This window comes from Salvelinus fontinalis, chromosome 8 (assembly GCF_029448725.1).
Source record: "Salvelinus fontinalis isolate EN_2023a chromosome 8, ASM2944872v1, whole genome shotgun sequence".
Classification (NCBI taxonomy): Eukaryota; Metazoa; Chordata; class Actinopteri; order Salmoniformes; family Salmonidae; genus Salvelinus; species Salvelinus fontinalis.
The window spans coordinates 14505791-14627686 of NC_074672.1; the positions used below are offsets into that span (position 1 = coordinate 14505791).

The following is a 121896-nucleotide window of genomic DNA, read 5'->3' on the forward strand; positions in this document are numbered from 1 at the left end:
GGCCCAGGGTCGTCCGGGTTAGGGGAGGGTTTGGCCGGCCGGGATGTCCATGTCCCATCTCGCTCTAGCAACTCCTTTGGATTAGATACAACAAAATTGGGGAGAAAAAGTGGGGAAAAATAAATAATAAAGATTTCAGACAAGGATATTTTCTGGTCAACCGTCACTGCCAGGCCGGCTGGGTATACGATACTATAGCTGTGGCACATAGCATAATCATCATCAGAGTGCTCATAGTCTGTGTCATAAAAGTGGGAGGCTCTTGTGGACAGTACATCACAATCATCCGATTCAACATCTATGCTCTGTTCAGAGGTAGGGGTTGGATTTGGTACTGGCGGGGGAAGCCTGGCCAGGATGTTCTTGAGGGCAGACTCAATGGTTGGTGCCCAGGTGAAGATGAGTGATGACATGAGTGGAATGACATCCTGTGTACAGCACTGAATCAGTGTGCAAAGAATGGATTTCCACATAAGAGAAGTGTGTTCCAAGAAAAAGTTAACAAAAAATAGCTTTTTGTTTCAATGTGTCTCGGTCAGTGGTGTAAAGTACTTCAGTAAAAATGCTTTAAAGTACTACTTAAGTAGTTTTTTTGAGTATCTGTACTTTATTATTTATATTTTTGACTACTTTTACTTTTACTTCACTATATTCCTAAAGAAAATAATGTACTTTGCACTCCATACATTTTCCGTGACACCTAAAAGTACTCGTTACATTTTGAATGCTTAGCAGCACAGGAAAGTGGTCCAGTTTACACACTTATCAAGAAAAGATACCTTGTCATCCCTACTGCCTCTGATCTGGCGGACTCAATAAACACAAGTGCTTTGTTTGTAAATGATGTCTGAGTGTTGGAGTGGGCCCCTGGCTATCCATAAATTTAAAAAACTAGAAAATTGTGCTGTCTGGTTGGCTTAAAAAAAGGAATAAGAAATGATTTATACTTTTACTTTTGATACTTAAGAACATTTAAAACCAAATACATTTAGACTTTTGCTCAAGTAGTAATTTACTGGGTAACTCACTTTTACTTGAGTCCTTTTCTATTAAGGTATCTTTAATTTTACTCAAGTATGACAATTGAGTACTTTTTCCACCACTGGTCTCAGTGTATGCCTCGATGGCCTTTGTATCGACATCGGAAGCTTAGAGAGAAAGTTATGCTTACCGTTGGCCTGGACCCATCGTGCTTCGGGGTCAAGACTCCCGCCTAAATATATATCAAGGTCTGGGCTCGAACTCACTCTTATATGAAGCTATCTGACTGGCACAGTCAAGCGTGGACTGTCAGTCTTGACGTTGGTGGACTCAATCAAGCGAGGAACGGTAGCCTTCAGCCTGAGCTCCGTGATCACAGCAAAACTCCAAGCTGGGGAGTTACACTGGATCAATGGGCTGGTGTGGCAGTCAAGCGGGGACTGGCATGAAACTGCGGTTCAACAAGCGCCAACAACAGGTACAACAAGCTAACACGCTACAGTAGCTATGTGTGGCTAACTTAGCTAGCTACCTGCGAGCTATCTTCTGAGGTAACGGGATAGACCCGAAGCTAACTAGCTACCTTACACACAAGGAAAGAAATGCCTGACAAAAAGCAATAAAAATTAGCTAGTATGGGCAAGCACAATAACAGGAGAGAGGAGGCGTAGATTAGATAAAAAATCAACTACTCACGGTACCTCCTCAAGTTGTTGAAGAATTGTAATTCCGTAAGAAAGTAATCCGAAGAGGATTATTAGCAATCTCATAATTTTAAATACATAAATGTGAGAGAGAAGAAAAGACAGTACGTCAGGCCACACCACCTTTTATAGTGACAGGTTACATGGGTACAGTAAGGGTGTGATGGGTACAGTAAGGGGACTGATAGCCCCATTTTGTTCAATTTTCGCCTAAAATGACATACCCAAATCTAACTGCCTGTAGCTCAGGCCCTGAAGCAAGGATATGCATATTCTTGGTACCATTTGAAAGAAAACACTTTGACGTTTGTGGAAATGTGAATTGAATGTAGGAGAATAACACAATAGATCTGGTCGAAGAAAATACAAAGAAAAAAACAACCATTTAAAAAAAAAATGTCGACCACCATAATTGAAATGCAACAGAAAGGTCCCAAATCTAGCCATCACTCTGGTTGGTGTCTACACGAGGGCAGCAGTGTATGTGCAAAGTTTCAGACTGATAACTTGAAGTATGAGCAAGCTACATGACATTTAGTGTGAAGTCACCCAGGTACATTTGGGCAAATCGTGAAGGACACATTTACATTTACATTACATTGTTCTGCAAGAATATCGTCAAATCTGTATATTTGGACTTTGATTTAGCTTTTCCAGTATTAGTAGCCATATTGTAAGTTCAACATTTGCAAAACACCCAGTTTTCATAACTCTCCATGTTCTTGCAATTTTTTTGTCCAAATGGTAAAGGCTCGCTGTCGCACAAGGTTAGCTGCAAAATTGTGTGACAGATACTGGGTTTCTGTAAAGCCCAGCTCATTGGCTATCTAGCTAGCTTTGTTTGACCCCAATTGGTGCGTATTTGACAAAGTTACAGTCAATCAAGTGAAGACCGCCCGTGTCATCGACATGAGGGCGTCCCTCTCTGACCAAATTTGGTGTCCTATAGGATATACTACACTCCTAATGGATATAGTGAAGTCTGGTTACGTTCTAGGATCTCTGAGGAATAAATACGAACGTAATTTGAGTGGTTGAAACAACGTTTAGGGTTAGATTTTCACAGATTCCTTTCTTTGCAAATTGAAGTAGTGGAAAGACAAAATTGATCGTGCATGCTATATGGACCTTTTTAGGATATGAGCAAGGATTTTATCTCTGGGACCCTTGGGATGATACATTCCGAAATTTTGCTCTGATTTAAGTACACATTTCACCTTCGGAGGGGAATTTATCAAACCTATTGCGGTGAAAAAAGTGTTTTGTTGTTAGGAGCTCTCCTCAAACAATAGCATGGCATTTTATCGCAGTAATAGCTACTCTAAATTGGACAATGCAGTTATATTAACAAGAATTTAAGCTTTCAGACGATATAAGACGATATATATGTACCGACATTTGTTGTTTCTCTAAAATCTGCAATCGTGACACACGGCGCTGAATGATTTATAACTACCCCGTTGACGGGACGCCTATCCCTAATAGGAAGTTTTTAAGCATCTCAATCGCATGAAGGGGAAAGAGTTCCGTTAGGCTGTTTGGAGACCCTTTACAAAATGAATGACAACTCAGAAATCTCTGCAATGTACACAAACTAATGACAACACCATCTATATTGCTCAAAGAAACTAATATCTCCCAATGTCACAAACCGAGGAGAAAATAAAATGTAATCAACTCAAGCAAACCGCCAATAGGTCAACCTGTGCATGAGAGGGAGCCAAGCCTGCAGAGTAGCCTATGCTAGTGTTTCAGTATAATAAAGGCTATTTATCATAATAATGTGCAACCGATTATTTCGTAATAATGTGATCTTATCTCGTAATAATTAAATCAACAACAAAAAAATCGTAGTGGCAGCAATATGCCTAAAACTTATGAAAATTAGCATTTATTTTTACATGTAAAATGTTTCTCTTTTGAGACACTAGATGGAGATATTCTTCACTTTTAGTTTTTTGGCACCCTTGTCTCTCTTGACTGCTCAAGATTGAATCAAGAGCTGTAGGAGAGGCATTGGAAGGTAAAATGATTTATTTCCAGCAGAAATTATATAAGGCTGTGTTCAGTGAACAAAAACAATTCCCAAGCAGATATTTTGCTTTCCTCTTTAAAATGTCTCATATTGTAGTGCAATATTTTGTAGCCAGTGTCTAAAACTCACAAGCCCCAAGATCACACGTTTACATTTCTCTTTCAAACTTATGGCTCCTAAGTGCACTGCAAATGATATTAATTGTATCTGTAAAAAAAGATATATTCTTAGCTTGCATTCATCACATTCTACATAGAGTAGATGATAATAATTTATTCTGGCAGCAGGATATTACCAGAGGTAAAGAGCCCATCATTAAGAACTTTGACTGATGTCCTCCTGACATCACTAGCCACACTGCAGTATGTCTGCTTGATGGAAATGTACCAGAATACCTAACAAAAATTAAAGGGCATGTCATGAAAATAGATTATTCCCTATTCAGTTAACATTTTGTAAAATGTAAAAAAAATAATTAAAAAAAATATTTTTTTGCTTTATGTGTAGTGTTGTCATTGACATATAATTATGCATTTGTGAAGATGCACATTAGACTGTGGTCGTGAATCAGCCGAATGGATGCGACGTCAAAAGAGTGATTATACACACACACATCTGTAAACCACACATAACTCCAGCTGGTAGTGGGATGGTACAGCAGGACTGATTAATGTAAGGCTTGCTAGACATCAGTCCTGATGATGTTGTTTCCATGACGTTGACTCCAGACATTTAGGAATTCAGCACAGTCGAATTGTTAATTATTATTAATATGACAGTTCAAGTGTGGGATTGAATATCAATACACACCTCTGGAGGGAGAGGTGGTAGAGAGGTGGAGAGAGAGAGGGGGGGGGGGGGGGAGAAAAAGATGGACAGAGAGAGGGAGGGACTAGGAAAAACCCAGTATGGGGTAGGAACAAATACTCATAACCTGCTGAGCTAGTACACTTTAATTTCAGACAATAGTAATCATCTCCCTGTGCTCTGATGTGCTTTGCTTAATTAAATGCCATGCTAATTGTTTCATAGTATTGCTCTTCCATGGGGTGGAAGCTTTGGAGAGTTTGTAATAACAGACCTTGGCTTTCCTCTATCAGGCAGACAAAAAGAGTGAATTCCTGTGAATCTCCAAGGAAATGCTTATTATGTATGAGCTCATGTGGGGTGCATTTTATGGCTGCCAACTGAAATGTAGGTGGTTTCTTTCTATGAGCACCCCATCCAAGTGGAGCACCAAGGGAGCATTTTCACTATTCATCAATGCCGAACAATACCTTGTTGATTTGGTAATTTTAAACCTGCCATTGTAGATGCACTTGATGTCTTAGTTCAATAAAGAGGAATAAGCAGTATGTGGATTTACATCACACTGCTTCAGCACCCTCTGCAAACCAGACCTGAGTTCAAATACGTGTATATGAATATTTGTTATAAAAAAAAATACATTCGGTGTATTTTAAAATACACAGCCCAAAACAAGTACTTTTATTTGAGTATTTGAAAGGTTATTTGGTAAAAAAAAACGAAACAAATTGTATTTGAAAGTATTTAAAAAAAAAACATATTTCAAATACTATTATCATAAATACCTGGGATAAATGCATGGGAGTGTATTTAAGTCAGTGTATTTAAGTATTTCCAAATACTTTCCAAGTGTATTTCCAAATACATTCCAATATTATACTAATTGTTTTTTTCTGAATACTTGTTTTGAAAAGTAATTGAAATACCTGAAATAGTATTTCAATCCAGGTCTGCTATAAACACATTGACATAATCTGGGTAGACATGCTGGAGAGAATGTACATAGGGTGGAAGACTAAACATACAGTATTTTAGTGTTGTTTTTGACATGAAAACACTGCTATCACTTAACATCAAATGCTAGGCGTAACAGTGGTTCCTTCTTTTATGCATACAGTGTCATCTAAGCAAACCTGTTATTAAGATAACATTCATATTTGAATTAATACGTCATTCTCTTCAAGGCAGATTATATCTCACCAGCGCAGGTCAGGAACAAAAAAGAAAGAGACAATGAATCTAAGACCCTTTGTAACATCTGAGTTGTTTGGATTCAAAATCGGAGTTGTTGACCAATAGTATTACTGTAAAGTTAACCTCCAATCAGATATCAGACCTACAGTCCTGTAAAGACACAGAACCTCTGCTTCTCAGAGGTGTGACAATAGGGGTTGGCAAGAGCAACACAGAGAATGCTGAATTCCTAACACAATACAGTTGATAAGAGTCCCTTCGGGGGCTGGGCCGTCCTACATCATTTTAGGGTCAGGTGGGTGACCTGTGTGGTTGTTTGTTGTTCCATGCAGCCTGAGCCCATACAGTTAGTTCTTTGTCAACCACGTCATAAAAGGATGTTTTTCATTTAGAGGGCAAAACAACTGCTTTTGTTTCCTGATGCCTCATTGGATGGCAATCAGAAGCCAACGATCTGTACCCTCGTGGACGATTGCTGTTTGTCAGCCCTTGTTTTAAAGACTTGGTACTCGTTATCACCCTTTAACGCCCCTTATTCCCAAATGCAATACATGTTTAAATCCAAATTACACACACACACGGGATGGTATTCTTCCTCTCAATACAGCCATTCAATGCTTGCCTGAACAGTCTATTCTCATGTAGTTTGTCATGAAAAAAAACACAAGTCTGCTTTATTATCATGATAAATCATGTCTGATGTCAGATTTGCTGATGGTGTACGCATCATAATCAGTAACTGAATGAGAGCATGGTGATGTGCATAAAACATGGATGGAATTAGGGGAAATGTCCATCTGTCTTTGAAAGGACATTTTGAAGTTTATACGGCCTATTCCTAACACCATCAAAGAGCTCCAACAGAACATTAGAAGTCTTTACATTATGTCCAGTCCCTTTATTTCGTAACGTCAGCAAAATGTTCTACTTTTGTTATAGACACATTCATCATATTTCTGTCTTGTCTACTTCAGACATGGGGAATAAAGAGCAACTGCTGCTTCCATCCGGCCTGCCACCCACTGCAGAGACTCACCAGACATTCATCCCTTACATGATCCCTATCTCCTCTCCATTAACACTGCACAATTAATCATCCATGTCACATAATGTATGCAACTGTAGAGGATGGCCCAGGGTAACCTAGCTCAGAATGACATATTTAAACAACATAGAGGAGGTTTAACTGCTATATTGACTATACCCTTCAAGAGGAAATCTGCAGTTGATACATCCATTTTTGGACTTATAAATTAATGAAATGCAGGGGCACAACTTTCCCGTGGGACAGGGGGACATGTCCCCGCCACATTCTGACATTGCATTTTTGGCCCCCCCAGTTTTATCATTGTGACGCAAAATAAGGCAACAGTGTGCTTTAGGACCATGCAGATGCCTCCGAGCGGTCGGGTAGGCTGTTTGGAGTATTTATCCAACTTGATTAAAAAAAGAAATTGTGTCCCCCCACTTCTAAAACCAAAGTTGCGCCCTTGATGAAATGTACCCATTGATTGTTGAAGAATTTAACTTATAAATGCCTCATGAGCTTAGTTAAACTGTTGCAGCCCATCAGAACCCAACATTTTTGTTTTTGTACTCCAATGTTTGTAAACAAATTAAAAGTAAACAAACACTGTATAGCCTCAAAACATGATTAAAATGTTCATTTTAACACCTTGCATCTATAGCACTGTCTGAATTTGAGAGTGGTTACATTTCTCCAGACCCATTCCTCAGCTTTATACCGAAACAGTGGTGAGGATTACGTTTTGCTATTGTTTTAACTCCGGATTACTCCTTCAAGTGGAATTTTTGTGTATTGACTGTGACTTTTAGAATTAAAATCTAATACACTCTTGTGTAGTTGTATGCAGTTTATGAAGTCAGTCATCATCATTTTCATAATTATTTCCAATGTACTAAAAGATTTATACGTTTTGCCTTAATGAGAGATAATGAGGGAGGAGATTTATAAATGGAGATACTATCTTTGACCCACCTCGGAATGTGGAACTTGCAGAATTCAGAACACGGAACACTCTGAACACTTTCAACAGTCAAAGTGAAAGAAAGTCAATATATTTTTTATTAACTCCACGAAGAAGTCAAGTGACTGTATGATGAGAAGGAAGTTTGCTGAAAAGAGAGACATGAAAGGAATCACTGAGAGATGTCTGAACGTCTTGTACTCACCATGTTAAACCGACTCAGTAGGGTGCAGTGGTGCATGTGCTTAGCTCCAGGCCCTGTCATGGCTGCTGCTGTGACTCACCGGGTGCAGAATAATGTATGTCCACAACAAGGTACACTGACTCACTGACTGACTGACCCAGCCAAACACAGGGCTTCAGCTAAAGATCAAGAGGTCAAATAATCAGTGTTGGTGGAGCAGACATAGCAAAATGTCACAGTGACATTATATGTCAAGCACCGGTTTAAATTCCTACGGGAGCATTAGAAACTACCATTGCATATTATATTAAACTTGAAAATCATTGGGTGAAAGCTACTATGTTGGCGGAATGTTCTCACTGGTTTACTTATTATGCAAAACCACAACACTGCTGGACGGCATGTTATGCTACGTCAACCATATGAACAGCTCATAATCACGAGGGAAATGTGTTCCCTGCGTTCCTCCCAACAGACTAATTCCCTGCATGTGGAATGAAATGACACCGACATGACAGTGGCCCTGCTGCTAAAGTGTTCATTCTGGTTCAGTTTGTGGAAAATAACAAGACATTAAACTCCAGGAGGCGTCGAGAGCTGGATGTTTCTGCTTCACAGACTGTCTATGGAGTGCAGCTTCGCCTCTCATCACTAGAGATACACGCACACACACACACACACACACACACACACACACACACACACACACACACACACACACACACACACACACACACACACACACACACACACACACACACACACACACACACACACACACACACACACACACAGTCTCTCACACACACACACACACACACACACACACACACACACACACACACACCCCCCCCCCCCCCGAAGACACTTGACACTTACCATAGTGGCTCCTGCCATATTGTAGAGGCAGCTGTGTTATTAGGACGGTGGATGGCGCTTGTTGAGTCTTGGTGGGCTGGAGAATGACTCAACTGGTCATTAGCTAGGAATAAAAGAACCCTGCAGCACTAACTACTGGTGTGTTTGGTGTGATGATGATCTGCTGCATGGGTGCATTTAGCTTTCAATGGCTCTCATGCGAGCTTACCGCCTTGTGGTGTATTGTAAAATGTTTCTCATGGCAAAACATTGTATATTATGTTTGTACGAGTGGAGCTGATTCATAACACAGCAATATTAAAGAATTAACTGGCTAGGCACAAAAAAACATGACCTCATATTGTAATGAAAAAGTTACATCAAAACAAGATGACTTGGTGAGATGTTTTCATCCTGTAGAAGATGTGATTATTTCCTGCCAAACACACTTTAAAATGGAAATATAAGTGTTTGCGACAGTCTCAGAACAGTGAGGGTTGTGTTTAACCACACAGAAAGAAATCTCATACTTCTGCCTCAGAGCCGACTATCAGATCATTCTGCCCCAGTAATTTCACACACCGAAAATCTGAAATTAGACACAATGCATCAGCTAGAGGTAGGGAGAGCAGGGTCTGCACTTTTCCAAAAAAGGGTTCTTCCTAGAACCATAAAGGTTTCTTCAGCTTACAAATACCCTAGTGCCTAATTCTCTGCAGTGTGCTCTTTATTGCTGCTTAGTTTTGTCCAATGTCATCACTACACTCCCAATGGGATGCTTCACTGAATCCCATATCCATTTGACTCCCGAGTGGCAGAGCGGTCTAAGGCACTGCATCGCATTGCTAGAACAGTCATTACAGACCCTGGTTCGATCCCACAACCGGCCGTGATTGGGAGTTCCATAGTGTGGCGCACAATTGGCCCCACGTCGTCCGTGTTAGGGGAGGGTTTGGCCAGGGCAGGCCGTCATTGTACATTAGAATTTGTTCTTAACTGACTTGCTTAGTTAAATAAAGTTAAAACAAATAAATAAATGTACGTAAACTCTGAGGAGTGTCTGAATTGGCTCAGACTTATAATTGTTATAAGAATTTGACTGAAAAGGTTTTGATGTTTTTTCCTCACAAGATATTATATTTGAATTTCTCAAAGGATAGTAAGTAGACTTATCTCATGAGTAATTTAAACAAAACAGCACATTTAGAATAACCTGCGTTTCCTCTTTCATGAAGAGGGTATAATGAATATTGTTTTTCCCTGTGACTCTAGAAAGGTATGAACTCTCCGCTGTCAATCATTTATTTGGAATCATCTTTGTTATCTATTCTTTGCTGTTATCTTAGAGGATTTTTTGTTGTTGAATTCTTGGAATATAGAACCCCTCACCCCTCCCTCCTCTCCCTTTGGGATCTGTTGCCATGGTGATGACTATAAGCATTTTATCCTGAGGAATGTGAAAAAAGCAAATTTAGCCTCTCATTTCCTGTTGTAGCTGCTGGTACCAGTCATTGGTATGAGGCTCCATACATCTTAAATCACTTACAAGACAAAGCATGAACAAAGAGATGCCTACTAGGCCAGAGGTCTAGAATCTTAGGAAATTAGAAAACCATACAACCGTTCTCCAATGGACAGGATACAGAATTAGGGATTTCATTCCATTTATAACATCTGAAGGTCTAACTTTTTCAAACCTAAACTAACCACCATTGACGTATAAACAATACCAAGTTTTCAGTAACCTGATCACCCAGGCTTGATATCCACAGGGTGTCACAGCATCTAAAGGCTTTGGATGAGATCCATTTAAATAAGACAGAATTCCTGAGAGGACAATAAAACCTTTTGCATAGAGTAATTTAGAGTTCACCCTGCACATATACAATTTTCCATTGATATCATACATCCATATAGATGGCATAAAAGTTCTCCTCAGAGGATAGGTTTTAGATAGATACCTGACATGACTGCTATAGTATTATTCTATTGCACGTTCCAGTAATCAACCCTCTGGATACTGTAGAGAGAGAGAGATACATTTTGGCCCCTCAGAGAGGGGAAGGTCATAATAACCCTTAGGCATTGTCTTGGGCCATTTGCCATGCGGACGGTGGTGACAGAGAGCACATAAATTAGGGCCAAGCCTAAAAGGGTGCTGGCTGACTGGGGTCGCTGACTGGAGTACTTTAATTGTTAATCATTATAACAATTATTTAGCTTGAGCTTTTTTTCAACTGTGTACATTTTCACTGACTGGTTTAAAGCAATCTTTTTTAAGTGGTTTTGGTAGTCACAGAATGTTTCTGTGCATACAGATGCAATAAAGTGGTCAATGGAATTCGACCAAAACAATGGAAATGCCACAGAAATGCCACTCATGCAGAACAAATAGGAATAGCTGATTGGCAGCGGAGAGAGGCCAGGTGCGTCAGTGCACATGAAAGAACAGTGAAGACATGAGACACGCAGCTCAAAAGTCTCCCCTATTGATCTTGTTTAGGAACAAAATTCTACTCTAGGCTGCAGTGAAACTGTAATTTGAATAACGGCACAAAATGTTACATTCCATTCACTTCATTTGGATCAGCTTTACGTGTCCCCAACCGATTGTGTTTTTTTTGTTCGTTTGTTTGCAACTTATTTTTTTACTTATTTTGTACATAATGTTTACTGACCAAAAATAACTTCTGCGATTACTCACCACGGACTGGCAGAATCCTTTTTTCCCTTTAACGAGTCTGACGAGCCTGACGCAAATTATATGCTGCTTTCTCGGAGACAGGCCTAGATCCCGTGATTTGCGTGAAGAGGAAAAAGGGGCCAGAGGGCAGGCTGCCTAATGAGAATTCGATCGAATAAACCCCCACTTCCTTCCATTCTGCTAGCAAACGTGTAATCTTTGGAGAATAAAATCGATGACATATGCGGAAGATTAAACTACCAACGAGACATTCAAAACTGTAATATCTTATGCTTCACGGAGATGTGGCTGAAGGACGACACTATCAACATACAGCTGTCTGGTTATACGCTGTACCGGCAGGATAGAACAGCAGTGTCTGGTAAGACAAGGGGCGCCGGACTACGTATTTTTGTAAATAACAGCTGGTGCATGATATCTAAGGAAGTCTCGAGCTATTGCTCGCCTGAGGTAGAGTATCTCATGATAAGCTGTAGACCACACTATCTACCTAGAGGGTTTTCATCTGTATTGTTCGTTGCTGTTTACATACCACCACAGACTGAGGCTGGCACTAAGACAGCATTGAATGAGCTGTATTCCGACCATAAGCGACTAGTAGCCGGGGACTTTAATGCAGGGAAACTTAAATCAGTTTGAACAAATTTCTATCAGCATGTTAAATGTGCAACCAGAAGGAAAAAAAACTCTGGACCACCTATTTACTCCACACACAGAGACGCATACAAAGCTCTCCCTCCCCCTCCATTTGGCAAATCTGCCATAATTCTATCCTCCTTTCCTGCTTACAAGCAAAAATTAATGCAGGAAGCACCAGTGACTAGATCAATAAAAAAGTGGTCAGATGAAGCAGATGCGAAGCTACAGGACTGTTTTGCTATCACAGACTGGAATATGTTCCTGGATTCTTCTGATGGCATTGAGGAGTACACCATATCAGTCACTGGCTTCATCAATAAGTGCATCGATGACGACGTCCCCACAGTGACCGTACGTACATACCCCAACCAGAAGCTATGGATTGCATTAGAATTATAATTCCAGCATCCAAACTCTGCAGCAGCCATTTAATGAATGGAAAGAGACATCTGTTACATCACACCAAAAAGTTTGCCATTTGGAGATTGTCAAGACAAGCTTGGATACTGGGTAGTTGTGCACGGTAGGGATGTATTTTTTGTTTGTCGATATTGACATAGTCTATTTGATCATGGTGTTGAAAACGCAAACCGTGATATTGAAGCGCCCAAAGTCTGTATGCTTTGCTTATTGGTTATGTGGTGCATTGGTGGAAAATGAATTGCATAGGCTGATCATTGTCTGCAGCTGGCTCTGATCGTAGTGGAAATGAAACAGGCAGGGAGAGTGAACTCATCCGTGGTGGTCGACAAACCCTTCTGGCCCATAGTCCTGCATTGTATCAACTGTGCCACAAAAGCATGCTGAAGTGGCAAAGTCCACATTTATAAACACAGGATCACTACAGTTATTGTTATTTGTGGTGGTGAACATTAATTTTGAGGGGGAGGCTGTGCAATTTTTTTTTTAGAGTACAAGCTGAGGGTCATGTAAAACATATTTTATACTTTGGAGACGAGTTGGACCAGCATACAACATAGCTCAGTATTTTAATTATGTATTTTATACAGTGATTTCTGCTAATCTTTGCTCATAATTATCGAAATGGGATTTTAGTAACCAGAGAAAGTGTACAATGACAGGATGTTCAGGCTCAAGAGAGCCCTGGACCTCTCCATGAAGGTTAGAACACATACTGTAAATCATGACGTATTTTTACGAAAATCCACTTTGTTCGAACAGATTGTTTTAACAGCTGCCAATGACATCGTCCTTGCGTTCTTTACATAATGGCTGCTGACAATACATAGGCACATACAATGTTTTGTAGGACTTTTGTGTCTTTACTTATGTCTGCTCTTTACAGTCAATGTTCAAGGACGACAGTTTGAATTATTGATTCATGTATTTATTTATTGATTCACCATTTATTTTTTGGGTCGGCAGGTAGCCTATAGGTTAGAGCGTTGGGCCAGTAACCGAAAGGTTGCTAGATCGAATCCTCGAGCTGACAAGGTAAGAATCTGTCGTTCTGCCCCTGAACAAGGCAGTTAACCCACTGTTCCTAGACCGCCATTGTAAATACGAATTTGTTCTTAACTGACTTGTATGTACAGTAGATAAGGGTTTTGTGAATATAGGATATTCCGTTTTGTATACAGACGTGTGTTTTGGTGGCAATTGTTATTATAAAAATGTATTTAACCTTTATTTATTACCTTCAGGTTTCTTCAGCATCCTGTGTTCAATACACCAGAGATGACGGTTAGAATGACAAATAGATTGTTAAATGCTGTAATGAGGACTTGGTATTGTGATATGGCTAATAATGTTCCTATTGAGTTGACATTTAGAAGGAATAGGGAATAGCTCCTTACCAGACAGATCATGAATCTTGGTCCTCGACCAATACGGGTAGAAGGTTTATGATCATTCTAATCAATGCAAATCTCCTGATATACGCTATAATCAAATATATTTTGTCTTAGTACAAACAACACAACACAAGCTTTCAATAAAAGTATACTTACTGCCTGCAGCGAGCTGAACAGTCATATCGTTAAAGTTGAGAACTCAAATTATTCCTTTTAAAACATAGACAATACTGCCATTATCATTCTTCTTACACCATGATGTGTAGATAATGTAATTATGTTCAGGGTTACCAATCCTGGAAAATGTTTCATGTAACATCCTTCTATTCCTGGATTGAGACATTATTGTGTGTCAATTGTCAACAATCAACCACACCATAATAATCTTCCCTCCGATGACATGTAGGACATGTTGGTAGTGGTGCTATGAAGTAATACTGTGAACGTCTCGCGGACTGAGACGCCTCATGTTGCTGTGACTAATGTTATGTCTCTCTATACACCAGGATGTAATGCATCCCCCATACATCACTGTATACAGTCTTAGACCCACATGTACAGTAGCCTACATGTAATTAATGATTCTTTGTGGGGATCTAAAGTTTTCCCTAAACCCTAACCCTAAACCTAATGTTAACCTTTATCATAACCCTAACCCTAATCTTAACCCATAACCCTAACCCAAACCCTAAATCTAAACCTAACTCCTATCCTAAGGGGTCAGCATGCTTCAGATCGGCTGGCGCCGAGCCGAATTAGAACTCGGATAGGCGAACCGAACGAGTGTGCTCGCATACTCTCTTAAAAGACATTTGCTTGAAAAACAAGAAAAAATCAGCAATAGTACTGTTTGTCCATTTTGAGAAGTCGTTGTCAGTATTTTTCCTCAAAATAGTCAGAATTAATTTATTAATTTAAGATAACTCAAGAAATCTGTCATTAAAGGTTTTACATCTAACTAAGATGTTTGATGCAGTATTTCTTAATGAAAAAATGTGCATGAAAATGAGTCTTCTCTCATTGAATGACAACAAAGACTTTATTCAAGAATCCCTACTGTTGACCAATCACCAATGAAGGGGCATAGACTTCAACGACAGACTTTGGCTTGCCTCAAGAAAAAAAGTTGTGCACCTGAACAGCCTAAAAAACTCTTACCCAAGTCCAAAACTAACAAAAACGTCATCATAATATGTGCACAAACTCTTCCGAACTGTATCAGCTGGGAAGCATGTGGACGCCTTAACCCTAACCCTAAACACTAACCCTTTACCATTACCCTAATTCTAACCCTAATTGTAACCCTAGACCTACAGTAACCCCTAAGCTTAAAATAGCCTTTGTCCTCATGGGGATGTGGGATATGTCCCCACGAGGGAAAATGTTCCTTGTTTTACTGTCCTTGTGGGGACTTATGGGGATTTTAGGTCCCCACAAGTATAGAAGAACCAATCCACACACACACACACACACACACACACACACACACACACACACACACACACACACACACACACACACACACACACACACACACACACACACACACACACACACACACACACACACACACACACACACACACACAATATACAGAAATCGTCACATGGCTATCCCTCAGGTCAAGTTCATAGGAGTGCTGATTAGCATAGCTTTGACTGAGCGGCCCCTTTGTCATGCATTTGCCACTCTGAATCAAGTTCAACACCTAAAGCCACAGACCTGTCAGAGCACAGAGATTTACCACGCATGATGTTGACACAAAACCCCATTTACATATCAAAGTGAGGACCTCGTGCAGCAAACTCCCTCATTTACTGAGAAGAATAACGCCCAAGCACACCTGCTACACGGTGATCAGTATTAGTAACACCCCGACCAGTCCTCATTATTTATAGATAGCCTAGCCTGACATCTTGGCCAGAAACGTAAGAGATGTTGTGTGTCCCAAATGGCATCTAGTTCACTATATAGTGCACTACTTTTGACCAGGGCGCATAGTAATACACTAGGGAATAGGGTTCCATTTGGGATGCAGATTTTGCATACAAGGATGGGAAGGTTTAATGCTGAGGCTGACTGGATTAGCTTTGAGTGCTCTTAGCAGTGGCATGGAACCTTGATTAACACTTGAATTTGTTATTACCATACAGCAAAGTTTCATTTAATGATAAGTAGTTTTAAATAATTCAGAGAGTAGAATATAGTATTTACAACTCGGTCAGTTGCTATAGAATGCAATATTGTGATCTTAAAGATGAATGAATAATGAAGAAGCTGGGTTAAACATTTAATCTGTTATGTTTAATCAATATTGTATTCTGTTTAACAGATGGGGGATGGATGGCCATTACAGGGCTGGTGGTTCCCAGGAGATGGAGAGGAAATGGGGAGAACATGGTTAGAAATGAATATACATGTAGGTAAATTATACTTAAATTGTTAGTGGTTTGTTTCGGTCCCAAGCTAACTTTGTGTATCACTTTAAGAACAATTTGCACCCACACTATTTCTGGACCGAAATGCCCCTGTGAACAGCCCATATGTTATAAATGCCATGCTGCGCTGTATTGTAGGTAGTACGCCTAATTAAAGTTTTGGGATGAATAGGGTGGCATAGCTGTTTGTGTTGTATCCCTTTCACCTCGGTGAAGCATATTACTTCACAGTCAGCTGTCACAGAATTATTAAATATGGGTATGCATAGATAAAAAAAAAAAAATTTTTTTGCAATGGCACTATTTGTTTATATTAAGTCTGGATACTGCCAGTCAGCAAGGCTGTAGGGCAAACAGGACTGTCACGTCCACAAGTCTATTTCTCTCTCAAGCGCATTAGCAAAATACAGAGCCGTCACACCCGTCTATCACCATGCTTAATGAATGTTTTTCAGCAGTGGCAGACATGATGCTGCCCTGTCCCGATAGTAATAGTGTTATATTATTTATATATAAGCATTTTAATATTTTAATTAAGTAGGGACAGACACAATTGTCTCCCCATTGATACAGTGTATAAACAACAGTCTGATGCATTACACCATCACGCTTTAGTTTATGTCACTTTCCAGTGTTTCCTACTGCTCCCATATACAGTAATACCTACATTATGGCTTGGGCAACAGGTGGCTGGTGAGTGACCCTCCAGTATTAGCAAGATACACCACAGGTAAATAAAGATGACCGGATCAGCTAGAGCAGATGGAGAAAGTAATTGACTCCTTTGAAGAGGTGCAGCCGGAAATGATTTGTTGTCTGAGCAGATCCAATCCTCATTACCTGGGAGTAACCGATGTATCCAACCAGGCCCGGAGGAGACGAGGGGGCGAACAATGACAGAGATAAGTGTGCTATTATCCTAGCAACCATCTGAAGAAACACCTGCAAAAAATGGACACGACTCTTTCAACACAGCGGCTCTGTCTCCAGCCAGATCACGCCATTTGTCTCGGCTCAGTCAAGTAAAGGGAATCTAGGCCGATCCGGCCTCAATATGATTTTGTATGTAGGCGAGAGGAATTGTTTGCTCCATCCCATTCTTCATTAGGTTGATTAAATCCCAATTGAATAATGTTAAAGTCAGTATCAATGTAATTAAGGCTCAGCATCAGGGAAGTTCATGAAGAGTTTTACTATGATTGTGTGGAGACTAAGTCAAGTCAATTAAAACACAGTTCTACTGACTGTAGATTCATGCAAATGAATGATTCATATAAAATATATCTCGAGGGTCCAACCCTTATCATAATAATGATCTGAAAATAAACCCAGTATTGTGTTCAGTCAACAGTTGAATCAAATATTACCAAGAGAATGTAGCTGTTAGTTTCAATGGAATCCTAACACAGCAAATATCACACATTTATTATAGTATCAAGTGCAGTGTTCTAATATAACATATTGATAAAGCATCTAAACGTACACCTGCGCACACAGACACAGACACACTCACAAGATCGTCTCGTTTACCAATACACACATGTGCAGCCAAAAACACTTAAAAGGCTATTAAGATGCAGCCACTTGCAAAAATCACTCCGAAGTCGATACAGACAGGGATTAGGTCGGGTGATATGTCTCCCATACACAGTCAGTCCCTCTTCCTCCTCTCTCCTCCTCCACCCTCCTTCTAACTATTGTAAACACTCAGCACGCTAAGCAGCAACCTGAATTCAGGGCTAGACGTAACATTATAAAGTAAATCCGGGACACTCAAATTAGTATCATATGTTAAGTTTCGTATGGTATGTATTCATTTGTGAATGTCCATCATACGTTTCGTATGATATGTTTTGAATTACAATTCAAATGATATGTTACGAATTGCAATTTGTTCAATATGTTATGAATTTGCTAAACATATATGTTCCGAATTCCAATTTGTTGTGGCTAATGCTAGCTAGGTGGCTAACGTTAGCTAGGTGGCTAACGTTAGCTAGGTGGCTAACGTTAGCTAGGTGGCTAACGTTAGCTAGGTGGCTAAGCTAGGCTAGGGGTTAGGAGTTAAGGGGTTAGGGGTTAAGGTGGGGGTTAGGGGTTAAGGTTAAGGTTAGGTTTAAGATTTGGGTTAGGAGTTGTGTTAAAGGAATTTATTTGAGAGGAAAGGTTAGCTAACATGCTAAGTAGTTGAAAAATTGCTAATTAGCTAAAATTGTCTGTGATGAGTTTCGAACACACAACCTTTGGGTCGCTAGATGTTCACATTATTTGACCCATCCACCCTGATCAACTACCCTACTTTTGTTTTTGCCTTAAGTAACCTTCTCTAATATGTAACCATACCAAACATAACATATCACACTAATTTGAGTGTCCCGGATGTACTTTTACTATGTTACGTCTAGTCTGTGATACCAGGCTATAAGCACAAGCAATCACGTTGTGGAGGAGGAAGAGGGAGAGGAGAGGAGCAGTGAGCGGTGCCAGACACAGGGGATTTATCTTAGCCCAGGGAGAGAGCAATACCGGAGGGGAGTGAAACCAGAGGGGAGACCCGGAGCGGAGGGATGAGCCGACCTGAGAAAAACAAGCAGCCCACTGGTCCTAATGAGAGGCTTTTCATTACTACACACACAGACAGAGACAGAGGTAGTGGCATGGTGTGGGGGGAACAAGAGGAAGAGGTCTTTAGTATCCATATGAAGGTGTTGCCGGGTAAACTCATCTGTTGCGGTTCTTTTGAAGGGGGTTAGACTGAGGGAGGGATGGGAGAACGGGGGAACGAGGATGCACAGTTCATATTAAATTGTTGCCGAGTGAACTCATCTGTTGCGTTCCATTTGCCAGAGCTTCAGAATAAATGTGATGCAATTATTCTGTCCCTAGAATACCTGGGGGCATAAATGATAAATTAAGCCTTAGCTTACACACTCGTACACACACACTGTCCCCAACCGTAAGCCACATGTGGGCATACACTCATACATATACACACACATAATACACATACACACAAACTTGGCCAAGATCAGACATACACTCACATTTAGACATGCACATACACACTAACCTCCACACACACACACACACACACACACACACACACACACACACACACACACACACACACACACACACACACACACACACACACACACACACACACACACACACACACACACACACGACAGAACAACAAGAATCATACAAGACAGAACAACAAGAATCAGCCGTACGGACAGAGACAAGTCTCGTTTATCTTCTGTCTATGCCGGGCGGCTGTGTGTCCGTTTGCCTGGGTGCAGTACTGCATGCGTTACGTGGCGTGAGTCTCCTTAGATGATCACGTTGCTGAGATACAGTGCTGAGAGACAGAGGATGCAGCTGGGAGCATGAGTCCTGACGGAGAGGAGCATGACATGTTCTGTCAGAAAGCTGTGACCCTGATTGTTGACCTCTGCCTCCAGAACCACCAGTTATTGGACCAGGACACCTGCCAGGACTTCTTGTTTCTGTTGTCCAACCAGAACTCGGACTACAAGGAACCAGGTAAGAACATTTAGAACATATTAATAGAACATTACGCATGTTCTATTATAGTGTCTATATTCCAGAATATTCCAGGCACTATGTTTCTGCACTGTGTGAGTTGGTGACTGTAATTGGTTTTCCCTGCTGTCACTACTTTTTGTTTCTGAAACAGTGAGCTCATATTTGTGACATTAGCGCTGAATGTGCCTTTCTTGAGGTAACAACTTGTATATACAGTACAGTATGATTGGGACTTCGATTTAATTACATTTTATATGTAGATGCAAGTTTCCAGAACTGATGTATTTTTTTGAAGAAAGAAATCACACATGCACGTGCACACGTTCGTGCTCTCATTCGGTTTTACTTATTTAACTTTTTTACCCAGTCGATGGTTGCTTGGGTAGGGGTCAGGCTGTGCCTTGGACCCATCTAAGGAGTTTGTGTGACCGCAGGGCAGGGCAACCATAAGTATACAAAAATAAACTCAGACTGACTTTTTAGTTTGTCTGGGTGAACAGAGCTCCTATAACACTAACAAATCAGCCTTTAGCTGACTAATGACTAAGCCTTTAGCTGATGCTGTCCTGATCACTCAACCTTAATATTAGCATTATAACAGTTGTGCACCCACAACTCCCTGCCGCTGAAATTAATAATATTCAGTGGTGTAAAGTACTTAAGTAAAAATACTTTAAAGTACTACTTAAGTAGGTATTTTTTTATATCTGTGCATTACTTTACTATTCATATTTTCGACAACTTTTATATTCCTAAAGAAAATAATATATTTTTTACTCCATACAATTTCCCTTACACCTAAAAGTACTCGTTACATTTTGAATGCTTAACGGCACAGGAAAATGGTCCAATTTAAACGCTTATCAAGAAAACATCCCTTGTCATCTCTACTGCCTCTGATCTGGCGGACTCACTAAACACAAATGCTTTATTTGTAAATTATGTCTGAGTGTTGGAGTGTACCCCAGGCTATCCATGAATTTAAAAAACAAGAGAATGGTGCCTTCTGGTTGGCTTAATATAAGTAATAAGAAATTATTTAAGGCCTCCTGAGTGGCGCAGTGGTCGAAGGCACTGCATCGCAGTTGCTAGCTGTGCCACTAGAGATCCTAGTTTGAGTCCAGGCTCTGTCGCAGCTGACCATCACAGAGAGACCCATGGGTTGGCACACAATTGGCCCAGCGTCATCTGGGTTAGGGGAGGGTTTGGCCGGCAGGGATGTCTTTGTCCCATTGCGCTCTAGCGACTCCTGTGGTGGGCCGGGCGCATGCACGCTCACACGATCGCCAGGTGTATAGTGTTTCCTCAGACACATTGGTGTGGCTGGCTTCCGGGTTAAGCGGGCATTGTGCCATGAAGCAGTGCGGCTTGATTGGGTTGGGTTGTGTTTCGGAGGACACATGGTTATCGACCTTTGCTTCTCCCGAATCCGTATGGGAGTTGCAGCGATGAGACAAGACTGTAACTACCAATTGGATACCATGAAATTGGGGAGAAAAACGGGTAAAAGTAATAAAATAAGAAAATCTATTTTGACTTATACTTTTGATGCTTAAGTATATTTTAGTGATTACATATACTTTTGATACCTAAGTATATTTAAAACCAAATACTTGTAGAATTTTACTCAAGTAGAATTTTACTGGTGACTCACTTTTACTTGAGTAATTTTCTATTAAGATATATTTAATTTTACTCAAGTATGACAATTGAGTACTTTTTCCACCACTGACAATATTGGATGCTTGGATGGAAAGATGTAATAAAAGGACTCATGAGAATCTAGACACACTTTACTTTAGTGAAGAATCTCGCTCAATGCTATTAGTACATTTACTGCAACAAAGTTAACGCAATGTATGAGAGGTAATTTCAAAAGTTATCAAATGTCCCACTGTGATCCGTTATAGGAGTCATCCCAATCATTAATTATATCATGTGCACACTGTCTATTTTTTCCGTTGACATTTATCATTTATCTGAGGGCCTATCATAATGAAAAAGATTACTCATCCTACATTACAGTCATCTGCATATTATTGGGTATTGAAATGGCTAGGACGAGTTCTGCTCATACAATTAACATAAGTGTGCAAATATTAGCTTTTGATGACATAACCTGTAGGCCCATATATTGCAATCTATTCCAGAGATTTATAGAACAACATGGCCATTTATATGACAGTTCATATAGCAAGTGTACTGATTTAGTATTCATATATTTGACCATTATTTTGTATTCATGATTATAAAAGATCTTGATATATGCAGTACGGATATGTCTATATGAATGGAATACAATGTTAACATTTAAATGGTTTTGTAAATGCTTATGCATAGATCAATACATCAGTGAAACATAGAGCTACAGTATAAGACATGATTGAAGAGCCAGCCAAATAATTTGGACTGTAGGCAGGTACACAACAAATGTAATTCAGCTATGTTTCTGCTAAGATGAGTCCCCCGGGGGTATGCGTCACACCATTCCTGACAAAATCCTGTGTCACTCCGCATTATCCTCAGCGAGGGAATCGAACATACTTCACCGTGCCATGGGCGTCCGCCACTAAGCTATGGGGGCAGTAAATGCCATTGCATGTTATTCACTCATCACTGCCAATCTCTTCTGCCACATGAAGGCTAAACTGAAGGCGTTTGTCTTTCTTATTGTGTGGGAGAGATGTAGAGGGGAGATATAGACAGAACTCAGATCAGGCGAAAGCCTGGCACTTGCTACCTGGGACTGTGTTGGGCAACTGTAGGATACTGTTTACTGTGTATTCACATACCAAAGGAGAGGCGACTTAGAACGGTTTATTATAAGACATCCACTTTGTATGAGAGGCTATATATCAAATCAAATGTATTTGTCACATGCGCCGAATACAGCAACTGTAGACTTTACTGTGAAATGCTTAAGGTCGCAAGGAAAAGTAGGTGAACCCTTTGGAATTACCTGGATTTCTGCATAAATTGGTAATCAATTTGATCTGATCTTCATCTAAGTCACAGTGTGCTTAAACTAATAACACACCAATTATTGCATTTTTCTTGTCTATATTGAAAACGTCATTTAAACAAATCTCGGTATGCGATTTGGAGTGGGTCCAGTTTTTCTGGGATGATGGTGTTGATGTGAGCCATGACCAGCCTTTCCAAGCATTTCATGGCAACAGATGTGAGTTCTTGAGCATGTGGACTATGGTTGTCTGCTTGAAAAATGTGGGTATTTTAGACTGGGTCAGGGAGAAGTTGAAAATGCAATTGAAGATACTTGCTAGCTGGTCAGTTCATGCTCTGAGTACGCGTCCTGGTAATCTCTGGCCCTGCGGCCTTGTGAATGTTAACCTGTTTAATGGTGTTACTCACATCGGCTATGGAGAGCGTGATCACACAATCGTCCGGAACAGCTGATGCTCTCATGCATGGTTCAGTGTTGCTTGCCTCAAAGCAAGCATAGAAGGCATTTAGCTTACCTGGTAGGCTCGTGTCACTGGCCAGCCCGTGGCTGGGTTTCCCTTTGTAATCCGTGATAGTTTGCAAGCCCTGCCACGTCCGACGAGCGTCAGAGCTGGTGTAGTAGGATTCGATCTTAGTCATGTATTGGCGCTTTGCCTGTTTTATGGTTTGTCAGAGGGCGTGTCTGGATTTGTGTCCCACCCCTTGAAAGTGGCAGCTCTAGCCTTTAGCTCAGTGCAAATGTTACCTGTAATCCATGGCTTCTGGTTAGGATATGAATTTACGGTCACTGTGGGCACTGCGACGTCGATGCACTTATTAATGAAGCCGGTGACTGATGTGGTAAACTCCTCAATGACATCGGATGAATGCCGGAACATATTGCAAGCTGTGCTAATGCAACAGTCCTGTAGCTTAGCGAACGCATCATCGGACTTCTTCCATATTGAGCGCATCATTGGTACCTCTTGTTTGTGTTTTTGCTTGTACGCATGAATTAAGAGAATGGAGTTATGGTCAGATTTTCCAAATGGAGGGCGAGGGAGAGTAGAGGTGACAGAGTTGTTTCGCCTCTAATTGCACAGGAGACAAGCTGGTAGAAATGAGGTAAAACAGATTTAAGTTTCCCTGCTAGAAGCGCCACAACTGGGTGAGCATATTCTTGTTTGCATCAGTTTGTGGTGATAAATATACAGCTACGAAAAATATAGATAAACTCTTGATAAATAATGTCGTCTACAGCTTATCATGAGGTATTCTAACTCAGGCAAGCAGAACTTCGAGACTTCCTTAATATTAGAGATTGCGCAACAACTGTTGTTGACAAATAGACAAATAGAGATTTTGTGTCACTGGCCGACACGATACACTATAATGTCAAAGTGGAATTATGGTTTAGAAATTTTTACAAATGAATTACAAATAAAAAGCTGAAATGTGTTGAGTCAGTACTTATTCAACCCCTTTTTTATGACAAGCCTAAATAAGTTCAAGAGTAAAAATGTGCTTAACAAGCCACATAATAAGTTGCATGAACTCAGTCTGTGTGCAATAATAGTCTTTAACATGATTTATGAAAGACTACCTCATCTCTGTACCTCACACTTACAGATAATTGTAAGGTCCCTCAGGCGAGCAGTGAATTTCAAACACAGATTCAACCAATTCAAGACCAGGGAGGTTTTCTAATGCCTCGCAAAAGAAAGGCACCTATTGATAGATGGGTACAAATTTAAAAAAGCAGACACTGAATAACCCTTTGAACATGGTGAAGTTATTATTAATTACATTTTGGATGGTGTGTCAATACACCCAGTCCCTACAAAGATACAGGCATCCTTCAGTTGCCAGAGAGGAAGGAAACCGCTCAGGGCTTTCACCATGAGGCCAATGGTGACTTTCAACAGTTACAGAGTTTAATGGCTGTAATATGAGAAAACTGAGGATGGATTGACAATATTGTAGTTCATCTATAATATTAACCTAAATGACAGAGTGAAAAGAAGGAAGCCTGTACAGAATAACATATTCCTAAACATGCATCCTGTTTGCAAAAGGGACTAAAATAAAACTGCAAGAAAAACTCTTGAATAAAAATCATTATGTTTGGGGCAAATACAACACATCACTGAGTACCACTTCATATTTTCAAACATGGTGGTGGCTTCATCATGTTATGGGTATGCTTGTCATCAGCAAGGACTTGGAGTTTTCTTTAGGATAAAAATAAATGGAATAGGGATCAGCACAGGCAAAGCCCTAAAGGAACACCCGGTTCAGTCTGCTTTCCAACAGACACTGGGAGACAAATTCTCTTTTCAGCAGGACATTAACCTAAAACAGCTTGACATTAGAGTATTTTCTGTGGATTGTTGATAAAAAAAATGACAAATACATTTTAATCCCACTTTGTAACACAACATTTGAAAAAGTCAAGGGGCGTGAATACTCTATGTCACGGCCGTCGTTAAAGGAAGACCAAGGTGCAGCGTGGTAAGCGTACATTTTCCTTTTTATTTCAAAATGTCGCCAACAAAACAAACGAAAAACAATTGTGAAGCTTACAGGGCATTAGTGCCACAAACAAAGTTAACTACCCACAACCAAAGGAGGGAAAAGGGCTACCTAAGTATGGTTCCCAATCAGAGACAACGATAGACAGCTGTCCCTGATTGAGAACCATACCCGGCCAAAACATAGAACCACAAAATCATAGAAAACAAAACATAGAATGCCCACCCCAAATCACACCCTGACCAAACCAAATAGCGTCATAAAAAAGGTCAGGGCGTGACATTCTGAAGGCACTGTACATACATTGAATGGTATACCTTGAGAGAGATGGCTTGAATGGGTTTATATAAGACATCCACTTAGTGTTAGAGGCTATCCTCCTCACCTTCTAGAACATGCTTTGAGGATAATTTGTAGTGGCAGAAGATTTAATCAGAAATGTAGTGACATGTACCCTCTAGAGCAGGGGTGTCAAACTCATTCCACGGAGGGCCTAGTGTCTGCAGGTTTTTGGTTTTTCCTTTCAATAAAGCCCTAGACAACCAGGTGTGGGGAGTTCCTAACTAATTAGTGATGTTAATTCATCAATCAAGTACAAGGGAGGAGCGAAAACCCGCAGACACTCGGCCCCCCGTGGAATGAGTTTGACACCTGTGCTCTAGAGCCATCATTGTCGTGCAGAAACTCTTTATAGTTCCAATGTCTTAAAAATGTTTGACAGTGACATGAGGATTGAAGCTGTTCAGTGAAAGGAAAATGCCAATGGGAGGTCTTGATTCAAGTCATTATTGTTATTTGTCACTCCCAGGGAATGTATTTTAAAATATCCTTATTGTGTTGTGTTTACCTTTTTGCTGCTGCCTTTGGAGAGATAGGAGGGTATGAAAAAGCTAATGCATTTTTCTGCTGCTTTTCATGGTGGTGATTGAAGTCATTTTCTTCTTTTGACAAAGCTAAAGAACTATGGCTTTGAAAACAAACATTCATATATCTTCAACTGTCAGACGGCAGACGCACAGCAGCAGTGGTAATGTACAGGCAGGGGAATTTCCCAGAGACCACTGTGGTTCTCGTGTAGGTTTTAATGTTTGTCTTTCCTCATTTATTCAAATGCTGTTAGATTTCTAATCCTTTCAAAATTTCTCCTATGTGCATTCCTTACAGAACAGGGTCTTGATATTGCTTTAGAATATTGATCTTCGTGTATGGTATTGATGAGGATAATTTGTTGAAATTGAGTTTGGTTGTATTCCTATGAAAATGGTCATATAGAGGAACACACCTGCTGCTTCTTATGAAAAAGAAGACAACGCTGTTTAATAAGATGAATGAGAGAACTGAAAACCATCTCAGACAGATACTACTGAGATAACATTAGATTTCCCAGTTGACAACTTCCTGAACTGACATTTATTCAGTTGATGATACAGGCTAGAAATGATGCAGAATGATACAGACTAGAAAGTGTGTCACTCAAGCTGTGGCGCATTGGTCAATGAGACTAGTAGCGAGATTTTCCCATTCACTTGTGGAGCCTCGCATACACACACACACGAAATGTTTGACTGATTTCACGTTGCATTCACGTTATTTGACAAGTCAACCAAATGTAAATCAAAACACGACGTTGAACTGACGTCTGTGCACAGTGGGTCAGGCTTATTACATATGCAGGTCTCATTACTAGGCACGGCTTCAGGTGGGTGGGCTTGACAAGGCTGATGTGATCACATCATACAGTATCTCACACACCTCTGTTATTGATAGATTGTATTACCTTTATCACTTGTGCCATTTTTACAAGTATGTGGTACATTTTCACAACTCTAAGCTCAAAAATCTAAACAGATCATCAAAATGGCTCGTGTCAAAACTCTAAGCACATTTTCAATTGACTGTACAACAAACAAATTCACAGTCACTTGTTCACTGCACCAAATCACTCTTTCAATTTGGATACAAGTATCTGCTTTTCAAAATGCAATATTCACAGTACTTTATGATTTGTTAACAATACATTTAACTATCAATTCATTAAAATGTGTATGTGTGTCATTCAGATGGTGAAAGGGCAAGAATTTAAGTGCCTTTGAACGGGGTATGGTAGTAGGTGACAGGCCAGGCGTAGGGGTTTGTGTCAAAGATTGCAACGTTGCTGAGTTTTTCCACTCTCAACAGTTTCAAGAATGGTCCACCACGCAAAGGACATCCAGCAAAGTTGACACAACTGTGGAAAGTACTGTATGAAAATTTGTTTACCATAGACTATTCTTTGTATTCAGCACTTCAAAAAGAACAGTTTTGAAATGTGTATATTGTATTTTTTGCTTTTGGATTAAATGTTTGTTTAGTCATTTAACTGTGAACCTATCATTAGCTGTTGTATTGGTGACTAAATTAAATGTTCATGGTATTTCACAGAAAACTGATGAATGCACAATCAAAGGTTCTGAACCTAAGATGGGGGCATAACAAATGTTATCAGTTTAGACTTTTGTACTTAGAGTTTTGAAAATATATCACTTACATCTGAAATGTGTGCCAAAGTGATTGAAAAAAAACTGTACCCAGGACTTGGCTGGTGCATGGCAGAGGAGATTGGCATCACTCGGCATGCATCCCAAATGACACCCTATTCCCTATGTAGTGCACTACTTTTGACCAGGACCCATAGAGTTCTGGTCAAAAGTAGTGCAATATATAGGGAATAGGGTGCAATTTGGGACGTAACCCAGATCATTTATTTATGATGGTCTGGTCGCTCCTCAGTCATCTATTGGCAAGACAGGAACGGATGACGCATTGCAGGTGAAATCCAAAACAACAAGACAAGAACATCAAACTGTGGAGATTACTGTAGAACACCCCAGAGGAACTACCCTTCAATCATTTATATTCACACACTCACACTGACTCTGTGTTTTACAGAGACAACATTTCACAGTGAGTACACAAACACAAAAAAAACCTTTGGAAAGCAGTCCATTTCACTGTGTGAGACAACATAGTAATTGATGCCCATGTCTCATTATTATGACATTAGCACTGCTGTGGTAGATCTTCCGACAAATACAGAGTCTGATCGGTGACAACATCACGGGTGGATTGCAATGACGACGATGAACTTCGCATGGAGCACTGTGTTAGCGCTAGTTTTCTTAAAAAACTTCTTAAGGCTAGGCGTCCCGCTAGAGGGACAACTTCTGGTGAAACTGGAGGGCACACAATTCTAATAAATAATCATAAAAATGGATATTAAACATTTAGGTACATACAAGTGTCTTCTATCGGTTGAAAGCTTAAATTCTTGTTAATCTAACTGCACTGTCCGATTTACAGTAGGCTTTACAGTGAAACCATGCCATGCGATTGTTTGAGGACGGCGCCCCACATCAAAATATTTTTCCACCGGCACAGGTTTCATAAATTCACAAATAGCGATTAAATATTCACTTACGTTTTTGAAAATCTTCCTCTGATTTGTCATCCAAAGGGTCCCAGCTACAACATGTAGTGTCGTTTTGTTTTTTTAGTTTAGTTTAGTTTATTAGACCATTTAAAAAAACAAGCACACAAAGCCATGCATGCACATGAATAAAATCATTGAGGATAACACACAATAAAGTTTGGGACTCATTTCCATTGTGGTCCTCTTGAGACAGGATTGCTAGACAAGATCAAACACAGTAAAACATTGAAGAAGAACATCTATCTCATCATTCCAGTTACATCATAGGGGTTATTTATATGGGCACAAAAGACAAACATATTTTTACTTTATTTTTAAAGCTGTCCAGAGAGGACAATGTTTTCATAGGCAGAGGCAACTCATTCCATTCTGAGGCTCCAGTATACAAGAAAGTACCTTTCCCAGCATTACTCCTGAACCTGTATATACACACATCAGCAACACCTGATCTGGTGTTGTGATTGTGTGCATCCCTAAGACGAGGAAAGTAATCACTTAGATATCTGGGCGCAGGACCATAAATACTCCTGTACATAAGTTTAGATAAGCCCCCAAACCAGGAAGTACTCGCATAGTCAAAATGGCATTGAATGAGGGCAGTAGCTAGCACTTCCATGGAGTCCTTATCAAGCAGCTTGGACTTTCTAGACAAAAACGTAGTCCTGGCATTAACCCTCCCTAGCACCATTGGCCATGCTCACACCTCCAAAGCTTCCATCAAGGATACATCCCAAGTAGCTAACAGAGGTTTTAGTAGTCAGCACCTCACCTCCTAACTCCACTCTGATTTCAGACGACCTACACAATTTAGTTCTGGATCCCAAAACAATTGCTTCAGTTGTCCCTAAATGCAGAGATAGCTTATTATCTCCAAGCCATTTTCTAATGTTAGTAAGCTCTGTGCTAAGTATGCTCTCCAACATAGTTTTACTTTTGTGAGACACCAGAAGTGTAGAGTCATCCGCATAAAGAAAAAGACGGCAATAACAAGCATCTTTCATATCGTTTATATAACAGCAGAGGCCCAAGCACGCTCCCCTGTGGAACGCCACAACTCATTGGTTTTGCATGATACAGTGAACCATTGACCTCTACTACTTGCTCCCTTCCTGATAAATAGGACTTTACACAGCCTAGAGGGATACTGCTTAAACCCCAGCACAAACTGGAATATGTTCCGGGATTCTTCCGAGGTCATTGAGTAGACCACATCAGTCACTGACTTCATAAGAGCGTTGACGACGTCGTCCCCAAAGTGACTGTACTTACATACCCCAACCAGAAGCCATGGATTACAGGCAACATCCACACTGAGCTAAAGGGTAGAGCTGCCACTTTCAAGGAGCGGGATTCTAACTCGGAAGTTTATAAGAAATCCCGCTATGCCCTCTGACGAACCATCAAACAGGCAAAGTATCAATACATGACTAAGATCAAATCGTACTAGACCGGCTCCGACGGATGTGGCAGGGCTTGCAAACTATTACAGACTACAAAAGGAAGCACGGACGAGAGCTGTCCAGTGACAGGAGCCTACCAGACAAGCTAAATTACTTCTATGCTCGCTTCGAGGCAAGTAACACTGAAACATGCATGAAAGCATCAGCTGTTCTGGATGACTGCGTGATCACGCTCTCTGCAGCCGATGTGAGTAAGACCTTTAAACAGGTCAACATTCACAAGGCTGCAGGGCCAGACGGATTACCAGAACGTGTACTCGGGAGCATGCGCTGACCAACTGGCAAGCATCTTCACTGACATTATATTTTCAACCTCTGTCTTGTTAAAAGCAGACCACCATAGTCCCTGTGCCCAAGAACACTAAGGTAACTTGCCTAAATGACTACCGACCCGTAACACTCATGTCTGTAGCCATGGAGTGCTTTGAAAGGCTGGTCATGGCTCACATCAACACCATTATCCCAGAAATCCTAGACCCACTATAATTTGCATACCGCCCCAACAGATCCACAGACGATGCTATCTCTATTGCACTCCACACTGCTCTTTCACACCTGGACAAAAGGAACACCTATGTGAGAATGCTATTCATTGACTACAGCTCAGTGTTCAACACCACAGTGCCCTCAAAGCTCATCACTAAGCTAAGGACCATGGGACTAAAAATCTCCCTTTGCAACTGGATCCTGGAATTCTTGATGGGCCGCCCCAAGGTGGTAAGGGTAGGCAACAACACATCCGCCACGCTGATCCTCAACACGGGGCTGGTTGAGAGAATGTCAAGAGTGTGCAAAGCTGTCAAGTCAAAGGGTGGCTACTTAGAATCTTAAATATAAATTATATATTTGGATTTGTTGAACACTTCTGGTTACAACATGATTCCATATGTGTTATTTCAAAGTTTTGATGTCTTCACTATTAATCCAGAATGTAGAACATTGTAAAAATAAATAAAAACCTGGAATGAGTAGGCGTGTCCAAACTTTTGACTGGTACTGTAAATAGCAATTTTCAGTAGTGCTCAAAGCATGCCATTCCATGAGCGCAGCATTTTTCCCCCAACTTGAATCAATGAGCCCAATCAGTCCTCCATGACAACAAAATCAGAAACAGAGTATGGCTGACTAATAAATCCTTCGTTTTGAAGTTATGCTAAGGTAAACAAATTGGCTAATCTATACTTCCATATTTCCAAGTCCTATTCTTGAAGATCAAGGTATAACATTTATTGGAATGACAGATTCTGATAGACATTGGTTTTTAATGTAAAGATATAATTTAATCATATCATTATATGTAGTAGAAAGCAATGGGTTAGAAGAAGCCTACATAACCAACCCATAAAGTAAAATATAACATCCATATATGGCCAGCTATGTAAACTTTAACATTAATTTATCCTACAATAGCTGTCGTTTAATTGGTAATTGGTCTTCTAATGCCTGATAAGGGGAAAGTAATTTAAAATTAACTGAATGTAATCAGATTACATTACTGAGTTTGGGTGATCCAAAAATTACGTTACTGCAACTTTGGACTGTCGCGGATTACATCTAGAAAGCAACCTACCCAACCCTGCTTACCAGAATTTCAACTTTCCTTTAAATCACGGGAGCCCTTCCTGTTGCATATCTTAAATGCTTCATCAGAAACAACAGTTCATTGGGCTGTATTATCTCTTGATGCAGAAAAAGTTTTATAAAGATTGGACATACAACATCTCTGGCCTGTTTTAGAACATATGGGAATTGGCTCCAATTTCAATAATTTGATTAAAATGATATATGCCAATCCTTCAGCCATAGTTCTAACAGGCAATGACTGCTCCGTTCTGTTCAGAATCACTAGAAGCAACAGACAATGCAATCCAATTTTTCCTTTGCTATTTTTATTATCCATGGCACCCAAGGCAGTAACACTAATTTCCTTAATTTATTGATCACTTCACCTCATTATATGCAGACTATATTTTAGTAAATCTAGACAATGTATCTCAATCGCTTCCGAAGTTTATGAATCAATTCAAATTCGTCTCAAGTTATAAAATGGATCTAACCAAATCAGCTTTACTGCCTCAAGACCCTGATGAAGGATTCCATCTCTACTTATGGAATCCCAATCGTTTCCCCATTTTAAATACTTGGGATTAGATATATTTCCTTCTTTAGATAAAACCATTGGCAAAACCTTTAACAGAAAGCTCAAATCAATTCAATCCGGTCTCGTTAGATGGAATAATATCCCAGTTGCTTTAACAGGCAGAATATCTATAGTCAAAATTAATATATTGCCACAGCTGAATTTCTGTTGTTCAATACTTCCCATGGCTATTGGGATAAAATTCATAGTGCGGTTTCAAAATGAATATGGCAAGGTACATTTTTTTTTAAACAATGTAACTTGGAATCAAAATGGCATGCCCATACTCCAATATTTCTCAATAATGCTTTGCTATCCAGAGGGCGGCCTTTTAATTCCCCCGATGGTCCAAATGTGGAATCTGTACCCTTGCCGATATCATATAATGATTTGAGAACTTTCCAAGATTTGAAAGATACATACAAAACAGATACAAAGCCCTCCATCAAATCAGACTATGCCTCCATCTTACTTCTAACATTCAAGCAGGAAGTACACCTGGTAAGATCTGTTCAACACTGGTCTGACCAATGAGAACTTATGCTACAAAACACCTTTGATCACATGGACTGGGAAATAATTGACAATAATGTCAATGTGTATACAGACTCAGTCACAGGTTTCATCAGGAAATGCACAGGGGATGTCCCAACAATGACTATTCACACATATCCCAACCAGAAACCTTGGGTAACTAGCAACATCAGCACAAAACTGAGAGCGTGGACCAACGCATTTTCAGTGCCTTTGTAACCGGTATGAAATGGCTAGCTAGTTAGAGGGGTGTGCGCTAATATCGTCTCAAACGGTGACATCACTCACTCTGAGACCTTGAAGTAGTTGTTTCGCCGCGGCTTTTGTGGAGCGATGGATAACGGTGCTTCGAGGGTTACTGTTGTCGATGTGTGCAGAGGGTCCCTGGTTTGAGACCAGGTAGGAGCGAGGAGCGGGACGGAAGGAACACTTACATTGATGCTGTTGACCCGGATCACTGGTTGCTGCGGAAAAGGAGGAGGTCAAAAGGGTGAGTGAAATGGTTAGCGGGGTGCGTGCTAATAGTGTTTCAATCGGTGATGTCACTCACTCAGACCTTGAAGTAGTTGTTTCCCTTGCTCTGCAAGGGACACAGCTTTTGTGGAGCGATGGGTAACGATGCTCCTTGGGAGGCAGTTGTTGATGTGTGCAGAGGGTCCCTGGTTCGAGGCGAGGAGAGAGACGGAAGCAATGCTGTTACACTTTCAGAAAGTATTATATCCCTTGACTTATTCCACATTTTGTTGTGTTACAGCCTGAATTCTCAAATCTACACACTGGAATTGTGATAGTGAATTATAAGTGAAATAATCTGTCTATAAACAGTTGTCGGATAAATTACTTGTGTCATGCACGAAGTAGATGTCCTAACCGACTTGCCAAAACAATAGTTTGTTAACAATACATTTGTGGAGTGGTTGAAGAAATAGTGACTCCAACCTAAGTGTATGTAAACTCCTGACTTCAACTGTAAGTCAAAACTGTAACCAGGCTGCTCAGGAACAGTCAATGTTGTCTTGTTAAGCAACTCCACTATATATTTGGCCTTGTTTTATGTTATTGTCCAGGTGATTTTGTCTGTGCTTAGCTCTATTCCATTTATTTTTATCCCTAGTCCTTGTTGATGACATGCATACCCATAACACGATGCAGCCACCACCATGCTTGAAAATATGAAGAGTGGTACTCAGCGACGTGTTGTGTTGGATTTGCCCCAAACATAATGCTTTTCATTCAGGACATAAAGTTCATTTCTTTTCCACATTTTTAGCAGTTTTACTTTAGTGCCTTACTGCGAACAAGAATATTTGGAATATTTGTATTCTAAACAGCTTTCCTTGTTAGGTTAGTATTGTGGTGTAACTACAATGTTGTTGATCCAGCCTCAGTTTTCTCCGATCACAGCTATTAAACTCTGCCATTAAACTCTGTAACTGTTTTAAAGTCAGCGTTGGCCTCATGGTGAAATCCATGAGCGGTGTTCTTCCTTTCCGGCAACTGAGTTAGGAAGGACGCCTTCATTAAGTTTGCCTATGACATGACGGACCTGATCGGCGACGAGACAGCCTACAGGAGGTTAGAGCCCTGACGGAGTTGTTCCAAGAGAATAGCCACTGTCAACGTCAGCAAAACTAAGGAGATGATAGTGGACTACAGGGGGAGCACGTCCTTATTGTTATCGACAGGGCTGCAGAGGAGAGGGTCAAAAGCTTCAAGTTCCTTGACAGATGACCTGACATGGTCCAATCACACCACCATGGAGAAGAAGGTGCCACAGTGCCTCTACAACCTCAGGCAGCTGGAGAAATTCGTCATGGGCCCTCGGGTCATCAAGAAATTCTACAGCTGCACTATCGAGAGCATCTTGAGCGGCTGCATCACTGTCTGGTACAGCAGCTGCACCGCCCTCATACATGTGTGCGCATGGCCCAATACATCACTAGGAGGGAGCTCCCTGCCCTCCAGGACATCTACTCCAAATCGTTAAGCACTCCAGTCACCTGAGCCACAGACTGCTCACTCTGTTACCATCTGGCAAGCGGTATCAGAGCATCAGGTCTCGGACCAACAGGCTCCGAGACAGCTAGTACCACCAAGCCATCAGACTGCTGAACAGCTAATCCCAGCTGTCACCCTGCACCTTAGAGATTATTTGCAATGACTACCCACACATCCAACCCTTACACACAAACCTATACACAAACAGATGTGCACTCAAACACACACACACGCAAACATACACACATACGCTCACAGCCAACACTGCTGCCCTATTAGACAGTATATTATTTATTCCAATGCGTGACCAAGTCACTACCTACTTTATATTTGTGAATACAATGTAAATACAGTCCATTATTTCTATCCATACTGTCTCTTATTACTTCTATTACTTGTTATTTTTTTGACCTGACTCCGTTTATTGTTATTGACTGAATTACTGCACTGTTGAGGGAGCTAGCACAAAAGCATTTCACTGCACCTTTTATACCTGCTGTAAACTGTATGTGACAAATAGATTCATTTGATTTTAAGAATTATGACCTGTATAGAAATACATGCATGTCTGTATCTCAACTAGAAGAATTGCATTATCTCCTCAATTTTCTCATTTACAACTCACATCAGTGCTTTGAGCCCAACTCATTTACCCAGAGATGTAGATTAGTCACCGCCTATGCTGCCGACAACCCCACAGAGAGAGGTTGGGATTGTTGATTTGGCTCCAAGCAGACAGAGTTTGCATCTCAAATGCCACCCTATTTACTTTATAAAACACTGACCAGTTCCCAAATAGTGCACTATATAGGGAATGGGGTCCCATTTGGGACACCAACAGTTATTCTATTCTGTTTCCCCATCATCAGGACTGCTCTATGCAGCCTGTCATGCTGAAAGCTATAGCTCCAGCTAACCCTCTGGGGGTAAGACTCCTTCAATGCTCACTGAGTTGATGTAGAAACACTTACAACCAGACGTGGGCCCCCACTTCATCAACCACATCGATGTGCGACATTAGACACTTGATTGTCTTAATGTTGATGTATCCAATCAACTTGGATTTGATCTTGGACTAGGCAACATTTGTGAGACTTAGTAGAGTAGATGCCTTCGCCAAATCTAGCCTCTTCTTAGTATTTTGGTGAATCTTGAGGATGCTATAGCCAAATGTAGCCCATTCTTCTTACTTTGGTTTTGCTTGCAGTGAGGTGGTATGGTGTTATGGCTGTGGGCAGAGGGAAGTAAGAGAGCTGTTATTTACATGCACTACATTAGAGCCCTGAGGGTAATACAGTTGTATGGCAGTATAATGAAGAGGAGGTTAACATTGTCAACACCTTATTCGCTAATTGGATGAATACGTTGTATGCGTGAAAAACGTCATTAGTTACAAAATATCACAGCTTTTTCAGGGGCAAGCCAAGGGTATTGTAACGGCAAATTTCCTCCTCTTAGTCTGAAGAGGAGGTGTAGCAGGGATCGGACCAAAACGCAGCGTGGTAAGTGTCCATGTTTTAATAGAAACAACTGAACATGACACAATACAAAATAACAAAGAGAATCTAACCGAAACCAGTCCCGTGTGGCACAAACACTGACACAGGAAACAAACACCCACAAACCAGCAGTGAAAACAGGCTACCTAAATATGGTTCCCAATCAGAGAAAATGAATGACAGCTGCCTCTGATTGAGAACCATATCAGGCCAAACTAGAAAACCCCACATAGAAACAGACAACATAGATAATACCCACCCAACTCACGCCCTGACCAACAAAATAAAGACAAAACAAAGTAAATAAGGTCAGAAACGTGACAGGTATAATGTATTACATGTTGCTGGATGGTCAGTGTTGTCTATTGTTTAAGCTTTGCAGTAGAGCGCATCATGTGTTATCATCTAACATTACGGAGTGGAACTGAAAAGTAGATTAAGCATACTTTAATTTTTTTAGCATGTTTGATAAATACTTACAAATTCTATGCAATATATATACACGTATATTACTCTTACTCAAGATATGTAATGTTCGTGCTCATTACTTTGTTGTAGGGCAAGTTCATAGAAACTGGGTTACTCAGCACACCTTCTGCATCTGTTGCCATTGGCCCTTTAATTTCCTGGTTCCAATTCTGTGTTTTCCCTTATAGTCCCATTAACTGTCCCCTGAGGAAATGTTACTCCAAAAAAGTGTGTGTGTGTGTGTGTTTGTGCGTGCAAAGAAGCACGTTTCTGTTTATGAGTGAGCCAGAGCATTTGAAGGGGTGGTGTTACGTTAAAGCTAATGACAATATGTTTGTCTCACTTGCACAAAGACAAAACAGAGGGGCAAATTAAGGTTTGTTGTGACATTTCATTTCTTGATTGTATTAGAGCTCTGTGCCAACCGGCTACAGCATGAAGTGATGTTACCCAAGCTGACAGGAATTGATGGAATGACCTTCTAGCTTGTTAAACTCCTGATAACCTCTCCATGGGACACTGACAAACACGTGGAAAGAGACAGTTATGCCTCTATGATGAATTTGTCACTTATGTTCTACCTACAAAACACTGTGGTTGCATGGCCACAGGAGATTTGCGAGGCATACTGAAGGAAAGGTAACTAGGGTAACAATGCATAAAGTAATGGTATTGGCTACATACGTCCGGATCTTGGATTGTCATTTAGCTGTGTTGATCTTGGCTCATTTTACGTAAATGCTGGAATTATGAAAATGTGTTACCCCGTTCATTGGCTATGCCATTTATAGTAATTTTGTTTGCATATTTAACAGTCCAAAACATAAATGTAAAAATCACAGAATTGCACTTCACATTTTATCAGCCTCCAGAAAATATGAAAAACCAGTTAAACCAATTACGAGCTGTCAATAATGACCTGAGCTCAGTGTAGGAAATTCCTTCATGTTAATATATCACAAATGGCAATTCATTTTCAGGCAGATGATTGTCTTCTCCACAAGGTAATCTGCAATGAGGTGTGTAATTAAGAACATGATGAGGACGGTGCTAAGCGCCATCATTTGAGTGTTTTTAGTTGACTAAACAAATGGAAAACTGATGATGCTCTCAAACCCTTCAGATTATGACAAATACATCGGAAGAGGATAGTAATTAACTGCTGCACTGAATAGTTTACGAGTTCAACTTTAGATTCTCAGAATGTTTCTAGTACTCGGATGTTCCTGTAACAGATTCAAGTTGAGAATATTCTAGCAACGCTCAAAAGCCCAGGAGCATATTGAATTAGTCAGGAAATGAAGTGAAACATAATGCGTGACAAAAAAAATATTCAAATCAAGCTTAAAATTGTCTCCTTTAATGTTAATATCCGTTTAGTGTGAGCCCCTTTTAACTTCACCCAACACAGGATTTAATGTTCTCCAGCACACATGGGACCCACCCTTGGCCCTGCTCTAGTCTGCTAACCCCTCTAACAGACTCTACTACTATGGGACAAAATAGGGAAGGGGAAAAGACAGACAACATATAGAAAGGGGGTGACAGTAACCAGGCCTCTCTCCCACAGAGGGGAGAGGGAACTGCTGGATGGTTGACCGTTCACAACCGGTCGTAAATTAAAAGAGGGAGACTCTCTCGCTCTTTAGTATCAACCAAAGGAATGCCTTTCTCTAGAGAGACTTCTGCCCGCCCAAAACGCTAACGTCCATAAAGTGAATGGAACAATATCTCTAATGGAACGATGTGGGAAAATGTAGAAAACTAATGTAATAAAAGGTTTTTATTTTGTGATGTTATTAAAAACTGTAGGGACTAAATAGTGTAACTTGGAAAGGATACCCCGTTTATCTGTCAAGTTTTCATCCAATGTGCTTTGCATAGAATGTGAAAAAAATGTAGAGTGTTTTTGTTGAGATAGGAATGTGATTTTAGGAGTCAGGAGAGAACTTCTAATCATATCCTTTGCACATTAAGTAGCCATGCCCAAAGTGAGGTCAGAAGAGACACGTGTCAGAGGGACAGAGCCATCTCCTTTGGCCAGTGCATAAAAGCCTTAGTAACAAAATTAACATTAGACCAGGAAACGTGAAGCAAGAACTACATGTTTTAAATGGTTGAAACTCTGAACCTCAACACGAGGTGAAGAAATAAACTCACCTTCCTTTAGACCAGAGAGAGGAAGAGCTGCAGCTCATGTCTATCATGGTCCGAATCCTGAATAACACCACAAGGAGGAAGAGGCGAGAAGCTCGCCTCAGACAATCACTGGGACAGCTGATGAGATGTCAGATACCAAGAAAATATTATCCAAACGACTATCCTACTATGCTCATCACCAATGGGAATCATTGACACAGCTGATTATCATTGACACAGCAGAACGAGTGGAAGGGAACAGTTCCACTCATTCTGCCCCAGACTACATGACAAGTCATTGAAGCCACAGACAACTAAGGACATTGACCTCATGGACAATCAGAGCCTTACATCCACAACTCTCCGAGAAGGCTTGGTTCCGACCGAGATAAACGACGAATGAAGGCATTTCACATGTAAATACATTCATGATTATTTTATTCCAAACAGGCAGCGGTTCATGTGCAAGGTTCATGTGCAACTTAAGATTTTAAGTTGCAGTTTCTTTTCATTTCTCATTTGTGCCTTGTCAAATTTGTGTACGGAACTTCACTATTTGAGCAGGAATTGGAATTGTTAATGTGAGAACTGCAATAAAACGGTGATAGAACACATGTAAAGACTTCAACATAGGAATGACCAATATCAATATTCAGACTATGGTGTCACTGTAGAGGAACTAAAAGGTTCTAAGTAACAGAATTGCAATTCCTGCTCAAATAGTGAAGTTCCGTACACAAATGTGACAAGGCACAAATGAGAAATTGCAATTAATGTGAGAACAGTCCTGGAATGTATCCACGATAAGTGTCCTTTCTCTCTCTTCCCCAACCCTTTTCATTAGTTTGGGAATAGCCACAATATTTTGTCAGTCTACTAGGGACCTTTCTTCTCATGTATTATGTGTGTATGTTATCCTGTTCTCATTTTAGTTGGCTCATAAATAAATAATTACACCAATTGGTGTGGTACTAAATAATGTGCAAGGCTGAGGTTTTTGCAGATCCAAGGTTACGAGCTTTCAGAATGAGTATTTGATAAGAGGTAATGATTAATAAGATGACTGTTTATCGATGTTATAGGTAAAGACCTTAGTTTTATTCTGGAGATGGTAACTCTAAACGACTTCTTCCGTGGTGCCCTAAATCCTAATGATTTAATTGTTACATGATCATTTAATCAGGTAACAATTAAACAGTTAGTGGATTAAATAAATAACAGTCATCAGAAAGTGGGGATAGGCTCCCAATTTCTAGGGCCCAATGAGGCCCCACAAAATAAAAGTCTGTATGGTCATATCCAGATCCGCACGGCTCCCTGTCCTGGAACTCAAACGGTCTGAGACTCTGCTTGGCTACGTCACCGATGGCCTCGCCTCAATCAATAGTGGCTTCAATAGTGGCTTTAGTGCCATCAATAGTGGCTTTCAGTACTGTGGAAAAAGATAGCCCAGAGAGAGAAGAGTAGTGTAAGGGGAACACAGGACAAATCACATCCCTTACTTGGTGGAGCTAAAGCTCCTAGATCTGCACTGTACCAATGCCTCTCTCGGTCCTCTGCTCTTGGATCACCTCTCAACTCCACAGCCCAGTTCGTCAACAGCGCAGCCACCCACTTTCTCACTTGAATTCACCAGGAAGACTTCTCGTCCCGCAGACACTGGCCCAGTGCAATCACAGCAAACACCCAAGACATGGACACTTGCATATGGGACTGATCCACAAAAAGAGACATTATCCACTCAACTCCCAGCCTGGAAAAACACAAAACACAGGGCTTTTAAAGGAAATTACAGCCAATCCCCAGCTACCTGTCTGATTAGCTAACTCGCTGCTGGTGCGTCTGATCACACCAGCCCTGCCACCCACTTATCCACATAACTACCAATCCATCTCGTGACATTATCATACAACCAAGTTGGACCAAACTGAAAAATAAACTTCTGCTTTCTGTTAACTGTTATTATGTTTTGTGCCTGGTTTGTTAATGCAGTTAAGCCTCCAAATGTGTTAATGTTAACACAGTACAGTAATAAATAACACATATGAGAACAATATTTTTTGTGAACAAATTTTGGCGTTATAATAACGTTGGTAGCAACATGGAAAGTCATTGTGGAAATCAGTTGCATCTAAAGTCAAAATCCACAATGCAATGCTCTCTCTGTAGGCTGGCTGGCTAGCTAGCTAGGATTGTCTGACATTCTGCTGGGTGGGGCGTTATATGTTCCTTCATTCATTGGATTCCTATCTCCTTTCTATGATATCTCTGGTAATGGCACCATGTAATGCACCCTGGACTAAAGAGGCAGACAAATAGGAAAAATGTGCTAGACCCTCAGTTAAATTACAAATTTTTCGAGGTAGGAATATCACAAAGTGTGATCAATGGCTCATTCGAGAGAAGACATCCTCCCGAGTTATGACATCGCTCAGTATTGAAATCGGATAGATTTACAGTATGATAGACGTTTTTGTGATCTAAAAGTCACATTCCTATTAACTTCCAGTGTAGTGAGAGCGATTTTATCACAGTGCTAGGTCATACCGGTCGGATTTCTGCCTGCTTGAACTCCAATAACTCAGATACATGTGAAAATATGAAATGACTCAGGGAATCAATAGAACATCACTCAGAGATGCACAAAAACAATATAACATTCAAAATGGGTGAACCGTTCGTGTAATACCAAAACGACACCATTTTTCCCCAGACGAAGAGCAGTTTAGAAGCAGAGATGTTCAGTGTTTCCTCGTAATTTGCCCTTATAATGGTATTGCTGATTGAATTCAGTTTCAAGTGGCCCTCCTCTTCCCAATTTAGGTCAACAGCCGGAAATACAAATCACGCTCATCACAACAACAGGGGACTAAAACGAACAGACAATGCATGATTATGAATCTGTCGCAGTGTATACGACACAGAAAGGGTGTCCATGCAATCTGGTGTGTGGTCTATAGGGTTAGAGTGAGGTTGCTCAGTGGCTTCAGTGCTAGAGACGTCCTTAGCATTCAGAGCAGATAGAGGGAAAGATGGGTCATCATGGGAGCACAGCAGTGAAAGCACCCTGCCAGATAAAGAACTTCTGGATATGAAAACTGCAATAAATGTGGTGAAGAAGTCAATGGAACACAGTGAGGAATAGAAGAAAGACGCCGGATAGTTGCACATTCAAATTCTAATCTAACCAAGTGGAAATATGTCAAATCAGTCACAATTGGAGGGCCTCCCGGGTGGCGCAGTGGTCTAGAGCACTGCATCGCAGTGCTAGCTGCGCCACCAGAGTCTCTGGGTTCGCGCCCAGGCTCTGTCGCAGCCGGCCGCGACCGGGAGGTCCGTGGGGCGACGCACAATTGGCTTAGCGTCGTCCGGGTTAGGGAGGATTTGGCCGGTAGGGATATCCTTGTCTCATCGCGCTCCAGCGACTCCTGTGGCGGGCCGGGCGCAGTGCGCGCTAACCGAGGGTTGCGGGTGCAAGGTGTTTCCTCCGACACATTGGTGCGGCTGGCTTCTGGGTTGGAGGCGCGCTGTGTTAAGAAGCAGTGCGGCTTGGTTGGGTTGTGCTTCGGAGGACGCATGGCTTTCAACCTTCGTCTCTCCCGAGCCCGTACGGGAGTTGTAGCGATGAGACAATATAGTAATTACTAGCGATTGGATACCACGAAAATTGGGGAGAAAAGGGGATAAAATTTAAATTAAAAAAATGAAAAAAAAACAAAAAAAATCAGTCACGATTGATTTATAATAAGAGGCCCACAATGTGGTTACTAAAGTCAGTTGTTGATATATTTGGCTATTTTCACTGGATAACATTTAGAAGTTGTCCTTTATCCGGTTTAGAAGAATTGACTGCTAAATGCTAACTCCCATTTGTATAAACTGGTAGCATAGCTAGCATAGAGAAATCTGTGGCGGTAGTCAAGGTCTTTTTAAACTGTAATGCAGTTGATTGGTGACGATGTCATGAACATGTGTTGGACATCCATACAGCATTATACTCTGATTTTAACCTCAACATAGTGTGAAATACACATATAAACAACAGCCTAAATGTAAGCTAATTTTGCCTGTGGGGCAATGAGGAGATTTGTGATCTTTCACCACGGCATCATTCCCCCACGTGTTTCCATGGCATTTCCATTGTTTTGGTTGAGTTCCATTGACCTATTTTCCACATATATTTAGCTTATCCAGTTTTTTGCTGTTGTCTGGTTTCATGGTCAATAAAGACATGGGATGACAATGTATTTATGTTGTTCCATTGTATCCCATTTTTTTGTTGGTTTCATGGTCAATTAAGACACGGCAAATTGAACAATTGAAATGTATTGATCTACTGCTTAAATCTTTTAACGACAACTGCTCTGCACTAATATATCCCCAAAATATTGTAGTCCTATTTATTTAGACAGGATGTTTTTATCAAACAGGGCTCACATGCATTGAAATAAACAAACACTGCAACAAGGTAGAATATCCTTGTATTGGTCTTTTTTCTCTCTCGCTTTCTATGAATAAAGCCCCTTGGTAGAGAAGATGAGTCATGTTAATGTCAGGGACCGCAGCACTGCTGTAGTCACAATGTCACATATAATCTACACTGTCCGCTTCAGTGGTTTCCCTGGTAATTCATATCACAGATTACTTTCAACTGTGAGCAACACTGAATTAATTGCAGATTTGTTTGCTCGTACTACAATATTGGCTGGTGTGATATATATCACAGGGCCATTACAGCTTTCACTGATTACATTTGGAATGAATAGACCCCCCCCCCCCCCCGTCTATTGTCAATTGGTAGTGTTTCTGAAAGTCACAGTTTGTTCCAAACACTGTTTAGAGATAAGCATTGGTTAGATACTGTAGCTCTAAATCCCCTGAAAGGAAAGGACTGTAGACATTAAAGCCACCCCCATCCTCCATTGTGTCTGAACTCCCTCTTATCATGTCCTTCTTTCGCTAATCTCTGCACCGCCTCAGCCCTCAGTCCGTTTTTTACTTGGGTCTGCCCTGTACCTTCTTCTGTCCTCTCCCAAGTTAACACACTGGTCTGGCTTTGTCAACAGATCGGAAGGATTTTGAAGGAGGCTATATTAAATCTCTCGAAAGGCGTCTTTGAATAACTGAGTGGAATTCGATTTTGATTTCGATTCGTATTCTCAGAGAGCAGTTCCAAGAAGGACACATCTCAACCCTGGGCTGAGCTTTCCCTTTGAACCTCTGTTCTTTAGATTCCTGTGGTGGGGTTTCAGGTACAGAGTGATCCACAAGCCGTTCATGCCTAAGATGACAGAGGCTGTTGATGTATGGTTCAGTAGAAAGATGAATGGTGTGGAGCTATATGCTTAGTGAGGCCTGACCCGGAGATGTGCCCGTAGTTCTACTATGTATTCAGGGCAGAGCGCCTTCCCTCTACTTGGATTGGCAGGCCCCATGCTTCCTCCATGATCAACTGACAGGTACTATGTTGAATCTCTTGCTACAGACACAATGAAAGAGGCAATTAAATCCATGCACAGGGGCAGATCATGAATCAGGAAGCACACCACTAGCACATGGCACACCCCCTCTACAAGGCAGGGATACGTAACTGTCCCTATGAGTCATTTCAAGTTGATAGGAAGTACGCTTGGAGAATGAATTATAATACCTGCCACTAAGTGAGACATTGTTAATAGGATGGTAATGTCGTCAAGTTTAGTCATGGATTGTATTCAGCCAGTGAATTTGCTTCATACGGTATATGACACTGTAAAGGGTTCAATATTAAACCCTTTTGTAGTCTATATAGAACCCTTTGGCTGTATACCTATGGTCAAAATGTAAGAACCATTTTCGGTAAAGGATTCTATATAGCCTACGAGGGTTCTACAGGTAACTGCCAAAATAAAGGCAACGCCAACATAAAGTGTCTTAATAGGGCGTTGGGCCACCACAAGCCAGAACAGCTTCAATGTGCCTGGAACTCTATTGGAGGGAAGCGACACCATTCTTCCAAGAGAAATTCCATAATTTGATGATTTGTTGAGGGTGGTGGAAAACGTTTTCTCAGGCATCGCTCCAGAATCTCCCATAAGTGTTCAATTCGGTTGAGATCTGGTGACTGAGACACACACAAACACATACCCTTTAACCCATAAGAGTCAAAGCCCTGTCTAAGCCGGGGGGTTCTATTAAGCAATATGGAATTGTTTTAAGAAGGTCATACCAAGGGTCATTTTACTATTTGATTTTGAATTTTAAGACCCCTTGAAGTATCAATTTATTTTTTGATGAAACATTTTATTTGGCCTTACTGCTATTAGCCCATACAAACGACAGACGCATTGAATAACATATTCACGACATGGAACAACAGATAGTCCCAAATACATTTCAAAAGGAAGTTTGTCCTAAAATGTCTCTCCTATATCTGAGCGATATAAGAAAGGTCATGTTTATATTTATTTAACCCCATATTTTTGCCATTAAACAGTCTCCATATATACTTCCATTCACTTTTTTAACTTGTACCTTCGGACGAGTCTTGTGAGGCGTCCTAGAGCAAAACAACCAACATGTACGTGTTTGTGAAAGTCTCACCTTTGCTCAGAGGGGTCATATTAGTTTGGACGCTACAGATAGAAGTTGGAAGTTCAGAAGACAGAAGTTCAGACGAGTCTCCTGACACTTGTGGAGGTCTTAAAGCAAAATGGAGAACACCATTGTGTTCGTGAGAGTCTCATCTTTCCATAATATTTTCTAGGCCAAAATGTTTGGACGCTACAGACGATTTTGTGAGAAGACCGATTTTCAGGGTCCGACAAACACTGCTCTAGCTCTGCCACCTCTCACCACAGATGGGGAAATGTGACATAGGCGAATGTGGTGGATTGAAATGCATTCAATGCAAAACTGGACATCTCTAGTTTAAACTGATGGATTTTTATGGTGATTTTTTTATTATTCTAAATTATTTTAAACCTATGCTCATTTCAGACTCCTCTTTCAAAGTGGACATTTTTATACACTAAGCATGGTGGGATGTTAAGTGCTTTTAATTAACCTGCTTCCAAAAGACTTTGTATCCCTTATTTACTCAAGTGTTTCCTTTATTCTGTCATTTACCTGTATATAGAACCTTATAAAGTGCCATATATGAAGCAAGCGATAGAACCCTTTTTGGTTCTATATAGAACCTTTTTTTCTAAGAGTGTACTAAACCTACAATATTCTAGAATATTCTATTTTTGGACTGAGGGTTGAGGCTTTGACTCAGCTTTGTCATTGACCTATCACTTCAAATGCACAGTTGTGCCTTTACTGCCCTGTCAAGTGTCAGTCCAGCTGTTGTCAGCTCACTGTCATAAGGTCCCTGCCCTTTTGGACTTCTCTGTCATGAATAGTTTATGTAATACAATAAATAGCACATTTGATTCCATATAAATGTAATACAGTATAACATATTTCTCAGATGCTCTGTGAATTGACCTGTCTATTTTCCATTAGAGGTGCATTTTCATTACATTTTAAACATGTTTGGTGCTGCAGAAAGGCAAGGAAAGGCAAGTAGAAAGGCAAGGACAATGTCCGTTTTTACATCTAGTAGAACAACATTTATTTGTTGTGAAGCATCCTTCAAAATGCCAAGGCCGGTGTCTCCAGTAGCCACTGCTTTTAAGAGTTGGCAATGTTGATAATGTAATCTTGTGTATTAATCAGTGTACTAGGCATTGGTGTTGGTGGACATACTGTACAGCAGACCCAAGATGGTAAATTAAACTTGCAGTGGTTCTAATCTCGGCTCTGACACCACTGAGTAATGTTCACCATAATGGTTATTACCCTGTAGTAATGTATAGTGGGTGTGTGTGTGTGTGTGTGTGTGTGTGTGTGTGTGTGTGTGTGTGTGTGTGTGTGTGTGTGTGTGTGTGTGTGTGTGTGTGTGTGTGTGTGTGTGTGTGTGTGTGTGTGTGTGTGTGTGTACGGCAGAGACTCCTCCAAGCAGGCCATGCAATAGTAGTTGTATTTGGCGTATCGTATATGACACTAGGTTCTTTTTAATCTAAACTTTAACTCATAAGTCTCCACAGGGAGACTCCACTGCAATGCTAGCAGTTAATGTAAGCAGCTAAGGGATGTTCCTCATATCTGCTCCTGCAGTACAAAACCCTCTTCTAATGGTCCCAGTTTGAGCACCTGCCACCGTACCATGAAATAATGCATCTTTAGATCTGATAAATCTGTGTATTTTCCAGTGTGTAGTTGGGTATTCAATTGATTCCAGGCTGCTTTCAGTGTAGCTGCTGGCTGCTGGTAAGGGTGTTTCTCTCTGTGCAGAGTCGACTGCATCAAGGCTGCTCAAGGCTAAACTGATGCCAGTGGTGTAGTGAAGGGTATACATCTACAGTGGGCATTGCGTATACTCCCTTCTTAATCCCCAGGATGCGTATCCTAAGTAGTGTAGTGGAGGTATACACCGTATCAATTAATAAGGCTGATGGAACAGATCAGAATGTTTATGTTAAGACTTTCATGAACTGTAGTTGTTCACATTTTAAGTGCAGCAATGTGCACGTGGTGGTAGGTCCAAGCATAAATGTGCACCAAACATGCAAGCGGTTTCATGGACAGAGATGGAAATATCCATTAGGAATTTAGAAAGAGGGTAGATCTAAAGATTCAACAACTATCATGGGTATCTGTCACGACTTCCGCCGAGGTCGGTCCCTCTCCTTGTTCGGGTGGCGTTCGGCGGTCGACGTCACCGGTCTTCTAGCCATCGCCGATCCACCTTTAATTTTCCATTTGTTTTGTCTTGTTTTCCCGCACACCTGGTTTGCATTCTCTCATTATTCGTCTTGCATATAACCCTCTGTTTCCCCCCATGTCTGTGTGCGGAATTGTTATATGTAAATGTATGCGTACTCCAGGCTGGTTTGCGCCGGGTTATTGTAACCCGTGTGTGTTTAGTTTTCTTAGTACCGTGTTCTGTTCGCCTCAATAAAGGGCTCCGTTTGCTACCCATTTCTGCTCTCCTGCGCCTGACTTCCCTGCAGCCAGTTACGCACACCTTTACAGTTTCTAATGTGACTAGGATCATGCCGTTGGCTGCTAGACAGTGAAAAGAAGTTTAATGCATCTGAGGAAGTCTTAATAAAATAATTGCGTCTACATTTCTATGGTGGGATTTTGTCTATAGGCTACTTTGAAGCAATGTAAGACATGCCTCATAATATCAAGTAAAATGTTCAGGTTTCAAACAATTAAGAAACAGGAAAACTATAGCGATGCTCATTACAGGCCTTACCATCTCCTTGTAGATGGAAAGCCTTTCCCAAAGACCTTCTCATTTAAATGTTAACTAGCTGTGCCTGGCAGAATGATATCATGATAATTTTTTTTACTGTAAAAAAAAAGTGTGACTTTCAGAGCGAAAGCCTCTGATACCTGGGAATTTTTGACTCAGTTAACAGCCTCATTTATCTGTTTCAATAGTAGGCCTACTATTCGCTTACTGCAAAGTACAGCTTGGGTTGGCCTGACTGTGAAAGACCAATATGGGATTTATCCTTTTAGATCATTCAGCGTGTATGTCACTGTTTCTCATTTAATTCTTCACAAGGGGCACATTTCCTTTGCCGGGCGGGCCGTTGGGGAAATGTTTGGCAAAATTAGAGTATACCCACTTCTTCAGGCACCACTACACCAAAGACTGGTGCTAAGCTCGTCAGAGGGGGAGGTTAGGAGGTATTGCTATCTCTCTCTCGCTCTCTCGCTCTCTGTGCTGCAATATCTTCTAATCTCAGACAGAGCTATAGCTGCAGACTGTGGCAAAATGTTTCTCAAACGTATTCAATCGATAAAATAAAACAAACCTTTGGAGAATCTGTTATCTGGGCATCTATTCAAAAATATGTTTTATATTCATAAGAGAACGTCTCCTTTATTGATATTCATTCCGTCTAAACTTCTGTGTGTCTTCCTCCTCCTTTTGTTACGCATATATTCTGTGCACAACATACAGAGTACTATTTACAAAGTATGTTATGTTATGTTTTGTCACCCACAATTTACAAATCCACATATATTCTCCACACACATACAGTTGCACACTTCATTTCATCACTCTGTTGTCGCAGATAATTTACCTGCATAGCAGGACATGCTAATTGTACTGTATTCAAGGTTAACAAGGCTTCTAAAGTTTGTAATTTCCAATTTAAAATGTTCGATTTGATTTAGCCTAACAAAAAATGTATCAAACCCTACAAAAAAGCCCTGTAAAACCCTTGGCATACAATTTCCACACCTCTGCGTAAATCTAATTAACACAATAAAAAAATCACTATCAAAATCAATTTCTTTAAAATTAGAGACATCAGGGTTTTTTTCACCGCTATGGCGATGTTTGTCAACCCATGTGACATCCCGAAAATCGGTCTTCTCAGAAAAAGTCTGTAGTTTCCGAACGGTTTGGCCTGCAAACTATTATGAACACGCCCACAAGCCTATAGGATGCCCACAAGCTTCACGAGACTCGTCTGAAGGTCGCTGCTACCAGTTTATTCGACAGTACATTCGGAAAATTATTCTGAACCCTTGACATTTTCCACATTTTGTTACGTTACAGTCTTATTATTTTTTTCTTGTATTCTATCCCCCTTTTTCTCCTAAATTACGATCTTGTCTCATCGCTGCAACTCCCCAACAGGCTCAGGAGAGGCGAAGGTCAAGTCATGCGTCCTTCGAAACATGACACGCCAAGCCGCACTCCTTAACACCCGCCCGCTTTACCCGGAAGCCAGCTGCACCGATGTGTCGGAGAAAACACAGTTCAACTCAGTCAGTCTGCAGGCGCACAGGCCCCCACAAAGGAGTTGCTAGAGCGCGGTGACCCATGGAAAGCCCCCCGGCCAAACCCTCCCCTAACCTGGACGACGCTGGGCCAATTGTGTGCTGCCCTATGGGACTCCGGGTCACGGGCGGTTGTGGCACAGCCTGGGATCGAACCAGGGTCTGCAGTGCCTTAGACTGCTGGGCCACTCGGGAGGCCCGTTACAGCCTTATTCTAAAATGGATTCAATGAAAGAACATCCTCATCAATCTACACACAATAAACCATAATATTTGCAAATGTATTACAAATAAAAGCAGAAATACCTTATTTACATAATTATTCAGACCCTTTGCTATGAGACTTGAAATTGAGCTCAGGTGCATCCTGTTTCTATTGATCATCCTTGAGATGTTTCTATAACTTGATTGGAGTCCACCTGTGGAAAATTCAATTCATTGGACATGAGTTGCAGCACTGAAGGTTCCCAAGAACACAGTGGCCTCCATCATTCTTGTATGGAAGAAGTTTGGAACCACCAATACTCTTCCTAGAGCTGGATGCCCGGTCAAACTGAGCAATCTGGGGAGAAGGGCCTTGGTCAGGGAGGTGACCAAGAACCCGAAGGCACATGACAATGCTCTTAGAGTTTGCCAATAGGCACCTATATTAATCTGAACCTAGAGGAAAGTCTTTGTCCACAGGCCTGGAGCGAAGCTGAAGTAATTCCGCTGCCCAAGAGTGGTAAAGCGGCCTTTACTGGTTCTAACAGCAGACCTATAAGCTTGCTGCCAGCACTTAGCAAACTTGGAAAAAATTGTGTTTGACCAAATACAATGCTATTTCTCTGTAAACAAATTAACAACAGACTTTCCGCATGCTTATAGAGAAGGGCACTCAACATGTACTGCACTGACACACGTGACTGATGATTGGTTGACAGAAATTGATAATAAGAAGATTGTGGGAGCTGTACTGTTAGATTTCAGTGCAGCCTTTGATATTATTGACCATAACCTGTTGTTGAAAAAACTTAAGTGCTATGGCTTTTCAACCTCTGCCATATCGTGGATTCAGAGCTATCTATCTTAGAACTCAAATGGTTTTCTTTAATACAAGCATCTCTAATGTCAAACATGTGAAGTGTGGTGTACCACAGGGCAGCTCTCTAGGCCCTCTACTCTTTTCTATTTTTACCAATGACCTGCCACTGGCATTAAACAAAGCATGCGTGTCCATGTATGCTGATGATTCAACCATATACGCATCAGCAACCACAGCTAATGAATTCACTGAAACCCGTAACAAAGAGTTGCAATCTGTTTTGGAATGTGTGGCCAGTAATAAACTGGTCTTGAACATCTCTAAAACTAAGAGCATTGTATTTGGTACAAATCATTCCTTAAGTGCTAAACCTCAGCTGAATCTGGTAATGAATGGTGTGGCTGTTGAACAAGTTGAGGAGATTAAATTACAAGGCATTACCTTAGAGTATGAACTGTCATGGTCAAAACATATAGATTCAATGGTTGCAAAGATGGGGAGAGGTCTAGCCATAATAAAGATGCTCTGCTTTTTTGACACTACACTACAAAAAGCAAGTTCCGCAGGCTCTGGTTTTGTCTAATTTTGATTATTGTCCAGTCGTGTGGTCCAGTGCTGCAAGGAAAGACCTAGTTAAGCTGCAGCTGACCCAGAACAGAGCGGCACCTTTTGCTCTTAATTCTAATCAGAGGTCTGATATAATACTCTGCATGCCAGTCTCTCTTGGCTAAGAGAGACTGGAAATCCCTGGTTTAGACAGGGCTTGGACTTCAGAGGGTTAATTATAAACCACTAAATAAATCCAGTTGCTGTATGGTTATTTTCCTGCTGTGGGTAACTGGTCAAATTAAGATTGTACACCTGTACACACCACTATGTGAAAGCAAACTGAAGTGGCTTGGGGGGGGGGGGGGGGGGGGGGGGGTTGATCACAACAGGAATTAGGCTATTTGTGAAGCGAGTGACTATAACTGCTCTGGACTGAGTGAGGGGGGATCTGCCCCTAGACATTTTCTACGGTACAATATCCTGCTGACTGGCTTGCTCTCGCCTCGCAGTGCCATAGAAACGGGGTTCCTGAGTGCAGTGGAAGCTCATTCTGTCTAGGAGCTAGCGAGGGAGGGGATCGAGAGGAGAGAGAGAGAGAGAGTGAGAGAGAGAGAGGGACTGAGTGAGTAAAGAAGAGAGAGTGAAAGAGAGAGGGAACAGGGAAACATAGTGAGAGAGCCAGTCACCGGTGAGTACCATGCAAGCTGTCACTTTATATTGGATGAGTTGGTGAAAATCCTTTGCTTTGAGCTCTTTCTTTCTTTTGATCTTTGATTTCTCCAGGTGGTTTTCTCTGATGGTATGGCTGTGTGAGAAACAGGTTGTCAGTTTTTGGGGGATGAGTGGAGAGAGAGAGAGCCTAGCCCTGTCTTGTCTGTGTGATGCTTTGGTCTTCGATGTAAGCGGATGGACGGTAAACCTCTGGCTTTTGTTTGCTGATTGGCTCAAGTTCATTATTGCTGCATAATTAAATTGTGTATGCATGTGGCACAGTGTGTGTGTGTGTGTGTGTGTGTGTGTGTGTGTGTGTGTGTGTGTGTGTGTGTGTGTGTGTGTGTGTGTGTGCGTGTGTGTGCATGTATGTGTGTTTGCCTCTTCAAAGAGGGGGCTATCCTCTGATCCTTTCAAGCGGGGACAGACTGCTCTCTTCTTATTTGTTGATTATGTTTTGCCACTATTTCAATCTAACCAGTGACAAATCAGTGTCTTCTCGGCTGTGAAGCAAGTCTGACTTTCTCTTTCTAATAGTGTCTATTTCTCTTCTGTTTCATTTATGAAGCACTGTGTAAATATTTGATAAGAATGATTTTCTACTGCCACAGGTTTTGGCCGCATCTTTTTTCACACCTTAGCTTCAACCTAGGGTAAATTTGCCAAAATCTGACTTATTTTCTGTCTCTTGTATCTATGTAACTTTTGTATATCTCTTGTATTTACTGTATTTTGATCTATATACAGTAACTGCAGAGTCAATATCTCTTGTGTTTTCTAATGTATCTCTTGTGCATCCATAACTACGTAGTCAATGGTCCTGTACAATAGTACTGTAGCAGGGGCACATGTTTAGCTGCATAGCAGGAAATGTACAGCAGAGAGTCAGGTTAGACACAGGTGTCTGCTTTTGTTTCCTCCCATCTGGTAGTTAACCCATGTTCTCTGTGGACACATGAGCCGTGCATGGGTTTCATTATCAAGCCTCAGCAGACGGATCAGGGCTCTGTCACATTGATTAACGCTCCCGGTCTGCTGCCAAGCTAATGTGAGAGACGGACCAGGGTGTCCTTTGCTTGCTTTCATCTGTAGCTAGCACATGTACAACATGGATCGGACAGAACATCATTATGTAGTTCACTGTGTATTAGGATATAGATGTTAGTGGGGTACAGTACTTATAACTATACTGAACAAAAATAGGTTAGGTTGAAGTCATTAAAACTCGTTTTTCAACCACTCCACAAATTTCTTCTTAACAAACTATAGTTTTGGCAAGTCGGTTAGAATATCTACTTTGTGCATGACACAAGTAATTTTTCCAACAATTGTTTACAGACAGGCTATTTCACTTATAATTCACTGTATCACAATTCCGGTGGGTCAGAAGTTTACATACAGTAAGTTGACTGTGCCTTTAAACAGCTTGGAAAATTCCAGAAAATTATGTCTTGGCTTTAGAAGCTTCTGATAGGCCAATTGACATAATTTGAGTCAATTGGAGGTGTACCTGTGGATGTATTTCAAAGCCTACCTTCAAAATCAGTGCCTCTTTACTTAACATCATGGGAAAATCAAAAGAAATCAGCCAAGACCTCAGAAAGAAAATTGTAGACCTCCACAAGTCTGGTTCATTCTTGGAAGAAATTTCCAAACGCCTGAAGGTACCACGTTAATCTGTACAAACAATAGTATGCAAGTATAAACACCATTGGACCACGCAGCCGTCATACCGCTCAGGAAGGAGACGCCTTCTGTCTCCTAGAGATGAACATAGTTTAGTGCGAAAGGTGCAAATCAAACCCAGAACAACAGCAAAGGATGCTGGAGGAAACAGGTACAAAGTATCTATATCCACAGTAAAACGCGCCCAATATCGACATAACCTGAAAGGCCGCTCAGCAAGGAAGAAGCCACTGCTCCAAAACCGCCATAAAAAAAAAGCCAGACTACGGTTTGCAACTGCACATGGGGACAAAGATCGTACTTTTTGGAGAAATGTCCTCTGGTCTGATGAAACAAAAAATAAAACTGTTTGGCCATAAAGACCATCGTTATGTTTGGAGGAAAAAGGGGGAGGCTTGCAAGCCAAAGAACACCATCCCAAACGTGAAGCATGGGGGTGGCAGCATCATGCTGTGGGGGTGCTTTACTGCAGGAGGGACTGGTGCTCATCACAAAATAGATGGCATCATGAGGGAGGAAAATTATGTGGATATATTGAAGCAACATCTCAAGACATCAGTCAGGAAGTTAAAGCTTGGTCACAAATGGGTCTTCCAAATGGACAATGACCCCAAGCATACTCACAAAGTGGTGGCAAAATGGGACAACAAAGTCAACAAGGACAACAAAGTCAAGGTATTGGAGTGGCCATCACAAAGCCCTGACCTCAATCTTATAGAAAATTTGTGGGCAGAACTTAAAAAGCATGTGCGAGCAAGGAGGCCTACAAATCTGACTCAGTTACACCAGCTCTGTCCGGAGGAATGGGCCAAAATTCACCCAACTTATTGTGGGAAGCTTGTGGAGTGCTACCCAAACCGTTTGACCCAAGTTAAACAATTTAAAGGCAATGCTACCAAAAACGTATTGAGTGTATGCTAACTTCTGACCCACTGGGACTGTAATGAAATAAATAAAAGCTGAAATAAATCCTTCCTTCTACCATTATTCTGACATTTCACATTCTTAAAATAAAGTGGTGATCCTAACTAACCTAAAACAGGGAATTTTTACTAGGATTAAATGTCAGGAATTGTGAAAAACTGAGTTTAAATTTATTTGGCTAAGGTGTATGTAAACTTCCAACTTCAACTGTAAAAGATCCCAGAAATGTTCGATATGCACAAAAAGCTTATTTTTTTTTCAAATTTTGTGCACACATTTGTTTACATCCCTATTAGTGAGCATTTCTCCATTGCCAATATATTCCATCCACCTTAGAGGTGTGGCATATCAAGAAGCTGATTAAACAGCATGATCATTGCACAGGTACACCTTGTGCTGGGGACAATAAAATGCCACTCTAAAATATGCAGTTTTGTCCAACAACACAATGCCGCAGATGTCTCACGTTTTGAGGGTGCGTGCTATTGGTATGCTGACTGCAGGAATGTCCACCAGAGCTGTTGCCAGATAATTTCATTTACATTTCTCTACCATAAGCTGCCTCCAACGTAATTTTATAGAATATGGCAATACATCCAACCGTCCTCACAACCGCAGACCACGTGCAACCATGCCAGCTCAGGACCTCCACATCCGGCTTCTTCACCAGCGGGATCGTCTGAGACCAGCCACCTAGACAGCTGATGAAACTGAAAATGATTTCTGTCTTTAATAAAGCCCTTTTGTGGGGAAAAGCTAGTTCTGATTGGCTGGGCCTGGCTCCCCAGTGGGTGGGCCTTGCTCCCAAGTGGGTGGGCCTATGCCCTCCCCTGCGCCCCTGGCCAGTCATGTGAAATCCAGACCAGGGCCTAATTTATCTATTTCAATATATTGATTCCTTACATGAACTGTAACTCAGTAAAATCATTGAAATAATTATTTTAAATAAAAATGTTGGTTCAAAATAAAAACTGATATGAATTGCATTGGTATTTATAGGGATAGGATCTCTTGTTGGCAGTGGATTGTGTCTATAAAGACTTTTTCTGCCAACCTCAAATTGCTTTAGATTGTTTGTGGATGGCTGGGCATTCAGTGAAGAATGATGATTGCATCTCTGTGGTAGGCATTGGTCCCCCATAGAGATAAGACTGTTTTATCTCTGGGTGCCCCACGTACCTTCACCTGTTCCTACGTTGCTGTTCCAGGCTGCCCGTCACTCTGTTCTCAGCGGAGTACAGCAGTAGGAGGGAGCCTAAACTAAATAAATCCTTTCCTGCCTTATCAGTTTTCCTTTGAGTCCTGCCAAAGACAGGACCCTGGTGGCGTACGAGGCGGTCAAGAGGCTGGCGTCGTGTGTGCAGGCAGGCAGCAGCCGTGACATGATTGTGGTTGATTAGAATGACCGCAGGGGTCTTTCTCTCCTTTTTCTGAGGAAGAAAACAGAGGGGTGGATGGTCTTTTTTCTTCATGCTGCACATTTTACAACTTCTTGTTAAAATGTCACTTGCCAAGGGTTGCCTGTAAAAGGCCCCAGTGAGGCAGCTCAATGTGTGACTAGTGATGCACAATGGAGCAATAAACGTCACTGAGTAATGTGTGAGATGCTTGTGGTACGGTTTTCCACAGTTTCCAATGGCCTTTTGGAGATACAATCTGTGGATGCAGCGCTGACGCTGTCAAACATGCCCTTCTGGATGATACATGATGAAAGGCTAGATGGTGATGGTAGCCATTCCTCTAGTTCATTTTCACCTTTAATGCATCATGATGACGTTGCCCTCTGACTCCGGCCGCTGTGGCCTCTCATTGGTTCAGAGACTCATAATGATGATGCATCAACATCATCTCCGTATGCTGGCTGGAAGTTGTGTTTCATGGCAGAAGACCAAGGTCAGATTACATCAAGGCCATTGTAACAGATGTCATCGTTTACTCTCTTGCGTTGTGTAATAAAGAAAGGAATGCCTGCCAGTGGCCCCAGTTGGTCCCAGCACATTAGATGTGCAATGCTTGATGTTGTTGATGGCTGTAGATAACATTAACCGCTTGCATAGAATTTTCAGACTGGGATTTGCAATAATCAATGACAAAATTTACAACATGTGTAAGTACCTCATAATAGATAGTGACAGCACATTAGATGTGCAAAGCTCGATTTTGTTGATGGCTCGATTGCATGAATCTGTAACTCTGTATTAGCAGGGAGCTAAATACATTTAGAGACCATTACATTTAGAGCATGCTAGCTAACTTGTTCATACAGCAATAACATATAATAATAATAACACAAAAGCACATCACAGGAAGCCCCCAATATCTAACGAGTACCATACACATATACATCAGGAAATGTACATAGTGTACACGTTGTAAACAGAATATAGTATTTCAGACTGGGAAGAATTGGCATTCGCAATCTCCCTCTATCTGCAAGCGTAGCCAATGACAGTACAGTTATTGAACCAACCATTTGGAATACATAAACAGTGAAAACATATTTCTGCAGTGGGAAGTGGAAACATAACCAACCCTTTTACACCGTCATAGAAAACAATATTTAACAGCAGTTTGGAGTAGTGGCTACTGACTAGGGAATGGCTTATTCAAAGACGTTGTGTGTTTTTCAACACAGGGTTTCAATGGACTGAAAAATGGATGTAAGCTGTGAAGGAGGAACATGAAGGTTGTCAAGCGTCAGAATCCCAAACTGACCATGACTGGTCCTGTTAAATACATTTAGAATGAACATGAAACACTCTTGATCAAAATGAATAAGTAGACTACTCGTCTCATTTTAAACTCTGCAGTGGACCTATATGTGGTGTGGGAGGTTGAAACCTAAAGAGATAGTGAGAGGAAGCAGAAAGCCCATGACCTGAACTTTGAGTAGCCTCGCCCACAGCCGTTGATTGAAGTGGTGTCAATCATCGCAACACTATACTGAGAGCATTTGAACAAGTCTAGTGCACCACATGCTCTCCTCTTAATGCATCCTCATGCTGTCATTTGCAACATCCCCCTGTGAGGATGTCCCTTTATCAGTGTTGTGCCTGTGCGACTTCGGGGTCCTTGTCACGCTGGCATAAAGGGTCGGGAGACAGGTGCAGGAATGCGCAATGTTTTTTTTATTATACCAAAATTACCGCGTGCCGTGTAAAAGCATTGGGACAAAGACCAAACAGACACTAAACAAAACACAGGGTTGAAAGGGCACACTTATACTAGTACTAATCACTGGGAATAGGGGACAGGTGTGCGTAATGAAAGTTCCGGAGGGATTCGTGGCTGTACCCCAACACGCTGCACCAGCAGTGCAATGACACCGGCCTCGGGGATGATCACAGGAACGCAGTCGATCAGGACCCGATGCAGCTGCCGAAGTTGCGTAGTTGTCGGAAGGGCCAGTAGCAGTGGAGTAGGATGGACTGGTTGTGGCGGCATCTGACGGGCCAGTTGTAGCTGCTAAAGTTACGTCTTCGTAAGGACTCCTTGTGGCGATGTCGGATGACCCAGTTGCAGCTGCGCTGGACGGACCAGTCGCAGCGTCTTCGGATGGCTATTCCCGCTGTCTCCCTTAATGGTCCATTATTCTGTCACGTATGAAGAGATTCGGGAGACAGGTGCAAGAATGCGTAATAGTTTTTTTTATTAGTCCCAAATTACGGCGTGCCGTGTAAAGGCACGGGAACGAAGACCAAACAAACATGTAACAAAATACAAGGTAGAATACCAAAACAAAAGAGCGAGGAGTACTTCAAATAAATAACACACGCGCACAGTGATTAACTCACGGGATGAGACCCGTAATCATCTGCTGAATCCACAATGGCACGAAAGCCAAAACACGCAGCACACGCAACACGCAACACGCACCAACGGACATTGTAACAATAATCAACAGAACACCGGTAAACCAAGGGCACACTTATACAATTACTAATCACTGGGAATAGGGACCAGGTGTGCGTAATGAATGTTCCGGAGGGATCCGTAACAGTCGTCTTAAATGTTAATTTAGCTTAGCGCTTTAATAAACAATCAAGATGTGTTAATTATTTTCTTGACGCACGGATCCCTTTAGCGGGATCATTTTCGTAAACAACCGCTGAATTGCAGAGCGCCAAATTCAAAAGAAATTGCTAAAAATATTTATATTCATGAAATCACAAGTGCAATATAGCAAAACACAGCTTAGCTTGTTGTTAATCCACCTGTCGTGTCAGATTTTGAAAATATGCTTTACAGCGAAAGCAATCCAAGCGTTTGTGTGAGTTTATCGATCACTAGACAAAACATTAAGAACACCTAGCAGCAATGTACTGTATATTGGTCATGATGATCTTCGGATGTTTGCACTCACGAGACTCCCAGTTACACAATAAATGTTCCTTTTGTTCGATAAAGATTATTTTTAGAAAAAAAAAACTCAATTTGTTTGGCGCGTTATGTTCAGTATTCCACAGCCTTAGGCAGGTCATCAAGGCTTGATAAAAATTCCAAAAAGTATCCGTAAAGTTTGTAGAAACATTTCAAAAGTTTTTAATAATCAATCCTCAGGTTGTTTTTAACATCAATAATCGATAATATTTCAACACTGGAGAGAAAGAAAATGTCGAGCAACCAGTGTCGAGCGCATGAACTAATGTCAGGACATCCGTCTATCCACTGAAGCCTTTTGATAAATCTTGCACATTTTTCAGAATAAAAGCTTGAAACTATGTCTAAATACTGTTCACACACGCCATTGGAAAAGGAATCTGGTTGATATCCATTTAAATGGACGAAAGGCAGGCAATGGAACAGTGATTTTTCAAAATAAGAGTCACTTCCGGGTTGGATTTCCTCAGGTTTTCGCCTGCAAAATCAGTTCTGTTATACTCACAGACAATGTTTTGACAGTTTTGGAAACTTTAGAGTGTTTTCTATCCTACTCTGTCAATTATATGCATATTCTAGTATCTGGACCTGAGAAATAAGCAGCTTACATTGGGAACGTTATTTTTCCAAACATAAAAATTCTGCCCCTAGCTTCAAGAGGTTTTAATAACCTACTAATAGGAAGCAAGACTTATCTCCATTTTTATTATATTCATCCACATATCTTTTCATACCCAATCAAAGGCAATAAGAACCCATCTGCCTTTCCACTCTATGTACCAGCACAATCTTTATATGTGACAACTGGTAGTTAGTGATTATTCATTGCTGAGAAATGGCTTGTTTTTTGGGCAATAAAGCATTTTGTGGGAATTAAGACTTTTTTTCTGATATCTATTTAGATGGAAAATGGGCTTAATCAATTTTTATAGCAGCTCGAATGAGACCTGACAGTTTTATTGTGATACCTTTGGAAATTAAAACCTATGAAGTGGCATGGCACAGCGTTGGGCTGGGCTGCTGCAACCTGGTCTCAGAACAAAGGCTTTTATGTTTTGCTAAAATGTGTGCCACTCCATTTAGTATGATATGCTACTTTACTTTAGATTACATTACATTGTCCAACCAATGTTATAGTGGTCACATTTGACACGTTTAGGATGATATATTACGTTCAACTGCTTTAGTTTGATATGCTACATTAGGTTAGGGTTTAAGGTTAGGATTAAGGTTAATGTTAGGAGTTAGGTTAAAAGGTTAAAGGGTTTTAAGGTTAAGGTTAGCGGAAGGGTTAGTTAACATACTAAGTAGTTGCAAAGTAGCTAAAAAGTAGTAAGTAGTTACGGTTTAGCTAAAGTTTTCTGTGATGAGATTTGAACATGAAACCTTTGGGTTGCTAGACGTTTGCATTGTATGCCCACCCATCCATCCAACCTGACCAATCACCCTCCTTTTGTTTTTGCCTTAAGTAACCTACTGTCCATACCAAACGTAACATACAGTATCATACTAATTTGAGTGTCCCGGATTTACATTTACTAAGTCTAGTCAATGTAATGTAGCCTAACATAAAGTAACATATCATGCTAAATGGAGTGCCATGAGTGAGTGAGTGAGTGAGTGGTTAAAACTTCTTATGGCTGCAATCCCGGTAACGGGATGATATGACAACAGCCAGTGAAAGTGCAGGGCGCCAAATTCAAAAAACAGAAATCTCATAATTAAAATTCCTTAGACATACATGTGTCTTATACCATTTTAAAGGTAATCTTGTTGTTAATCCCACCAAAGTGTCCGATTTCAAATATGCTTTTCAGCAAAAGCACTACAAACGATTATGTTAGGTTACACCAAACCACAATAAGCACAGCCATTTTTCCAGCGAAAGATAGCAGTCACAAAAAGCAGAAATAGAGATAAAATGTATCACTAACCTTTGATGATCTTCATCAGATGACACTCATAGGACTTCATGTTACACAATACATGTATGTTTTGTTTGATGAAGTTCATATTAATATAAAAAGATCGGAGTTTACATTGGCGCGTTACATTCACTAGTTCCAAAAACATCAAGTGATTTTGCATAGCCACATCGTTTCAACAGAAATACTCATCAAAAATGTGGATGATAATACAAGTTATACACATGGAATTATAGATATATCTCTCCTTAATGCAACCGCTGTGTCAGATTTCAAAAAAACTTTACGGAAAAAGCAAAGCATGCAATAATCTGAGACGGAGCTCAGAACAATAGCCAAATTAGCCGCCATTTTGGAGTCAACAGAAACCAGAAATTACATGATAAATATTCCCTTACCTTTGATGATCTTTATCAGAATGCACTCCCAGGAATCCTAGTTCCACAATAAATCGTTGTTTTGTTCGATAATGTCCATTACTTATGTCCAAGTAGCTACTTTTGCTTGCATGTGTAGTACACGTGTCCAAACGCTCGCGCAGATGCAGGCCAACGTCGGACGAAAACTTAAAAAAGTGATATTACAAGTCGAATAAACTGGTCAAACTAAGTAGATAATCAATCTTCAGGATGTTGTTATCATATATATCCAATAACGTTCCAACCGGAGCATTCCTTCTGTCTGTAGAAGTTATGGAACGCAAGGCGATATCATGAGGAATGCGCGTGACCAGGAACTGGCAATCTGCCAGACCAATGACTCATTCCCCTCTCATCCGGCCCCACAACACAGTATAAACTTCATTCAACGTTCTACCGACTAATGACATCTAGTTGAAGGCGTAGGAAGTGCAAACAGATCCATATATTACAAGGAATTGAATAGGCGATGAGATTAAGATCGACCAGCCTCAGAATTTCCACTTCCTGTTTGGATTTTTTTCTCAGGTTTTTGCCTGCCATATGAGTCCTGTTATACTCACAGACATAATTCAAATAGTTTTAGAAACTTCAGAGTGTTTTCTATCCAATACTAATAATAATATGCATATATTATTAACTGGGACTGAGGAGCAGGCTGTTTACTCTGGGCACCTTTCATCCAAGCTACTCAATACTGCCCTTGCAGCCATAAGAAGTTAACATGAGGGGCTGGGTTTCAACGAGGCTAAGTCATGATACTCCAATACTGTATAATCAGTTATGATCTTCTCATATGTTGAAGTTATGCAGAGTGTGTAAGGAGTTGACATTTCCTCACATAGGATTTAAGCAATTGATAAAATGCATAGAAATAGAATGACTAGAACATGGCATCATTGACTTGAATGGAGACGCCCATTTTATTCATTCTATTTCTATGCTTTTAATCCTATCTGATTGCCGAAATCCGATCAGATAACTTTTATGAAACTGGGCCTTGGAGATAAAAGTAAGGAATAAAAGCAGGGTTGGCATGCCGATTGGCACAGGCCCCCTCATTTTCTTTCCATTTGTACACTGAAAATGCACAAGATAGCCTATTATTTATAATACACATAATTATTTCAAAAACAACATATTTGCGCATCTGAATAAAAGGCATTATGAATTTAATATGAAGTAGACATGACCAGAGGGTTATCATTGTCAGTTTATTGTCTTCCTGAAAGCAGGGCGTGGAATTTACATGTACACATTTTATGTAATTTAGCAGACACTCTTATCGAGACTTATTTACAGGAGCAATTAGAGTTATGTGCCTTGCTCAAGGACACATCGACACATTTTTCCCCTTGTCGGCTCGGGGAATCGAACCAGCTGTCCCAACGTTCTAACTGCTATAATATACCTGCCGCCCTATACATTTTATTTTTATTTTACCGTTATTTTACCAGGTAAGTTGACTGAGAACACGTTCTCATTTGCAGCAACGACCTGGGGAATAGTTACAGGGGAGAGGAGGGGGATGAATGAGCCAATTGTAAACTGGGGATTATTAGGTGACCATGATGGTTTGAGGGCCAGATTGGGAATTTAGCCAGGACACCGGGGTTAACACCCCTACTCTTACGATAAGTGCCATGGGATCTTTAATGACCTCAGAGAGTCAGGACACCCGTTTAACGTCCCATCCGAAAGACGGCACCCTACACAGGGCAGTGTCCCCAATCACTGCCCTGGGGCATTGGGATATTTTTTTTTAGACCAGAGGAAAGAGTGCCTCCTACTGGCCCTCCAACACCACTTCCAGCAGCATCTGGTCTCCCATCCAGGGACTGACCAGGACCAACCCTGCTTAGCTTCAGAAGCAAGCCAGCAGTGGTATGCAGGGTGGTATGCTGCTGACATGTATTATAATACATATAATACACCATTAATTTCTATTGGGCGCAACATCATCTGAAACACAGCTAAAACAAACTGCAAATGCATCCAGCAAGTTTGCGTGCTAGGAATATGGGACCAAATACTACACTTTTGACTACTTTAATACGAGACTGGCCTCAGAGCCATACGAAACATATTCCACATATTTCTGAGCACCTCCAAGACGAATAATATCTTCTAATAGAAATTAAAGAAGGGAGGATTGTCGGGGAGGATGGGTGGGCATAATCCGCGACCGTCTAGCAATCCAAAGGATGCATGTTCAAGTCGAATGGGGAACAACTGTAGCATTTTAGCTAACCCCTCCCTTAACCCTTATTTTAAATTTAACCCAATTAATCTAAGCTTCTACGTACTGTAAATTCACAGAACCTTTGTCATTTAAGTTCTCCTAACCTTTAACGTAAATTATCCTAACCTTTGTTTGTTAGTTCACTTTACCATCAACGTAAATTCTCACCGTAATTGTCCTTTGTTGTTACCACGCAACAAGCAACCTGGTCTCAGAGAAAGACATACTGAGTGTACAAAATATTAGGGTCACCTTCCTAATATTGACCTGCACCCCCTTTTGTCCTCAGAACAGCCTCAATTCGTTGGGGCATGAACTCTACAAGGTGTCGAAAGCGTTCCGCAAGGATGCTGGCCCATGTTGAATCCAATGCTTCCCACCGTTGGGTCAAGTTGACTGGAAGTCCTTTGGGAGGTGGACCATTCTTGATACACATGGGAAACTGTTGAGCATGAAAAACCCAACCACGTTGAATTTCTTGATACACTCAAACCGGTTTTCCTGGCACCTACTACCATTCCTTGTTCAAAGGCCTTTATCCTTTCTCCTCCCCTTCATCTACACTGATTGAAGTGGATTTAACAGTTGACATCAATAAGGGATCATAGCTTTCACCTGGATTCACCTTGTCAGTCTATATCATGGAACGTGTTCTTAATGTTTTGTACACTCAGTGTATGTTCTCAATTTAAAATGATACTAGTAGACATTCATATGATATTGTACAACCGCTATTCCATTCATTAAGTAACCTAATGTAACGTAACATATCATACTAAATGGAGAGTCACAGATTTAACTACAGAATAATATGAATTGCCCTGAGACAACGTTGTTAATCCACATAAGAGAATTTGTCCAAATACTTAGGACTAGATATATGAAGAGCTGTCATTTCTAAACATTAAAACAGATATGCATGAAAATACCCTAAAATAAAAAGTGACATTCTGTACTGTCGCCTTATTTGAAACGTTTGATCTCAAATCCAAAATGCTGGTGTATAGAGCCTAATTAAAAGTTTCAGCTTCACTGTCCAAATAAATACATAGGGAAGTGTATTTAGGGCAGTCCACTCGGTGACAGGGTTGAGCACAGGGCAGGGCTGAAGGCTGTAGGCAAGACAGGAAGCAGAGAGCCAGGAGGCAGGCAGGGGAGACGGCAGGGGGAAAGTCAACAGACTGCAAGTGCTGGTCAGGCGTTAAGGCTTGTAAGGGCTTGGCCTAGTGCTTCCAGAGAGGCTGAGTGGATGGTCCAAGGTCTGAGCTGGGCAGGTATGGAGTGTTCTCTGCTAGCTGGAGATGGGAAGAGTAGGGTGGTTGCTTTCAGCAGTGGAGAGAAAAGAAATAGGAATATGGAATAAAAAAGTAGCCTAGTGCTGGCAGGAAGGATTGTCCAAGGTCAGGCTTATCTGGTAGCTGGAGACTGAGCTGAGTAAGGTGTAAGGGAAACATTGCACTGTAAACAAGCTTGTATCTTTTAAATACAAAACATTCATCCATGGAATGACTTCAGTGCCTTCCTCTCTGTGTGAACCTGTGAGAGAGAGCTGGGGCCTCATTCATCAAAGGTGCACCAGTTTTCACGCAAAGGTTGGTAGTTATACTTTTTTAACTTGACGGGAAAGTGTGCGTATTTCTACGCACTTTTAAAACCACACGTACACACAACTTTTAGTGGTTGATCAATTGTATTGCAAATATTATTATTTTGGGGGGAAATGGAAGTGTTTGATCCACAGGAATTCTAATAATGCTAGGATAATACAAACATTAAAACATAGGCCTAATGATAAAACAGATGCATTTGCCATTGGTAAGAAGATCGCATAACAGCATGTAGCCTAATAAAAGTAACTGCCACAATAATGGAAACACTTGAGTAAATTAATGTATATTGAAAGTAGGTACTTCCACACACTGAGTTTATTAAGCAATTAATTAATTTAATCTCAGAGCCTATACCAAGGCAGGACATTTTCCCACCAGAGAAATGTTCAAATTGACTTGTTGCGGATAAAGGCTGCATGTGACGACGTAGTGCACAAACAAAACACTTGATAAATACAAGTTAAATGGGTATCCGTCACGTTTTGAACTTCACTGATGGTTTTCTCACATGAAATATTTCGAGTTATATAGCGAGTGTGCCCGCTCTGGTATAGGCACATGCGCTCTAGCCAACAGCTCGCAAATACAGTGTGGGAATCGATGATCACGTCACCAGAATAAGACCCTTGATATTTATTGGAAAGGAGCATCAAGCGTATCACCTTGCACTTTCACCACCATGTGAAATTCATCACTAATTTCATCTGTAGCCTAATAAACTGCATGGTTTCCCGAGTCGTGGTGTGAGGAACACACAACATGTCATTTAATTCGATATGATGGTTATTACATCAATATCTGGCCTGTCATTTAAATGTTTTATCCAACATGTACTTCACTCGCTTAGAAAGGTTGGATGGAGACCTGGTTATAGAAACCAAATAATGTATTGATGAACAAAATAGTCTGTGTGGAGGAAACGGAATGGGATAACGAAAAGGAAATGTGATGATGGCTTGGAGATGGGGGGATGGGGGGGGGGGTGTGAGCATGTGGGTCTGGGCAGGTGTGATGTAGTTGATTGTTTAAAAAAATCGTACAAAAAAAGGAAAGGATTATGAGACATCCTGCCTCACAGTAACTCACTGGGTTGTGGTGAGGTGTACTGTGATGTATTTTTCAGGGGTGCATACTAGCGGCAGAGAAGTCAGACGCAGGAGAGCAAAACTGTGTTTCCAACGGCTCAGTTTAATCATCAAAACCCACCCGATACAGAACAATGAAATAAATGGGTACATAATCCGATGCACACCAGAACATACCGTGCACAAGCACTGACAACAAACAATTTCGGACAAGGACATGGGGGGGGATCAGAGGGTTAAATACACAACATGTAATTGATGGAATTGGAACCAGGTGTGATGGAAGACAAGACAAAACCAATGGAAAATGAAAAGTGGATCTGCGATGGCTAGAAGGTCGGTGATGTCGACCGCGGAACACCGCCCGAACAAGGAGAGGGACCGACTTTGGCAGAAGTTGTGACAGTATTGATGTACTGGAGTTCTTTAAATCAGTGTCCCTGATCGTGTGTGTTTGGCAGTCATTTTAGCCACCCTTATTAAATTAATGGAGATCATGACATTTTTGTAAACTTTTTTCAAAGATGGGTGAAGCTATTATATTTCTGTGTGATTGGAGCGTAACGTATTTAGTCTCAGAGCACATACCAAGGCAGGAGAAACACAATCATCTACTGATAAACAAAATATTTAACAACAATTCATGTTTTACATAGACGTGTGGGCTGTAGCATTTACTTTTAAGTGGTTTGAATAGTCAATCAATATTGCAGAATACGCTGCCAGTGTTTGGCACTCGCTATAGGAGGCATGCATTTTTTTGTCACGGCCCAATTCCAAATTCTCCAAATCATACAGCAAATGAGGGCGTTTTTGCTACCATAGAAGGTGGGCATTTTCCAAGTGAGGTTGTAACGCTCGTTCATGACCACATAAAAATAGTAAGGCTCTGATTTATCAATGAAAACATGTGTATATGTTGCACGCGACAGTTTAATAAATTGCAATAATTTGTTGCTCACGCAAATCCTATAATCTCCACATATGCCAGAATTTAGTGAGAAATGTACACATAGTTGATTAATGAGGCCCCTGGAGAGGAGCTGGAGAATCCTGGCAGCCGGTTAAGAGGGCCTGGCTGGCACACCAAAAGCTGTTTGTCAGAGATAGAGGCTCCTGGTCAGCAGGCAGACTAATTGCCTGATAGGACCAGGGGCCTCATTTATCAATCGTGCGTAAATCTCACAAAATTGTTGGGGTCCTTTGTAACGTAGTTGGTAGAGCAAGGTGCTTGTAATGCCACGGTAGAGGGTTTGATTCCCAGGATCCCCCATACATAAAATGTATGCACGTATTACTATACGTCGCTTTGGATAAAAGTGTCTGCTAAATGGCATATATTGTGTACGTGGAGAATCTAGGATTTGCGTGGGCAACTATACTATACTATACTATATACTATATATATTTGTGTGCTCATGAACGAGCGTTACAACTGCCTGCAAAACACCCTCCATTCACCTTTTATGGTAACAACCAAAACGCCCTCATTTGCTGAATGATTTGGAGATGTTGGTAGTGGGCCTTGAACATTTCTAAAATAAAATTTGATCAAATCAAATGTATTGATAAAGCCCTTTCTACATCAGCAGATGTCACAAAGTGCTATACAGAAACACATCCTAAAATCCAAAACAGCAAGCAATGCAGATGTAGAAGCACGGTGGCTAGGAAAAACTCCCTAGAAAAGCAGGAACATAGGAAGAAATCTAGAGAGGAACCAGGCTCTGAGGGGTGGCCAGTCTGCTTCTGGCTGTGCTGGGTGGAGATTATAAGAGTACATGGCCATTAATGCCAGATTATTCTTCAATATGTTAAAACTTTCATAGATGACCAGCAGGGGCAAGTAATAATCACAGTGGTTGTAGAGGGTGCAACAGGTCAGTACCTCAGGAGTAAGTGTCAGTTGGCATTTTATAGCTGAGCATTCAGAGGTCGAGACAGCAGGTGCGGTAGAGAGAGAGAGAGAGAGAGAGAGAGAGAGAGAGTCGAAAACAGCAGGTCCGGGACAAGGTAGCACATCCGATGAACAGGTCAGGGTTCCATAGCCACAAGCAGAACAGTTGAAACTGGAGCAGCAGCACAGCCAGGTGGACTGGGGACATTTTGTTATGTTACAGCCTTCTTCTAAAATGTTTTAAATTTGTTTTTTTCCCTCCTCAATCTACAAGATTTGACCCGTAAGGACAAAGCGAAAACAGATTCTAGACATATTTTAGACAAATGTATTACAAATAAAAAACAGAAATACCTTATTTACATAAGTATTCAGACCCTTTGCTATGACACTCGAAATTGAGCTCAGGTGCGTTCTGTTCCCATTGATCATCCTTGAGATGTTTCTACAACTTAATTGGTTGGAGTCCACCTGTGATAAACTCTATTAATTTGACAAGATTTGGAAAGGCACACACCTGTCTACATAAGGTCCCACAGTTGACAGTGCATGTCAGAGCAAAAACCAAGCAATGAGGTTCAAGGAATTGTCTGTAGAGCTGTTGTTGTTTTTCAGAGGCAGGGACTGGGAGACTAGTCAGGATCGAGGGAAAGATGAACGGAGGAAAGTACAGAGAGATACTTGATGAAAACCTGCTCCAGAGTGCTCAGGACCTCAGACTGATGCAAAGGTTCACCTTCCAACAAGACAACGACCGTAAGCACACAACCAAGACAGCACAGGATTGGCTTCGGGACAAGTCTCTGAATGTCCTTGAGTGGCACAGCCAGAGCCCGGAGTTGAACCCGATCGAACATCTCTGGAGGGACCTGAAAATATCTGTGCAGGAAATTTCTCCATCCAACCTAACAGAGCTTGATAGAATCTGCAGAGAATAATGGGAGAAACTCCCCAAATACAGGTGTGCCAGGCTTGTAGCATCATACCCAAGAAGACTCGAGGCTGTAATCACTGCCAAATGTGTTTCTCCAAAGTACTGAGTAAAGGGTCTGAATACTTATGTAAATGTGTATACATTTGCAAAAAAATCTAAAAACCTGTTTTTGCTTTGTCATTATGGGGTATTGTGTGTAGATTGATAAGGGGAAAAAAGAATTTTATCTATTTCAGAATAAGGCTGTAACGTAACAAATGTGGAAAAAGTCAAGGGTTCTGAATACTTTCCAAATGCACTGTATGTACCGCAGAACCAAATCGGAGAGATAGTTAGGAGCAAGCCCATGTAATGCTTTGTAGGTTAGAAGTAAGACCTTTAAATCATCCCTAGCCTTAACCGGAAGCCACTGTAGAGAATTTGCTGTCATCAACTTCCTTATGTCTAAAAAACAGGCTTCCAGGATAGGCAATTTTTGGGCTTCACCATGTTTCATCGAAATGTACAGCTGTGTGTCGTCCGCATAGCAGTGAAAGTTGACTTTGTGTTTCCGAACGACATCACCAAGGAACCTAGAAGAACACCGAAATGTACAATTGATTTGACAGAGGACAAACCATCCACAGAGACGAACTGATATCTTTCCGACAGATAAGATGTAAACCAGGCAAGAAGTTGTCCGTGTAGAGCAATTAGGGTTTCCAATCTCTCCAAAACAATGTGGTGATCGGTGGTGTCAAAAGTGGCACTAAGGTCTAGGAGCACGAGGACAGATGCAGAGCCTTGGTCTGGCGCCATTAAAAGGTAATTCACCACCTTCATGAGCACATTCTCAGTACTATGATGGGGTCTAAAACCAGACTGAAGCATTTCGTATACATTATTTGTCTTCAGGAAGGCAGTGAGTTGCAGTAAGTTGCTGTACAACTGTACATTTTTGAGAGGAACTTGGTCAAGGTTTGGCTTTTTCAAGAGAGGGTTTATTACTGCCACTTTCAGTGAGTTTGGTACACATCTGGAGGATAGTGAGCCGTTTATTATGTTCAACATAGGAGGGCCAAGCACAGGAAGTAGCTTTTTCAGTAGTTTAGTTGGAATAGGGTCCAGTATGCAGCTGGAAGGTTTAAAGGCCATGATTATTTTCGTGAATGTGTCAAGAGATACATGATAAAGCTGGTTTAGCTGGTTTTGCGACAGTATAAAAAATACATTTGGGATTGTTCCTTTTCTCCACAATTAGGTTGGAAAAATAGGCTGATCGAGCAGCAGTGATGTCTCTTCGATACTGCACGGTACTTTCTTTCCAATCTAGTCAGAAGACTTCCAGTTTGGTGAAGCGCCATTTCCGTTCCAATTTCCTGGAAGCTTGCTTCAGGGCTCGGGTATTTTCTGCATACCAGGGAGTTAATTTCTTGTGACAAATGTTTTTTGTTTTTGGGGGTGCGACTGCATCTAGGGTATTAGGCAAGGTTACATTTAGATCCTCAGTTAGGTGGTTAACAGATTTTTGTACTCCGACGTCCTTGGGTAGGTGAAGGGAGTCTGGGAAAGGGAATCTAGGAATCTTTGGGTTGTCCGAGAATCTATAGCATGGCTTTTGATAATCCTTGGTTTGGAGTCTGAGCAGATTATTTGTTGCAATTGCAAACATAGTAAGATGGTGCTCCGATAGTCCAGGATTATGGGAAAAAATCCACATTTTTATTCCAAAGGACAAAACTAGATCTAGTGTATGACTGTGGCAATGCGTAGGTCTGGAGAAATGTTGGACAAAACCCACTGAGTCGATGATGGCTCCAAAAGCCTTACGGAGTGGGTCTGTGGACTTTTCTATGTGAATACTGAAGTCACCAAAATGTGAATATTATCTGCCATGACTACAAGGTCCAATAGGAATTCAGGGAACTCAGAGAGGAACGCTGTATACGGCCCAGGAGGCCTATAAACAGTAGCTATAAAAAGTGATTTAGGCTGCATAGATTTCATGACTAGAAGCACAAAAGACGAAAATACAGTAAAAAAAAAAAGATTATAGAAATGTTTTGTCCTAAACGTTGGCAGCACCTCCGCCTTTGCGGGATGTGTGGGGGATGTGCTCACTAGTGTAACCAGGAGGAGAGGCCTCATTTAACACAATAAATTCATCAGGCTTGGGCCATGTTTTAGTCAGGCCAATCACATCAAGGTTATGATCAGTGATTAGTTCATTGACTATGACTGCCTTGGAAGTGAGGGATCTAACAAATCTCTACAGGATCGGTGGGTCCCCCACGGGACGGTTGAGCTAACGTAGGCTAATGCGATTAGCATGAGGTTGTAAGTAACAAGAACATTTCCCAGGACATAGACATATCTGATTTCGGCAGAAAGCTTACATTCTTGTTAATCTACAGTAACTGCACTGTCCAATTTACAATACCTACAGTTGAAGTCGGAAGTTTACATACACCTTAGTCAAATACATTTAAACTCAGTTTCACAATTCCTGACATTTAATCCTAGTAAAAAGTCCCTGTTTTAGATCAGTTAGGATCACCACTTTATTTTAAGAATTTGAAATGTCAAAATAATAGTAGAGAGAATAATTTATTTCAGCTTTTATTTCTTTCACCACATTCCCAGTGGGTCAGAAGTTTACATACACTCAATAAGTATTTGGTAGTATTGCCTTTAAATTGTTTAACTTGGGTCAAACGTTTCGGGTAGCCTTCCACAAGCTTCCCACAATAAGTTGGGTGAATTTTGGCCCATTCCTCCTGACAGAGCTGGTGTAAGTGAGTTAAGTTTGAAGGCCTCCTTGCTCACACACGCTTTTTCAGTTCTGCCCACAAATGTTCTATAGGACTGAGGCCAGGGCTTTGTGATGGCCACTCCAATACCTTGACTTTGTTGTCCTTAAGCCATTTTGCCACAACTTGGAAGTATGCTTGGGGTCATTGTCCATTTGAAAGATCCATTTGCGACCAAAGCTTTAACGTCCTGACTGATGTCTTGAGATGTTGCTTCAATATATCCAAATCATTTTCCTGCTTCATGATGCCATCTATTTTGTGAAGAGCACCAGTCCCTCCTGCAGCAAAGCACACCCACAACATGATGCTGCCACCCCCATGCTTCACGTTTGGGATGGTGTTCTTTGACTTGCAAGCCTCCCCTTTTTCGTCCAAACATAACAATGGTCATTATGGCCAAACAGTTCTATTTTTGTCTCGTCAGACCAGAGGACATTTCTCCAAAAAGTACGATCTTTGTCCCCATGTGCAGTTGCAAACCGTAGTCTGGCTTTTTTATGGTGGTTTCGGAGTAGTGGCTTCTTCCTTGCTGAACGGCCTTTCAGGTTATTTCAATATAGGACTAGTTTTACTGTGGATATAGATACTTTTGTACATATTTCCTCCAGCATCTTCACAAGGGCCTTTGCTGTGGCTCTGGGATTGATTTGCACTTTCGCACCAAAGTACGTTCATCTCTAGGATACAGAACGCGTCTCCTTCCTGAGCTGTACGACGGCTGCGTGGTCCCATGATGTTTTTACATGCGTACTATTGTTTGTACAGATGAACGTGGTACCTTCAGGCATTTGGAAATTGTTCCCAAGGATGAACCAGACTTTTGGAGGTTTAGACTTTTCATTCTGAGGTCTTGGCTGATGTCTTTTGATTTTCCCATAATGTCAAGCAAAGAGGCACTGATTTTGAATGTAGGCCTTGAAATACATCCACAGGTACACCTCCAATTGACTCAAATGATGTCAATTAGCCTATCAGAAGCTTCTAAAGCCATGACATCATTTTCTGGAATTTTCAAGATTTTGTTCCTGAACTACAGGCAGTTAGATTTGGGTATGTCATTTTAGGGTCAAAAATTGAAAAAAAGTATCTGATCCTTAAGAGGTTTTTAGCCTTTATCTCTTTCAGTAATGCCAGGAATGGAAGAGGTCTTAATTCCAGTGAGGTGGCTAAGGCGAACACCACCATGTTTAGTTTTGCCCAACATAGATCGAGGCACAGACAAGGTCTCAATGGGGATAGCTGAGCAGGCTGGCTAAAAGCCTGCTACCTGGCCTGCACCCTAGCTCAATGTGGAGCTAGAGGAGTTAGAGCCCTATGTATGTTGATAGATAATATCAGAGCAACCCTCCAGATGGGATGGAGTCTGTCACTCCTCAGCAGTTCAGGCTTGGTCCTGCTTGTGGGTGAGTCCCAGACAGAGGGTCAATTATCTATAAATTCTATATTTTGGGAGGGGCAGGAAACAGTTTTCAACCAGCAATTGAGTTGTGAAACTGCTATAGAGCTCATCGCTCCCCTAACTGGGAGGGGGCCAGAGACAATTACTCGATGCCAACACATCTTTCTAGCTAATTTACATGCTGAAGCTATGTTGCGCTTGGTGACCTCTGACTGTTTCATCCTAGGTGCCGACGTGGATAACAATATCCCTACACTCTCCAGTTTTAGCCTTAGCTAGCACCCTCTTCAGATTAGCCTTTACGTCGGCAGCCCTGCCCCCTAGTAAGGAGTGTATGATCTCTGGATGATTCTTTTTAAGTCTAGTATTGCAGGTAATGGATTCGCCAATGACTAGGGTTTTCAATTTGTCAGAGCTAATCGAGGCTTCGGTGGCTCAGACCTCGTAACGGGTGTAGGAGAGACTTGAAAAGGCTCGGCCTCTGACTCCAACTCTTACCTTAATGGGGAGAACCGGTTGAAAGTTTCTGTCGGCTGAATGAGCGACACCGGTTGAGTATGCCTACAGCGTTTCTTTCCAGAAACATTGAGAAAATTGTCCGGCTGCGGGGACTGTGCGGGGGATTTATACTACTATCTGTACTTACTGGTGGCACAGACGCTGTTTCATCCTTTCCTACACTTAAATTGCCCATGACTAATGATTGCATCTGAAGCTGGGCTTCCAACTAGGCTATCCTCACCATAAGGCGATAGTTCCCTGTGTATTATGAGTACAGCGACTGCAATTAGATGGCATAGCGTTAATGTTACTACTTTTTGTTGTTGAGGTCCTGTAAAATCATGTTCAGCCAGATAAAGTGTCCGAGGTGAAAACGTTGAATGAAAATAGTAGAGCGAGGAAAAACCTATGATGTTGGTAAATGTGTTTAAATGTAGAGTTTTGATGAAACGGTTAATAAAAGTAAACAGATAGCAGAGCAGCACAGAGACAACGTGGTGTGGGCGGAATGTTTTTTTTAATTAACATTTATTGTGAGGGACTTTGTCTTACATTTCCTTTCCATAATCCCATCCCATTTTCTCCACACAAAATCAGGGATACTGCTACTATGGATTCCATCTAGCTCCAACCCTAAATAACAGCATTATCTAATAGTAGACCTCACCCCAGCTCAGTGTGAGAATGTTACTGTGAGGGTGTAATATATTCTTTCCCATAATCCATTCCCATTTACTCCTCACACCTCTAGCAGGCAGGCAGATTTACTGGACATACACGCACACCTCTGGCAGGCAGGCAGGCAAGCAGATATGTTGGAGCCTAACCCTCGTCTTCCTTGCATGCTGTGGAGCTTAAGGATTTAGGGATGCAGAGGATTAGAGGATTTCAGATTGCGGCGGGGAAGAGAGAACAAAAAAAAGAGAAAGCCATGAAATGCAGCTATCTAAAAACGGCTCAGGGGCTGCAGCATCTAGATCAGAACCCATTATTTCATCCCCTGAGGGAGAGAAGAAAGAGAAGCCACCATTAAGAGCCCATTGTTGCATGCCTGGGAGGGCGTGCTTTAGAATACTTAGAAGTAAAGGAGATAACAGGGACATGGGAACCCTGCCTTTAATCTTCATGTAGTTTCCTGGGTATACTACTCTTCAATTATACTAGTATACTATACAAATTCTGTGATATTTTTATCATGTTGTACTGTGTCTTAAGATATTTGCATTTCTTGCGAACATTGAAATTGTGTGAAAACCAGATTCCCCACTGGAAAATACAGAATTTTAAATTACAAGTCTTTCAAAGCCAATTTCACTTGGGGAGTTTGGAAATGCCACAGTTGCACATCTAAATAGTACATTTTAACAGTAATATTAGGGTTTCACAGCTGTCTGATACTTGTCTAAACTTCAAAGCAATGAAATGGTTGGAATCATATCCCAACATAAGAGCCATCCTACTGGGCACACACTGGTTGAATCAATGTTGTTTCCATGTCATTTCAAATCAAATCAAATTGTATTAGTCACATCCCCCGAATACAACTGAACAAAATACAACAAAATATGGATAAGAATAAGAAATAAAAGTAGCAAGTAATTAAAGAGCAGCCATAAAATAACAATAGAGAGACTTAATACAGGGGGGTACCTGTACAGAGTCAATGTGCGGGGGCAGCGGTTAGTTGAGGTAATACGTAGGTAGAGTTTTTAAAGTGACTATGCATAGCTGACAACAGCAGAGAGTAGGCCATTTGGTTAGGTGTTCAGGAGTCTTATGGCTTGGTGGTAGAAGCTGTTAGAAGCCTCTTGGACCTAGACTTGGCACGCCGGTACCGCTTGCCGTGCGGTAGCAGAGAGAACGGTCTTTGACTAGGGTGGCTGGAGTCTTTGACAATTTGTAGGATCCTTCCTCTGACACCCTTCTGGTATAGAGGTCCTGGATGGCAGGAAGCTTGGCCCCAGTGATGTACTGGGCCGTTCACACTACCCTCTGTTGTGCCTTGCGGTCGGAGGCCGAGCAGTTACCATACCAGGCAGTGATGCAACCAGTCAGGAAGCTCTCGATGGTGCAGCTGTAGAACCTTTTGAGGATCTGAGAACCCATGCCAAATCTTTTCAGTCTTCTGAGGGGGAATAGATTTTGTCGTGCATTCTTCACAATGAGATTACATTGAAACAACATGGAATAGACGTTAAATTGACGTCTGTGCTAGTGGTGCACTGGTCAGCTGTTTGTTCATCCGCACCCAACCACAATTACTAATAACCCATCCGCAACGGTATGTGATAAAGTGAAAATCTTTAGCAGATACTTTTTCTAAACCTGAAAAGGGACAACTTCTAAATGTTATTCAGCGAAAAAAGGCAAATATCCAAATCGGATCTTAGTAACCACATTGTGGGCCTGTACGTCAATCATGATGGATTTGACAAATATCCACTTTGTTACATCAGATTTGTTGAATGTGCAACAATCAAGCATCCTTCTGTCCCCCACGGTCTGCATTCCATTGACCTCTTTACCACATCCCCATTACCTTCCCGATGTCTTTCCAGGAGTTCAAACTCATTTTCGTGTCTTTGAAATCCAGACACAAGGTTTCATAAAGGTGTTTTTTGTTCTTGTTCTGGTAGCCTTTTGTTAAAGTTATCCATGTTTGTTGTCAAGGAAGTTGTTAAGGAAGTGAGTTTGTGTTTAAAACAGGATGTACTGCCCCCCTACCGTCAACCAATCATGTCAATGTGGAGCTATGCAGATTCCTCTGCAATTTTACAAACTTCGGGCGGTGCTCGGCATCGCTGGGATACTCCGGACTGCTAGTATAGACAATGTGCTGTAGGCTACAGCTAGAGACTGCTGAACAATGTTTTAACGGGGTGCAGGATATTGTTTTTGCCTGATGTAGATTGCTTCTGCTTGTAATTTGTAGGCTATTTGTCAGTCAACTTGTCTATAATTAGATAGGCCTACGTACAGCTTATCTTCTGTTGTTATACTGTACAATGCCCAAGAACAGAGTTTCTGTTTTGGTTTTAGCCCTAGCACTACACAGCTGATTTAAATAATCAAAGCTTGATGATGAGTTGGTTATTTGAATCAGCTGTGTAGTGTTAGTGCAAAAAACAAAACATGCAACATGTAAAGTGTTGGTCCCATGTTTCATGAGCTGAAATAAAAGATCCCAGAAATCTTCAGATGCAAAAAAAGCACATTTCTCTTGAATTTTGGGCACACATTTGTTTATATCCCTGTTAGTAACCATTTCTCCTTTGCCAAGATAATCCATCCACCTGATAAGTGTGGCATACCAAGAAGCTGATTAAACAGCATGATCATTACACAGGTGCACCTTGTGCTGGAGACAATAAAAGGCCACTCTAAAATGTGCAGTTTTGTCACACAACACAATGCAACAAATGTTTCAAGTTTTGAGGGAGCATGCAATTGGCATGCTCACTGCAGGAATGTCCACCAGAACTGTTGCCAGAGAATGTTATCTTAATTTATCCACCATAAGCCACCTCCAATGTAATTTTATAGGCCTGCATACTCACCAGACATGTCACCCATTGAGCAAGTTTGGGTTTCTCTGGATCAATGTGTACTGACAGCGTGTTCCAGTTCCCGAAAATATCCAGCAACTTTGCACAGCCATTGAAGAGGTGTGGGACAAGATTCCACAGGCCACAACCAACAGTCGAATCAACTCTATGTAAAGGAGATGTGTCGCGCTGCATGAGACAAATTGTGGTCACACCAGGTTACTGGCTGGTTTTCTGATCTACTCCCCTAACTTTTTTTAATGGTATCTGTGACCAACAGATGCATATCTGTATTCCCAGTCATGGAAAATCCATAGATTAGGGCCTCATTTATTTATTTAAATTTACCGATTTCCTTATATGAACTGTAACTCAGTAAAATCTTTGAAATGGTTGCATGTTGCATTTATATTTTTGTTCAGTGTAAACTGACATTGGTAAAGTTTTCTCTGTCATCTCTGCTTCTTTCGCAGAGAAAATATGTCAAGGTACCGGGGACAAAATGCAATAAAGGAAAAAAGGGAAATATTTTCTCTGCAAAATTTCAAAATGACATCAGTTTGACTGGTTGTAAGGAAACACAAAGCTGTGCAAACTACCCAACATGTTTCTGATAAGATTTCTGTTCGGCTTGGATGTATATTTTATGTGTTTGAAATACTATCAGCTTTTCATATGCTGGTAAAGACAGCACCTCCACAGATGGTATCCAACTGTCCATTAGCATTCTCTCAAGATGCTGAAAGAAATCATTCATATTTCTCCACTTCTGTTCCAGAGTCAAAAGTTTGCCTACATTTGGTGTAGGCCTATCATTTCACTGCAAGAAATGCTTAATTCTGCAGGAGTTAATATTAATACTGTGAGAGGTTATAGACTTACAATCAGTGTCTAGATTTCAGTTTCCATTTAGCCCACCTGAACAGTAGGCTACAGTTCGCCTGGCGCATCATAAGCCTATTTGAAGTACCCATCTTGTGACTGTCGAATTTGTATAGCGCCTCATGAGCATCACACATGACATAGCCGGCACTGCTATCATCCTCTCACCACTTCACCAAATCTTTCCCAAACATTAGGCTACTTTTCTGTCCCTCTCCACTCTTTATTTTCAACAAAAAAAATTATCTTTCTGAATTAAACTCCATAGTCCTTTTTGCCTCTTTGGATCAACATGAACCTTTTCTGCCCTGAAAGCATTTGGGGATTGGCGTGTAGGCTATTTGGCACGCTTGGTGCAGATTTAGGCTTATGCACCAATGCCAGATTGCCTAAAACAATTAAAGAAAATCCTCAGTGTAGCCTATAGATATAAATTGCCCAAGAATTATATATTTATGGATTTGTTAAGGTATTGTTTTTCTCTTTATTCAACCCGCCCGCCACCCACCCATCCTTCATCCACGCAATATTTCATGACGGGTTATGAGTCATCCCGTGCATCACTAGTCTGTGCCTAGTGGGATGTCTAGGAGATGTGGTATTATAGCACAACTGAATGCCCCTGTCTTTGATAGCAGCGTGACTCTGAGCCACTCTCCATTGCTGTGGCTCCCCTCTCCTTCACAGGGAAATATCAGCTGTCTTGGCGATGTGTTGTTGGAGGGAGAGCCTTGAGTTGTAATTGAGGGGCACAGGGCAGGGATAGCACCGCTGCTCCCACCTTCCTCAGAGATTTCCCTTTCCAGAAAATGAGCGAAGCAATACACGCCAAAGATTTTAATTCATTTGATCACCACGGATACTTAAGGATCTTGAAAGATTTAAATCCAAAAGGTTGACCTTGGCTTATCATTAAACACTCTCCTTGTTGCATTGTGGTCTGCAACATGTGTAATACAAGTTCTAATGCATCATTACTAATGCAATACAACTCATGTTGTGCACTGCAAGCAGTGTATTTGGTATCTCTTGCATCGTGTCGTTAGGTCTTTGCAAAGATGGACTGGACAGTGTTGTTTTTGCTGGAGAGCTGAGTCGATTCATAACAGCCAGGAGAGAGAGTGCATACATCTGTCTAATGACTAGGTTTCTATGGAAACCAGGTTATATTTTGAAGGCACTTGAGGTGAAAAACCCCAGGGCTTCCGTTTTCTCTTTGACTCTGCTTCAAAACAATGCTTAATTAAATTAGTGGGCCATTCTGAAAGGCTGCATATGCTCCAGCCAAGGCCTAGCTTGGTAGCACTTTATATTGGCTGAGGTCTCAGCCAACCCTTTTTATCTTCCATTATCCTTATATTGAAATAGGCTACTTTACAGTAGAGCTTTTTACTGGGCTTTTGGCGCCAGCGTTGAGCTTGATGTTGATATAAATGCATGTTGGAGCTACTGAGCTTTCAAGACAAAACAATACAAATACATTTAAATTATGAATCCTTTTTTTCAATTATAAGTCCAGAAACATAACATATTCTTTCACGTGGTCTTTTGATACAAGGCCTTTGTAGGCTCAAACACATGGATTGATGTTGTGGAAATATAAGGGTTGAATCACAGCTACAGTGGCGTGCGAAATTATTCACCCCCCTTGGCATTTTTCCTATTTTGTTGCCTTACAACCTGGAATTAAAATTGATTTTTGGGGGGTTTGCATCATTTGATTTACACAACATGCCTACCACTTTGTTGATGCAAAATATTTTTTATTGTGAAACAAACAAGAAACAAGACAAAAAATCGGAAAACTTGAGCATGCACAACTATTCACCCCCCCAAAGTCAATACTTTTGTCACGTTCCTGACCTATTTCTGTTAGTTTGTTATATGTGTTAGTTGGTCAGGATGTGAGTTTGGGTGGGCATTCTATGTTTTCTGTTTCTATGTTGGTTTATGGGTTGCCTGGTATGGCTCTTAATTAGAGGCAGGTGTTTGGCGTTCCTCTAATTAAGAGTCATATTTAGGTAGGTGTTTTCACAGTGTTCGTTGTGGGTGATTGTCTCCTGTGTTTGTGTATGTCATTACGCCACACGGGACTGGTTTCGGTTTGTTTGTTCAGTGTCATTTATGTGTAGGCTTTTTTCCCTGTTCGTGCGTTCTCGTGTGTTATTGTGAGTCCGTCGTTCAGATCTGTCTACACCGTTTATTTGTTTTGTTAGTGTATAGTCGAGTTCGTGTTTTTTTCTTTAATAAATCATGTCTACAAACTCCGCTGCATTTTGGTTCGATCCCTGCTCCTCCTCTTCTGATGAAGAGGAGGAGGAAAGCCGTTACAACTTTGTAGAGCCACCTTTTGCAGCAACTAGACCTTAGTGCTGCCTTTGACACCATCGATCACCACATTCTTTTGGAGAGACTGGAAACCCAAATTGGTCTACACGGACAAGTTCTGGCCTGGTTTAGATCTTACCTGTCGGAAAGATATCAGTTTGTCTCTGTGAATGGCCTGTCCTCTGACAAATCAACTGTACATTTCGGTGTTCCTCAAGGTTCCGTTTTAGGACCACTATTGTTTTCACTATATATTTTACCTCTTGGGGATGTTATTCGAAAACATAATGTTAACTTTCACTGCTATGCGGATGACACACAGCTGTACATTTCAATGAAACATGGTGAAGCCCCAAAATTGCCCTCGCTAGAAGCCTGTGTTTCAGACATAAGGAAGTGGATGGCTGAAAACTTTCTACTTTTAAACTCGGACAAAACAGAGATGCTTGTTCTAGGTCCCAAGAAACAAAGAGATCTTCTGTTAAATCTGACAATTCATCTTGATGGTTGTAAAGTCGTCTCAAATAAAACTGTGAAGGACCTCGGCGTTACTCTTGACCCTGATCTCTCTTTTGACGAACATATCAAGACTGTTTCAAGGACAGCTTTTTTCCATCTACGTAACATTGCAAAAATCAGAAATTTTCTGTCCAAAAATGATGCAGAAAAATTAATCCATGCATTTGTTACTTCTAGGTTAGACTACTGCAATGCTCTACTTTCCGGCTACCCGGATAAAGCACTAAATAAACTTCAGTTAGTGCTAAATACGGCTGCTAGAATCCTGACTAGAACCAAGAAATTTGATCATATTACTCCAGTGCTAGCTTCCCTACACTGGCTTCCCGTTAAGGCAAGGGCTGATTTCAAGGTTTTACTGTTAACCTTTAAAGCGTTACATGGGCTTGCTCCTACCTATCTTTCCGAGTTGGTCCTGCCGTACATACCTACACGTACGCTACGGTCACAAGACGCAGGCCTCCTAATTGTCCCTAAAATTTCTAAGCAAACAGCTGGAGGCAGGGCTTTCTCCTATAGATCTCCATTTTTATGGAACAGTCTGCCTACCCATGTGAGAGACGCAGACTCAGTCTCAACCTTTAAGTCTTTACTGAAGACTTATCTCTTCAGTAGGTCTTATGATTGAGTGTAGTCTGGCCCAGGAGTGTGAAGGTGAACGGAAAGGCTCTGGAGCAACGAACCACCCTTGCTGTCTTTCCAGGGCCGGTTCCCCTCTCTCCACTGGGATTCTCTGCCTCTAACCCTGTTACTGGGGCTGAGTCACTGGCTTGCTGGTGCTCTTTCATGCCGTCCCTAGGAGGGGTGCGTCACTTGAGTGGGTTGAGTTACTGACGTGAACTTCCTGTCTGGGTTGGCGCCCCCCCCTGGTTGTGCTGTGGTGGAGACCTTTGTGGGCTATACTCGGCCTTGTCTCAGGATTGTAAGTTGGTGGTTGAGGATATCCCCTAGTGGTGTGGGGGCTGTGCTTTGGCAGAGTGGGTGGGGTTATATCCTTCCTGTTTGGCCCTGTCCGGGGGTTTCTTCGGATGGGGCCACAGTGTCTCCTGACCGCTCCTGTCTCAGCCTCCAGTATTTATGCTGCAGTAGTTTATGTGTCGGGGGGCTAGGGTCAGTTGGTTATACCTGGAATACTTCTCCTGTCTTATCCAGTGTCCTGTGTGAATTTAAGTATGCTCTCTCTAATTCTCTCGTTCTCTCTTTCTCTCTGAGAACCTGAGCCCTAGGACCATACGTCAGGACTACCGGGCATGCTGACACCTTGCTGTCCCCAGTCCGCCCGGCCTTGCTGCTATTCCAGTTTCAACTGTTTCTGCCTGCGGTTACGAAACCCCTACCTGTCCCAGACCTGCTGTTTTCAACTCTTAATGATCGGCTATGAAAAGCCAACTGAGATTTATTCCTGATTATTATTTGACCATGCTTGTCATTTATGAACATTTTGAAAATCTTGGCTCTCTCTAATTTTCTCCTTCTCTCTTTCTCTCGGAGGACCTGAGCCCTAGGACCATACGTCGGGACTACCGGCCGTGGTGACTCCTTGCTGCCCCCAGTCCGCCTGGCCTTGCTGCTATTCCAGTTTCAACTCTTCTGCCTGCGGTTATGGAACCCCTACCTGTCCCAGACCTGCTGTTTTCAACTCTTAATGATCGGCTATGAAAAGCCAACTGAGATTTATTCCTGATTATTATTTGACCATGCTTGTCATTTATGAACATTTTGAAAATCTTGGCTCTCTCTAATTTTCTCCTTCTCTCTTTCTTTCTCTCGGAGGACCTGGGCCCTGGACCATGCGTCGGGACTGCCGCCCGTGGTGACTCCTTGCTGTCCCCAGTCCGCCTGGCCTTGCTGCTATTCCAGTTTCAGCTGTTCTGCCTGCGGTTATGGAACCGCCACCTGTCCCAGACCTGTTGTTTTTCAACTCTTAATGATCAGCTATGAAAAGCCAACTGAAAATTATTCATGATTATTATTTGACCATGCTTGTCACTTATGAACATTTTTGAACATCTTGGCATAGTTCTGTTATAATCTCCACCCGGCACAGCCAGAAGAGGACTGGCCACCCCTCATAGCCTGGTTCCTCTCTAGGTTTCTTCCTAGGTTTTGGCCTTTCTAGGGAGTTTTTCCTAGCCACCGTGCTTCTACACCTGCATTCTAGCTGTTTGGGGTTTTAGGCTGGGTTTCTGTACAGCACTTCGAGATATTATCTGATGTACGAAGGGCTATATAAAATAAAATTGATTGATTGATTGAATTAAAATTGCAAGTCTCTTGGTGTATGTCTCTACAAGCTTGGCACATCTAGCCACTAGGATTTTTCCCATTCTTCAAGGAAAAACTGCTCCAGCTCCTTCAAGTTGGATGGGTTCCGCTGGTGTACCGCAATCTTTAAGTCATACCACAGATTCTCAATTGGATTGAGGTCTGGGCTTTGACTAGGCCATTCCAAGACATTTAAATGTTTCCCCTTAAATCACTCGAGTGTTGCTTTAGCAGTATGCTTAGGGTCATTGTCCCGCTGGAAGGTGAACATCTGTCCCAGTCTCAAATCTCTGGAAGACTGAAACAAGTTTCCTCAAGAATTTCCCTGAATTTAGCGCCATCCATCATTCCTTCAATTCTGATCAGTTTCCCAGTCCCTGCCGATGAAAAACAAACAGGAAAACGCTATGTTTGGCGCAAACCCAACACCTCTCATCACCCCAAGAACACCATCCCCACAGTAAAGCATGGTGGTGGCAGCATCATGCTGTGGGGATGGGGTTCTCGGGGTGATGAGAGGTGTTGGGTTTGCGCCAGACATAGCATTTTCCTTGATGGCCAAAAAGCTCAATTTTAGTCTCATCTGATCAGACTATCTTCTTCCATATGTTTGGGGAGTCTCCGACATGCCTTTTGGCAAACACCAAACATGTTTGCTTATTTTTTTCTTTAAGCAATGGCTTTTTTTCTGACCACTCTTCCGTAAAGCCCAGCTCTGTGGAGTGTACGGCTTGAAGTGGTCCTATGGACAGATACTCCAATCTCCACTGTGGAGCTTTGCAGCTCCTTCAGGGTTATCTTTGGTCTCTTTGTTGCCTCTCTGATTAATGCCCTCTTTGCCTGGTCTGTGAGTGTTGGTGGGTGGCCCTCTCTTGGCAGGTTTGTTGTGGTGACATATTTTTTCAATTTTGTAATAATGGATTTAATGGTGCTCCATGGGATGTTCAAAGTTTCAGATATATTTTTTTAACCCAACCCCGATCTGTACTTCTCCACAACTTTGTTCCTGACCTGTTTGGAGAGCTCCTTGGTCTTCATGGTGTCGCTTGCTTGGTGGTGCCCCTTGCTTAGTGGTGTTGCAGACTCTGGGGCCTTTCAGAACAGGTGTATATATACTGAGATCATGTGACAGATCATGTGACACTTAGATTGAACACAGATGGACTTTAATTAACTAGTTATGTGACTTCTGAAGGTAATTGGTTGCAAAATATCTTATTTAGGGGCTTCATAGCAAAGGGGGTGAATACATATGCACACACCACTTTTCAGTTTTTTTTAAAACAACTTATTTTTTTCATTTCACTTTACTAATTTGGACTATTTTGTGTATGTCCATTAAATGAAATCCAAATAAAAATCAATTTAAATTACAGGTTGTAATGCAACAAAATATAAAAAACGCCAAGGGGATGAACACTTTTGCAAGTGTTCATTTGCAAGTGTTTACTGCACTAGCTGTCATTAGCATTTACTGTGGTTGAACCTTTCTCATTTACATCATGGTGTAATGTAATGAATCAAAAAATATTGGCCCAGGGAGAGCCAATAATGCAAGACACCATATTGATGTTTAAACCATTGGGAGTACTCCAGCTGGCTTAGAGATAAAGGACAGATGCTATGTCTGTGCTATTAAAATAGCAGTAGTCAATCATCTATCACTGCATCATACCTCAATATTTTCTTCCTCACCTTTCTAAATCCACACCTGAAGGAGTATCGATTGAGTAGCCTAAGCTGACTGGTTCTGTCATGAGAAGGCGTCCTGAACAATTCCTTTTGATTGATTGTAAAGCTGATCCGTCTTGGGGGGGATGTGATCATCAATAGTGTTTTAAATCCTGAGGTCAGTCCATTCCCACGCTGTCTGTCTATCTATCTGTCTGTCTGTCTCAGTGTGGTTGGGCCCAGCACCCCACTTGGAGTAACGGCCTCACACTGTTCTGCTTCATTACCCTATACTATTTGTCTGTCGGTTTGGGAAGGAACACACACCCTTGCACCATGACCAATACTCTGTGTACCTCCCAAAATGGCACCCTAATCCCTATATAGTGTACTACTTTTGACCAGAGTCCATAGGTCTGGTTAAAAGTATGGCACTGTATTGGGAATAGGATGCCATTTGGGATGCAGCCCCTGCCTGTATGTCTGTTTGTCACCACCAGTCTGTCTGTCTGTCTGTCTGTCTGGGAAGGAACACAAAAGACTGCATCGTGATCAGCCCCCAGTACGCTTTGGCCTCGCAGCTCAGTTTCTACAGCTGCACCACTGTCTAGTGTCTACATTACATCACAAAGAGAGAAAATAGAACTTCACTGCCCACTGTCTAGAGCTGTGGGCGTACATCACTGTCTCTAGTGTGGACACCACTATATGTAGAGCAAATAGAGCTCTGATAACTGTATGTCAACGATCTCATGTGCGGAAGTGTCTTGTGACAGACTGTCAGTGCACGTAATATTTGGTTTGTGTTCCGATGATTCAATGTCCGGTTATGCTGTCATATTGGGAAATAAATATGTGCGTAGGATAATTAAACGGATACTAACAAGTGTTAGCGCAATGACTGGAAGACTGAAGTATCCCTTTAACAACCAATTGGTAATGTGTTTAATGTTATCGGTGGTTACATATCTTGGGAAAATTCTTCTCAGCCATCGTAGACCATTTCAGCGACATAAAATATCCATTCTATGCTCCCTTCAGATAGTCTACATAAACCATCAATCTACTGTATCTTCTCATTTTTCATCACAGCAAATGAAAAATGTGCCAGTGATAGGTTGGTCAACACTGTCCTTTGTGCAGAACTGTGAGGAATGGTAGTTGACAAGGAGAAGTCATGGCCGGGGATAATGTTGAAATCCCCTAGGAGCAGAGGCACAAATCCCCCAGTCTTGGAAATCTAGTCTCCATCTTGGGTAAGCCTAAAGCGCTCCGTACTGGACACACAATTTCTAAAATGATTTGATGGATAGTTCTGAACATGAGAGTTTTCATCTGAGTAAAAATGTACCGTTTTTTATCTGTGGACATTTGAAAGTTATAACTGCACTCGAAACCATAAGACATGCATTAAGATATCTAATAATTATAATACAAGATCAGGTAAAGTGTGAAAGGATTCTGAAAGGATCAAATGTAGAAAAAGAAGAATCCATGCTGATATTCCATCCATGTTTCATTTGAACCACTTGCAAATCTTCCTGTCTAAATATTATGTCATAGGCTATAATGTAACTGTTGAACGAGCAAACATCCTGCAGTAAAAATGTTTAACATATGCTCATATTTGTCCATTAAACTGAGAAACAGTTGAGCCGGCTGAATTTCTAAAAGGAACTAATTGAATCTGCCTCGGAGCAGGTCGTCTTATCTATCTAACAGTTGGGAATTATGTTGAGATTGGAGTCAGAATACACTTAGAAAGCCCCAAGATGCTCAGGGACTGTTCAGTGTGAATTATTGCAGACAATTCAGAGTAATCAAGACTGCAGCAGCAAAGAACGAATGCTGCAGCAAAACCGAAGAAATAAAAGTCAATTTTCCACTGTGGAAGTATGGAAACGTTGGCAAGTATCAGGTGGAGAAAAATAATTACATTACATCAAGAATATATTTACTGAATAGCACTGGGTGAAGCCAAGCCAACAATGTGGTGTTTTTTCTATGCCTTCTCAATTCATATTAATGTTTGCTTGGTGCTGCCTGTCAGCATTTTCGTTGGCTCTCCAGGTCTTTGGATCCCATTTGTTCTTCCAGAAAGCATATTCATAACATTGAAATGTAAATGACTTGGGTTGTTCCAAGCACACCCTACCCCCGTCTCGTCTTAACACCCACACACGTACAGATAGGCTAGAAACACACCCCATTCATTGATGCAACTATCTCTGTGGCAGTTATCCCAAGAGTCTTTGTTGCTATTGAAATAGATGATATGCCTATTTATAATTTATCAGAGTTAACTGTAATTACTTTTTAACTCAGTTGCAACAAAGTGTGTGCTACTGCGATAACAACTGTGTGTGTGTGTGTGTGTGTGTGTGTGTGTGTGTGTGTGTGTGTGTGTGTGTGTGTGTGTGTGTGTGTGTGTGTGTGTGTGTGTGTGTGTGTGTGTGTGTGTGTGTGTGTGTGTGTGTCTGTGTGTGTGTGTGTGTGTGTGTGTGTGTGTGTGTGTGTGTGTTACTTATCTTTTTACTGCTTTAAAGCTGTAATCCTTAATGGGGGAACTGCCACGTCCGTTTGGGATATTACAACAACAAAGAAGTTACTGCAAACAACCAACACTGTTTTTTCCCTCGGACATCATTGCACACGTGATAGAACAACAAAATATGTACTGCAATTTTTTGGACCACACTGCTCGACGCACCTCACCTCTGTTTCGTTCACGAAACAAAAACAATAGGAAAGGTGCTGGGGTGAACAGTGGCGCTTTACTCCTTCGTGCAGAGTCCATTTCTAAGGATGAGCGTTTATGTATTTATCACATGTAACAGTATAACTTTACGTCGTCCCCTCGCCCCGACACGGGCGCAAACCAGGGACCCTCTGCACACATCAACAACGGTCGCCCACGAAGCATCGTTACCCATCGCTCCACAAAGGCCACAGCCCTTGCAGAGCAAGGGGCAACACTACTTAAGTCTCAGAGCAAGTGACGTAACTGATTGAAATGCTACTAGCGCGTACCCGCTAACTAGCTAGCCATTTCACATCCGTTACACACACACATCCATACAGCAATGAAGACAAATGTATAATATGATCATCAATCTTCCGAAAACAGGTTGGATAGTAAACATTTGGCTGACTTACCGCCAGTATTTCATTGCCACTGATACAGCAACACCAATCTATGGTGTTAACGTGATGCTGCACCCACTGTGCCATACTAATCTACTGTTCCATATTTTGTGTTTCAATCTAATTGATTCTGATTTTCTTCTCACTGTCTCCTCCATCTGTTTGTCCATATTGTGTGATCCTGCGTTTGGTCCCTGCGGATCTGCTCCAGATGTCACTTTTGGCCTCCTCCTCAGCGTGTTTGTGGTGTGCGGACTTGTCCTGTTGACTCTTTGTGCCTTCGCCTCCTGGAAGCTGTGCTGGGTGCCTTACTGGCAGAACAAGGCAGCAGCAGCCCTTTCCTCCAGCTCTGCAGCCCTGACCCCGGCCTGCGGTCCCCCAGACGACTGCCCCCCCTTCCACCTCCACATCCACCCTCCTCAGCCCCAGCACCAGTTCCTCCCAAGCCCCAACCAGCAGAAGTCACCGGTCACCATGGCAACGGAGAAAGTGAAGGACCCGATGGGTTCCGTGGGTTTCCTGGAGGCTGCTGTGAAGATAAGCCACACGTCACCTGATATCCCAGCGGAGGTGCAGCTCTCAATGAGGGAACACTTTATGAGGCGTACTCAACGCATGCAGCGGCAGGCCACTGAGCCTGCTTCCTCCTCCAGGTTAGCACACACCCGCGCCATCGACATGAATACATAAACGCACAAACACACGCACACACAGAGGCGTGGTCAGAAAACTAAAAGGCTCAGTTAGTTAGCAGAAATATCGATAGTCAGTTCGAAAGAATCACAGGAATTGGCAACCCTCATAGGAACCTGACAGTACAGGCCAAATATCCACATAATGGCAACAAAGATAGAAAATGTACTTTTAATCTACCTGAATCCACTTGAGTATTCCACAGCCGCACACACATACACACGCGCACGCACACACGCACGCACACACGCACACACACACACACACACACACACACACACACACACACACACACACACACACACACACACACACACACACACACACACACACACACACACACACACACACACACACACACACACACACACACATATATATGCACACACACATATGCACACACTAACATAGACACACAAATACATACAGAAAACTGAATGGGTCTGGTAGTCAGCAGAAATATCAATCGTCAGTTGTAAAGAATCCTCATAGGGACCTCACAAATCTCATAAGAACTGCACAAAGAAAGTTAGTCATTCATTTTTTATCTGAATCCAATTTGTTATTCCGCAGCCATTTAAAAATACAGTTTCTGCATGATTATCACAGTGCAAAAAGGCAATTAAGTTTCCTTTTGTTTTGGTCCTCCCAAGCTCATATACTTTCTGCCTGTGAGCCATTTGGTGCTGTTAATTTAAAATATGGTAATTAATATATCCAGATCACTTCATGAGAAGTAATGGAATACACTTAAAAGCGTGGGGGGAAACACCAGTAAAACAATCCCACAGCTATTATTCCACATAGCCACAACTCCAACTGGGGGTCTGATTATTGGATGTATCTCAAATTGTTTTTCAATGACATAATCTTTATGTTCTGTTGTCTTGAAAGACCCCATACCCGTATTGAATAACAGACCCTAAGATGAGGACTATTTGTACTACTGAGTAAAATAAATTGAATCGAGGACCATACGGTTCTAGGTTGCAGAAACACTATTAAGATTCAAAAACCACTTGGAATTGAATTCACCTGCTGGGCAATCAAGCACAATTCTTCAAACACTGACTTCTCCAGGCATCATAATGAAGCTGTTTATATTTCCCCCTCTCTCTCCTCTGTCTCTGCCTTTGTATACACTGCCCTTTGCTACTACCGATTGCATGGTTTTATAAGGTTCTCGTATTTTCCCCCCCTCTCTCTCCTCCGTCTCTGCAGACACAGCTCATTCAAAAGGCACCTGCCCAGACAGATGCAGTCGATCAGCCTGGACCTTGGCAATGACTACTTGGACGAGGACGAGCAGCCCACCAGCATCGGACGCATCAAACCCGAGCTCTACAGACAGAAGACCCTGGACACTGACGAGTCCGCCAAGAACAGCAACGCCAAGAACTGTGGGAAGATCAACTTCTCCTTGAAGTACGATTATGAAAATGAGGCCCTCCTGGTCAACATCCTCAAAGCCTTCGACCTGCCCGCCAAGGACCTGTGCGGCAGCTCAGACCCCTACGTCAAAATCTATCTTCTCCCTGATCGCAAGAAGTTCCAGACGCGCGTCCACCGGAAGACGCTCAACCCCACATTCGACGAGTCCTTCCAGTTCCCCGTGCCTTATGATGAGCTGGCTGTTAGGAAGCTCCACATGAGTGTGTTTGACTTTGACAGGTTCTCCAGACATGATATGATCGGGGAGGTGGTGGTGGATAACCTCGTTGAGACGTCAGACCTCTCCAGAGAGACGGACATTTGGAGGGACATTCAGTACACCACAACTGTAAGAACATATGTCTGTTAATCTCTCACTTAAAGCAGAGTTGACATAGTCTGGTCCCAGATCTGTTTGTGCTGTCTTGCCAACTCCTGCGGCCATTGTTTGGCATGACAAAGCCCATTGGCAAGAGAGCACAAACAGATCTGGGACCAGCCTAGAGTTAACATTGTTTACATGTGTAACCAGTTAGAATAATAACCTCATTCAAATCATTATGCCCCCCAGAAAAAAATATGCATTTTTTTTCAGTGTGTCATAAATACTTTTCTAAAGTAAGACGTTATTCTCATCATATGAAATGACAGTAGTTATAAGCTAAAGGCATAACAAGTACTTGTAATCATTACAAAGGTCATGAAACTGTCTGGGCAAAAAAAATGTGATCCTTCCAACGACATACTGAAGTGGTCATTAATTTTTATACTAATCTATTTTTGATGGTGTCCTGAGGATGTCTTGTTGTGCTAAGTGCAGTAGTGCACTATGTTGTTGGCGTCCGTTTGGAATCTATTTGATGCTTCTCTTCACTGGAAGGCACTTCAGTCAGAGTATTATCTGTGGCCCGTATTGTTGAACTTCAGCTGCCTTTGGAGGCACCGCTCAATAATCTAGTAGTTATTGCTAAAGTGGCAGAAAGCAGTTGCCTCGTTGCTCAGCACACACATTTTATTGAACAAGGAAATGACTCACTGCCAAAACTCCCTAGCTCACCATCTTGTAGGCAATTGCAAAGTTAAGTACGCAGTATGCAGACAAGGGGGGTTCTAAATGTCTCATGAATTGTTTCATTAAGGATGCAGTAGATTAAACAATATGGGGTTTAGGAGCATGTACCTGTAACATGAGCTTGAGCCTTGGGCTGGATGAAAGTACTGTTTACAAATGTAAATGTTTAGAGCTGAGAATAGAGCTGAGAACCCCAAAGCTGGTCAGAGGGGGGTTTGTGTGGAGAAGAGTACCAGCCGGCAGCTTTACTCTGTTAATAGTTAATAGATCAAGGGAATGCATCAATAATACCAACCCACAGGCATTAGGAAGATAAAGAGTCTAGAGGGGGCGGGCTGGGAGAAGGACGGAGAGAAAGAATTATTGACATCAGGCAGTGTCTTAGAGCATGTTTGATCCATACAAACTGTTTTGGGAGGGTTTGCTTACTAATCATTGGCCGGTTAGAGGGCGATTAATCAATATCTGTAATACATAATAGAAATGTGTAGGTAGGCCCACTGTTTCCACTGCTTCATCCTGTGGTGATATAGTGCTAAATGATAGTGGCTGACTAGAAACTCAGAGGAATTGAAGGGGTGTGGTTGTATTGCTTCAGAACTCAAAAAACGATCTCACCTGAGACATATCTTAAATTTGAACACTAATCCTGGCTCAAACCCCGATTTTTGCATTTTCCCAAATAACATTGACACTTGCAGCCCATGCCTTCAGCCACACCCAACCACCGCTTTAATCCTTTCCCTTTGGCTACAACGCTGCACTAATACCCTGAAAAGTGATACTTTTTTTTACTGAGAGGAGGCATTAATAACAGGTCATATTGCCTTCAGACGGAGAGGGCAAAGGGGCAATGCCTAAACTAACTGATTTGAAAACATTACTGCAGCCTCCACATTGTTCCTTAGCTTCGTTTCCTGTAACCCACTGTAACTTTCTATGTTGTATGTCTTTAGATGCGTAATTCCACAGAAGGGCCATAGAGTGTCCATTTGTCACTGTCCTGCTGATTTTTCATTATAACTTCTTGAGCGTGAGCCTGATAGTCAGTTCTGTGTGCGATGGCAGGTTTCACACAAATACAGCTCTTGAGGGATATTGGAATGACTTTGGCTTTACAATCCATTTCCATCCTAGTGTTTTTGCCCGTGCGTCAGTAGGGCCTGAAGGAATCCTTCCAGTGCTGTGTGTGTGTAACTTTCATTTTTTTTCTGTTTGTTCCCACAGGAGAGCGTGGACCTGGGAGAGATCATGTTCTCACTATGCTACCTTCCCACTGCTGGACGACTCACTCTCACCGTCATCAAGTGCAGGAACCTCAAGGCCATGGATATCACGGGATACTCAGGTAGGTATGCGTGCGTGCATGTGCGTGCGTGTGCGTGTGTGTGTGTCCATGTCTACGTGCATATGTGTGACTCATTGTTTGTCGTAATGACTCAAAGTAGAAATACACCCTACCCTGAATGTTACATATGAAATTATAGATACAGTCACATAAAATGTCAAATTAAAACAGCAAACTAAGGGAAGTCCTCTCTACTGCTTCTAGTTCTTTGGGAATCTATTAATATTCATCAGTGGCAATATGAAGATGTCATCTCCAGCAGCTTATTTCTATGAGGTTTCAGGCGGTGTTCATTGTTATGTACGTTTGCATCCCAAATGGCAGCCTATTCTCTATATACTGTATAGGGCTCTGGGCAAAAGTAGTGCACGATGTAGGGAATGGGGTGCCATTTGGGACACAGACTAAAAGTCTGCTGTTCCATATTCCATTTATATTATCAATAACCAGATACCATTACAGGAAATATGTTTGCTTTGGAATTAAAGTGACATTCACTGTGAGTTAAATGTCACGAATCGGGTTGTATTCATTCAACCCAAAATAAGACATGTTATTATTTACCTCTCATCTTTATTTACATTTTACAAGTTATACATCCCTCCTCAGAGGATTTACATGTCTCCCAGTTGTTGCTGAATTAAACTGGATCTGTGTGCAGTAAACCATGGCTAAATCAACGGTACCCTGAAGCATATTTGGTTGCAAAGCCAGCCCTCCTTATATTTTGTTTATGAATCGAGGGCAGCTTACATCTGACTATTATACTGGTATAATGTATCATAGGAGCTGACAGATGAAGATTGAAATCAGTATTCACCACAACACTGTTTCACTTTATCCCGTTAAAGCACTCTGTCAAATGCCTTCACTTCCTCCGCTTTCAACACTTGAGGTGTTGACTCATCAATATTTAATGTAGAGCGAATTATTCCAGACATTTTCAAGGATGTTATTGCTATATTTAGGTTTAAGTAGAGCAGGAGTGGAATACACAATACACATGGGAAATACATATGGGAAATGAAATTGATCGCCGCAGCTGCTGTATCAAAACTGATGTGTTTGAGTTAAGGTGAGGTCACTGTAGATCTACACTATCTCTATCGAAAGACCACACAAACAGAGACTAACATCCAAGCATTGAAAGACAAACTTGTCATCTCATTCTCTCGGGATGTCTCTCGTGACAGACTGTTTGCAGGAAATTTGATTCGAGGTTCGAGGATTAATCTCAAGATAATGTAGCTATAGAATATAGAATTTAGATTCGTTATAAGCACCTCATACCTTTCCTTTCTCTCACTGGCAGATCCCTACGTCAAAGTGTCTCTCGTCTGTGACGGGAGGCGTTTGAAAAAGAAGAAGACGACAATCAAGAAGAACACTCTGAACCCCACGTACAACGAGGCCATCATCTTCGACATCCCCCCAGACAGCATGGACCACGTCAGCCTGCACATCTCAGTCATGGACTATGACTTGTACGTACAGTTTCAAATATATATATTGGCACCTACAGTTGAAGTCGGAAGTTTATATACACCTTAGCCAAATACATTTAAACTCAGTTTTTCACAATTCCTGACATTTAGTCCTTGTAAGAATTCCCTGTCAGTTAGGATCACCACTTTATTTTAAGAATGTGAAATGTCAGAATAAAGTAGAGAGAATGATTTATTTCAGCTTTTATTTCTTTCATCACATTCCCAGTGGGTCAGAAGTTTAAATACATTCAATTAGTATTTGGTAGTATTGCCTTTAAATTGTTTAACTTGGGTCAAACGTTTTGGGTAGCCTTCCACAAGCTTCCCACAATAAGTTGGGTGAATTTTGGCCCATTCCTCCTGACAGAGCTGGTGTAAGTGAGTTAAGTTTGAAGGGCTCCTTGCTCACACACGCTTTTTCAGTTCTGCCCACAAATGTTCTATAGGACTGAGGTCAGGGCTTTGTGATGGCCACTCCAATACCTTGACTTTGTTGTCCTTAAGCCATTTTGCCACAACTTGGAAGTATGCTTGGGGTCATTGTCCATTTGGAAGACCCATTTGTGACCAAAGCTTTAACTTCCTGACTGATGTCTTGAGATGTTGCTTCAATATATCCAAATCATTTTCCTCCTTCATGATGCCATCTATTTTGTGAAGAGCACCAGTCCCTCCTGCAGCAAAGCACCCCCACAACATGATGCTGCCACCCCCATGCTTCACGTTTGGGATGGTGTTCTTTGACTTGCAAGCCACCCCCTTTTTCCTCCAAACATAACGATGGTCATTATGGCCAAACAGTTCTATTTTTGTTTCGTCAGACCAGAGGACATTTCTCCAAAAAGTACGATCTTTATCCCCATGTGCAGTTGCAAACCGTAGTCTGGCTTTTTTTATGGTGGTTTTGGAGCAGTGGCTTCTTCCTTGCTGAGCGGCCTTTCAGGTTATTTCGATATAGGACTAGTTTTACTGTGGATATAGATACTTTTGTACATATTCCCTCCAGCATCTTCACAAGGGCCTTTGCTGTGGCTCTGGGATTGATTTGCACTTTCGCACCAAAGTACGTTCATCTCTAGGAGACAATACATGTCTCCTTCCTGAGCGGTATGACGGCTGCGTGGTCCCATGATGTTTTTACATGCGTACTATTGTTTGTATAGATGAATGTGGTACCTTCAGGCATTTGGAAATTGCTCCCAAGGATGAACCAGACTTGTGGAGGTCTACAATTATTTTCTGAGGTCTTAGCTGATTTCTATTTTGTTTTCCCATGATGTCAAGCAAAGAGGCACTGAGTTTGAAGGTAGGCCTTGAAATACATCCACAGGTACACCTCCAATTGACTCAAATGGTGTCATTTAGCCTATCAGAAGCTTCTAAAGCCATGACATAATTTTCTGGAATTTTCAAAGGTGTTTAAAGGCACAGTCAACTTAGTGTATGTAAACTTCTGACACACTGGAATTGTGATACAGTGAATTATAAGTGAAATAATCTGTCTGTAAACAATTGTTGGAAAAATGACTTGTGTCATGCACAAAGTAGATGTCCTAACCAACTTGCCAACACTATAGTTTGTTAACAAGAAATTTGTGGAGTGGCTGAAAAACTAGTTTGAATGACTCCAACCTAAGTGTATGTAAACTTCCGACTTCAACTGTAAATACAAATCTGCCGTGCACACATTCCAGCCACTTGGTGGGAGTCTGTCAAGAGAGACTATGTTTGATTGAACTCAGTTTTACGTCTGCTGAAACATTGTCAAAACATTTAACTCAGACGCTTCTCTCAGAGGACTATTCTGTGTCTTTGCAGTTTGCACGATACGCCTCCTCGAATAGAGCACTCTGCGTGTTGTCTATTTTTTTAAACAAACTGGACAACAAAGAGAAAGAAAAGGTCAGGAGTCAGGGCATTCACTTTGCTGGCTGAAGGGATGCTCCGAGGGTAGTCTTTATCAACAAACATGGCTGGTTAAATGGGTGCAGGTGTGCTAGTTTATTAACACACGTGTGTGTTGCTAACTGGCAAACCGAGTCTACTGTGGTTTTCAAATGGTCCTTGTTTTGTTTACTAGTCAGTCCCTTCGATCTCGGATTATATTGTGGGTGTAGGGATTATGATGAGGGAGAACAAACATCCCCATTGGTCTGAGCCAATCCAGAGAGGAGTTTGTTGGTGCCATTATCGTTTGTAGTTGTTGAGCACAAACCCTTTCTTCATCGCATTTACATTTCAGACATAATCTCTCAAAGAGATATGGAAATGTCTCCTTTTAACCACCCAGATGACTCAGCTCTATTCACATGAATTACAAACGCGACATGATCACCTCACCTCTCCCTTTCACTTCTTGCAACTGTTTCCTCTGATAACAACATGTATGTAATACGAGTTGGAGATGCCAAATTAGTTTATTTAAGGTGAATTCCACGATTTTACATTGGTGGGTTTACAGAATATAATTTTTCTCCATTTACACTGCTGCATGTAATACAAATTCAGCTATAGAATCAACCCTGCATTTTGTAATGTAGTGTGTCTGAAGAGCAGGATTAGCTGTAATGTTGTGTTGACGTTGTGTGATTTTGTGTGTGTTGTCTGGCCCCTGCAGGGTTGGTCACAATGAGATCATTGGTGTGAACCGTGTGGGGTGCAGTGCTGAGGGGCTTGGCAAGGGCCACTGGAACGAGATGCTGGCGTACCCACGCAAGCCCATTGCACACTGGCACCCCCTACTGGAGGCCAAGAAATCAGAGAAAGAGGTTAGTTCATACAGCACGTTGCAGCTTGTGAAGAATAATGTGTAGACTATATTTACTATACGTACTATATTGTATATAGTTAAAATTATTGTTTTTTTCAACGATCACATGTAGGATAAAATCAATGTCCGCTATTGTAACAGTGTAATATCTATGTTCTTAATGAAGTGTGTGTGTGTGTGTGTGTGTGTGTGTGTGTGTGTGTGTGTGTGTGTGTGTGTGTGTGTGTGTGTGTGTGTGTGTGTGTGTGTGTGTGTGTGTGTGTGTGTGTGTGTGTGTGTGTGTGTGTGTGTGTGTGTGTGTGTGTGTGTGTGTGTGTGTGTGTGTGTGTGTGTGTTTCTGTGTTTCTGTGTCTGTCTGTGTGTGTCTGTCTGTGTACTGCAGTGGAAAACGCGGACGGCCAGTTTTGACAGCCAGGGCTCCTGCCCCTCCCCCAGGCGTCCTGCTAGCCCCTGAGCAGAACCACATGTGACCCTAGCGGAATGGCCCAGTTTGGTTTGGGTCTCTTCTATCTCTCCTACTGATCCTACTTCCTGTCTGTTCTGTCTGCCTGAGCCTAAGGAGAAACATAACCCCACTGAGACTCTCTCTCAGTCTTCACTTTCCCTCAAGTGTAGCCATAGAGTGCTCCCAGTCCTAAGACCAGATCCTGGATCAGCATCGTCAGTTATTTGTGAAAGTAACGTTGTTTAAAAAAAATCAACATTAGAATTACTGATCTGGAGTCAGACCTAGTACTTGGGAGGCTTTGGTTTTTATCCTGAGCTGATCTTCTCAAGTGAGTCCCCAAAGGGGAAGATTGTTGTCTGAGTGGAACAGCAGACTGCCGTTTTCCAGTTTATCTATCTTTGGGTTGAGGCTAATGGAATGTGATCACTGCGCTCTCACAGGGACTTGGTCTAAACACACTGAAGTTTCTGCTCAGCACTGCAGAGCTCTTTGATGAGAGGCTCCACATGGAAATCACACTTTGAATGCAGTTGAAGTTTCCCAGCGAGACAGAGAAAGAGAACTGAAGGATATGGGGTAAGATAGGAACTGAAGGACAGTGGACGGAACTAAGGAATATCCAAAGCCGTCTGCCCTTACCTTCTCCTTGTGCGGCAGTAACAAAAAAACATTGTGACACAATCAAATGTGTAGTTCTTTCACCAAACATTAACTGTCAGAGTAACCAATCCAAACAAGGCAACACACTCATTTGAAAATAGTAGCTATGTTGTATATCTTCTCGACATAAACCATTACATTTTCAGGAGTAATGAACAGAACTTAAAGGGGTGGTTTTAACCAGTCAAATAGTGTTCATCGAGTTTATAGTGGTTCATTGAATCAACAAATATGATCAGCACATAATATGAGCACCTTGCAACAATGTTGGAGCATAGCACCTCCTGAGTGTCTTTCTATGGAACAACAAAGAGTTAAATAGCACACAAACTCCGAACCACCCTTACCTCTCTCTTTGTTTTCTCCTAGTTGGTCTTGGTTCTCTTACCTCTTCCATCGAAGTGTGTTCTCATTACTCCTCTTCCCATACTTTCCCTCTCTCAGCTGAACGTACTGCACTTCTTCAGCACCTTCTTATCGTGTTCTGTTCTCTGGGGTTTGTTTGAACTGTACAGCACAGTCCTCTATCTGCTAATGTAAAATTTGTATTTCCCACCAGAATACAAATTAGGTATAGAACTAGTATTGTTGTGTTTTGGGAGTTTTCCTTATCCTGCAGCGTCCAGACCTCTTCTCCAGAATAGAAGAATTTGACCCTCGGTGGACCAATAATCAACTATTCATTTCATATTTTCTTGTCTATCATAAGCCAGAGGTACACTGGAGCAATTTGTAATGGGGTGACTTTCAATCTGCTCTTTATACACGGATTAGTTTATTGAATATTGTTGAGGAGTTTGATCTAAATCCAAACATTTTATTTGCATTATTGAACATTATTCAAAAAGTCAGCGTTTACGGTAAGGGTAGGCAGTCATGTAGCTACTTCTTCTACTGTTTTTCTAACGGTTGTACTGCTGGATATTGGACAGATATACAGTACCAGTCAAAAGTTTGGACACACATACTCATTCAAGGGTTTTTCTTTATATTTTACTATTTTCGACATTGTAGAATAATAGTGAAGACATCAAAACTATGAAATAACATATATGGAATCATGTAGTAACCAAAAAGGTGTTAACAAATCACTGTTTGCCTTGATGACAGTTATTGCACAGTCTTGGCATTCTCTCAACCAGCTTCATGAGGAATGCTTTTCCAAAAGTATTGAGGGAGTTCCCACATATGCTGAGCACTTGTTAGCTGCTTTTTCTTCACTCTGCAGTCCAACTCAGTCCAAGAAATCTCAATTGGGTTGAGGTTGGTTGATTGTGGAGGCCAGGTCATCTGATGCAGCACTCCATCACTCTCCTTCATGGTCAAATAGCCCCTACACAACCTGGAGGTGTGTTTTGGTTCATTGTCCTGTTGAAAAACAAATATATGCGGATATCATCTGTTCACCTACTCTGCGTCTCACAAAGACACGGCGGATGGAACCAAAAATCTCTCAAATTTAGACTCATCAGACCGAAGGACAGATTTCTACCAGTCTAATATCCATTGCTGGTGTTTCTTGGCCCAAGCAAGTCTCTTCTTCTTATTGGTGTCCTTTAGTAGTGTTTTTTTTTGCAGCAATTCGACCATGAAGGCCTGATTCACACAGTCTCCTCTGAACAGTTGATGTTGAGATGTGTCTGTTACTTGAACTCTGTGAAGCATTTATTTGGGCTGCAAACTGAGGTGCAGTTAACTCTGATGAATTTATCCTCTGCAGCAAAAGTAACTTTAGGTCTATGGCGGTCCTCACGAGAGCCAGTTTCATCATAGCGCTTGATGGTTTTTGCGACAGACCTTCATGTCTTAAAGTAATGATGGACTGTTGTTTCTCTTTGCTTATTTGAGATGTTCTTGCCATAATATGGACTTAGTCTTTTACCAGATAGGGTTATCTTCTGTATACCACCCCTACCTTGTCACAGCACAACTGATTGACTCAAATGCATTAAGAAGGAAAGAAATTCCACAAATTAACTTTTAACAAGGCACACCTGTTAATTGAAATGCATTCCAGGTGACTACCACATGAAGCTGGTTGAGAGAATACCAATAGTGTGCAAAGCTGTCATCAAGGCAAAGGGTGGATTTGTTGAACCCTTTTTTGGTTACTACATGATTCCATATGTGTTATTTCATAGTTTTGATGTCTTTACTATTATTCTGCAATGTAGAAAATAGTAAAAATAAAGAAAAACCCTAGAATGAGTAGGTGTGTCCAAACTTTTGACTGGATAAAAAGGTAAACAATAATATTGGTTTGATTATAATGGTTATTTAGTATATTTCTACATTGTGGTACTATGAGTACAATCTAATAATTGATGTCATCTCAATAACTTAATGTGTATCAAACAGACAAAAGAAAACAACCCGATTGGTGTATAGTTTTTTGGTGCCAAACGTGTTTGTAGCAAAGGGAGACTATAATTTGTTTTGTCACAAAAATGATTAAAGTAATGTCAGTCATTGAAATTCCCAACCCACCCATTCGGAAAATGTCTGGATAAAAGCGTCTGCTAAATGGCATTTGTTATACATTATTAACTCATGTTTTCTTTCCAGTGAGACTCATTATATTCTGCGCTATGTAGTAAATGTATTGTTTCAATTATTAGAGAAAATACAGCAGGGATTACAAATAGTTTTTGATAATAACTTGTGCAACCAAACATGGGCTACCAATTTATTTATTTATTTTCCATCAATGTAATTGTCCGCATCATTTCCAATCCACCATATATATTTCTTTGTAGATATATATAAATATATATTTAAAAAATATATATTTTCCTTTATTATTTCCCTAACCCTACCACCTCTCCCCTAATTGGAGTAAAATAATGGACAACAACACTGAGGCTTCTACTTCCAGCTGATACTGTACATACGATATACATTTTAGGAACACAGTATATTTTACAATAGCTTTCTTTTGTTTTTAGTCCCATTCTTCAGATACCCTCAACCCCTCCCATCTAGCTCTGAAGACCATCCAGTTTTGATTTCTATTTGCCATATATTTTTAACTGTGCAGTTTCAATAAAGTTCTGAACCTAAATACATTTTATGGACACAGTATATTGGACATGAGTTATCTTGTTATTTTTAGTTCCACCCTTCAGCTCCACTTAACCCCTCCCATCTATCTCTGAACACCATCCAGTTTTGGTTTCTATTTGCCATATATTTTTCATAGTTTCTACAGATTATAAATTAAAGATACCAATTTGATTAGAAGGGTTCTTGTTTGACCCAGTTGGGTTATGTAAGATGTAATAGAAATCAGGAATCTTCCTTAATGTTATTTTATGTTGACCATGACAGTGTTTTGATTATTTTACTAATTGACAAGCACATGTTTGAAAGCACATAGAGAAACAGGTTGGTATAGTGGGTATCAGGAAGTGGGTGTTGTTTACAGAATGTAAGGAGCGGTTTTAAGAGGCACTTTCTCTCATTTAAGCTCTTGAGTGCCCTAAACCAAAGCCTCTATATTAATGTATCCTGTCAACACAACTTTGGCACTGTGGTTATGTAGAAGTAGTTGTTTGAATTCTTTCTCCATGCATTCTATCTACCGGTACATAACTTTGGCACTGAGATTTGGTAGTAGTAGTTGTTTGAACTCTTTCTCCATGCATTCTATCTACATAATTTTGGAATTGAGATTTTGTAGAAATAGGTGTTTGAACTCTTTCTCCGTGCATTCTATCTACACAATTTTGGCACTGAGATTTGGTAGTAGTAGTTGTTTTTTAACCCAGGAGGTTATAGTGACTTAATGATAGTACTGGAATGGCCATCCAGATGACAATGTGGCTTCCGCCTGACTACAGCTATGCAGCAAAAGCATGTTTGAAGATGGTATAAATCAAACAGAGAGGATGCAGAAGAAGCATGGTGAAAGTGAACAAATGTACTTAACATACACACATTAGATCACTGTTTTAGCCATTTCCTTCCTCTAGAGAGAGCAGGCGTTTACCTCATTTCGCCTGGGAGACAGACAAAACAGACAGACAGAGATACAGACAGATAGTGTGGGGGAAACTAGCCTAGCGATAGTCGCAGGCCAATGTCTTGCAGTGAGTCAGTGACCTTTCTCTAATTAGCAGTTGGTAGGTCTATGAGACACAATACAATGAGTCACTTGATGGATTCCCTAAACACCATTATTGTGTCTTTCTTCACAATAGGATTGTTCAGGTTTCCTCACATACTATATTTACTGGTTACAATCCTGATAAGATCCTTCCTTCCATTACTGGTAGACTCCTCATATCTGACTCACTCCAGTTTGTTAAAAAAAGTATGGTTTTATGTTTTTTCACATATATACAGTAGGTATACACTTGTTGATTACATTTCTGATTACATATTTGACTCCAAGTTTGTTTCTATTTGACAAAAATGTATGAAATAACTGACTGTAGTTTTATTCTTCCTCTGTTTCAGTGGTGTGTTTAATAATGATGATGATCTTCTGTTTTGACAATATGGACTAGTGTGTTTGTTTCCATAGTATGTAATAATATCATGTTATATAAATTTTGCCTCAGTTGATGTACTGTTTTAAAGACCTTTGTCTGTTATTATTATTGTTGTGTTTCTCAATATGATCTTGTATCCTTTCCATTTCTCATGGAGAGCACTGACTTTCCAATTTTTTATTGAAGATTTGTACTTGTAATATAACTGTTTTGACAACTGTTCTTGTAATTGAAGCCTGCTAGGGTTTATTTATTTTTGTTTCCTTTTAAATCCTGAATTGTTAATGACTCATAATATGAGTGTGTAATAAATTGAACAAAAACAAATTATCTGTTGCGTATTTACATTTTATTTCATTTCAATTTATTTTGCAAGAACGAAAGACAGAAGTTATGAATTATGGTGGTGCAAAGTTACATTTAAAGATTGTTTAAATCTTGTTTGGGGTCACTTGGAAATATCCTTGTTTTTGAAAGAGAAGCACATTTTTTGTCCATTAAAATAACATCAAATTGATCAGAAATACAGTATAGACATTGTTAATGTTGTAAATGACTATTGTAGCTGGATTTTTTATGGAATATCTACATAGGCGTACAGAGGCCCATTATCACCAACCATCACTCCTGTGTTCCAATGGCACGTTGTTAGCTAATCCAAGTTCATCATTTTAAAAGGCTCATTGATCATTAGAAAACCCTTTTGCAATTATGTTAGCACAACTGAAAACTGTTGTCCTAATTAAAGAAGCAATAAAACTGGCTTTTAGACTAGTTGAGTATCTGGAGCATCAGCATTTCTGGGTTCGATAACAGACTCAAAATGGCCAGAAAAAAATACCTTTCTTCTGAAACTCGTCAGTCTATTCTTGTTCTGAGTAATGAAGGCTATTCCATGCGTGAAATTGCCAAGATACTGAAGATCTTGTACAACGCTGTTACTACTCCCTTCACAGAACAGCGCAAACTGGCTCTAACCAGAATAGAAAGAGGAGTGTGAGGCCCCTGTGCACAACTGAGCAAGAGGACAAGTACATTTGAGTGTCTAGTTTGAGAAACAGATGCCTCACAAGTCCACAAATGGCAGCTTCATTAAATAGCATCCACAAAACACCAGTGTCAACGTCAGCAGTGAAGAGACGACTCTGGGATGCTGGCCTTCTAGGCAGAGTTTCCCTGTCCAGTGTCTGTGTTCTTTTGCCCATCTTAATCTTTACTTTTTATTGGCCAGTCTGAGATATTCCTTTTTCTTTGCAACTCTGCCTAGAAGGCCAGCATCCCGGAGTCGCCTCTTCACTGTTGACGTTGAGACTGGTGTTTTGCGGGTACTATTTAATGAAGCTGCCAGTTTACAGCTGTGCTAACATAATTGCAAAAGGGTTTTCTAACTTGGATTAGCTAACACAACGTGACATTGGAACACAGGAGTGATGGTTGTGGATAATGGGCCTCTGTACGCCTATGTAGATATTCCATAAAAGCTCTGCCGTTTCCAGCTACAATAGTCATTTACAACATTAACAATGTCTACACTGTATTTCTGATCAATTTGATGTTATTGTAATGGACAAAAAATGTGCTTTTCTTTCCAAAACAAGGACATTTCTAAGTGACCCCAAACTTTTGAACGGTAGTGTATGATGAATTATGGTGGCACACGTAATATTTGTTTTGTATTTATGTAAGATTTCTCCTCTGTAAAGTTTTTGTGACATTATATTTTTCTCTGATTGTGCAGATGAACTTAGAATTTAGCCGGAGACTGTCAATTTCACGACTACTTATGTCAAAGTGAACAACAAAGGGAGCAAGAGTAAATTGGATGAACTAAAACAAGTGGAATGCAAATAGCCAAATTAAATCTTGAGGAGAGCTGGGGCATACATTCCATCAAGGCATTCAATTATACACAGTTTCTGATCTCTGCCCTGAATAAATCCAGTTGTTGCAGACATATTACGATTCCAATCTAATTCAGAGCTCCATTCAACATAAACTTTATATCAAACTGGGGTAGCAATATGTTTGATGACGGGCACCTACAGTACAGTAATTCAATGCATTATTTCAAGTAAAAAATACAGAGGTACATTTTCCTGTAGAGACAATGTATACAGTATGGACAGTGGGGTGAGTGGTATCAAAAAACAAATATATGTCTCCAGTGATAGTCTTCATATTAGAATGTTTTCCGGCCATTTCTCTGACTAAAATGTTATTTGACTAAAATGCCCACTAGTCCATCCACTTAAACCATTAGCTTCCTCTTCATGGACAGTTTGTAAAGGATCAGGTAGCCGTCGTCCCAGGCATAGATCTGTTTCTCCTGAGGGTTGTACTTAAGGCTGGCGTGGACTCCATACCTCCTGGGGAAATACAGTAGCGGAGCCTCCTCATTGGTCACCATATCGTTTACGTCAAACACACACTGAACACGAGAGCGACTAGGCTCCCTAGTGTTGTAGACCACATAGACCGTCCCACAGACCACGAAGGCTGCCTCCGCGTTCTCCTGGGGACACTGTGTATCCCACATCTGCTCGATATCCAGGCTGTCTGGGTCCATCTTAGCCAGGTTGATGGACTCACTCTCCCTGGTGGTGTAAAGGGCCCAGAGGCCTTCCTCATCGGCAGCCAGGTCCACAGCAGTCTCTGGGTTGAGGCTGTAGACGGGTCTATGGTCTGCCACCTCCACTGGGAACACAGCACTGTCTGTCACTGTGCCATTCGCCAGGTCATACTTAATCACCTGGAGCTCGCCGGCCCCCTTCATCACGTAGTAGGCATAGCCGTTATAGACGGCACCTCCGGTGCCACTCCACAGAGAGGGCAGTCTTATAGGCCTGCTGTGGGCCACTCCTGGGGAGGATGAGAAGTCGAGAACAGAGCTGAACTGGTACACGGTGTCCTCTGCCGTGCCGTTGAAGACGTAGACCTTAGAGGTCCTGGCGTCTTTAGTCCACATGCCCTTGGGGCTGCCCATCCTCTTCAGGATCTTCATGGCTCTGATGCTGGAGATGATGTCTATACAATCTGTTGATAGAGAAATGGAGATGGTATCGTGAAAAGCCGTTTTCATGAGTGGTCTTAATAACATTGTCAGATGTAATGAAAAATCTGGTAATTATGAAGACGTTTGTGGAGAGTATACTGTATAAAATGACAACAGATAATTATTATAACATCTAAAATATTACTATTATAAATGTTAATGGTCTATTTGTAGTTTTTAAAATCAAAGATGAGTTCCGGCTGGTCACCCTGGTTTCATAGCCTAGACGTAACATAGTAATTGTAAATCCGGGACACTCAAATTAGTATGATATGTTACGTTTAGTATGGTTACATAGGAAAGATGTTTACTTATAATGCAAATGTCTATCAGCCCAAAGGTTGCAAGTTTGAATCTCATCATGGAAATGTTGGCAACTTTTCAACTGCTTACTACTTTTTAGCTACTTCGCAAGTACTTAGAATATTAGCCAACCCTTCCCCTAACCCTAACTTTAACCCTTTAACCTAATTCCTAAACTTAACCCTAATCTTAACTCGAACCCATAACCCTAACCCCTAGTCTAGCTAACATTAGCCATCCTGCTAACCTTAGCCACCTAGCTAGAATTCGTCAAATATCATGCATTTTGCAAATTCCTAACATGCGGTATTGTACGTTTTGCAAATTCGTAACATATCATACAAATTGTAATTCGTAGCGTATCATTGTCAGATGTGATGGACATCCACAGATGAATACATACCATACGAAACATTACATATCATACTAAATGGAGTGTCTCGGATTTACTTACAGAATACTACTAAATGCTCTGAGACCAGGTTGGTTGGCATCCAGGTATCCAGTTCACACTTCCTTCTTGTGTTGCGTTAGCATGCCTCTGCAGTGTCCTTGCCCACCTGAAACATGTTTTGATGTCTACTTCAACATGCAGGGCACATAATGTACCCCGCAGGCTGCAGCAGGCTATTTCAATGCAGTCCAAATTAAAATGAACTCAACACAATCAAAGGGAAGTGGAAGAAACAGCTACATTGTGCTTTGGAAAATGGGAAAGATGAGTGACACACAGATATGCTGAAGTATAGCAAAGTGATCTTTTCTCCCAAGAGCCTTTTGCTTATAAAAAGTAAATTTTAGCTCTCAAGACAACAGTGAGACTTCCTCTCAATCAGGATAGAGTGTGTCTAAATCATTGACAATGGGGGGGTGCTGTTCCGTATGCATGGAACACTCCTTGAATATGGACTTTCAAAGTATTGCCACTGACCTGAGGTCAGCATCTGGTTCCCCCTTTCAGGTAGAGTAAGAGCTCCTGGTAAACACTTTACATTAACAGTATAACTGTTAATTTGAGATTTATACACAAATAATTAACAGTTTATAAACTACTTCTAAACCTTTTATAAACCTTTTTTTATGTTAATATGTTACCGAAACCCCTGATCACTGAGGAGGGTTATGCAGATGTTGAAATTCTTAGTGAGACGTCTGTTTGCTCTGTGTTTTACATGAGGTTATACAGTTGACTAAATGAACCTACTGTCTGTGAAATAGAACTTTGAATCGCAACATTATTTGTACCAACCCGCTGTGAGTCACGTTGTAGGTAGTAAAGCCAGACTACCCGTATCCATGAAGTACAAATAGGAGACTGGTTCCTCCCTGAAATAAATGACTCAAAGCCAACTAGCGATAAATCTATAGGAAAATAAAATTAATGACTAGCCTACCCACTGATTAAAAATGTAGCACTAAATTGCAAAAAAAAATAACTTGAAACAAATCTTTGTTTCCTGCCTCTTCTCCTGTGGAATGGGTTTTCAGGGGAGGACACCAACTGCCAAGAGTGGTAAAGAGCTTACTGTAAGCCTAAAAATACTGTAACCATGCTCCATAAGCCAACAGGTCTCCCTTAGCCAAGTCTCTTTCAGGCAGGGAAATTAAGGCACTAGATCAAAGGCAGTCATCCTGTACAGGACGTCAGAGTTCTACGCCTCACGCTCCCCCCAACTCCCCCCAACTCCCCATACACTGCTCCTCTCTACTCACCCAAGACTCTGGAGTACCCATCTTCCTCTCCCCCTTTCTTCCTCTCCTTCACCCGCTCCTTCACCTCCAGGTCCACATCCACCATTCTGTCTGCCTGGTTCACACAGGGCCTAGCGGGGTTTTGGGTTTCGATGTAGTCCATCTCTCTCTCGACGCGGTCCACTCGTACTCCTGTCCCCTCCAGGTCTTGTCGCAGGGTACCGTGGTCCTGGTTTAGTCCCTTTATAAACTCAGCAGTCTGCTTCTTGAAGTGCCGCAGCTCTGTGTTGTAGCGGTTCGACTGCTCGTGCCATATGAGCATACGATCCTGGGGGAGCATAATGTGTTATCGAGGACGTTGATTTGGTGTGTGGCCGATGATTGAGGATTACTGAAATGTTGGGTGAATGTAATTGTCCTAGTATCAGACTCTAGTTTGTTCCAATCGCACAGGTCTTAGGCACAAGGACAACACTATGGACAGAGTTCTGAGAAAACTGTATCAGGTGTTGGTGTTTGAACGTGTGTCAAACCAGGGTCATCGTGATCATTTATCGTGGCAGCACCCATCACCCATCACTCATCAGCACCCATCAACATCAATTCCACCATCAAAACCTCACAAGAAGAAACAAGTGTGTTGTTTATCCTCACAATGTTGTTCAGTGATCTGGTTCAGTGACAGTGAACCACAGAGGTTGACTCATACTAAGATTGACAAAAGGTCAAATAGCGGGTGCTTATATATACGTAGCTTATACTGTGTATTCATATATATATATATATATATATATATATATATATCAGTTGTTATCAGTTGTTATTCCTTTTCATTCTCAACCTCTCTCGATGACATGATCCATTGGCGTAACCACAGTTTACGAAGGTGTCTCCTTTCCACACACTTGTCCAGGTTACACACTTATATATATATATATATAAGTGTGTAACCTGGACAAGTGTGTGGAAAGGAGACACCCTCGTAAACTGTGGTTACGCCAATGGATCATGTCATCGAGAGAGGTTGAGAATGAAAAGGAATAACAACTGATTATTTCTCCTCTGTCTAAGACCCACAGTTTAATTTTCTCTCTTTTACTTGAGTGAGTCCTTGGTTGAATTGGAATAAAAATACTAAACAAAAATAACTTTCTGAATTGACTTATTCTAATTAGTAAAAGTCGAGCCAGCGGCACCATGGGAGGGATATTTTAAAAAAGATCAAAAGAACAGGAGGGAGCAGGAAGATTTGAATGATAAACCAATTATTCATTTCAGTCAAGTAAATGTTATTTGTATTCTCACACTATTTCCAACATTTTTGGGGTGCTATATTCAAAAATGCCTCGAAAGAGGAAACTGATGACATGGTCATATTGAATGGATAGAATGGTGCATATAAATGACTGCATTCTGGACTCTTGATTACTGTAGCTAATAATACTGTAGGATCTAAAACAGACAGAACGGACCTGCATTCCACTACTTGGACACCTCATCACACTCAACATATACTGTAAGCAAACTTGGCATAATCAGTATAGAATAGCTGCAATATAGGAGGAGTAGAATACACTCCCACAAACCTGGCATATTAAATTTGACTAAATTAATATTGTACAGTGCCTCAGACAGCATTTTCATTTGGCCAAGAGAAATTGCAAGGCACACTTGTTCTTGCTTATTCTAAAGAATATGATTTTGCCATTATCGTTTTTTTGTCAGTAAGTGCTGTAAATGTTCCTATTGTTTTCATTATCAATGTGTTGTTATCTTTGCGCCTCATGAAGAGTTTCACACTGCTTGGTGTGTATTCTGAGAAGGGGAAAGAGAATAGGAGAAGTACTCAGGTATAGATACGACAGCTCACGGCCACTGATATTCTCTAAGGGCCTTAGCCAGAGAAGTTGATGAGTCGAACAGAGATTGTATTAATTGGATTGCTTTAGTCAACACATAAAAATATAGAAATAAATAGAAACCTTGCAGGCAGACACTGAGCGCGAACTAAAGTTTTGCAGAATGTCAGAGATAAAGCCTGACACATGGCCTTGATTTTCTGTCCTTGATTTCACAGTAACTGCTGTTTGCTGTTCTTTCAGAAGGATGTTGTCTCACTAGCATTCAAAAAGAAAACTTGATTCACCATAGTTGCATCATTGATTTGATTCTTGTTCCTTGCCTATAACTTTTCCTACACCACTTTAGGTGAAGTTGTGCGATGTAAAACGGTTGTTTAGGAGTTTGTCTCTTACCTCAATGGCAAGGAATCTGTTCTCCAGATAATCCATGAGACCCTGGTAGTAATACTGACCGTTGGTGAGGACTAGGACTAAGGAGAGGAGGAAGGGGACAGCCGTTGTCATGGTTGATAGATCCAAGGGACAGTCTGGGCGTCCTGTACGTAAGTCCAGGTAGCAGAAATACTTCCTCCTGTCTGGTCCGGTCTCCTTGTGGTCCACTTATGGTTGGTTTCCTACAGAGTGTGAGTGTGAGTGAATAACTGTGTGTTGAAGTGTGTGTGTGTGTGTGTGTGTGTGTGTGTGTGTGTGTGTGTGTGTGTGTGTGTGTGTGTGTGTGTGTGTGTGTGTGTGTGTGTGTGTGTGTGTGTGTGTGTCCCTGTATGTGGGAGAGTGTGTGTGTGGAGGTGAGAGAGAGAGAGAGAGAGAGAGAGAGAGAGAGAGAGAGAGAGAGAAGGGCCAGGTTCTTGGGTTTCAAACTCTTTGGCTCGCTCACGTAGCTGGAATGTTTTCACAAACTCCCAGGGAGGAGCCTTGTCCTCTAGCCCCTTTCTGTCCTCAAAAAGTGAATGCACTGTTGTACTGGACACTGAGCAACACTGTGTATGTGTGTGTACATGTGCGTGTGTACGCGAGTGTGTACGTGCGTGAGTGTGTACGTATGTGGGTGGGTGCGCCCGTGCATGACTGTTGACCGAGAGATAGACAGTTGTTTATGGATTTGCAGCTGGAGTACAACCAAATCCCTTTCACGTAGTCTCAGAGTATATAGTATATATTCTGTCTTTGTCTTTGTCTATGTTTCAGCTCACAATCTCAGTCACTTCCACAACTTCTCTTTAAACATTCCTTTGCAAAAGAAAATCCTGCCAATGTAACGATGTTCGTCTGAGGAAGGAGTAAACCAAAGCGCAGCGTGGTACGTGTTCATGATGTTTATTATCACCTGAACACTGAAACAAAAACAAAAGTGGAACAAAACCCAACAGTTCTGTCAGGTACTCATACAAAACAGAAAACAACTACCCACAAACCACAGGTAGGAAAAGGCTACCTAAGTATGGTTCTCAATCAGAGACAACAATAGACAGCTGCCTCTGATTGAGAACCACACCCAACAACTCGTCCTGGCTGGATACCCCTTGTAGCCCGGCAAGTGCGGGGAGCTGGAACAGGCCGCACTGGCCTGTGCTGGCGAACTGGGGACACCGTGCGTAGGGCTGGAGCAGGATAACCTGGGCCGAGGAGACGGACTGGAGGCCAGATGCGCTGAGCCGGCACCATCCCCCCTGGCTCGATGCCCACTCTAGCCCGGCCGATGCGAGGAGCTTCAATGTAGCGCACCAGGCTATGAGTCCGCACTGGGGACACCTTGCGCGTCACCGCATAACACGGGCCTGCCCGGTCACTCTCTCCCCACGGCAAACACGAGGAGTTGGCTCAGGTCTATGACCTGACTCCGCCAATCTACCCGTGTGCCGCCCCCCCAAAAAATTCTGGGTGCAGCCTCTCGTGCACGTTTCCTTGAGCCAACTCCTCGTAGTGTCGCCGCTCCACCTTAGCAGGAGTCCTGAACCCTCTGCTCCTCCATACCACACTGCTTGGTCCGTTGGTGGTGGGTAGTTCTGTAACGATCTTCTTCGTCTGATGAAGAGTAGTCAGGATCGGACCAATACGCAACAGTTCTGTCAGGTACTCATACAAAACATAAAACAACTACCCACAAACCACAGGTGGGAAAAGGCTACCTAAGTATGGTTCTCAATCAGAGACAACGATAGACAGCGGCCTCTGATTGAGAACCATACCCGGCCAAACACACAGAAAAAGAAAACATAGAACACACAACATAGAATGCCCACCCCAACTCACGCCCTGACCAAACCAAAAATAGAGACATAACATGATCTCTAAGGTCAGGGAGTGACAGCCAAACTCTATGGTCAAAGGTCATGAAGCAATACTTGACTGTGGTGTACATCATCCAATCTAATACATTTCAAACACAGATACAGTAAATGCTTCACATGCAAATCTTTATAAATCCAAGGTATTTCATCATCCTCATCATATTCAAAAGCAATATTCCAAACCTGTGTTAATAATATGCTTATCTCTATAGATCCTTAAATAACAGCAGGGAGTCTAAAGATAAGCTGCAAACACCAGGAAACCAGGAAAATTAAACAAAACACTTGTTATTTCAAAGCTTAAACAAAATGTAATTCACTTACAGTATATCGCCATCATACAAAGCCTCAACTCTGGTGGGCCCACACATGCTGGCTTATGAAATCAAATCAAATGTTATTTGTCACATGAACCGAATACAACAGGTCAGAACCTTACAGTGAAATGCTTACTTGCAAGCCCTTAATTTAACCAACAATGCAGTTTTAAGACAAAATAAGTGTTAAGAAAGTATTTACTAAATATACTGAAGTAAACAATAAATAAATAAAAATAGTAACAAGGCTATATACAGGGGGTACCGGTACAGAGTCAATGTGCGGGGGCACCGGTTAGTCGAGGTAACTGAGGTAATATGTACATGTAGGTAGAGGTAAAGTGACTATGCATAGATAATAAACAGAGAGTAGCAGCAGTGTAAAATGGGGCAGGGGGTGGTCAATGCAAATAGTCCGGGTAGCCATTTGGTTAGCTGTTCAGGAGTCTAATGGCTTGGGGGAAGAAGCTCTTAAGAAGACTTTTGGACCTAGACTTGATGCTCCGGTACCGCTTGCCATGCGGTAGCAGAGAGAACAGGCTATGACTAGGGTGGCTGGAGTCTTTGACAATTTTTAGGGCCTTCCTCTGTCACCGCCTGGTATAGAGGTCCTGGATGGCAGGAAGCTTATCCCCAGTGATGTACTGGACCGTACACACTACCCTCTGTAGTGCCTGGAGGTCAGAGGCCGAGCAGTTGCCATGCCAGGCAGTAATGCAACCAGTCAGGATGCTCTCGATGGTGCAGTTATAGAACTTTTTGAGGATCTGAGGACCCATGCCAAATCTTTTCAGCCTCCTGAGGGGGCGTTGTCATGCCCTGTTCATGACTGTCTTGGTGTGTTTGGACCAAGACAGCTGGTTGGTGATGTGAACACCAAGGAACTTGAAGCTCTCAACCTGCTCCACTACAGCCCTGTCGATGAGAATGGGGGCGTGCTCGGCCCTCCTTTTCCTGTAGTCCACAATCATCTAATTTGTCTTGATCACATTGAGGGAGAGGTTGTTATCCTCGCACCACAAGGCCATGTCTCTGACCTCCTCCCTATGGGCTGTCTCGTTGTTGTCGGTGATCAGGCCTACCACTGTTGTGTCGTTGGCAAACTTACTGATGGTGTTGGAGTTGTGCTTGGCCATGCAGTCATGGGTGAACAGGGAGTACAGAAGGGGAGTGAGCACACACCCCTGCGGGGCCCTCGTTGTTGAGGATCAGCGTGGCATATGTGTTGTTACCTACCCTTACCACCTGGTGGTGGCCCGTCAGAAAGTCCAGGATCCAGTTGCAGAGGGAGGTGTTTAGTCCCAGGGTCCTTAGCTTAGTGATGAGCTTTGAGGGCACTATGGTGTTGAACGCTGAGCTGTAGTCAATGAATAGCATTCTCACGTAGGTGTTCCTTTTGTCCAGGTGGGAAAGGGCAGTGTGGAGTGCAATAGATATTGCATCACCTGTGGATCTGTTGGGGCGGTCTAGGGTTTCTGGGATAATGGTGTTGATGTGAGCCACTTCATGTCTACATACGTGAGTGCTACGGGTCGGTAGTCATTTAGGCATTTTACCTTGGTATTCTTGGGCACAAGGACTATGGTGGTCTGCTTGAAACATGTTGGTATTACAGACTCGGTCAGGGACAGGTTGAAAATGTCAGTGAAGACACTTGCCAGTTGGTCAGTGCATGCTTGGAATACACGTCCTGGTAATCCATCTGGCCCTGCAGCCTTGTGAATGTTAACCTGTTTAAAGGTCTTACTCACATCAGCTACGGAGAGCGTGATCACACAGTCGTACGGAACAGCTGGTGCTCTCATGCTTGCTTCAGTGTTGCTTGCCTCAAAGCGCATATATGAGTCATTTAGCTCATCTGGTAGGCTTGTGTCACTGGGCAGCTCACGGCTGTGCTTCACTTTGTGGTCCGTAATAGTTTGCAAGCCCTGCCACATCCGACGAGCGTCGGAACCGGTGTAGAAGGATTTAATCTTAGTCCTGTATTGACACTTTGCCTGTTTGATGGTTCGTCTGAGGGCATAGCGGGATTTCTTAAAAGAGTCCAGGTTACAGCTCTACCCTTTAGCTCAGTGCGGATGTTGCATGTAATCCATGGCTTCTGGTTGGGTTATGTACGTACAGTCACTGTGGGAACGACGTCATCGATGCACTTATTGATGAAGCCAGTGACTGGTTTGGTGTACTCCTCAATGCCATCGGAAGAATTAGGAAAATATTCCAGTCTGTGCTAGCAAAACAGTTCTGTAGTTTATCATCTGTATCATCTGACCACTTCCATATTTTGTGAGTCACTGGTACTTCCTGCATTAGTTTTTGCTTGTAAGCAGGAAGCAGGAGGATAGAGTTATGGTCAGATTTGCCAAATGGAGGACGAGGGAGAGCTTTGTACACGTCTCTCTGTGTGAAGTAAATGTGGTCTAGAGTTTTTTCCCCTCTGGTTGCACATGTAACTTGCTGAAATGAGGTAAAAACGGATTTAAGTTTCCCTGTATTAAAGTCCCCGGCCACTATGAGCACCGCCTCTGGATGAGCATTTTCTTGTTTGCTTATGGCCTTATACAGCTCGTTGAGGGCGGTCTTAGTGCCAGCATCGGTTTGTGGTGGTAAATAGATGAAAACTCTCTTGGTAAATAGTGTGGTCTAAAGCTTATCATGAGATACTCTCTCAAATGAGCAAAACGTAGAGACTTAATATTAGATTTCGTGCACCAGCTTTTATTTACAAATATACACAGACCGCCACACCTTGTCTTACTGGAGGCAGTTGTTCTATCTTGCAGATGCACGGAATGTTGACAGCATATTGTTCCCTTCCACACCGTTAATGAGATTACCCAACACCTCTCTCCCACTTAAAGGCGATTACATTGCTCTGATTTTAGAGAGACGAGCAGGTACAATACACTTTGAGTCACTGGTCACATGCTGTAGTTCATCGTACAGATAAGTATGGAGGCATAAGTACATATCAGGCCTCAATGGAGCAGGGATGGAGTGTGGAGGGATGGACAGATGTAAGGGTGGAGAGATGGAGGGATAAAGAGATGCATGTGTAACATGAGCCAACTTTGTGATATGGTAATTTGCTCAAGCAGGAGTGACCCCTTCTGGAAACATCTGGATATAGCTATGAGGCACACCTGAATGTACCTGCATAGAATGTTGTATTTATGTCTTCAATCCCAGTTGCATATCACATGCAGCTCTCCCCCAAGCTACCTTTAACACTGCTAACAACTACATCTAACAGACCCTCTATACCAGCCCAACCTGGTCTCAGAGCATTTCATATTATTCTGTAAGTAAATCCAAGACACTCCATTTTGTTTGATATGTTACATCTCGTATGGTACTGTATGTATCAGTGGCCGTTGGTGCCGTTTAAGATGAGGGAGGATGATAAAAAGATGTGTGAGCATGGCCTTATTTCTATTATAGCATATTGGATGACTGTCACTCATATTCCATTCACCCAGCTCAATGTAACATTGATAGGTTTAGGCTACTAGGTGATACGGAAATTTTCCCTGTACCCATCATGAGGTTGCTAGAACCTAGCTTATGAATGAAAGTTTACAACGCAAGTGCACCTGTTGAGAGAATTTTGAGTAATCAAGGTGACAGACAGTTACACATTCAATACTGCCTTGCACACGGTTGCCTGCATCTAGCTAATCTAGGGTGTAATCATTTCTGTCCTCCGGCTACACCATGGTGCTACCCTACAGAGTGCTGCTAAAACTACTGTAGACCATTGCAAAACATAGTGTTTTAATCTATTACTTGGTGCATGTGAATATATTTTGTATAGTTGTATCTAAAAAGGAAAACTTTTTTCATGTTTCACTATTTTTATTTGAATGAAATTCACTGAGGAGGATGGTCCGTCCCTTCCTCCTCTGAGCAGCCTCCACTGGTATGTATTAATTTGTGGACGTAAATCACTCATTTTGTATGATATGTTACGATTTTACAGTCCGTATTAGGAAAGGGGGATACCTAGTCAGTTGTACAACTGAATGCATTCAACTGTAATGTGTCCAACCCCTCTGTATGTTACAGATTTGCAATACGCATGATCTGTAGGCTAGGGGTTAGGGTTAAGGCTAGGGGTTAGCTAGGCTAGGGGTTAGGGTTAAGATTAGGGTTAAATTTAGGATTTAGGTTAAAAGGTTAAGGTTAAGGTTAGGGTTAGGGTTAGGGAAGTGTTAGTTAAAGGGTTAAGGTTAGGGTTAGGGGAAATGTTAGTTAAAAGGTTAAGGTTAAGGTTAGGGTTAGGGGAGGTGTTAGTTAAAGGGTTAAGTTTAGGGTTAGGGGAAGTGTTAGTTAAAGGGTTAAGTTTAGGGTTAGGGGAAGTGTTAGTTAAAGGGTTAAGTAACCATCTGTCTTATGTACCATACCCAATGTAACTTATCATACTCATTAGAGTGTCCCAGATTTACGTTTACTATGTTACTTCTAGGGTAGCCCACTGTTATTTGAGGACACACATCTGGCTGATTGTCTGGCTAGTTTACACACTGTGTCTGAAATGGCACCCTATTCACTATATACTGTATACACAGTAGTATTACTTTACTTGAGGGTGGCAGGTAGCCTAGCGGTTAGATTGAGACACCCCCACTCTCTCTGAGGGTGTCTCAGTGGGAATTGGGATGTGCAAAAAACCCATTGAAACACATGAAACAGGACAAATATAAGCATCCACCAAATTATTATTATAGGGAACAGGGTCCTATTTTGGATGCATCCACTATGTTTATCCCCCTGGGTTGTATGTGGCTCTGTTTAATTATAGCATATGATTGATGTGAATCATTCGATTGTAATATCGTTTTTTGTGTGTGCGTGTGTGTGTGTGTGTGTGTGTGTGTGTGTGTGTGTGTGTGTGTGTGTGTGTGTGTGTGTGTGTGTGTGTGTGTGTGTGTGTGTGTGTGTGTGTGTGTGTGTGTGTGTGTGTGTGTGTGTGTGTGTGTGTGTGTGTGTGTGTGTGTGTGTGTGTGTGTGTGTGTGTGTGTGTGTGTGTGTATCTGTGTGTCTGTGTGTGTGTCTGGGGTCTATTCTGATATTTTATTCATAATCTGCATAGTTGAGTCATTGATTGGTTTGATGTGATCATAGGGCAACCATTAATAATTCATTAGAGTCTGTTTAGTAGAGGCATATTACAAGAACCTATTACCCCCTGTCTGGGTGCAGATGTGTGCTGAATACAGGAGATTTAGTACCAGCTGAGAGGTGGTTTGTATACCCAAGTGCTTCAGTATATTCTGATCTGGATTGTTTGCCCCTTCTGTGCATGAATGGGTTCTACTAAGGGGACATGACTGGCCCTAACCCTAGTTAGGGCGCACCACCGCTAACTAGATAGCCATTTCACATCGGTTACACTAGCTCCATGTCCACACCCCGTCTGATAACCCTACCCATAACCCTTACCCTAGCTCCATGTCCACACACCGTCTGATAACCCTACCCATAACCCTTACCCTAGCTCCATGTCCACACCCCGTCTGATAACCCTACCCATAACCCTTACCCTAGCTCCATGTCCACACCCCGTCTGATAACCCTACCCATAACCCTTACCCTAGCTCCATGTCCACACCCCGTCTGATAACCCTACCCATAACCCTTACCCTAGCTCCATGTCCACACACCGTCTGATAACCCTACCCATAACCCTTACCCTAGCTCCATGTCCACACCCCGTCTGATAACCCTACCCATAACCCTTACACTAGCTCCATGTCCACACCCCGTCTGATAACCCTACCCATAACCCTTACCCTAGCTCCATGTCCACACCCCGTCTGATAACCCTACCCATAACCCTTACCCTAGCTCCATGTCCACACACCGTCTGATAACCCTACCCATAACCCTTACCCTAGCTCCATGTCCACACCCCGTCTGATAACCCTACCCATAACCTTTACCCTAGCTCCATGTCCACACCCCATCTGATTACCCTACCCATAACCCTTACACTAGCTCCATGTCCACACCCCGTCTGATAACCCTACCCATAACCCTTACCCTAGCTCCATGTCCACACCCCGTCTGATAACCCTACCCATAACCCTTACCCTAGCTCCATGTCCACACACCGTCTGATAACCCTACCCATAACCCTTACCCTAGCTCCATGTCCACACCCCGTCTGATAACCCTACCCATAACCTTTACCCTAGCTCCATGTCCACACCCCATCTGATTACCCTACCCATAACCCTTACCCTAGCTCCATGTCCACACACCGTCTGATAACCCTACCCATAACCCTTACCCTAGCTCCATGTCCACACCCCGTCTGATAACCCTACCCATAACCCTTACCCTAGCTCCATGTCCACACCCCATCTGATAACCCCAGCCATAACCCTAACTTCATGTCCACATCCCTATATAACCCTATCCATAACCCTAACCTTAGCCTTAGCCATAACCCTAACCCTAGCCATCTCCCCGTGCATGAATGTGGTAGATTAGATTTATCTCCATGCACCTTACACTGCTCTCCACTAGATGACAGTAAAGGTTTGACTGAGTATTGGTTGACCTGATGTGTGACAACAAGGCAAGAAGACAGGACTTCAGTGTCACGTTCTGACCTTAGTTCCTTTTGTATGTCTTTATTTAGTTTGGTCAGGGCGTGAGTTGGGGTGGGCATTCTATGTAGTTTTTCTATGTTTTGTTCTAGTCGTTATATTTCTATGTGTTTGGCCTAGTATGGTTCTCAATCAGAGGCAGGTGTCGTTCGTTGTCTCTGATTGAGAATCATACTTAGGTAGCCTGTTTTCCCACTATGGGTTGTGGGTAGTTATTTTCTGTTTAGTGTTTTTGTTGGCACCTTACAGAACTGTTCGTTTGTCTGTTTGTTGTTTTTGTTCAGTATTCATTCTTTATTAAATTATTAGGAATACGTACCACGCTGCACTTTGGTCCTCTTCTCCTTCCACCAACGACAACCGTTACATTCAGTGTAAAAATAATCTTGTGTCTTGGCTGTTGAACAATAATCGTTCTAATCAGATGAAATAGAAAGATTAAAGATGGAGTTTAAGAAATGCTCTGTGATTGGGTAGACCTATGTCTTCAGACCGCGTTTGCAGCCTTGACTGTAACCATACCAAAAGTCACAAAATGTTTTGTTATGTACACCATTTCCTTCTACTACCCCAACTACGATCACTTGCGCACCATATTGAATAAGCTACTGTTAAGAGCAGGCATACTATTGGAGAATAACAAGAGAATGCGTGTGCATTATTTATTTTTTACCTTTATTTAACTAGTCAATTAAGAACAAATTCTTATTTACAATGACGGCCTACACCGGCCAACGCTGGGCCAATTGTGCACCGCTCCATGGGACTCCCAATCACAGCCGGTTGTGATACAGCCTGGTTTCAAACCAGGGCGTCTGTAGCGACTCCTCTAGCACTGAGATGCAGTGCCTTAGACCGCTGAGCCACTCAGGAGCCAGGTATGAGAGAGAGTTATATACAATTGGTCATGTGTATGCATGTTGATCGATGCACTTACCCTCGCACAAGGCCCTAGGAGCCACTAATAAAAGACAACCCTCTCTCCCACAACACAACCAAAACCAAACACAACACACTGACAAACATTAAGGAAACATTCTTTATTGGCCTTACATATTGATTGAGTGGATCAGAAAACACGACCACCTAGTGCCAGGTCGTATAATATAGCAGGCCGTTACGAGGAGCAGCCGTAAATCCTTTGGACTCTTGTAAATAGCTTTAATACACCCAAGGCGCCAAATCACTTGACCTGCGTTAGCCCCGCAGTTTGGGAGCTTTCTGGCTGACTGAGTGCTCTGGAGCCAGCCCCTCTCCTCCCATTCTCTGGCTGTCAGTCCAGGTAATAGTCAAGGCCTTATTAGTAACATGCTCTCTCTGGGCTTATTTTCCCTGGCTCCAACCTCAGGGGCACTCGTGCATTTAATCAGTCACTGAGAGGCAAGGAGAGAGGCAAGGCGGCTGCTTCTCTGACCCCTGGTGCCCCTGTCTCTCGCTCTCTCGCTCTCTCTCTCTCTGAGTCTCTCTCTCTTTCCCTCACTCTGTATCTCCAGTCTGGCCTCAGAGCCATACTAAACATACTTTACGTATTTTGTGGGTTTTGGGTCACGTCGGGGACAACTATAGAATTTTAGCTAACCCAATTCCCCTAACTGGCTATGTAAATGATCCTAACCTTTGTCTTTAGTTCACCTTATCACCAACGTAATTCTCCTTTGTTGTTACGATGCATATTTTGCTGGGTGGCCTATGCCCATATTAGAAATGCTGGTATGTCTATTTTGTGTATATTTTCCCAAATGGTAAAAGACAACCAGTCTAAACATTCACCTTCGTTTTGGTGTTACTACTACTGTGAGCCATTGCATGTGCTTAGCTTGCTGAGCCGTTGAAGCCTATAAGACTAAGAGGCTGTGGACAGGACAGCTGCTCAGAGCAGAGGGGAAAAACACTGACAAAGCAGCATTTATCCACGACGCGCGCCGAGTGCTGCGCACGGATCCAGCAACAGCAGCTTTACCACTGGAAATAAAGACACAGTATGTGAGAATATCCAAGGAAATGCCGTCAGAGCCAGTTGTCCCGAGACAGGAGCACACAGCTGTTAGCCATACCCTCTCTCTCGCTCTCTCTTGCTCCCACTTTCTCTCTCTCTCTCCCTGTCTCTCGTTCTCTCTCTCTCTCTCTCTCTCTCTCTCTCTCTCTCTCTCTCTCTCTCTCTCTCTCTCTCTCTCACTCTCTAACTCTATGCTCTACTGTACTGCATGTTACAGCCTTTGGCATGGCTGGGAATCAAAAACAACGTCAGTATCAAAGCCAACTGTGTCTGTTGAACCTCACAGATGTTTTCTAGGGTAATTCATATTAGGGGGAAGCAGAGTGGTGTGAATTACTGTACAAGAAGCATTTACAGTCAGTCTAAACAGCTGTAAACTACACTGAATTGCTACATGATAGGTTTACTACAAGTGCATGGGCAAGATGAATAGATGTAACAGAGGTGATTCTGTAATAACCTTACCTGACTGTGTTAGTGCTCCAAGATAATGCCTAGGCTTTAACTCAGCAGGCTAACACAGTCTTGTGATGCGCAGGAGACCTTGGCCACATAGACATTGACCTTAATGAAGTTATCACATCAATACGGTTTTGTGATGCATCTATGTGATGCATCTATGTGCAACACAATGCAGCTTTAAATGAGAGTGTTCCCAGGTCTCCCTCTCACCCTCTTACAAGTCTGCTTGACATGTTTCAGCATTGTTCTTGTTGCTGTTTCTCCCCTGGGAGCTGAGTGAGTGGGGAAACATGAGCAGGGGGCGGACCTAGCTGTCCATACCATTATATCACACAAAGCACTCATTACAGGAGAACTCCCATCTCCTCCTATACCAGCAGAACATGTCACCTCACGTTCCCCTCCGCCTGTTCCAAGCATCTCACCGCAGCTCGTCCCCACAGCGCTCATCCTCAGGACCTCCTTGGCACGGCTCTCTGTTCCTTACTATGATTCACCTGAGTGAAATGCCTCAAACTCTGATTAATGACGGCTTTATGGGTGCCAGGTAGGTTGTGAAA

General features: G+C 41.7%; 2 protein-coding genes across 2 annotated transcripts; one reads left to right on the forward strand and one right to left on the reverse strand.

Annotated features, from left to right (window-relative positions):
- The first annotated feature begins 19522 nt into the window (after positions 1-19522).
- LOC129860655 (synaptotagmin-6-like) lies at positions 19523-103080 on the forward strand. Its single transcript, XM_055931273.1, has 7 exons — positions 19523-19895; positions 88560-89001; positions 90263-90821; positions 92772-92892; positions 94205-94376; positions 96997-97147; positions 97532-103080. The coding sequence occupies exons 1-7, from the start codon at positions 19739-19741 to the stop codon at positions 97601-97603; spliced, it is 1674 nt and encodes a 557-aa protein (XP_055787248.1). The 5' UTR covers positions 19523-19738; the 3' UTR covers positions 97604-103080.
- Positions 103078-110413, reverse strand: LOC129860656 (olfactomedin-like protein 3B). Its single transcript, XM_055931275.1, has 3 exons — positions 110053-110413; positions 107819-108125; positions 103078-105783 (listed from the first exon to the last, which is right to left on the reverse strand). Exons 1-3 carry the CDS (start codon positions 110161-110163, stop codon positions 104999-105001), a joined length of 1203 nt encoding a protein of 400 aa, XP_055787250.1. The 5' UTR covers positions 110164-110413; the 3' UTR covers positions 103078-104998.
- Between the last annotated feature and the right edge of the window lie 11483 nt (positions 110414-121896).

Excerpts from the sequence above, each read along its gene's own strand:
- LOC129860655 (XM_055931273.1), top strand. The coding sequence starts at position 19,739 with ATGAGTCCTGACGGAGAGGAGCATGACATGTTCTGTCAGAAAGCTGTG. Across the intron at positions 89,002-90,262 it reads GAGCCTGCTTCCTCCTCCAG|ACACAGCTCATTCAAAAGGC; the intron begins GTTAGCACACAC and ends CCGTCTCTGCAG. Across the intron at positions 90,822-92,771 it reads ACATTCAGTACACCACAACT|GAGAGCGTGGACCTGGGAGA; the intron begins GTAAGAACATAT and ends TTGTTCCCACAG.
- LOC129860656 (XM_055931275.1), bottom strand. The coding sequence starts at position 110,163 with ATGACAACGGCTGTCCCCTTCCTCCTCTCCTTAGTCCTAGTCCTCACC. Across the intron at positions 108,126-110,052 it reads ACAGATTCCTTGCCATTGAG|GATCGTATGCTCATATGGCA; the intron begins GTAAGAGACAAA and ends ATGCTCCCCCAG. Across the intron at positions 105,784-107,818 it reads TGGGTACTCCAGAGTCTTGG|ATTGTATAGACATCATCTCC; the intron begins GTGAGTAGAGAG and ends CTCTATCAACAG.